A 144,179-nucleotide genomic window follows, 5' to 3' on the forward strand; every position below is an offset into this window, starting at 1 on the left:
AGCTGTAGTGTAGTATTAAAATTAATATTAGGTATATTGTACAAACTTCTTTGTAATGGTGGGTTTTTACGACGTTGAAGTCATTTGCAAACATTACTTCCATGGTAGTTTTCCACAGAGACAGCAGAGTACAGGGCACATTTGTCTGAGGATTGGAGTACTGAAGTAGTTTGGCGATGATTGTGAGGCATCACAGTGGGACACAGCAGGCAGAAATGCAGAATAATCATAGCACGTTTGAGTGTGACCATATTCCTGACAATTTAAAGTGTGCAATAATTGGTGTCTGCTTTTAATATTCTTCAACTTTGATGGATAGGAATATAAAAGATATTCCGTTGGTACATGATCAGTTCCATAAGACAAAATATTATGATTTCATCTTGTGAATGGTCTAACCTTACTTAACTTTCCGAAAATTTAAAAAATATTATTTTTTATTAACTATTGTCTATTATTAAGATATTACATAAAATAATAGATTCATCATTGTGTCGCAGCTGAAACAGAATACTAAATACGCATCTCCCCCCCTCCTCCTTCGTACAAATATTTTTTTTTTAACAGAAACAAATGTTTTATGGAAAAACCAAAATTAAATCATTAAATTTGCACGTTGGAATTATATATCTATTCAGATATCAGAATACTTAGGTATATGCATTATGTACAGCAACCAAGTGTTTATGTAATATACTAACATAAGACATAATAGTATTATGTTTTTTTTCTTACCGGCTAGTTGGAGGCTACCATAGGTAATGATTAAAATAATAATGTTTGTATGACGTTATTTATTAGGAATTCAATAAAAGCTGTATTATACCTAAAATGTAAAAGCATTCATTTACAAACACCTCAGTATTACATTACTATGCCATGTAATATTATATTTGATTTGGACGCATTAATTATTAGGTAGCATTCAAACAAAAACTGCCTAAACGATAATGATGTATTACCTAACAGTTGTATTTGTTACCTATCTATATTTCCTTGAAAACTACAATGAAATTTGAAAAATAACCTCTTCAAGCACAATTAGTTGTGTTTAATTTGAAAATCTAAAACGATGCCGCCTAAAACTTGCGCCTAGACATTTTTAATTTTTCCTCCAATTTTATTCTGTTATTAAATCTATACTGCCATATTATAATAGTAAAAAATGTTTAACTTAATGGATAAATATTTTATACCGAATTGCTAAACAGATCTATACTTACAATAATAATGTTATGATATAAACCAGTTGGTTTATCAAAGTTAAAACTTAAAAATGTTTCTTATGTCTACTACAGCAGTCTGCAATAATAAATTATCTATGTATAATGGTTAATGAACATAAAATGGAATGAGGAAATTGTCAACAGATAGTGATTATTCAATTATTGACGAGATTAAAAATATATAAGTATGCAATTTTTTCAATTCTAAATTATAGTATAGTATTACTAATAGATAAATATGTTGTTAGAGTTAGATAGATGCGTAAATATTATTAGTTGTTTTAACCATACAGTCGATATAGTGAACAGTCATTATTAAAAAGCTAGTAATATCACTAATATCTTTAAGCCAATTCGATGTATAGTTTTATATTTAGCTACACGATGAAGTCCCATATGAACCTTGTAAAAGTACATATGAGACACATAATTGAGAACAGAATAACATTAATACCGGTTTATACTGTTTATTATGGAACAATGGAAAATTTCACTAAGCAAAATCAAAATTTTCTAGGTTAATAAAATATAATTTAAACACTTTGACCAAATTTGATTAGAAGAATATTTTTGATACATCATACATGTCATACGAGTAAGATATAACAATATACGTAAAAGTCCCCGAGAATAATACTTATTGAATTACTACAAAATATCTAAATTCGTTAAACTTCGTTTAAATAACTTATTTTGTTAAAATGTCAACTTAAAAAGTTTATAAAGAAAATGTGCCTATGTATTTTTAATATTTTTAAACTAAAGGGTATAACTAACTTATCAGGAAACTTGTATTAAATTCTCAAGCTTTTTAGTCATCATTTACAATTATATTAAAACAAAAATGTTATCAGACATTAATCAAAAAACTTCGTAATTTTCAAATATCTCAAAAAAAAAAAATATGCAATATATTTTGAAAAATATTGCTATATTATGAATATCTGATAACAATTCAAGTCTATAGTTATTATTTTTTGAATTACAATAAAAAATACAAAACCGATTGTGTCAATAAGTGCAGCTTATGCGTAATAATTTCCATTTTTTTTCCGATTGTAAAATATTGGAAATTTTTCTACCCTGAAGGCTGAAGAACTAACAGAAGGTATTAATTTTTTTATGACTGTTTATATTGCTTAAAATTTAGAGCCTTAAAAATATATTCTATACTATTGTATTCTAATGAAATATAGAAATATAAATAAATTTCTTACAATATATTTTGAAAAACGAAATGTCATAATTATTTTAAAAGTACTAATAAACATGACAACTCTACATAAACTAACCTAACTAAAATAATAAGATAAAATATTTTTGAAAATTGATTTATCAGTAGAAAATCTTCTATTAGTTAGACATTGCCTATACAAACAAAATCAATTTAAATGTAAAATTTTAGTAACTCTTTTAGGGAATGCAATTGTACAACCTATAACAATATCGGCATGGGCATGATTAGAATCTTATTTCTCCATAAAAAAATTATTTAGGTGGAATAAATGTACAATAATATTTCAATTGTTTCTTCTTAAAATTAAAAAATTAAAAGTATTTAATATTCAATAAATAGTTAGTTGTTAGTTGGATTTAACGGTTTATATTCATTTAATTTCACAAGTGTATTTATGCTAATTAGTTCTTTATATACATTTATAATATAAAGGTATTATTATAATTTATAAAATGTATATAGACATATATCTAAACAATATACATACTAACCTTATATATTAAAATATTATCAATTACCTATTATCATATGACGATATGACATAAAAATACCGTTGATATGGTTTCATCAATTTCATTGCTTTATTTTAAATTTTTATTTTCGGAACACATCAATTAAATAGTCCCAACCGTCGTTTCAATAAATTAAACGTTTATTTTATTGTATACAATAGTTTTGATTTCTCTAACTAGAAGGTATGCAGATGTCAGACACTATACAGACCAATAAATATCCTGCGTATAGGCACTGCATTATCGATTGTTCATCGTGATTATTTGTGTACGAACTATTAAAAGTTGTATACTATTTTACCATGGCATGTGAAGCAATAGTCCACACCAATACCATTATAATACCACATTATATTTTATATTTGTCTACAGGTGCTTTTAAAAACATTTTTCTATTTTTTTTATTTTATTCAGTGCTTATCGAAAAATCGTACGTAAGCCTAACACACATTGGTTTACATTAAACACGACTACGTGTGAATAATAAGTAATAACCGATTCCAACAAACGAGTAAATACAGCATAAAGATAACAGTAATAAATTCTGGTTTTATTTTTGTCGGTGATAACACGCATGTATATTTGAGTTAAAACTGTTTGAAGCTATCACGTAGCACCTATTGGATACCTATTCATGCCATGATGCCATTCGATATTCTGTGAAAAGTGTATGAAAAGAAAATGGCACTTTTCATCAGTTTATCATTGACCAGCTCGATTATGTGGCTAGATTAAAACAAGATTTAAATCATAGGACTCGATTAAGATTTCTACAATTCTATTTATACTATTGAAAATTATCTACACAGTGCGCCGACTACACTTATTTCACCATAATGTTTTTTAGGTTTTTTTATTTTGCAACCTATATTCAAAATTTCATATTCCAAAAGTTTTGACACGTATACATATTGGATAAAATAATTTATGAGTATTTAAAGTTTGGTTAAGTGGGGTAATACCAGATCCTACAACATTCTACACGCTACTCATCTAAAATTTAAACTTAACCTTCCTTACAAAAATATTTAGTATCGTTTTTAGAAAACTATTAAGCTATAGAAAATAGTAAACAGTTTTTAAATATTAAAAAAAATTGTTATTATTTCACAGGTCATAAAATGACTAAAAAATCAAAATTCAATGTACTAAAACGTTTTGAGGTTTTATTCGACTAATGATAAAAATATCGTCATATAGTTTATGTATGCAGATCAGAATCGGCAGTAATTCGTTCTCCGTTCTTACAAAGTATTTAATATTTGTTACAATAGTTACATGTGAACGAACGCATGAATAAAAGGTGGAAATTTATAGGTATGCACATGCAAATAAAAAATATTATATACATGTATATAACTACATAATCAACGATACACGTTTTAATCATACAAACGCACAACTAAATTTATATCTAATTGATAGCGGGCTGCGGCCAAATACCTTCTTCTTACAATAATTTAATATTACCTATTTATATACAAATGTGAAAATAATAATCATCGATGCTGCAAAGGTGGTTACCTGGTTTGTCGGTGGTGATCATAGACCTATTTATAGAGAGTGAAGCCCTCAATATAGTTTTATTTAAGAATAAACGGGCATAAGCCGAGTATAAGTACCTATTTACAATAAAGAAATATAATTTACTATTTAGATTTACCTACAATTATATAATGTACACTATACAATCTTACTTAAAATCTATGGTATAGAAGAAACATGAAGGACAATACATTATTTAATGTCCAGTCTGGTCATAAAGATAAGCTGGGCCGGTCATGCTTGACGAGTAGTCTGTCAAATAATACGTTAGATCACAGTGTGAAACCCAGATAAAAAATAACAAAAGAAGGACTAAGACAACGGTGGATTGGGCGAGTCAGCGAAGAAACAAATCTCAAAGACCTCAGAAGTAAGAGATGGAGAACAACTTATACCACAGACATGATATCATTAAGAGGAGTATTTAAAGCGGAGATGGAAAAAATGAGGCCAAAAATAAATAAATAGATTACTAGGTGAGAAGAGAACAAAAATTATCAGTTAATACGAGAATTTTATCAGCCTAAATGTTAGTATCTACCGGTTTCGCCGACTTTTCCGCATAGAAAGCGGTGGCAACTTATTTGATGTCAACTTTGCAAACGCACTCACTGAAAGTGTCTGTTGGCAAAGTAAGCTCTGTACTTACGTTTAAAAAAAACTGTGTTTTGCAAATTAATGCATTGAATAGTTGAATGAACTTTAGTTATTATTATTTACCATTTGATACTGAAAAACTGGATGAACAATAATCGTCATTTATTGCAGTGACGTCCCTGTATGGAACTGCATTTTCTTAGATCCCATAAATTTTAAAGTATTAAAATATATGAATATATGATTAAATAATGATCTAGTATGTGAGTACCTATATATAGTCTAACTTAATATTTATATTACAACCCAAGGGCGGAATGGCCAGACTCGGGGTTGCGTTCACAGGAGCGCAAACAATATCAAGCATTGATAGTAATAATACTAATGTATAATAATCATTTGTGTTTTATACTCTCGTCAACGTTTTCAAGTGCAAATGTTTACGCCGGTAGCGAATAATTATGTTGGGGTGAGCGAACTATTTAGTATTTTAGAAGATACCACTTATACTCGCATTCTAATGTGCCTTCCTCCCCCCCCCCCCCCGGAAAAAAAGTCATCATGACTACACCAAAACTACCATAAACGCCACTGGTTCGCACAAAGTGGACAAATCGTCACACATCACATCCCCCCCAAAAAAATGATTTACAATACCTATTTTTAATAATTGTAGTATAGTAGGTATCAGTGCAGCTATTCTTCATATCATTATATAGTGTTTGGCGGGCAATTGTGATATTTTATGATCTCTCTCTCTCTCGCTCTCTCTCAAAATGCTTCTCGTGGGTTCGTTGCCCTCCGAGTGCTTGGTTTAGGCCAAAGGACCGGGTGTTTTCGACGTGTGTGCGTGTTCGTTTATACGTGTAAATGTTTAGCTTGCCACGTAGAAGAATTATATACATATACGAGTATATATTATATTATATGCTTGCCGCTTGTACACTATGATGCGCGGACGAGAGAGGGTCGTTAGCGGGTGGAAGAGTGGAGGCGGTGGCGGGCGTGTGGAGCATCGGGGATAAGGGTGGGCGGGTGTGTGTGTGTGTGTGTGAAAGAGACAGAGAGGCAGACAAGGAGAAAGAGAGAGCCACCTATAAAAACCGTGGCCGCCGCCGACCAGTACCAGCAATTATTTGTCGCTGGAAAAGTAAATAAAAATGTTTGTTTATAAAACAAATATTAAACAGAATGTAAACATAACAGGCAGGGCCGCGCCTACGTTCGGCTGATGGATGGGGCCATAGACCCTAAACAAACAAGAGCGAGTATTTCCAACACTCGTGCAGCGGCGGTGGCAGTGGCGGCAACGACGACGACGACGACCGCGACGTAGCCATGAGCGAGCCACTATATTATATGGCGAGCATGAAAAGTCCTCTTCTCGTGTGGATGGGGTATGGAGGGGGCACTCGACAAAAAGTGCCCGAAAACTTTATTGTTGTTGTTGTTGTTGTTGTTATTATTATTGTTATATAGTATTATTATTATCACCAGACAAAACCACCGTGCCCTATACTCTTCTTTATATTTACAATTTTTTCGACGCAGAAAATGTCATTTTTGTCGTTGACAAACGTTGACGGACGGGTCGCCCGTAAGCGCATAAGGGTGTGCTTTGAAAATCGTTTCAGATCAAATAATCTGCACTTATATATTATAATGAATCTCGTTCCTTACATTACCAATCGCCCATGTTCCATAAGACCATATTGAAGGTGGTAACTGATTCTCCGAATTCCGATTTGACGAGTCCCTCTAAAAGTTTATCAAACACAATAAGTCAGTATAGAGGTTTAAAATATGTTTATTAGAAATGAGAATATAACTATATTACCAATATATTATAATATTTAAGATATTCGTCAACACTAAAAAAAAAAAAAAATAAAGGTTTGTACATAAAGTACCTAAGTACATAAACTAACTACGTCTAAATATAAAAAACACATTTTCAATTGTAATAAAAATACAAATTAGAAGTAATATATCATTATTCATTATATATACAGCCATACAGGGTGATACTAAGCATGCTAACCCACATTTTTAATTTAATAGTAAATTTATTCCAATTATGATTTTTGAAATTTCTTTTATATACGTACCTACTTAAATTTGCTGTTATACAATCCTCAATATTTTTTTGTTTGACTCATAAAGTCATTAAGAGTGCCCTGTAGCGACACAAACTTCTATTTTTCAAATGAGAATGGTGGTTTTATACAGTAAATGATTTAGTTGATCATTTCTTATATTTTGATTTCACTAATTAAAAATTCAAACGAGTTATTTTTTATATAGCTATTCAAATGTTTATGCTAAGGATAATAGTCCTTAAAAATGTATTTACAGAAATATAATATGGCCTTAGTTTTTGCATCCAGATTTATTTAAGAAAAATTATGTGCAGTAGAAAAGGGAAGTTGTCATTTGAAAAACAGAAGTTTCTATCTTCACAGAACACTATTCTTAAGAACAAACAATCTCAAGAATTTCTAAGGTCTCTAAGTATAGGTGAACCTAGAGTATCAGCCTGTATACTATTGGTATTTTTTATAAATATGATATCGATGTTATCAATGAATGATATATTTCTTCTGATTTTAATGTAAAATAATGAGTAAAATATAGGTGTTCAAATTAATTATTTTACCAGTGACAACCGTAATAGTGTTGAGCCTACACTCAATGACGAGGTACATTCGAAACCTACCATACAGCATTTTGAGGTTTCTGCAGTTATTTTTAATAATAATTCTTACTTGCCTTAACCGTAATTTAGTTCAAAAGGTTACCTAATATAATATAAAATATCATCGTGTGATATAAAAGCTCAAGCGTTGTGCTTTTGAATAACTCGTGAACAAATAATTCAAATTCAAATACATACATACTAAACATGATATAGGTGAAATAAGTGTGTTCCGAGGGGAAGTGACCAGTCGGTGTAATTTATCGAATATAATAAACCTCAAGTTATGGAAAAATCACCTTTTTACATTTTTTTTAAACAAAACCAAATCTATCATATATTTTAATGTGCTACCAACCAACATAGATACAAGAAATGTACAAATTATTTGTATTAAATTCGAAAATGTCAAAATTAGCATTTTTGGTAATTGAAATTAATAAAAGAAAAAAAAGAATAAAAGAATAAAAGAGTTAGACTCCCCTTCTTCCTTAAAGAGTATTTTTTATAACTTAAGCATTTCCAAAACCATGGGTCGCGACTCGCGGTTATGATTACGGTTATTTTAGCCGTAAATTGATCCTTAATTTTTTTTTTAACCTTTAATTTAGTCCTATATAGCAATAATATATTAATGTAAATTAAAACTAGTATTGTAATTTGTTGAATGAATGACATCGATTTTACATTGAATATCAATATATTTTTAGTAATCTTTATATTATTTTATTACGATTATGGAATATTTGTTATCTTATCGGAGAGAATGATAAAATTGATTATAATAAAAATATTGTTTATTTATGGCATACTTGATTTTTTTTTTGTTTGTTAGCAAAAGGGTCGCGTACCCAAATAAAATTAAATTAGGGGTCGCCATTGCAAGAAGTTTGGGAAACACTGGGACGTACCGTTATCCAAACTATCATTTTTAAACTATAATATCTATTTATATTAAATACCTATTATACCTAAATATAAATTATTATGCTTGTGTTTACAGATTAAGAATAATTATAATAATAAAGGTAAGTGGCTTGGTGTGGCGCAGTGTCCGAGTGTAATTCCTCGCCGGTGTTGCTAGCTCTCGGATGGGTGACCATCCTGAATTTTTAACAGCAAATCCTTGCCACACGTACACAAGCACGTGTTCAACTAACCGTTCCCCTCCCCCTTAAAAACAGCTAATGGCCTAAGTTGCGGGGTTTAAGTTCAATAACAAAAATATAATAACAATAAAGGTACGCGTTCACATTTCAAAATACTAGGTATAGTAAATAATATATCCAAAATAAATCTTCGAAATTTAATTTGAAATTACCTTAGCGTACGCATACTCTAATACAATATTATACGTGCAAGCAAGTTAGAGTTATTTATTTACACCAGTGTGTGTATATTGGTACTTCGAATCGATTAAAATTTTATTAGATTTTTTTTATTTATTAAATCCATGCAGAAAATCTCTCGAATAATACAGTTTTTGCTTTCAATTTTACTTGCGTCGTAATGTACAATATGTACACGTATTAAATAATGAATTTTGTATTTGAGAAAGACATGTGAAATACATTTCGCATAATATGAACCTATTGTATCGCTAAAATGTAGGTATACAGAGAATTGGCTCTTTCAAAATTAAACAGTGTAAAAAAAAAATGTAATTTAAACTATTAAATCACGTATTCACATGCTTGGGTTACACTTGAATTATATCAACATAATAATTATTAATAATGTGAATATATTATTATAATATAATATTATCGTAATAATACATTTGATAAAAATAGTAAGCAGATTAATAGTTATTAATAATTTATTATATTTTTTTTTAATGTAGACAGCGTATTTGATTAACAAATCTGTTTTTTATATTTTATTTTAGATTCTGAGTAGTGGTGCGATGAATATTGTATTGATTTTACAATAATATAATTTAATGTGTTCTTTCTTCTATCTATATTAATTTATATTAATTGCCGTCACCATTTAGGGCAGTAAACATGCTTCGATTTAAAATTTTGATATTTCTGGCAGAAAATTGGATCAAATTAGTATTTTGTCATTTTGGTCAAAAATAACATTTTTAGTAATTTTCAAAATAAATGTGAATAATAAAAAAAGAAATGGAATTTTTACGGAAAACCAGTTTTTAACAAAATCGATTTGATTTTTTGGTTAGAAATATTTACCAAATATTGATGTTACAATTTTCTATACATGCATAATTTTTTTAATATTTTGATTTCCTTTTTGAGATATTTATAGATATTTGACATTTTTATCGTTTCTTCTATAAATATCGTTAAAAAGGTTTTGTTCAGCTGAAATGTTCGACAATGTAATACAAGGATCGAGGTACCTCATAGATTTTTATAGTAGCCATTAAAACATTTTAAATTTAAAAGATAAATGTATATATGCACGAGTATTTTTTTTATACGAATTTTAATTTAAAATTTTGACAAAATTTGTAAATTATTTTGTCTGTTAAAAATTTTGAAAAGTTATTTTAACAGTTTCGCAAATCTGATTCTTGAGGCTCAGAACACAATCAATTTATGAGGCCCTGAGCGGAAAGTCCTTAAGGCCCATAAAACGGATGTGCTTAATATTTTTTCATAGGCCCATAACTCATTAGTTATTCAACTAAACGGATAACCGTTTCATGAACCTTGATATTTTCAGATGCAATGTTTTCTTCAAAAATAAATTCAACCTACCATATATTATTATTAATTTTAAAATTAATTGCTATAATAGCAATACAAATATAATATCAATATCATAAAATATACTTGGTAATATAGGCTGACAGACCATCTCAGAAATGTTTTTCGTAGGCATAAACAATGATATAACATTGAATTCAAATTAAACGTATGCATTACAGTGACTCACTCCTCAATAAAAAAGTACACTCAAAATCTACTGATCAGAAGAGCGGTTACATGTCTTACCCCTTTTTCGAATTGTTATTAACATTCAGCCATTAGGTTACATGCTGACGTATGTAATAAAATATTGGTACCGTTCATATTTACTAGCTACAATAATGGTTATATTTTATTTAGGGACTACATTTTTTAATTTACATAGTTAATTTTGTACAAAAATGATTGCTAATGGCTTCGATACGATCAATCATTAGTGATTATTATTTTTACCATTTTTTTTTACCATTCACAGCATAAATTAATTCACAATAAAACAGTTTATAATATTTAAAACAAGAAAAAATTGTTGAACATTTTGTAAAAAGTACTATTTTGTTAAAGTTTTATTTAAGTATTACTTAGATATAGGTACCTATATAATTTTCAATAGAATAGCACATTAAAGTTTATTATAAAAATCATATTTTGAATTTGTTTAGTACGTAAAGTACACCTATAGAATATATTAGAACAAACTGCAAATAATAACAAATATATAATTTTCTTTACAACTAAAACTAAATTAATATTTCAGAAAGTAAAGTGGAGTTTAATCAATTTTTTCATATTATAATTTATTATAATTCCGTATTCACAAGTGTATATAAAATTCATTTTAATATTGAATTATTAGGTTAATATATACCTCTCTATAATGTATCTCTCTATAATAATTGCTTCCATTAAATTAAATTATAATATACCTATACTATAATAGTTTGCTTACATTTAGTTTTTAACTTATAATAAAGTACAAACAAACAATTAATAAAATACCAAAAATTACAACTTTAAATTAATTTTATCAAGTACGTGTCTTATATATACTTATTATCTTTATAACAGTTTATATGGGTTAAGGCTATACATGTTTAATCATTCGAATAATCATTAATGACATACCTACCCAAATAGTTTTAAAGTTTTTTTCCAAGCAGAATAATACCTATCGTATTAATACAAATTATAAATGTTATATGTATACCTTTTCATACATCAACATAATTATCTGCGTCGTATATAATTTTTCTTGTCCGTATAAGACTGCATTATGTAACATGTGCAAATAATAGGTGATCAAATAATATAATTTTAATTTTAATTACCTACCTACTTTTATACAACCATCACCTGCAGACTGCAGCTACATCAGAAATTAATAGTTAAATTAAAAATAAAAACTACAACCATCGAGCTGAAACAGATCGATATGATAAATTAATGTTACTTACTTACAATAAATATAATATTTAATATCTATACTAGACTCGATAATCGGGTTTTTGTTATTGTAGGTATGAACAAATTGAGAACTAAATTCCTTAAAAAATGTGTATTTTCGATAATAAAAACACGATCGAGGCATGCTTATTATCTACACTCTACAGTCTACACAATATATGATGTATAAATGTATAGGTGCGTAATAGCTCACAGCCTACGGGTACAAACATTTATTTAAAGAAAATATAATATAATTAATAGCGCATTATCATCTAATAATATTAAAAATGACAAAATATTTGTAAGTGTAACGTAACAAGAGAAAATACTGTTATTTTATACCTACCAGCTAGAAATACAATCAAAATCAACTTTTTAAATTGATTTTGATATATTATAATATGACATGTCAGCACTATGCATGAGTAGACTTACACTTGCCTATATATCAGTGTTCCTGTAGGTTTAATTGTAGTAAGTACGCACTTTTATAACTAACATCATTAGCCAAATACAGATAAAAGAAAACCATTTACAATATAAAAAATTTGATTTTTTGATTGTAAAAACATAAACTAAATCAAAAAATGGTTAATTTTATATTGTTTTTTTATGTATCAATTTTTTGTAGTAAGTCGTAAATTTAAAAAGCAGACTTTTTAATGACTTTTAAAATAAATATTTTTATTTTAACAATCACCTGTTTGAACATTTTAAAATTTCTCATAAAATAATTTTTTTAATGTTCATACTCTTTGAATTTGAAATGTTTTTTTTTAACGTCAGAATCAACTTTACTTAAGCAACAAAAATAGTGAAATTTCAAAAATAAACTACATGACTTAAATAAATGTTTTTACAATCAAAACTTTTCTAAAAACCAAATTTACAAATTGGCTTATTTCAAATTTTTCAAAAAAACTGTGTGAGTATCAGAATTAAAATTTTTAATTTCAAAATTAAAAAAATAATTATAAAAATATTACGATGTACGTGTAGCACGAGTGTCTGTAAATGATATAAAAAACAAATCAAAAATGTTGAATGGAACAAATGTATAATTTAAATTGTCAGGTCTTCCCGTTAGGTACACTCTGTAAAATAGTACCAATGTATAATGTAATATGGAGGTGAAACAAACTTTTTGAGCTTTTGCAAAATAGAGGTTGCAGGAAAACTCATAAAAAGTATGCTACCAATAATAAATACAGCTGAGTTAGGTATATTTATTTAATTGTTCTAACCGATCCATTATATTAATAAAAAAGCTATCAATAGTAACTGATAGGGTACATTATTAATAGTAGAACCAAATCAAACATTTTTCATTTTAGATATCTCATATTTACATAAATTAGCACGTAAATACGTAATGTGTATAAATACAATAGGTAGGCATACAATGATTGCAATATTTCATATTAACATAATATGTTGATATGTATAGTGTATACAGTAAAACATTAAACTATAATAAATAATAATAGACTATAATTTATATTATACATACAAGCGGATTCCTGTATAGCTTTAGTTTTTTGTATATACAAATACAATATAATATTTGGTTAAAAACAATAATTAAAAATGTAAAAACGGTTGATATTATAATTCTCCATATAACAAAAAAAAATATTTTTACAATTTATTATAATAATAATATTAAATCATTCACAAAAAATAACTAGGTAATTATTTTAAAATTATAAGTTTTTAAGTTATAATTTTTAAATCCATTAAAACTTATAAGTGGGTGTATAGGTAATAACAATACTTGATCTTCATAGTTCGTATAGCTATAACATATACTTATAACTTATGTCTAGATTGAAAACTCAATTGAACTCAGTACACTACTAAGAAATTAAAAAAAAAAATCTACTCACTACTAAACACGATCACTATACTATATTATAGTATACCCTATAATAATAGACCAAATATCAATTACCTGGCGAGTGTTTACCTAATGATATTTTGAGTTATTAATATTTATCTCTATGTAAACGGAAAAAAGTGTTTCTACTAAGTGGTCCTTGGTCTTGAGTTAGGATTTTTCTAACAGAAAATAATTTGCTAATTTTCGTGATTTTTACGAATTTTGTCAAAATTCTAAAATCAAATGCTCATAAAAATGTATTGTGGATTTATGATCAGCTTATTTTTTAATGACCAATTAAAGTAACACTAAAAACCATGGTGTTTTTCGAAAACTGGTTTTGAGTAAAAATTCTCGTTTTTCCTTGATGTTTTGTTTGTTTTTCCTGTCGATTTTGAAAACTAACAGGAATTTCAACTTCTCGAATGCACCAACTAGATTCACTTTCATACCAGGAAAGTTGCTGTTGTAGAAAATCGAAGCACTCTTACAGCCCAAACTGTGATGACAGACACAAAGAAAACAAAAATAAAAAAACACACATCATTGTAAAATCAATACATATTCATCTCTCCGCTCAGAATCTAAAAATACAAACTGTACACATTTACAATATAGCATCTTAAAATTGTATGTTCTAGATTTTTGGGTGGGCTACGGCTAAGTTTGGGTGGCTAAGCCCCCCCCCCCCCAAATTTGCGCCTATGCGGCGGTGACCCACCAAGAATGAAGAATTACATTAATATGTATAATATGTATGGTGGCTTTAATCTTATTTTTTAGTTATTGGACGAGAATAAAATAAATATAAAATACCTAGGTACCCATTATATATATATTATATAAGCATAAGTTTATGTTATACAGAGTGATAAATATTCAATAAACAGCCTCATCTTTTTTTTTATAAAAATCCATTTATTTAAATTAAGGTTTTTTGAATTTTTAAGTACACTTAGAAACTAGATTTTAAAATACTTAAAATTATTGTATGTCATTTAAGGAATATCCTGTGTGAGGCGGTACCAACATTCAAAATGAGAACCACTTTTCTTGGTTTTTTTTGTATATTGTAAATTGTATATTAAAGTATTAAACTCAATTTTTATATTGACTTTTTTGTAAGATGTTGATCTATAAAAATACAAATTAAATGCTGCTCGTTGGTAATCGCATCATTTTAGAACGGCTGGACCGATTCATATATTTTTTTTCAAATGTCCGTAACACTCCGAGTAAGGTTGTTGTAGAAATAAAAATTGGTAAACTTTGAGAAAAACTGAAAATTATGGAAATCGAAAATTTGTTTTTGTTTTCATTTGTTACTTGCATGAGATAAAAGCACGCACTACGTTTGTGGCCTCAGATAAATACAAATTTATCTTAAAACAAATATGAGAGTTTATTATGTGTTGTTGTACCTAGCTTACATACCTATTTAAAAACTGCTCGAATAATTTTGAAAAAATTTAAAATCATTATTAGAGATATCAGGAAAGTTTGGATAGTAGTTTGAACTACGTCGAATTCAAACCAAATACTATATAAAATCAGCCACAGATGAATTGTCTATCTTGGTAGAATTAGTTCACAAAACGAGGTACCCCAACCCCAATTGCCACTGAATTGAGCTTACCAATACCAAGATCCTCCTACATAATATAAGAAGCGCTAAATTTTATATTTTTTTTAGGGGGGAAGTCGGGTTATACAGCTAAAAATGAACTCAAAACAGGGCGGTTTTCTACAAAAGTTATACTTATAGATTCCTTGATACTTAGAAGGTGTTAATAGATTATTTTTTCAACCCTGCAAATAAAGGGTAGCTTATAGTTATAGCTGATATTATAGCTCATACATGATTTTTTTAATTCAGCTCACGACTCTTTTGTTTATTTAAATGGTTGCCATTGGTTACATATTTTATTACTATTATAATTACCTAGCAAAAATATTGGTATATACATAGTTTACAAAAATATTTATAATAAAACAAATCTTTGGCAAGGACAACGCCTATTTAGTGTAACTATAATACATTTTGAGCTAGATATAATAATTGAAATCTGAACTAGTAGTTTTTGAGTAAATTAACTTATATTTGAAACTTGGGAATTAGGATAATAAATACATTATGGCATAGACCCTGCTATAATAATCAATTAAAGTAATGATTAGAAATCTATCAACATTTCATAATTTGTAAAATTGTCTAAGTAAATAATAGATCCAATTTTAGTGATTTTAGGTAAATTTATTTTATAAAACTATTTTGAAGGTTCATTATTTATTATTTATTATCCTCAGTACAATATATATTCTAAAAACTTAGAATGACAGAAACTGCTCATTAGAATTATGACAATGTTTATTATAAATAAAACTATTAAATAATAATTCAAGGAAACAAGACTCTATATTGTGCTCTTGAACTTAATGAGTCCACGACTACAATTCAATTAGACACCCTCGACCATTTTGACCAGGATTTAGTAGGTACTTTAGTAGTTAGTAGTGTTAGTACATAGTAGGTATTACCATGTACCTAGAGTCTACACATAGATAAAATAAAATTGACTGACCATCATACCGTACAAGACACTACAAGTATATAGTATATACACACATACATATCATATATGATAATATATAAGCATATTGCACATACCCACCCACCTAGATAACGCTAGATGTAAAATGTTTTCTTTAATATTTTTTGTATGATTTTCATTATCAGGATACGTTTATAACTCATTATAATTAATAAGTAGACGTCTACCAAGGAAAAATATCAGTAAAAAATTGTTTTTTTTTGTATCGCTTATTTAACAGTGATTTGTATCAATATGTATATAGTTGTGAATAGGTAAATAATAAATTACAAAATCTAACACCATCTTAAACGAATTTTATAAATGATTATAAAATACTTGTATCTATCTATATTACCTGCGGTGTCTAGAGTACCTACACAAATATTACATAGTACGTACCATAACTCAAATATTCAAATATTTGATATACATTCGTAATCTTACGATTCACTTTTAAGTCTTACATAATAATATTTTGTTCATGTAGGTATATTATAATATAATATACACGAACGCTTCGTTTTTGTCACTTTTAAATTTTAATCAGCAAATAAGGTCAACGATGGAAACTAAACTATGTGATTTTTTTTTGTATTTAATTATCAATTGGACGTGCAAGGTTGTACAATATTTTACTTTTTAGTTTTCCGGTATTTTATCAGTCTCACGTTTTGTTTTTAATCCTAATAGTTTATGATACAATTGGATACTACAAACAACAACAAATAATTTAAAACAAAAATGTATACAAAATGTATTCATGGGAAAAAAACTATTTTCTTCGATTTAATATATTATAATTAGGGCAATCGAACAAGTTCATACATATACGATGAAGTTAGAGGGCACAACCACAGATATAAAAGATGTACTAGTACACTAGCAGTAGCTACCTCTGGCAAAGCATAAAATACAGAAAACTGTAGGGAGGCGAAAATCGGAGAACACACCCGTTTGCTCTCCATAAAAGGACACCTGTGGAGCAGTCTGACCCATTAACAACTATACTAGCTGTCTGTCGTTTGACCTATATACTAGCCACCAGGTAGATACCCAAAGAGTAAATATGAAATACACATATCATACATAAAAAACTATATGTACTTGGGTTTCTACTAAATATTATTTTTAATTATAAATTAAATTATTGCTGTTGATTTCCTGTCATATTATAAATATTTTACGAACATTTTAATGATTTTTTAAGGAAAATTACGTTTTTCTGAGCTTTTGCCATCATACAACTTTTAAGAAATTAGAAAAAATTACCTATTTAAAGTACATTTGAATTTACTTTGCAAAGTAATCTATAATATGAAACATTTGGAACACTAATAAAGCTTCAGTGTCTATGCGGAGAAGAACTCTTAAAACTCTTTTAGAATCTAGTAAAAAAAATCAATTAAATTAACAAATCACACATATGATCCCTTTCAACTATTAAACAAAATACTATGTATATTTATAAGTAAGTTGTCAATTTTGATAAAATAATATGAAGATTTAATTTTTTAAATTTTAAATATACCTACCTTATTTATCATAAAATAATGAACCATATATGAATCACAAGAGTATATTTTTTACTTCATGACTTCATTATAATTATACAATTTATTATTCCTTCGTGAGCTTGTGACTTTAATATGTCCAATATTTCATAGCGACATGATTTGCTTAATTTTTAAATTTCAAATGTTAACATACAAAATGAAAATTATAAGTATTCTTTCAAATATCTGGTTACACTTATTTTAATATGTTCACTAGCATAAATGCATAGTAAACACTAAAAACACAATAACAACTTGTTTGAAATAATAATTGTATTATTATTATTATTATTTTCGTATTTTTATAACATGTAAGTGCAAAGGCATAAATCGAAAATAATAATTAATATGAGTGTACCCATTTTATCATTATTTTGACACGGATATAAAATATTATGTCTCATGTTTATGCTGTTATTTAATTAAACATGGTTATTAATTATTAGCTATCAATATGTTATCAAATATAATAGGTGTTCTATATGTGTATATATATATATATAGATGCATTGTGTAATACAGACACAAACATATTATGGAATGTGCTATATTTTCCACATTTTTTTTCACAGTAGTTATAATTTTCTTATAATATAATAAAATAAAATGGTAACTAAAAAAAAACAAAAATAATAATAAAAGATAAAATTGTGTGTGATAAAAAAAAAATAAAATCTTTCTGATAATTTATTATTATACGGCACATAATAGGTAGGTATATCTTTGGGTTCGTGCCACACATAATATTATAATATAATTATATTATTATAATATAAAAAACTGCTACCTACAGTAATTAATTATTAATTATCAACTATTCTAAACTGAAAATCACAGTAAACTGACACCCTCTGTCTCATATATACAAGACCATAACTGGCAACTGCAGTATAGTCAATATTTACTACTAAAAATGTTCTACTTTTAAAAAAATTTTTGGAAAACCTACAGTTACTGTTTTGTATCTATGAATTTATTGATATTGGATTGTTTAAAAACAGTTCCATATGATTATACAACTTCAAAATATAATTAAATACAAAATAAATACACCAATCACCAACGCACAAAATGCAATAACTAGGCGTGGTTTTTTAGTTTTTTACAATCAACAGGTTTAGTACGTTTGTGTAAAAATCATCTTAAAAATAGCAAAAATAAAAAAAATATAATAAACGAAAGGTAGCGTAAAATCAGACACCACAGAAAGTTAACACGTAAAATCCGTTAACAATATTTATATAACTCGTGGTCTCATTACTATACGTCGTATACCATACCTACTTATGTATAATACGCTGCAGGCTTTTGAGTATAATAGAACATGTGCCGCCCACTCAGGAACGTTCAAAGACTAACTCGGTCCAAGAATATAAAAATTATATGTATATTATACGTACGTATAATAATAATGTGTAAAATAACAAACTGTTCTGGTCCTAAAAAAATATGTATATCCAATAATAAAAAACCACCAATGAACCAAATACACATATTAAGTTGAGGGTTATAGTTTATGTAACACAATAACATAAAATTGGTATTGCACGAGCGAGGAAGTTTAGGCCGACGGGTTTTTCTTCATGAGCGCCAAATCGGCTTCCATCATATCGTAGACCAGTTGCTGGAAAAATACAATCAATATTCGCATGACGCGAGTGTTACAATACATTATTATATCGTCATGTAAAAAATCGATTTACGAAGTGGAGTCGGCATTTACCTCGAAATTCACTTTGGGGACCCATCCGAGTACGGTTTTGGCTTTGGTGGCGTCACCCAACAGGAGTTCCTGAAACCGAATAAGTTTTTGATTTTTAAATAGTATATGCCAAAGGTTTTTTCAAAATCGATAATATAAATATAGTATTATATTATACGTTGTATAACGCGTGTGTTTGTATACGACGACGATTGCCTTTGTTATTTTATGCCCGGCGGATGTATTTTTTTTTTTTAATAATATATATCTACAATGACAAGCGGGACCCCACATTGCAGAAATTGTAAACAAAGCTAATGTTCTTTTATATTGCCGGGGAATAATAAACAAGTATACATTATATTCATTTGTTGTGCTGTTGAAAAACCGAACGATTATGTTATTTGAATAAACACATGCCAAACACAAACATTCTACACTACCTATATATACGCCAGACAGACAATGAACGAGATGAACACCTTTGCAAACAATGCATTTTTTCTTGTTCAATTATATAAATTGAAACATGTAATATAAAAAAATCTACTATACTGTAAAAAAAATAATACAGAATATAATCGTGGATAATAACAGTATAGTTTCGTGCAGTTTTATCCAATCCCTAACCCTTACCCTCCCCTGCAAAGGTCGCTACCCTCCATATAAAATGACATTAGTTATTCAAACACATATTCATTGATATAATATTATAATAATAAAATTGGTTAATATTAAAATTTTTAATTGAAATTTGAAACGTTAAAAATGTCAAATCAAAATTTGTGCGGCATTATATCTAGGTATTTTAAATTAATTAGGTACGTTATTTAATATACTTAAATACAGATCTAACAAGACGTAAAAGTGTCAAACCATTACAACTTACATATTATATAACAATTTTTTAACAAAGAAAAACAGACATACCACGCTGATTCGGGTGGGCTAAAACATGATTTCGGGTCTAACATTAATTCAACGTGACACATCAAACTCACTTTGTTATTTTTAAGTTGCAGCTTGTTTATATTTATACAGTTAAAAGTTTCCACATAATAACATTTAACATTTTTACAATGTTTTCCAAGTAATCAATAATATCATTAATTATAAGTACCTTCTAATATCGATTATTTATAATCAATAATATAATAAATAAAATATTCCCAATTAATTAAAAGTTATTGGAATGTTACAAATTATAACATATTATTACCTACCTACATAATATTACATGGGTTATACTTGATTTAAAATATTGAAATTAACTAAATTACACAGTATAAGTATTTTGTTATACATAATCTCTCAGCACAGATCTTATCTGGGGTATTCGATGACATAATGTTTACGACATTTTTGATATTGTCAAATAAAACTAAACTAAAAAAAAATCAAATTAATAATACAAAAACGTTATAAGCTATATTACACTAATTTATAAAAAATTTTATATCTATGCCCTATGTAATACAGTGGGTGATTTTTTTAACAGTGAACAAGGGGGGTGCGCACTTGCCGTCATTTACCAATTACCTACAATAAACTATATATTCTAATATTCCGGTAAAATGTACTGCCAACAATATATACGTAGCATAAAAAAATAAAACTATAAAAAACAATTGATTTGATTATATTCTGTTTTATTTTATCATTTATCATATGAAAGATTTACTGCATATACGAAATACGACTAATAATTAAATGTTGAAAAAATAATATATTTATTTAAGTTATGATACATTTTTTAAAAATAAATACATAAGTAATTAACCTGTAATAATCTAATGCTTTTATTTTATTGAATACTTATTTTGATGACATAAAAAAAATATATGGAGTGTGGAATGTGGACGTCACTCTACGTGATTTCTATTTTAATGTCATTAGATTTTTAATTTTAATAATTTAATAGCAAATCTTTTTGGAATCAAAATGAAAATGAAAATGTCGAGTTATAAATAATAAGGTTTAGATGAGCGGAGTTATTTCTCGCAAAACGTTTGACTATTACTGTCCAGTCTGCTCACATAAACTTTGAATACATAGAAATTATAACTACTCAACTATCTAATCGAAATTTGATTATTGACCATCAAAACTCTCAGAAAAATATAAAAATGTAAGAAGTATTGTTGCATAGCGACAAAATAATGTGAAAAATATTTTTTTCAGAAACTTTAATAGTTGTCAAGATATTAAGCGTTGTCTACTAAAATAAACACCCTGTATAAACTAGCAAACATAAATAATAGATAAGCTAGATAAGCTTTTAATAAATTATGTTTTAAATTTAAATTTTGAACATACTAACAAAAAAAAACATTAAATTTGATTCATGTTTAATGTTTATTATAAGATAGTATTTAATACTAAAACATTTTTATACTTGGTTTTTAATTCTGTGGTTAATATATTATCTCTATTTTCATTCTAAAATATTAATGTGTTAAAATTCTTCTAAAAATAATAACAAAAAAATATTTTAATTAATAAGAAATGGGTATTCTACTATATTTCACTCAGAGTTAAAAATGTAATAATTAATTACTAATCAATAATCAATATGAATAGTAAATAATAAAACATTAACATCAAACTTGTATCAAAGTATTAGTATTTAGTACGATATTCATAAATAATATTACTAAAAATACATATGAATACAATAAAATGAATGAAAATAATATTTGTTGTCCACTATAACTAAAACAACTGGACCGATTTATGCGAGGTTTTTTGCAAAATGGTCTTCGTTGTCCAGAGAAGGTTTAAAGTTCTTGAAATCTTCGATCTGACCAGTGAAAGTAAGTAGTTAACTTAACCAGTAGTTTTTAATAGATAAAAAATAAGATTTAAAGGTGTGAGTATATTTTTAATTGCCTGGCAAATTAATATAACATATCCTTTTTTCAATGTTTCGATGTTCTTCCGGAAAGCGATACACGTCCGTCAGTCATTCGTCAGGGTACTGTGACATGACACCGTGTAAGTTTTGTATAATCTTTATATATAAAGTTAAGTTGACTGACTAACTGATCTAACAACGCACAGGCCAAACCACTGGATGGATGGGGCTGACATTTGGCATACAGGTAGCTATTATGAAGTAGCCGTTCACTAAGAAAAGGTTTTTGGAAATTCAACCCCTAAATATGAAAATGATGGGTTGTAAGGATACAACAGCCATCTATCCAGTAAAAAAAAATAGTAAAATTTAGAATTGTAGTTCTGCTAATGCTCTAGATGTGCTTTGAAATTACTTATTTTAATTCCGTGACTCACACTTTATTTGGCACGCTGGAAAATCATTGAAACATTTGAATAAGTATACTCAACTCGATGACTTGATTCAATGATTATATTTATTGCTTGCATAATTTGTACTTATACTGCAGCTAATTATCGTGTCTGCAATTCACCACAGGTTGATTTACTACCTAGCTGATATACTGCTTACATAATTTCATTTGAGGTGAGACAACTAGCTGTCTTGTTAAGACACTCAAACCCGGTTATTGATTTTACACTTTTTACATACAAAAAAAGCACTGGAAATGTGACTCCACAAAACCCATTCAATCAGCAGTATAAATATTGAAAATACAATTTTTTTAAAAACAATCTTTTTCGGGCAACGCCGGAGGGGCAGCTAGTATATAATATACTCAAATTGTCCATCATGCCTCCCAAATGAAAAGCAATTGATTCATCTACACCTTAAGCACGAAAAAAAAAGGTATCAAAAGCTTCAAAAACAGACGATCGACGGGAAGCAAGACTGCAAACCACTTTTTGATATTATAGACGAACACTGAACGTATATTTAAATATTTATACATTCCAATTAAAATTACAGTCTTCATCCAATCATTTTTATTGGAAAAATGGATAAATTATGCAAGTACTCTCAAATTTAGAAAGAAACCCTTGGAATGTGTTACGCAGGCGGAAAAGTGAAATTTCTAGAAAAATTACATTCCCCGCCTGAACTATTATTAACGTTGGTAGCAGGATACTAGCCTATCGAATCATATGCAAGTACAATTCATGTTTAAAAATTACGCTGTTTCGATGCAACAAATATCGCGTTTGAGAATTATATGACAAACTATATCAATGTGCAACGGGAGAGGGGGATTAATTTCATTCGAAACACTGATGAACAGATTAATAAACGTGGTTAATTTAATACAGACATTAAACGAGAAATGGTAGCTGCATTCCAAATTTTATTTTTATTGTATCGACATAACAGATTAATTTGATGTTTACAACTGCCCTTGATCAAATGACAGCTGATGACCACAAAGTTGTAGTTAAGGCAGACAAACACGTGCCGGCCGACACGAAAAATAGTACATGCACCAACGCCACCAACCAGTTGATGAAAAGTCGATCGTTATAGTTTGTAAACTTATCAATCGGATATCGATATATATATATATATACGCATCGATATCAGATATATTGCAATATCCGATTTTATTTTGGCAAGGAGATGGATATTATTTCAACATCAAATTGAGAAATCATCAAATAGATGAAGACATGAATAAAAAATTCAGTGCATTATTCATATCGTTTAATGATAAGTGAGAACCTTCAAAATCGTATCTTGAAATACTGACAATTTTATGCACATACTCGTAATATATGCGAAAATCGAAACCAAACGACTCCTCTACATTCCATTAAATCAAACAAAGCATTCTGAAGAGTACATTAATTTAAGACTTAAGTGATACGTTAATTAATGATTGCAATATGAATCCCAATGAATTAGGGATAAATGGTCTTACTCTCGGCTACATATACATGTATATACTATATAATATATGGATAAGCACAAAATTCAAGATGCTATGATATTCGTTCACGCATAGACCCCCAGAGTTGTTTATTATATTCTAACACAATTCTGTGGGATGAAATTGAAAAACTTATTAGCTGGACATTATCATCGGATCGATCTGATATTACCACGGTAGTGTTCAGACAATTGAAACCTTTGATGAATTACATAGGCAAGCGTCATGTTTCTGGCGAAACACGATGTTTGATGAATAAGAAGTTGTAATGTATAATAAGCAATTGAAGGATATCACAATTTATATTCGATCGACAAGTTGGGCTGTCTGTACACTGCTCCCCCAAAACAATGTAGGATACTGTTAGTTGCAAATTGCGATTACTGTGGATCAACGTCCTTCCAAGAATAAAGAATAGTTAACGATCTAGTATGTAACACTTATCATTTATCTTGCTAAGATTATTAGAATAAAATTTTCATGAAAGAGATGCACATTGAGACATTGGCTTCATACAACGAATATTAATATTATTTTCGTTTGTTGTAGGAAATCCCGGATAACTCTCGAATCCATATCATTTAGGATTAGGACTGTGGAGTGAACGGATAAGCATTTGATTTGACATAGGTATACCAATCATCACGTTTGAAGTTATACCGATTCCACTTACCCCTAATGTAAATGGTTTATCCCTGTTTGATTATCATAAATAGACTGGAAAAAAGTTAGTCATATATTTTTTTAATGACAACAAATAACCATCACCACAGTTTATCTTGTAGTGTTCTCATACAAATCGATGAGTTACACCACTTTTTTTTACTCGGCGACTCAAGCAAGAAAAACGAGCGAAATGATATGACAAAACGATACAACGCATTGATACATATAAGAATTTTGCAAAACAATACAACTAGAATTTATTTTCACATTTAAGATAATATTTTAAGAATAATTTGAATGGACCCAGATTTTGATTATAGAAAAAAAATGCCAGATAAATCTTTATTGGGCTTTCACAGTGAGTAGGCATATAAAAGTGTCTTCATCCTTTCTAAAACACCCTGTAAAATATATTATAGTCCAGTAAATTCTCAATTGATGCAAGTAGTCCAGATAATACACAACAATCATTAGTAATTACTAGTAAAACTTCCATACCAATGATATAAAAAAATATAATATTTTAATTAATAGTTTAAGTATACTATTATATTTTAAAATAAAAGTTGACGATAAATTTAATCCCTACATAGTACATAATTTAACATACTTAATTCTTTTTTACCTAATATTACTAACTAATATCAATAAGCTATATAATTGTGAATACCGAAACAAATAATATATTCCTTAAGAATTAAACAACCTTCCATGCACATGCATAATATTGTTATCGCATATGCTATTAGCCCTATACTTCTAAACTAAATCTATTTAGAATTTGTCACTTTTTTCTTTTCAAAAAACAGACAAATATCAAAGTTATTTTAAAGAAAACTATTATTGACTTAAGTTTTTTGTTTGAATTACCAAACAATTAAATTGATTGATTTTAACTTTTAAAGAAAGTTTGTTTTAAATTTCTTATTTTGACACCACTAGAAGAAACTGATCCTTGTTTTGTAAATAAGATGAGCCAAATCATTTTTAAATGAGCATAATAAATATCTAGCATAAAAGTAGTACGAGGCATATGGCTACTCGTGTAGTATGCTACCTACCAAAATACTTTTAAGGGTGTTAACTGTATTTTACCTTCTCATTATTAATTAATAACAATTTATTAAACAACAATTTATTTAATGTACTGCTGAAGATCAAGTATTATAATACATTATAAATTGTCATTTTTTTTACGTCATCCCAGAAAACTTTGAATTAATTGTTGTGTTTTAATGGAACTCTACCATTCATATTTTAGTTGACAATCTAACAAATTTGTTGCTCAACACAGCAAGGTTGAAAGACACAACACAGACTAAAATAATATAATATCTAAAAGTGAGTCATTGTGATCAAGTAATCATGATGGCTATTTAGCGATTATATTATTGTATATCACCATTATAATATATTATTTAACTTAATAACTTGTCACAGCTGCTGTACATAGGTACTTTCCCGTAATAAAATAAAATAAAAATATAACATATATTACAAGAGTATGTACAGCAGGAGGGTATGTAATATATTATGGTAGGTAGCACGCTACATGCATACAGTTTTTTGGTAGGTAGCATAAAACAAATAAATAGGTAAGTATTTGTTACAGTAAAGTATGAGTTTGATACTGCATTACAATAAAACTATCAAACCCAAATTTTTTTATGAAAACCAAATATAATCAAAACATTATCGATCCATCACATAGTTGTCTTAAATTGATATAAGAATATCAGGTATGATGTACAAATATCTTATTAAAAATAATTACCTCTTATGATCAAAAGTATACATTTTTAAGTCAGCATCACTTTTATCAGTTATCTTAGGTAGTAAAAAATGTTTATGGAAATGTACTGGCCTCATATTTCTTTACTATAATTTTTATAACTTTTATTCATTTTAAATTTATTCAATAATTGAAAGTACCCAGAAAAAAAATTTAAAATGTAATAATAATAAATAAGAGATGAAGTGTCTACTGATTTAATTTGTACAGTAGGTTCCATGTTTGACTTCTATTGATTTATAAACTATAATGCAAGATTAATGGCAATTCCTGATAATACTAATTAATTTTCGACTTTTTTAATTCCTTAATTAAATTAAATATAATTTATGATCCATCATACTGAAAAATAAGATGAAAATATAAAAATAATCTACTTACAACTTCAGTCGGACGAAAATATTTAGCATTCACTTTGACACGTATGATATTAGTAGATTCTTCTTTTCCCACTTCATTCAACCCTGTTCCTTCCCAAATAATTGTTTTTCCAATGTGCTTGAATGATTTTTCTACAAATTCTCTAATACTATGCATTTCACCAGTAGCAATCACAAAATCTTGAGGTACATTCTGTTGTAACATTAACCACATGGCCTATAAATAAAAATTAATTTATCGAATATTAACTACTTATTTGAAGCTATAAAAATAAATAATCTATTCTTTAGAACATAATTAATACATGTATAACACATTTTGTAAATCTACACCTAGTGGCCGCTGCCCGCTCATAGCTCTATAGCCTATTCCAAATGAGTTGATACACTTTCGAGCAAGTATGCAGAACCGTTGAAAAAAATAAGGAAAAGTTGGACCCCTTTAGCGATGCCAGGTGCTCTATGATCAGCAAATTATGTTACTCCTTATTTTCAACGGCTGCCATCACGTGTATGAAAGAGACTGAGATTGACCCAACTGGTTTTAGTCAGTTGAGTGAGTCAGCTTACTTGGAATAGAGTATAGTTTCATTAAAAAAAGATAAAAATATTACTTCAACATAATCTTTGGCATGACCCCAGTCCCGTTTAGAGTCTAAGTTTCCTAGTTGTATACAATCCAATGAACCAATTGCTATTTTTGCTACTGATCTGGTAATTTTTCTAGTTACAAAGTTTTCTCCTCTCCTTGGACTCTCATGGTTGAACAGAATTCCATTGCAAGCATACATATTGTAGGCTTCACGATAGTTTGTCACAATCCAATAAGCATATAATTTGGCACATGCTAAACATTTTAAATACATTACACTATGGTTAATAACTAAGAATACATTTTTGCAGTAAATAAAGCCAAATATATTTTTAGCATAAACACATTGCCATTAATATAAAATAATACCATATGGAGATCTAGGGTAAAATGGAGTAGTTTCTTTTTGGGGTATTTCAACAACTTTTCCATACAATTCTGATGTAGAAGCTTGATAAAAACGTACACTTTTTTCTAGTTGACATGCTCTAATGGCATCTAGTAACCTAAGAGTTCCAACTCCATCTACTTCAGCTGTATATTCACTTAGTTCAAATGAAACCTAAAACAAAATTATTTTTGCAATGAAAAACGCAAAATAATTCATTGAACAGCCTACCTTAACATGACTTTGAGCTGCTAAATTATATACTTCAGTAGGTTTCACCATTCCTATAATTCTCACGAGACAACTACTGTCGGTCATGTCACCATAATGAAGTTTCATTTTACCTTCCATATGTGATTTAGGATCTAAGTAAAGATGTTCAATGCGACCAGTGTTGAATGTGCTCGAACGCCGAATAATACCGTGAACTTCATATCCTTTATCTAGCAACAACTCAGCTAGGTATGATCCATCCTACAATTGTATTTATAATATAATATTCACATTACATAAATGTTTAATTGATGTACCTGACCAGTGATTCCTGTGATTAGGGCTACTTTTCTACAACTATTTAAACCATTGTTACCGTTTTCCATGTCAATTAAATACTGTTAAGATTAAATTAAATATAAACACACTAATATACCAATTTCTTTAAACTACTAGAAAATAGGAAAATATCTTTTTTTAATGATTGAGAATCGAGGAACGTTTCAATTTGCCAAAATACCCATCACCATAAAATTTAAACTTTCAACTACAACTAATTTATAACCCAGACATCCTGCAATGGGTTAATTTAATGTGAGTCTGTGGCAATTAATATAATTTATGATTGGTACACGTTGTTTAAATTGTTTAGTTGACTAGTTAACATATAAGTGGCAGATAGCAAAATACAAACAATACATAATAATAGTTCATACAGAATTAAATCAAATACTATATACGTATACAGTATTAGATTAAATACAAATATTATAAATTATTATTATTAAAATATTAGATGATGTGATGATAATTTATATGGATACTATCATGACTCACGGCGAATACAGAGATAATCATGTAGTCATCATGAGGATACTGAATTTACAAAGGATACTGATAACGAAATATACATTATAAGCAATGAGAACCACTGTTCAGTTCGGTTCTGTTGTTTAACTACTCTAAAGTCCCGTGTTATTTTGATAAGCTTTTATATTGGAATAAATAATAATACATAATATTTCCTTTCTTCGAGTTTGGATTTTAATCCCAATATTTTTAAGTAATTGTAGTTATGTTGAAATAGTAGTCGAAATTTAGAATACTGTGAAACTCTTCAGTATCAAATTCAAGATTGGAGTGCTAAAGGAATCGGTACCAATATGTGGACAACAGCCAAATGTAATTATTAAACGCTATTGATTAATTGTTTACAAACAATAATAGGTCCATTTATCAAGTTGAACCTACTCTTTAAGTCGCGTCTTGTCCCTTGTTAGGTTGTTGGAGGCATGACTGATTTCCTGCTGGATTTTAGTATGGGATGGATTCGCCAACATCTGATGTGCTTTTACTCAGTGAAGACGACAGTGGTCTGTTGGTTAATGGTTCGTTTTCAAACAGTTCCGCCAGTAGCAGTTCTAACAAGCATTCACCACAATTCAAAGTAAGTTTTTATACGTCTATTTATAATATAATCATTAAGTAATGTTGTGTAGATATACACTTATTCATTGTATACAACTAATATTTTGTTTCATTCCTCGTAAACTAGTGTAAGTGAAAATTTTTTTTGTAAAATATCATCACCAAATTAAGTTTATTGTTTAATTTGTATGTACAATCAGTGAAAAACAAATTAAATTGTTACACTTATGATAATAATTAGTGCATTTTATGTTATGTTCAATATTGTCGTTAAAACTATTATTTACATTAACACAAAACGCTTAAAATTATTTTAAAACATATGATGATCATAATAATTACATAGAGTAATAGTATTAGTATTTTACTACAGTAGTTACTAGTCATATAATTAACTAAGTGATATACAAACAAAGATATTTATATATATATATATCCATCTTAGTAATAAAGCAACAGCTTACAAATAAATTATTAAAATATAAATAAACTGAAGTGATTTCTATAGAAATCTATTATTTTTGCATTAAAACTTTCAATTTATAAGTCTTAAAAAGAAATTAAATTTAAATGTTAATTAAAACTCACTTTATTTGCTAGATAATATTTATAAAAGTTAATATTTATTGTATTTTTTGCTTGCTTACCATATTTTGCATAATAATCTTATAAGTTATAATTCGAGTATGATATTTTCTCAACATCCCTTAATATATCAACATTTTCAAGACGAAAATTGTGATACATATCTACAAGAAATAATTAAGTACCGACTTGCATAAAAGTCTGACTCGATATTGGTTGGTACGTATCGTCGTATCGATCGCATAATGCACCTGTAACTTAATGAACGTTCAAAATTGACCTAATATGTATCGATACATTCCAATTTCTCCCTTGAAAATCTTGAATTTAAGTTAAGTAATGTCTTTTAAATATATACTATTTATAATTTCCAAAATTGATAATAGTTTATTTATTATTAGTTGTAATATCAAGCTCAATAATTAGTATTGTATAAAACTATCATAATACATTTAAATAAGCTGATAACGTACAAATATTATATAGGTTTATTGTAGGTAAATAATAGAAACTTTAATCTTTTGTTTATTATTACTTTATTAGCAATTACATTTTTAGTGACTCAAAAATATTGTGGTTGATAAAATATGTATATGTAATAATTTTGTGTTCAAATAATGGTAAGCATTATATTTTGAAAAGTTACAATTTTTAAGTTTGTCTATTATTTGCATTTTAAGGAGTTGTACATTATTCTAACTAAAGTATTATATACAATGAAATTATTAGTAAATCTTTTTGTAAATAATCAAAAGTAGAAAATAACTAAATGAATTTCAATACTTTTAAGTAGATGTGTACCTAATTGTAATAATAGGATTATAGTTTGTATTGTTTTTTAATTATTACTTATCCATTTATCAAAGTTACAAAACCGTAAAAATATGTAATACATAAAACTGTTTATATTTTTTTTTAATTACAAAGAGTATTTTGGTATTTTTAATGCTATTATCAAACATCTAAATATTTATGTTAAGAATATTATATTTAATAATTAATAATATTTTCAGAAACTCTATTTTGATTTGATTTTTTTTTTAATTTATAGTGTAAAGAATGTGATGATGAGTTGTCATTAAGTCAAGAAGATTCTTTAATTGATGATTCTGATACATCATACACACAACAGTTTAATACATTGAAAAAATGTCCCAGTGTTCAAAAATCGGAGAATCCAATTCAACCTCCTGTTGAGTTTCAAGACTCTCCGTGCAATTCTTTTAATGTTTACTCTCCTCCGTTTGAATTTAAAGACAATCAATTTAGACATGTTTGTTCTCCTGTCTACACTAATGAATGTATGATTCGTGTTGAACAATATGCAGATGGTTTTATAAAGTCGTTGATTAATGACTCGCTGAAACACTTAGATCCATTGCATGATACTAGGTAATTATAGAATATGTGTATTAATTGTAAATTACATGCATAATACATAACATTATTTTTGATAATAATTTCATTTTAATTGTGTTTTAGGCACTTTAAACAGCAAAAGCTGTATCATAATTTGGGCATTTATTGGAAGACTAATTACCGCTTACCAAATGGGTCAAACAATTCTTTATTATCAACTATTTCATCGTCTCATAACTCCTTGTTTAATGTAGTTTCTTCGGATGACTCTAATTTTATATCTTCTGCAGTTTCACATGATGCGCTTAATAGTGATACGTATACATTACCAATCGATAGTTCTCCATTTAATGTCGCTTTTCGACGACCATTGAGAAAAAAGAGAAAATTTCGCAATCAGTGCCATTCCGTACCACTTAGTAAAAAGTAAGCATTACAATGTTAAAATTTTAATACTGTTTAATTTTAATAATTATTTTCTAACTCAGATCAGGAGAAAAATGTATCAATGTTCAAGAGCCCATTCACATGACTGTAAAAGATGTACGAACCATTCTTCACAATATTTATAGCAATACAGGAGAGTGTAGCAAACCTGAAGTTGCAAATGTATCAAAATGCAATAATGTACAAAATGATCACAACAAAGAGAACTGTGTTAGCAAAATATCATCATCTAAATGCAAAATCAGAAAAAATTCATTTATGGTGAATATTAAACATAAGAAAGCTAAGGAGAATAGTACTTCAGAAGATATTGCTGGACATAGTTCTAGTCATTCAACGAGAAAAATCTTTTGTTCATCTCCATTTATTTCATCAACCAAGTCCAATTTTTCTTTTAGTTTAAAACAAACGTTTTGTAATATTTTCCGATCACGTAAAAGTACATCAACAGACTTGGATCCTGGATTGAACCCGACAGATACTGTTGTTCTTCTAGATGTAACTAAAGAGGCAACATTTGAAAAGCGGGCACTTCCACCAGTGCCTGATGATGGGCCCAGGGATACTTACGAACGCGAGACCAGTATGGATTTTGCCACTAGTATTGAAAAAGTGAAAGACGTAAGATTTTTTAAAATTATAACATAAATTATAAATCGTACTTTATGTATATTGAAATAATTTTAGTATGGATGGTATTGGGGTCCAACATCAGGAGAAGCTGCTGAAAAAATACTTTCAAATGAACCCGATGGATCATTTATTGTGCGTGACAGTAGTGATGATCATTATATATTTTCATTGACATTTAAGTTGAATGGTTTTGTTCGACATGTCAGAATCGAGCACGATCAAGGTAAAAATAGAAATAAAATTAATAAAATATAAACTATTTTCTCATTTAATATTTGTATTCAGGAAATTTTAGTTTTGGTAGCTGTACAAAATTTAAAAGTCACACGATTGTTGAATTTGTTGAAAATGCCGTAGAACATTCTCGCAGCGGGAGGTATTTGTTCTTTTTGCATAGACGTCCAATCCTCGGGCCAATGAGAGTACAGTTACTTCATCCTGTCTCTCGATTCAAACAAGTCCAAAGCTTACAACACATGGCTAGGTAAATTCTTAATAAATGTTATTTGAGCAATACACAAAAAAAAATTACGTTTGAATTGTTTAAAGAGTTAATAATGTTAAAAAAAATATTTTTATGTCATCAGGTTTGTCATTTTGAAGACAGTACGTCGAGATTTGATCCACAAATTGCCATTACCCAGACGACTGATTGATTATTTAAATACACCACATTATTATTGTGAACAACTGGGAAGCTCTGACAGTAGCCAATCAACAACTCCTACTCCAGCTGTACATCTAATATCATTTACAACACCTTAAATTTATTGATTCCTCATTAGAAATTTAAATTATTGGTAAAAAATACTTTACTAATACTTTGGTAAATTTACTTTTAGCAAGACATATTTAAAAATTAAACTATAAGAAACAGTCATAACCATAAGTATTCATATTATTTCATATACAGCAACAATTGCTAAGTAATTTGACAATTCAACTATTTAGAGATACAACTTATTAAATAATGTCATGAAACCGTATATAATATAAACTACAATTTTGTTATACAAATCAAATAACTATTAGTACATAATATCTAATAATGTGAAAGCATATAAAGAGCTTAAATTAATGTTCAACCGTGATTTATTTATTTTTTAATCTGGAATTCTTTATACCAGTTTGATCCTGTTAGAGAGACTTTTAGTTGAGTTTATAATGTACAATTATTTATTTTTATACTTAGGGCCATTAACATTGTATTGATTTTACAATAAGGTTCTGTACTTAATTTAGTATTAATTTGGTCATTTTCTTACTAGTTAATCAATTTAATTTCGAGATTAAACATTTAAATTGAATAATTACTATCTAAAATGATAAGAAAAAATTGTATATTGTTAAAAAATATAAAAAAGTGTATCAATTATTGTATTTACTCATACATCTAGCAATAAAAGTAGTTAAGTTGTTGGAAAATATAACATTTATATCATTCTTTAACTGTAGTTTTGTTGATAAATGTTTGAATACACATCAGAAACAATGATATATTTAGTGAAAATAAAAAATTTAACAGACATTTTAAAAACCAAAATGAGAATAAAAATAGTTCACAATTTATTACTTTACTAAAATTAAAATTCATACATAATATTTTAGTTTTTACAGAACATAAAAGTACTATGATACATGCATCACTTTAAGCTCTTCTTATAAAAACAACAGTCAAAGTTGATTTCAAATGCCCTAAGAATTATAACTATTCTTTCACGTATTAAATGATATTTTTAATATTTAGGAATAAATATAAATCAGAAAAACAATTAATATTATCATTTCTATTTATTATATAGTGTTGTATGTATATATTTTTTTTGTTACCTATTTTTAAGTAACTAATTGTGATTTTAGAGTTACTCTATTTTAATAATTTATATGTATAATTGTTTGACTATGTACATTTTTTTTAGCAGTATGCATTAAGCATTAGTCAAATACCCATTATGTGAAATACATGACTTGTAGATAATATATTATATAATATTTAATTTTGTTCGATGATTTTAATAAAATAAGAAAAATAAAAACTAAACATTTTTGGCTAGTTAATTTATTTTTTTCTGTACTAATAAAATGTTTTCTTATAGCAACTCTGTGATATGATAAGCTTAAGGATATAAGAGATCTAGAGGATTTGTAACAAATCAATAATCCATTTCATAAACTGCAAGTGATTTTATTTATTCCGTTGTCACTATACTTAAACATTCAAAGACTGAACCAAATTTAAAATAAAAATCCAGTATTGATTAACACATAAATATGTATAAAATATAAAATACATAACTTATATTTCAAAATTTAACTTAATAGTGTATATACATGTGGTTATTCAAATATCATTGCTCATTGCTAGCCAAAAGTTTCGATTAAATTATTTTACCTACCTGACCTTATTTACTTGTTGGAATCCCTAAAGTTTTCCTGACCAAAGTTTCAGCTACTTTATTAAATCCTTCGCGATCTTCGCGCCACATTTTAGCAGCATCAACATTTGCACCACTCTCGTCATTTGGCTCTGAACAATAAATATTAAAATAAATACTTAATGAAATAATAGTTTAAAACTAACAGTGTGTTTATAATTACCGGCAAGCATACTAATAACAGATAAAAGAATTTTTTCGACACTCTGTACAGGGCTCCATCTTTCATTACTGGATTCGTAACCCATAGGGTCATCCCCAGGTGCATGAAGAATTGAAATGCATACACGCCCATCAGAATAAACTGAAATTTAAAAATCTGAATTTTATTTTATTACAAAGTAATAAGTATAATTCTATTTGTATCTTCTATTAATAGATTACAATGTAAAGAGCTGACCTATCTGTATGCATCAATTCTTTTAAAAATACTAGTAAAATAATTTTTACATTCATTAATTGTTTATATATAGTTAATTGACCGGTGTTGTTTAATAACAAGTTGGGAGTTATATTTAAAATCCAACTAATGAAATTACAGCGTTAAAGAAAACAATAAAGAGTGCTTGAATAATATTGTCTACAATACAGAAAATAATTGAAATAAACTTCAATTATACCAGAATGGCAGTATTAATCTTTTCAACCTTACTACTTTACTCTAAAAAATCAAAATTATATCCTTCATTTGTCAAAAATATGAATATTTCATTAGGCAGTACCAAGCCATTGTAAAAAGTAGTAGAGTTAGTTGAATGACATGTATGATTATGTAACATGATTTAGTAAGCTGTATGTTGTGTAATAATAATAATTTAAATATCAGACATAATATGTATATTATAGACTACAACTACGTAGATAAGTAATTTCAATAACATATTACATAATAGTACTAGAATAAAAATTATATTTTTAAAAGATGAGTTAAGGTTGAAACAACAATATTTACATGAACTACCCATAAATTGTTTTTATTTCTTAACAAAATATTGTGAATAAGCAATAGATACTACATTTAAAAATGTCCACTGAAAATTTTTTTAAATGAATCACAATATTGGTATGGACAAATATTAACATACATCACAAATTGTACTCACTGTTTGGATGAAACATATCACAAGTAAAACTCATTTTTGGTGGACTCAATGGATAGTCAGATGGAAATATAAGTTTAGCTGGAAAAACACCACCTTCAAAACATGTCCCTTCTGGTCCTCTACTCATAACAAAATTTTTGTTTAGATATTGTGAGGGTACTGTTTAGTAAGCAGTGTTTACCAACACCATGGCATTATTATAACTTACGTTATTAAAGCTTCCCACTCAAAGTAATTTTCTTCAGTGGTTGGTCCGGCAATGATTCCTTCGGGAGGATTCAATGTCAGCTCTACAGAATAAATTACACAGAAATGTGAATAACAAAAATATAGACTACACTAATAAAGTATTTACATACGTTTATATTCAGCCATAAGTCGTCTTAGAGCAGATCCAGCCATCGCAAAACAATTGTATTAGCTGTAGTTGGATGTACAAAATAGACACGTCTCAAAAATCACAAAACAAAACTCAGAAGAATTGGCTATAGTAACGAAGCGAATAGGTAGAATGTAGAGTAATTATTTATTAATAATTACTAATAAATTATAGTTGCCACTTAGGCCAATTTTGATAACAGTAAAATTGATAGTAAGTATTGATGACGATGGTGAGACTTGTTATAGCTTGATGATATAACAGGTCATATTATAATCATAATGTTGTTTGTGATATCGACTTGTTCTTTGGAGGGTGTTTACGGGAGTTCAACTACTTTTACTTTACTCGTCGTGTCGTGTCCGTGTCGTTTCGTGTAAAATACTTTCTGATTGGCTTACCAAAATGCAATTGTTTACATCTAAAAACGCCTGACCAACACGAATACACGATACGCCGATACCATGACTACCCCGAAATATAACACAATATAGGCCGTGTGGTTACGTTCAGCCCGTTCAGGTTAAACTGAATGATATTATATTTATTTCATTGATTTTGAACCCTGCTATCATTCACCATGGGACAATATTAATATCATCACAGAACAATGCCGCTATAGACGTTTCGCTACCGTAATTATTGTTAAGTAAGGTTTATAATAAATAATTATAAATTGGGTAGACGTGTAAACCACAGAATAGGAGAAATTCACATATTCTGTGTGTAAACTATAACATAAAAAAAATTAGAAACATCTACCTATAAAGCACAGAAACAATTTCCCCTTTTTGGTGATAGTACTATCTGAAGTTGTATGGTCGCCACGGTTGTATTGATAAGAATAACACGTGACAATCGTCAATCAATATTTCAACTGAATCAACTCCCGAGTGTCCGAAATCCAAAATTCCAAAATATAATATTAATTTGCTGAAAGTTTATACCAAAGTCAGTTGAAGAAATTCTTGGAAATTTTAAGACGTGAAATGGCATCGTTTGAAGTCGAAAACAACGATAATAGTAAAAAGCGTAAAAACAAAAATGTTGAAAAGAGTAAAAAAAAAAAAAAACTTCCGGAAGTTGTCGAAATAAATGAAGGTTTAGAAACTGAAGATGCGGTAAAAATAAAAATTAAAGACCCGGAAAAAGTCAAGGTAATAATAGACAATAGTATTGATACTTCAAAAACCACTGAAATCAGTGACAAAGTTAAGTCATCAAAACCACGACAATTGCCTACTGTCTCCATAGCCGTGCCTGGATCCATTTTAGATAATGCGCAGTCTCCAGAATTCAGAACATATCTGGCCGGACAAATTGCAAGAGCAGCGTGCATTTACAAAATTGATGAGGTTTGTTTTTGAGCATTTTTATTAAGTTATCATTAAACATCTTCTTACTCATTTTTTTTTCTTATTAGATCGTAGTTTTTGATGATGTGGGTGAACAAACTAATGTAATGATATCCAACAAGAAAACCGAAGGTGGTTCAAAGACGTGTAAACAATTGGCCATAATCTTACAATACTTGGAATGCCCTCAATATTTGAGAAGAATATTATTTCCAATTCACAACTTTTTAAAATACACTGGAGTATTGAATCCACTAGATGCACCACATCATTTTAGACAAGAAGATAATGTCCCATTTAGGTATATTTTGTTTTTGGATAATAATTAAGTGCTCTATAAATAATATAAACCTATATAAACATTTCTTTTGGTAAATTAAAAAATTAAAACTCAAATTGTTAAAAAAAAACCAAATCCACCAATTTTTAGACTACATATACACAGTTATTATGCAAAACACTCCAAATCTATATAACTATCTGCCCACTTAGTTGACCATTCAACAATAATATGACAATTGCAATACCAATTGAATATTTGAATATTTAGATAAATAATAGTGCTAAAATGTAGCTAATAATCACAATAGCTAAAATACAATCATTATTAGTCATATAACTTAATAAATAGTTGATCTATGTTATTTTATAATAAGTGAATATGTTGATTTTTGTTAAAAAATTACTCATTCAATTTTATTTAATCAGAAATTTTTACTGGTAAACTTTTACTTCCAACATGTTTCTGTGAAAAATTGTTATATGTTCTAAAATAAATATTAAAAGTATTGTTATTTTAATTTACAGAGAAGGTGTAGTGTCGACACTTCCTCCAAAAAAAGGTAAAGGCTGTAATGTCGATGTTGGTCTTAGAAAACATGTACTTGTTGATAAATGTCTTCAGCCGTATGTACGAGTTACTGTTAAACTAATTCCAAATTCAGATGATTCTAAACGTCAAAAAGGTATTGTAGTAGCTCCGAGTACACCCAAAAATGAATCTGGTATTTACTGGGGTTACACTGTAAGGAATGCTGAATCAATAAATGAAGTATTTACCAAGTGCCCATATCCTGGTGGATATGATTTAAAAATTGGTACATCTGATAAAGGTGTTAATATCGATCAAACAGATCATACTCAACTCGGTAGCTTTAAGCATGCATTGATATGTTTTGGAGGAGTTCACGGACTTGAAGCTGCATTAGAAGCTGATCAAAGCATTGATGAAGAAAATCCATCTGCTTTATTCAACATTTATTTAAATACGTGTCCAAACCAAGGTTCTAGAACTATTAGAACTGAAGAAGCTGTTTTTATAACATTAGCAGAATTACGTTCCAAAATGAAACTCGAATAAATTATGTACCCAAATGTTTACTTTATTTGATTTTGTAAACCAATAATAAATGTATTTGTATGAATTTCTTTACATTCTTCAAAAATACTTTGAACTAAATGTAATGTTAAATATTATGGTGCTACAACACAGTAGCTGCTTTACACGAGAGGGGGGTTTGAGAATTTAAAAACATTTTGTATACATATACATATAATTTTTTATATAACACTGCTACGACATAACGGTAAAATGTCAGGATTAAAGGTTGCAAATTAGCTACTTCTTTCTCAAGAAGAAATGTCATAATTATCAACAACCAACAATTTTGCTTATCATATATTGTTGTAGCTAAGTATAGTATACGCATATGATGCAACTGTGTACTGCAATTACGTATTTAGAGGGTGACTTTAGAAGCAAGTACAATACTTTAAGGGGGTGTTAAAATCTTAAGATAATGTATGATACTATGGTATAGTAATTGTATACATTATTATCAGGGTATAATGATTTAGATACTTTTTTACACTTATATTATATAAGTTGTGATTTTGTTATAGTCCGGCACTTAGGTCACGGTATGCAGGCGTCACAATTTAAGACAGACTTAAATAGGGTAGAAATATAGTTTATCTTAAATTTTAACAGGACTCACTTATCCCATAGATAACTGACAATTAGTCACTTAATCCTACACTTCCGTTAACTTAGCCAAGAATGCTAGTCTTTCTTTTCGCTGTGTTCATCAAATCAGCCGAATTTTGGTGACAAACTGTGTGGGTCACTGAAGACCAATTCCTATCAGGTATTGAGTTGAAACCACGACTACAGATACTATCTATAATCTATAGCTGTGTTTTTACCATATTATACTAAACTGTGTAATAGGGGTTACATATGTTATTTTTGGTTTTTGAAATTAAATATAATAAATTATTTTATTTACTAATTGTTTTCCCAACTTGACAGAGTTAACATTTGACTTATAACTGTTGCCCTAAGTAGATATTGATAACTATAAGTATAATACATCAATTATATTATTATATTACATTTATTCTTACATTTATTCTTACATTTATTACAACGAATGAAGTATTATAATACACACGGTTAAAATCTAAAAGATTTTAATATTATATAAGTATTCTGTAATGATTGAAACAATTTATAAAAAATAAAAATAATTTATAAATTAAATGTAACAGCTAATATGAATCTTTAAAATCAAATATATATTTATTTAAATATGCACTATGTAGTAATTAGTATTTAGATAACTTAATGTTGTAAAAATGTTTTTTGAATATTAACAGAAGAGTTCATAATTATTTGAAAATTAAATATGCATTCATCATTTTACTTGTATTTTTATTTGGTTCTTATATAGTATATTAAGATTAGGGCAGGGATTTAGATGTACTGGGAGTTTTTTTTTACACATTTAAGGGTCTTTAGACCATTATATAGTACAATATTTTAAGTAGTGTTAACTAACCTTATTTCTAAAGTCATATGATTTTCTTAAATAATATAGTGATTTCTATATATTTTGTACTTCATAACCAAGTTTGGATAATTTTTTTCTCAAACTATCAGCCATTTTTTTTCGAGCTACCCTGCAGTCAAAACAATAATTACTCATACGGCCACGTTGTCCTAGACGTTTTTCAACATATCCCTGGCATGTGATAGATCTTACAGAAACATAAATATAGGTAAGCAACATTATTTAACAACTAATATTATTTTTTTTTCAAATAGAAATTAGAAAAACAACAATTACATCACATTTTATACCTGGTAATGATATTTTCTGATGTCATCATTCCTTTGCATTCTATTAAAGAATGAATATTTTTCAATAACTTATTTGTATCATTCATGCTCGATAAAACTGTATTAATAATGTTGTCAAATATAACTTCAACATCACTAAAAAAAATCTGTAAACATTTAATGATTATAAAATTAGAATAATATGAACTTAATATAAAATAAAATTATAGATTTTTGCATAAAAGTTATTTAATTTTTTCTTTTTACAAAACAATTGCTTACTTTTGCTATTAAGCTATTTGAAATTGTTATTTTTTTTGAAGATCCACAATTACATCTCACAAGCACTACTTCATCATCCTTTGATTTAAAAATCCATTTACTATCGGGTTTTTCTAGTTGGTTAAGGTTTTCTTTTAAATACTGAAAAGAAAATTCTTGGTAGATATTTTCAGGGCATCTCATTTCACCTGTATCTGAACGAGATTGACTTGGTTTAGATAACTTTTTATCGATACATAAAGACCTTTCTCGAGGAGGTTTTCTTATCTTGTTATGTTTTGTTAAATAAAATGGAAGATTAGGAAATATACACGGAACTGCTCCAGCTCTTAATATAGGTCTAATTCTTTTTAGTTTATTGACTGTTCCATCCCATAAAATAGTCTCATCATAAAATAGAACATCATTCTCTTCAAAATGCAATTCACAAACATAAGAGCTTTCTGTGAGAACTTTGTCTTTTCGGGGTATAGCTTTATTCCATTTTGCTAAAAGCTCCTTATTCTAAATATAATGTGTAACAAAAGTTTGAATAGGAAAATGTTTTTTCATAAATAACATTAAGATTTTGGTTTTCTTACTTTGGGTGGTTTAAATAAACTTTTATTTTTTAAGCCATTTGCTTTTTGTTGTCTGACGTATGAAGCGTTACCAGTAGTACACCCTGGTACATAACAGCACTTAACCATTTTTAAAATGTATTATGTGAAAAGCATCTCGTTCAAATAACTAGAAGTATAAAATATTACTCTCTTTCAATACTCAGCAAAATGATAAAAAAAACATTAAACACCAAGCATTAAAGATAAAAAATAAAATTTTCTATCTTAATGGTGGCCGATGGAAACCGGGAACCATGACTAAATAACAGGAATGATGTCACAGATAAACTTCTGAAAATGAATTGAACGTTAGAACTTGGTGAGACGTGAGTTAGTAGTTTAGTACTTAGAACTTTAGAAGTCCCAACTCCCAAGACGTGGTCAGCTCTCGCCTCTCAGCTGCACTCAGCACTCAGTAGTCAGCACGATTTAAGATGGTAACCACAGATTAAATAAAAATATTTTATATTATCTGTGGCATGATAGAAATAACTACATAGTATACATAGATAATATATAGAGGATAGGCTATTCCAATACCTACAACCCATGGGTTCGCGTGCCGGAAGAGCCCCAGACTAACATTGGTTATGGTAACCTAGTTATCAATGGTTACGTTATCCTGTTATCTTGTCAATGTATTTGAATTAGGAGTACGAAATGACGAAATTTGAATTATTAAACATTTTACTGAGTAGTGACTAGTGAGACAGTGAGTACACTATTAAATTTTATTAAATTTTGTGGCAGGAACAGTACAATTAATAATACTTGGTATGATCGCAAAAGGTATTGTCATTAAATTATTACTACTATATATAATACAGTATGTTACGACACGTACCGATCGTCAAAAAATTATGAACATACATTTTTGTTTAAATCATGGTAAGTAATGGGTACAATATTATGTATATAAAATGGTAAAAATCATAATTAAAATGTACATGCATATTTACATTATTATATTATTTATTATATTATTATGGTAACTATTACCTATAAAGTAGAGTCAAATATAAATTATATATTACTTTATATATTTATTATTACTCATTTGGATTTCATTCGTGCCTGAAATGTACTATTTTTTTCAACTTTTTCTTTATTGGAAGTTTGTCATTAATTTTCCTGGTTTCATGAAATAACCTTATTTGAATGTATTTCTGTATGATATTATCAATTAGTATAATATTATGTTGGCTTATTTGACTACAACTTAAACTTTGAAATAAATTATATTCAGTTAGAATGTGTTTGACTTGATTCATCATCAATTGAAATTTTTGTCTCGTTTTTAATATGCATGAAGTGTGATTTTGTCTGAATAAATCTTCTGTAACCTTACATATTGTGACTAAATCTATGTTTGGTTTTTTTAGATGGCCTCTATCTTTGATAATTGCTAAACTATTGCAATGGTAGTTGCTCTGTAACTCCATTATACAAGACTCACAATTCAATTTTTTTTGAAGACTTCGGAGCACAAACCCTGCAATGTATGAACTAACATCTTTAACATATAGAGTCATTGTATTTAAATTAGTTAACTTTGCATTATCTATGTTTGTAATGTTTTCATTTAATTGATTATCTTCATTTATGATTTCCACAGCTGAAGGGTTTTTCAAAGTATTGTCCAGAGCTTGACAATTACCGTACATGGAACTACGTATTTGGTTGTGAACTAATAGTCTTTTGTATGCTGTTTGGAACTGATGACAAGTTGGATTGTCACTATAACCACATCTGCCCCGAATGGCACTAAAAAAAGTTTCAAGGTGGTCTTGACTTAGCTTGTAAGTTAGTAAATAAGACATATCACCCTTTTCATTTAAAATTGTATAATAATCCAAAGCATTTTGTATGCCAAAAATCATTCCAATAAAACCTGTTTTGCGTTGAGAACAAATTACTTTTGTACCATCTTCAAAAGTAAGTGCTTGAACATACGTAGAAAAATTGTTCAAAAAGTCTTTATATTTTTGGTATGTGATTTGACATATGGAACTATTATACGGTTTATTTGATAAATATTTTCTTGAATTTAAAATGTCAAAAGCATTGTTAAAAATTTTACAAAACTCTGCAGTAGCTAAACATCGCATGATAGAAATAACTACATAGTATACATAGATAATATATATTATCTATGATAGTATATATAGTTATACGTACTATATAGTTATTTCTATCATGATATTATCTATGCACCTTCTGAATTTTGATAAGGATATTGTAGCACAGAATTGATTAAATATTTTCTGTGATCGTAGAACCTAGTAAAGAAAAACAATAATTTCAGTGTATTGTGTAAGGTACTTCGCTATATAACAAATACACCAACAATCAACTAAATTACTATACAAGTACAACGAACAATAATTTAACTTTTGATCTTAATCAAGAAAAGTCAAATATCAATCAACATGCTTAAAAATACTGTTCGTTTTTATAGATACCCCTTAATGGTTAGTATACTGATTTAATTGAAAATTCATATTTTATGAATACAAAAACATCAAACTAAATGTTTAGAATAAAAACTATCATTTGTTTTATATTTACAGGGAAATGCTTCTTTGATTGGTGTCAAAAACCTCAGTTATGCCCAAACTGGTGATTCTAAAATATTTGCAGACTCAGAACTAGATTTAATGAGGAGTCGTCTCATATATCAATCTAGAAAAAGGGGAATATTAGAAAATTGTATAATCTTTACATCATTTGCAGACAAATATTTAAAAACATTCAATTGTGAACAGTTGCAAAAGTATGATGCATTGATTAACAGTAAATTTGACGAATGGGACTTATATGCATGGTCAATTGGGTCTAAACCAGCACCAGAAGAATTTAATAATGACATATTGAAGCTTTTGAAAAATCATGTTCTAAAAAGAGAATAATGTAAAGTAGTATAAATATTATATATTATTACCTATTCATTTGATAGTATTTATAATTTGCTGCATAACAAACAAGTAAATTAGTTATGAATTTTGACTAATATCTGATACCCTGTTGTTAAATTAATTTATTGAAACCATTACCTACCAAATAAAGCATACCAAAAATATCATATAATGTAATATTGTAACATTGATTAAATATGCAATAAATATATTTAATCAATGATTGTAATAATGTTATTGTAATACGGTAGTGTAGATACCTAAATAGATTGTTTTGAGGTGGGTATAGGGCAACCGATTTAGTACAATAAACAATTTTGATTAATAATACTTATATAGTTAATCAAAAAAAAAAATGTTAACCAAAAAGTGTGGGTGAGTGATCGATCAACTGTTTGCCTCACGTCTGAAAATTGTTCAACATACTACTTATTATTTAATATTTTTATTTATTACTATTATTATTATTTTATTAATCACTTGTCTTGAAGCGTGCTGCTGTTAACAACAAAAATGTAAATTTTTTTATTATATAGATTATTCTTTACAATTTGTTATTATAATTAATTTTGTTACCTAAATAATTTTTTTTTTTTATTTATTTAAGCTTCGTCAACTGAGGGAGGCCATTAGCTGTAGGTTGTGGTACTGTAGGGTTTTTGGAACTGTAGGGTTATGGAACACGTGTGTGTTTGTTTGTCAGAATTTCTAGTGGGCACCCATAGGTTTCTGCCATGTCTGGTTGGGGGATGGCGGCCTCTCTCTGCGGACACCGTGACTGCCTGGAGAGAAGTGCCGCCCGTGACCAAGGTTAGAACTGGCGACGGTGCGCATTGCAACCGACGCTTTATCCACTCGGCCACTCCGTCCCCCTCCTAAATAATTGTTTCAGTACATTATGCTTAGATCTTAAATTCTTTTTACTAATTGTTTTTATATGTACACTATTTACCTGTGTACTGTACTGTATTATGCACTGTGAAATTAAAAATTTCTCAAATACCATTATGCTGCCTGACATCCATGCCTTAAAGGTTGCTTTAATTTAAATGACTTACTCCCATGCTAGTTCCAAAATGCAAAATTTAGATACATTTTCAGGTGAACATAAACAGATTTATGCAAGTAATATTGTGTATTTTATTCTGTTGCAATAAGTATAGTAAATTTAAAGTTGCCGGTTTATCATGGTTTCAATCCAATCAATATATTTTGGGTTTAGATAAAAAGGTAAAAAAGAGAATAGTAAGCTATCGCCCTGCTGTTGTACTCCTGTTAAGTTAGTAGGTGTTGAGTGTGCCTTTTCATTGAATAAGTCACTGTCATGTATGTGTTCAAAAATTCAATGACAAAGAATGGAGTCGAATACTAAGATATTTTTTAACTAATAATGAGATTAATAACATTTCATGAGATCTTCTTAGCAAAGGAACATTATAACATTGAAGTGTATTAAAAATACTAGTGAACATTTATTATTTTAAGTTCATTTTTAATATTAACTCAGATCATTTGAATTTAAACATGTACTTATTGGACAAGCTTGAGACTTGTTTATTAAATATGTTTCTCTATATGGTATATATATTTATGATTATAGTTATAATTGTAATCTAAATGTCTATTATGTGTTATTATAATTTATACATATTTATTATTTAATAGTTTTGGTTTTCCGCCATAACATTATCACTGTTTATCATTTTAACATTTTGTAAACATTCACCTCTCAGATAAGAAAATTTCAGACATTTATTTGTCGGCTTCATAATAACCTTAGATATATTATATTCCACCGTCATGAGTGTTCTATTTACAATGTTGGTCACAATGTTCTAAAGGTGATTGGATAAAAAAAAAGTTACTGATTAAAGAAAAGAATTAAATATTTTCATTTTTCACGAACATTGTTAATTTGTTATTCGCTTTTTATCTTTTAAATTTTAATTAGTTTCTATAAAAACTATTGATATTTTTTGGACGTTCAATTCGCATAATTAAAATGGCCCACGCGGCTCCTTATAAAACTATAACCGATCCCGAATTAATTCGGAAAAAAAATGAATTACGAAAAGCCGTCGCTCAAGAATATATCAAGCATACATCAAATCCCTACCGAAACATTAAAATGGAAGGTGGAACACTGGTATGCATTCATATAATATTTCTTAAAATGTTATTGATGTTGTATTTCTTTGTTTCTAGTTTGATGTCGGTATTCAAAGATATATGTCGCTGAAAGCAACACAACACGAATTTTTCAGGCCAACACCTAAGACTTCACTTTTAGGTGTACTAATGATTGTAATTCCGTATTTTAGTCTGACTTATTTCATAAAGAAAGAACGTGTATGTATTACTTAAGATATTTAACTATTATTAATTTCAATAAAAATATTTAAACATTTTTTTTCTATAAAAGGACCGTCGAGAAAATTTAATTCGTACTGGAGAAGTATCTTACAAGGATAGAGGATTCAAATTTGCCTAACAAGATTTACATTTATATGAACATGTTTAGTGTTATTTTGGTCACATTACCGTTGTTGTATAGATTTATTAAAATAGAAATGCCTGTAATAAATAATTAACATTAAAATTGGATTTCAACTTCTATTATATATATTTTTTGTTTAATGTCTGTAATGATATTAATGTTAGAAACAGTTCAATTTGAGTTAAATGAAATATATAGAAAAATAACTATAATAATAATTGTTTATTCATTTATTTACTAAATAGGTATGCATGAATTATGAATAAAATGAATTGATTCTCACTGAGGTTTTTTGTTTCACAAGTATGCAAGTAAATTATAAAAATGAAAGGAACTCCTGTCTACTGAAAAGTTCTTTTTGAGTATTCCTCGACGCTCCGGAAAGTGAATCTAGTTGGTGCATTCGGGAGGTTAAAATTTAAAATTTCCAATAGTTTTCAAAAGCAACAGGAAAAACAAATAAAAAATTAAGGGAAAACGGAAATTTTTATGCAAAACTATTTTTCGAAAAAATCGATTTTGGTTTTTAGTGTAACTCTAACAAAAATGACCGTAGATTCATGACATTTTCACTGAATATTTGTGTAAGCATTTTCTATAAACCAGCGGTTCTTAACATTTTGTAGAACACGGACCCCCGATGAAATATTTCTAGAAATCGCGGACCCCCCCTAGGTACTAATTTTTTTTCGAATACCTTTTTTTTACAAAACATATCAAGTTATCATAACCAAAATTAAAATAACTATTTTATATAACAATTTATAGAAGTAGACATAACAAAATACTTAAATACACACATTTATAATTATTTTGATTAAACTTAATTTTTCATTTTAAACTTTAACATCATTAAACACTTAAATTTAAAAAAAATTTTAATATAAATTATTTTATCACGGCCCGCTGCGACAGACAATAAAGATTATAATTATATATGAAACAAAAATAATAATCCAAAAATATTGTAATAATGCACTCATGTCACGTATTAACTTATGTTAGGTGGTAGGGCTGCCGCCGACCCCCGACATGTGTATTGCGGACCCCCAGGGGGCCGGGGATCACAGGTTAAGAACCACTGCTTTTAACCATAACATTTTCAAAATATTTTAATGAGTGTTGAACTATAATATATTATAGACAAATTAAATTTTCGTTTATTATTTGTTTTTTTTAAACCCTAGTCGATAACAACAATTTTTGCTCTGCCAAAAAACTTGAAAATGTAATACAAGGTTCCTCGTAAGCTGCTGTTAATGGAAATTTTAAAAAAAGTTGAGCATGAATCCATATTATTTTTTTATGAATGTGTAAACATAGAATTTTGACAAAATTCGTAAAAATCATGAAAATTAGCAAATTTTATTTAGTTAAAAATTCATAAAAGTTTTTCTTTTTATATCTAAGATTTAAAAATTGAATACAAGATTCCTTACAAGTTTGTCTACTTTTATCAAAAGAAAAATTTCTACCGGAAGGTCAAATTAAATTTTTATGAACGTTTAAAGTTGAAATTTTTACAACCTTGGATATTCACTCGATTTCTCTTGCAGTGATTTTCTTATTTTGTTGTAATTCAAAAACCAATTACCGTAGACATTTGAAATTTATACCAAACGTTTATTTCATCAATTCCATATACTTGATAAAATGTTCAAAGTATTTTGGCTCGTTTGAGACTGATGACGGGCATTTCCATTCTTCTTAATTTTTCATTTTATTCTTCTATAAATGTCAATACAATTTTAATGGTTGGGTCGAAAAGCATGAAAATTTAATTCAAATCTCTTAATAACTTGTTACAATAGCAGTTGAAAAATATTAAAAATACATTTTTTTTTATAAGCATTTAAAGTTCAAATTCTGACAATATTTATCAAGTTGAAAATTGAAAATGATTTTGTAGTTAAAATTCTATAAAATGTTAAATTTTTATAGGTAAGGATTGAAAATGTAAAACAAGTTTCCACTTAAGCAATTTTTTCCATAACTAAGAAATCTAAAAAATATATAAATACAGTTATTTTTTACAGACTAAGTTCAAATTTGGACAAAATTACATATTAACACAAAGAATAACGGTTATCATTTTGTGGTAATTTCGGTTCCAAAACAGACCAATTTTAAGTAGGTATATTTAATATTTTTCAAGCATCACTGATAATTTAAGAATAATATTAATTCAACTTCCGCCTACTATATTAATAATAAGTAATAAGTAACAATATAAAATATCCTAAGCTGACATACAGTCTCCGCTCAGAATCGTTTTTCATATACAATGAATCGATATCATTGAATTCAAATTGAATATAATCCATTACAGCGACCTCTTAGACATTTAATGTATAGCAGAGTAACATCCACTTGTCCGATTTTTTCTAAAATGGTTTCACAGAATTCTAACCATCTATCTTTATTGCCTTCCTCTAACTCTTGAACATTGTTTATTTTAAATGATTAGTATTTTTAGGTTTTCAATGTACGCCAAACACTGCTTGGTAGTATCTAATCTACCTGGAAGTTATCTTAAGTTAGACAACAAGAATTATTTAAAAATCAATAAACAGCTCAAAACAAGTCAAAATATACTTCATGACAAATTCAAACGTTTTCCGAAGGTATTCACTATTCAGATGTTTATCTGACGACTATGACACAGTAAAGTCTGTTGCTACTGGGAACAGTAAGTGTTGTCATTAGATAGGACTATTTTGAGAGAAAATACCAATTCCTTAATATAGAATCGAACCCCAACCCCGTTAAAAATTATATGGTAATGTATTACTAATTCAGATACCGGAAAACGGACCAATTTATGTGAACTACCAGAATTGCAGGTATGGATTTAGGAAAATGTTGAGTCAAAAACTTGTACGGATTTGAGTATACCTAGTCAGTTGTCACTCTTAAATGAATGGCATACACGATGCAGCTATCATAATATATTATTTAATCTCCTTAAACATCAAGTATGAAAATTAATTGTTCAAAACACATTATAAATAAACCTTTGGTTATATTTTATAAACTAAGTTTTTTTTACAATATTTTTACATTTAAAATAAATACAAAAATAAATTAATTTCAAATTTTACATATGATACAAAAAAAATTAAATAAATAAATAAATAAATCCAAAAATAAGGTACAAAAATTATTTTAGAATATTTTCTTCAAGCATTTTGTACTGTAAATTTAAATATGTTTGCCTAATATAATCTGATAATCATGCACTATTCATATTATTATTATACATAAAAGTAATGTATTTATGAATTGTGTGATTTAAAAAATAATCATTTCATTAAGAATTATATTCTATTGAATTATCTAAGATTAATTATTAATGTACATCAGTCAACTGATCAATATTGTTTAACAAATCATAACATAATTGTTGTCGTACATTTAAATAAATTGTATAAAATATCATGCGAGGAATGTATACAAATATTAGTAATCTACATGTATTCTTAATGAAAATATGACGCATTAAAAACGATTAGGAACAATTTGTACATATATTATATATATATATTGAAAACAGAAAAAAATAGTCATTTCTTATTGTCGTAATAATAAAAATTGTAAATTGTTGTTTTTGTTGATAGTATCATTATCTTATTTTTTAAAACAAAATAAATAATGCAATATTTTTATTAAGTTGACTAGAATTATTTAAATCTTAACAAAATACAATTTGAACCCAGTATCGTATTGCGATTACAATGTACTAGGGGGTACACAATTAAATCGGGTCAGTATTTTTTCTACGGTGTAGGGAGTGTGAATGATTTTTTTCATTCAATTAACTTAACAACTACACATTATTTAATAATAAAAATAATAATTAAACCATATAAAACAATTTTAGTTAAAAAAAAACATAAAAAGTTGAGTTATTCAACAATAAGTCTTAATTAAGACTAAACTCATTATTCATCAGTCTTTTAAGCTTACAAAGAGAGCTACCCAATCACATAACTAACTTTGGAAGTCAAATTATAATTGTCATTATAAAAATATCTAAAATATACAATGAATTGAGCGTTTTAACTAACAAAAATTATTAATCAATTTGTTAAAATTAAAATTAAAAACAATACAAATTGAACTATTATATCAGTACCTAGTATTATGATGGCGTTTATGCCTTTTTGGTTGACGATTGTTGTGATGATGTTTTGATGACGATTTATGCACACAAGGTTGTGCGGCTGCGCTCATCATATTACCGTCGAGCTCAAGTTCAAATTTGGCTGTTACTATGCACCTGGTTGGCGCAGAAGTCTGAGTCGATCCTGTAGGTACAGACTGAGTTCGTTGTGGTGCATCAATTTCGGATCCACTGTCTGAACTATAGTCTGACTGGCTTGATGGTGATGGTGATATTGATAATGACTGCTAAACAATAATATGAAATAAATATTATATTACTTCTCAATTTATATATTTTGATGATTTTATTGAGAAAATATGTCTTTATTTCCAAAAAATATGTTGTTAAGTTTAGATAGGTATGTACACAGAAAAATATTTTAGGACTTATAAATCATAACAAATTAAAAGTTGTGATACATGAGTGAAACATTGTTTTAACATTTCGAGGGGGAGATTGAAATAGAGTATAGATAGTAAATTAAACAATTTAATGCAATTCATATATTGTTTAGGAAATGACTTGAAACCGCATTTAATATTATAAACAAAGCCAAAATGATAGTTATCCCCGTAAATGTAAAATATTGTTTGCCAATAAATAATATCATGATGTACAATATTATAGATCATATGAGAATATTTTGATCATAAGAGAATATTTTTGTTATTGTATTATATCACTTATTTTTGAGGAACTTTAATTTTGTTTAGGAATTTTCAAATAATACAAGCCTCCAGCCTAAATTGAATAGTTCCAAAATTGAAGAATTTCAGACAGTGAAAAGGTACACCTAGCTTTCTTGAGTGCAATTATCAGGAAAGGAAGGTTACCATTTTTTGATACATAGGATTTTATATTTTAATACATTATTGATGTTGGGTTATTGAAAATCTACTGGACTTACTTGTGACTTGGTTGTTTCCACATGAGGTATAGATGCAGAATGATAGGAACCAGATTCTTCAGCAATGGTAGACAATGATCCATCTCTAGGCACATAGTGTAGCCCACCATGTGATCGAGACAAACCATTATTTCCCTGGTGTTGTTGGTGATGTCTGTGACGATTCTGCTGTTGATGATGATGAGTTCGATTGGATGGGGGTGGAGGTACCGATTGCCTAATGCTGGTATAACGGGCGCGCTTTTTAATTGGTTCTGGTGATGGAGTGCTTATACGGTCAGTATACTTCAACGGCTTTATCTATGTAAAATATTTAAATAATTAATAAATAATATTTATTGAAATGTCTTATTGTTATTTGTGTAAACAAACCTCTGGCGGTGGTCCATACATAGATAAGAATACTGGTAAACACACAAGGCCATTAAACAACCCAAATACGGTGTTAGAAATTAATATAAGAAAGTATGACCTGAAATTAAATATAAAATATAAAATATAATTTATTTGCAATAAAAATAATTTGCCATTTTACCTTGATACATAGTTATTTTGAAAAACAAGCATTATGACAGCGATAACTAATGTAACTCCTGATTGAAGGATTATTTTAGACATATGATCTACAGACAGATGTATTCGTCTATTTTTATCACCTATACTTGTGACAAAGCTCTGTTGGATAAAAAAAAAACATATGATTAATACCAAAACTTATTTTTACTAAATCTATTTTTTTAAAACTTACCAAGCAAAGGTGTGTAGTGAATGTTGCTCCAGTACCTACAGTACCAATTACTAACACAACAGGTATGGCGCTAAATTTGATGTAAGCGAAACCCATAAAACCCATAACTTGAATGACTTGTGATGCAGACATAAACAATGTTATAAGAGCAGCTTTGATATTGCATAGGAATAAACCGCAGATTAAAAACAAAAAAAAAAATGCAAATGACATGGCCACACATAAATACTGATTGAGTTCTTGATATTGTTCCCAGTAAACAAAAGGGATGCCTGATGGATAGTTGGGCAGTCCACGCTCATCAAAATTTTTGCATATGCCACGTACTGTAGATATGAATTTTGTTATTATAGATGTTTCATACAAATAACTAGCATAGAATGGCATTTGAGCATAAATTATTGGCGATGATTTTACGATCTGTAAATCGAAATCGTTGGCCACGTGTGTCCAACGGCGAGGTTCTGGTCGAATGTTGGCTTGAGACGCACCATATGCTAGTATATCATTTGATACCCATGCAGTCAATAGATTATAAAATGTTTCTTCATTAATGATACCATTCTCATTGACTAGTCTAGCATTCATTGCCAAAGATTTATCAATCGGATTATCACTGTTGCCAGTTTGCACAAGTAACTTATAACCGAGAATACCATTTTCAGATGCACATGTCTCCCATCCTTCTTGACCAATGCATTTCTTTGCCCAGTCTTTATCAAATGCTTTTTGTAATCCTATAGAATAAATATAGAATTAAGTACAAAATTCTTACTCTTTGAGATAAAATTACTAATAGTTTATATTACCTAACAGCCATTCTCTGAATAATGTAAGCCACATCTGAGGTAAACCACCATTATCATTTTTTAATATGTTAGGAACACGCATGAATGCATCGTGATATTCATACAATAACCTTTGATTAGTTGGATACTCAAAATCACCACGTGTCACTGCATGCATGTTATAAAATCCAAACATCTGACCATATGTTCCAAGAAACTTTTGCTCATTAGTACCATTGGGTACCATTTCAGGCAATGTCAGTCCGGCTTGAATTTTAGTAATTCCCCATACACTAATTCCCAACACCGCGATGAATAATAAGATGACACGAATACGACATGCCCCAGTTGTCAAATACTGAACATATTTTTGAGCAATGTCTTTAGGCTTCCAGTCACAAAAATGTGTTTTTTTTCTCATTGGGGTGTCTTCACAATCTGAATTTGGGTCTTTAAATTCTTTCTGATGTACAATAAAACAAAAAATCACGAAATAATAATTAATAAATATAATTAAATAGCTACTTTAGTAACTAACCAGTAATAAATTTGAAGATACTGGATTTGGTGATTCTGATTTTTCAGTAAATTGACGCATTTGTCCATCAATTGTGCTTGCTGTTCCAAAAGAATTATTATTGTTGTTAAAAAATGGCCATTGTAAGTCTTCAGATGGAAAACAACAAAATATATCAATTCTTGCACTTCTTCTTCTGCGCACATCGAAGCTTATAAGAGATGTAACACCAAAAAGTGTAGTAACCAAGACAAACATCGCCAATATAGCAACCTGCAAGCAAAATGCTCGCAATGCAGGAATTGGCACAATAGCAGCAGTAATAAAAATTGCTATGGTGATGAGTGATGTCATAAGTATATTTGTTCCGGTAGACTTCAGCACCATTCCTACTTGTTTTTTACCCAAATGACAACTGTATTTTTGAGTCTAAATTAAATATAAACATATTAGAACAATTTTTTTTATTTACTTAAAAATAAATAACTTACAGATTGATCAAATCCATGACTTGACACTCGCTTATAACTGAACATCAACAAAAACATATTGTTTACTCCCAATGCTGTTGCAATTGAAATAACAACCTACAAGTTGTAAGTTAATATATATTATGTATAATTCTATAAAATGTATATACTATACATAAATAATGCAAATAAAAAAAAAATCTTAGACTTACAGCTATAGTAGCAGAATGTATTTGAATTCCAATAAGACAACAAAAAGCAATACCCGATGCAATCGATAACAGTATTAACAGGAGACTAAACAAACCAATGATTGATTGAGATCTGACAGGGTCGAATAAATTTATTTGCATGAACGAAACATAAAACAACTAAAAAATATATAATTCATTAAAATTATTCTGATTTCTTTAAAAGTTATTAGAAAATTACCATTATTCCACATCCAATATAAATATATATAGGATTCAAAAAATTGAATTGGTTAAGTAAATCTTTTAGTAACATTGTTGAAAATGTATGAAAATCGTATGGAACCATTGCTGCGGTTTTCAGCACTCTTTTCACTTCCTGCAATCATAAAAAATATTTATAATCGGTTAAAAATGTAACTTAAATTACATAATATTAGTTAATAGTTATATATGCTAACCTCATTAAATTTCTTTTGCCAAGTTTTGAGCACCAGAGCAGCCTTCTCTTGGTCCCATGAAAAATGCAATACTTTGTAGCTTTGTAACCAAAATTCATACAACTCCTTTTCACCCATTAGTTGTAACACTGACTGCAATGCTTCAGCACTAAAATTTTTTATTAACATAAAAAAAACGTAAATATTGAAAACAATAAAATAAATATACTAAGCACAATGAAAATTACTTTTGGATGTATCCTGTTTTATTTTGAGTAATACCGCCCAATAGCAACTCTTTAGGCCAGTGCATATATTTACTAGCAAATCCATAACAACCATTGGCCAATTCTGCTCCAATATCAGGGATCTGTAGAAGTGTAAATTTGACATGTTAAAACTGTTTTTAAAATACAATCTATTAAATTAAAAATATAATTATAGCATCTTTTAATATTTTACCTCTACAATAATACAACACTGTTAAGGACTTTTGTCACCTACTTAGAGAAATAATATATTTATCATTTACAACAAGGATGTGGGTACAGGAAATGTGGGCGTTGATCTTGGCCCCTTTGGTAATACACACCTTGTTAGTATAAAAATGCTTTAATTATATTACACGTTTGATGAATATGAGAACCGATTAAATTTTTTTTTTTGAGATGCTGCCATGCTGGTATGTGTAGACTAAATAAATGCTCCCCAGTACACTTATCTAATGCAGCTGGATAATAAAAGTATCTCAGTGACACAGTATACCTAAGCTAAGTATAAAATATAATACACAGTATGACACCATGACGATGCACTTTGAAATGCGGAGAATATAGTTTGCATAAGATTAAAATTTAATTTTCATGATTATAATTAAAATTTTAGTTTTAAACTAATGTTGTAAAAAAAAACTAATACTCACTGCAAAAAGTTGTGTATCTACGTAATATTTGTTTTTCAATGAAAAATTGTTCTTTAAAATATAGATATAAGATCCAAAACCGTAGATCACAATACGATGGGAAACGATTATTATAATTTTTACTTTTTATAATAAATGTATACTTTAAGATTATATAGAGTCGAGTGAATCGTGAATGTAAAATTATTTACTGATAATTTTAAATAATAAAAGACATAACCGACCAAAACGCCAACAAAAAGATTATCGATATTTTTTCAAATAGCAACAATTGCAAAATGTCGCACATTATGGTTAACCGCGGTAGTATTTATAGTGATTGCAATATTTGAATGCGTGCATCCAACGATGTACTATTGTTGGAATTGGACATTGGCATGTAACTCAATCTTCTGACTTACAATGTGAAATATTGCTTTGTGATATTTTTCCATTCATATGATGTCTTATCCAAGAATATATGGTGTAATATATAGGCTCTCTAAGAATGTGACTTAAGCAGCAGGTGAACGCGAGGACGATTTTTGATTTTTTTTTTCTGAGCGCAATGATCAGGAGGGGGGCGAAGCCGTTAAATTATGATCAGGTAAAGTCATGTGCTAGTGTTACGGCTGGGGACCGGCATTCTAAGAACATATTATCAAAAAATATAAAGACGCAAGGATGAAGCTGTTCAGTGTTCGGGTTTCATGCACTAACACACACACACACTGAAAGAGATGGGGACCTCCCATGAAGTAAACCGGCGCTGAGTTGCCATTTACACAGCACACAAATGCCAAAAATAAAATACAAAATATTATTGAGATTTATTATTGCGATTCCGCGTGCAATGTGATTATATGAATGTGTGGAGAAAAAAATTGTGTTTTTAACAAATTAGCCCACCAACATTGAGACCACCTCAAACCTCGTATATATATACTAAATACGTCCAAAATCTATCCATAGAATACCACTTAGCACATTAAATAATTTACTTATCTACCAAATTACTAAGTTAATTTTCTATTCTTTTAGTCTTTAAAATTGACAAATATTTGAATGCAGTTAATATTGTAATCATTGTATGCTTGTATACATGTTCGTATATACGCCATTAAGTACTCTTTAATATTTACCTAATTTTTTTCTTCGATTTTAGCACAGAATATTTTAATTTATTATGTAGGTAAGGCATGTGGAAAGAATGCTGTAATAAAAATCAAAAGTAAGGTGATATTGGTGTTTTTCTTTTTTTTATGCGAAGGAATGCTTGGGTGCTGTGCAGTGTGCATTGTGTATAGCCCAAGGCCTATTACCTTAACCATAATGAAGGCATCACCGACCAAGAATGATAGCTCCAGAGTTGCGTGTGTGGTCCTCGAGTTCACTGGTATACCGACTTCAATTACCCCGAGCACCAATGAAAAAGAAAGTGGAGGGGAGAACGAGTGAGCGAGTGAGTCTGGTTATGTATGTGTTTGGCTATGACAAGACATGAATAGGCTCCGGCGAACACAATGCCTCCCAAGAGGTCTTTGTTATGCAAATAAGTTATATATATGCAGTTGTCTGGGGGGCCTAAATGTTACATATTGGCTGGATTCCCTACCTAATATATGACTAACGATCAACAAGAAGAAGGAAGACAAATAACACAGTTAACAAATCTACCGATGTGTCGAGCAAGTGAAGTTCACTAACTTTTCCTTTTAAAAATGCGTTTGACCTAGAAAATTACATCGGATAAGAAAAATTCCCGTTTATTTGTATATGATACATACATATACCTAAAAATGAGCAATGAACCTCTAACACTTTTTGTTATCAGTGCTTATTATAAGACGCTAATTTGCTATTTATGGTTATAACTATTTTGAGGCTATAATATAAATGCATTTATTTTTTAATTAATTAATTAAAAGATTTAACTAATCTTCCTTGCAAGTAAGTACAAGTATTTGTAAATAACACACAAAATACTTAAATGACAATTTTTAGTCGTTAATTTAAAATTAATTTCACTTGAAATATAATACAGATTACATGTCAATAATTAATATTATAGGTACAGGTACACCTGACACCTGTACCAGTCCAACAGGTTGAATTTAAGATACAATTATATATTAATAGTTACAAGGTTGGGTATCAAGGTAATTTTAAGCTTAACATTTTCCTACATTTATTTCGAAAGATATTTCATATTATGGTTGAAAAAACTCACTTTTTTTGATTTTTTGTTAGGGGCTGTTTCTGGACAGTCGGGATCTTCCGGATCTAAGCATAGTTTATCTTGGTAGCCCGAATTGATTCCTGCCTAAAGTTAAATTACTAACGTTAACATTCGTTACGCCATATATATTCTAATCTCTATTGATATTCCACTTTTACTTACTCGTTTCATGTAAGTTTCTAGCATATCAAATGGAAAATTGGTATCTCCCATGGCTTTAATGGATTTCATTAAGCTCTGAGGATTTAAATTAGTCCATTTAACACCACTTCCAACACCACTAATAAAAATGAAAACATAATTCAAGTACAATAATATATTTATTGTTAGAAGACTAATTCAAACTTGCTACTTACGGGACTGTTACAGGAATTTCTGGACCCAAAAGTTTGGAACCTTCCCAAAAACAATCTAAAGGAGTAATAATTTCGCAAGGCATCATATTTTCAAATATCTAGAAAAATTAAAAATTTGTTAATAAATTTATTTTTGAACAATGGAAAATTTGTTTACAGTATCTATATAGTGGACTTCAAAATCTGGTGGGCTTGGTGAGACGCAAATATCTTTGAGACTCCATGTCCTGTTTTATAAGAAAAAAGACAATTGTTAATTGTAAAAAAATCTATTTAAATAAGATCAGGTGACTTACACGTCAAAAAGGTTGACTGTGACATGAGAAGCGGCTTTAAGGAGCTGTAGGTGAGCAAGTAACGCTTTTCTATGAAGAAGCCGCTGTTGAGGCACTTCCGGAGATGAGGCCTCTTTGGCTGTTTGCGTGACCAACAAATGTACGACGCTTTCCGTTTCGCCCAGCGCCGATTCCGAGTAACGCAATTCCGTTTCCAGACGGCCTCCAGCTGTATAAATTCACAATTATTTTGAGTACACCTTACGTATTAATTATACTTGTATAATTTATTTATACAATTATAAATTACAACTATAATTATAAGTTACTAACAAATAACTAAAATAACTTACACTCAACCCATAGCTGATCAAATTGAGAGTTCTTATCGAAGGCTTTGAATCCAGCCAACAAAACTCCGAGGCCCAACAATAGTGGGAGAAAGAACACATGGGTTTTGCGATGGATTGCCCTACCCAATCGCTCCAGGGACTTTTGCACCCAAGCTCTAAACCGCACAGCGCACAAACGTCCAGAAGCTTTGCCCTGAAACCAAAAATCTAGTGTTATGTATATGTATATATTTACATGTTTAAAGTGTTTAAATTGCTGATTTTAAAATAGCTTTCAAAACTGTATTTGATATATCGTATATATTTAATCATTAACGCTCGCCAGGGGTAGCCGTATAAAATAAAACAAAAATTAAACAGGTATTAGGTTAAGCAATAACATACAATTTTCTAGTATAATATATAATATTAGCGTCTACGGTCTAAGTAAAATATCTGGTAAAATATGAGAACCACTGTTTCGAGATCAGTGGGAGCAATGTGCCAGCTGAATGTTACTTCCTCAACGCTCGTGTATGTGCGTACACACGCACACACACATGCACACGGAATATATCCATATACATAGGGACAACATTGTGTTGTGTGAAATCACGAGGACCACCCAGACACCTCAATCACAGGGAAAAGGAGACTGGTTGCAACATATAATCATTCCTGGTAGCAATAGGCCGCCCCAATACAGTGCACTGTGTGTAATAGAATGACTATTTAAAAACATATGCTGAACACTTAGGATTTGGGTCAAAAATAGTAACTACATGTAACTACAATAACCTTTCTGTTTTAAAGGATACTTAATTACTATACATTATTAAAACTATACTTATATCATTACAATTCGAGAGCATATAACTATATTTAAAGGCGGTTATTACGTTTATAGATACGTTTGTAAATTGTAATCCACATTTAATGGGTTATTAAAAAAATTTAAATAATACAATTTTGATTGTTAAGTATAATACATTTTGAAATATTATTAACATTAAATATCATCTGATTGTGGCAATTTATTTTTCAATATGATAATAATTAATTCTGTAACCCACATACCTAATAGTTTATTTGTTTAGTTTTACCAAGTTTACTTGTCGTACTGGTATTACCTATATCATAATTCATAATGTACTACTATAGTACATTATATGAATAAACGAGTTTCAAAGTACAATATGCCAATGTCCAATTATACTTTATAACATAAAAATTATATTCATACTATTACACTATTCACCTATAGTTAAAATATCATGGATTCGAATTGTTCAAATTTTGTGTGTATACTACCCTTTTCTCATCTGGTGAAACTTGAAACTTTAAGGCATTATTTTTTTTTCTAACTGACAATGAGTAGGTACCTACTATTTATACCATATACCAGAAAAATGACCAAAAAACGGAATCCATATGGAAAACGAACCCGACGGCAGATCATTTAGTTTCATTGCGCTGGAGGTGAAATGTTTTTCAATACATTAGGTACAATGTTTTGATAAACCGAAAGTGATTACTTAAGTATTTTATAGACATAATATTAGAATGTTACAGCTTCACCGCCCGCTTAGATAGTTGGATCCAATATCCTGATTTATTAAAAAAACTCGAATATATCAATCAGTCCTTAACATATATTTAACACTTTTATGCGGGGTTACATAAAAAGTTGATTAGTTTAATGCTGTACTCAAATGTAATGGACTAATCGCAAGTCACTAAATCATGTTTAAGGAACCATAAGCTCACTCTATTTATTCTTTAAATGTTTATTCGTGTTAAGTTATAGTTTTGTGCAACCCAATATCAATATGTAATAGTGTTATATCATCATCGTTTATCACCAAGTATATTAAACGTGTATAACTCAATATAAGTTGTATTGTGACATCATAGACCGTTCCAGACCTTCATGGCTGGAGAGGCGTAGTTCATTTTTAGCATAGATAATTTCTGGTATCTAGTCCACGAGAGTTATTAAAATATAACATACCACATGTCACAGATATTTCCAGGGATAAGGTTGCTTCTCACCCTACTTCCCACCTAGCCTATGTCATACATTGTACGTATAATGTAAAGACGTATAATATATTCGAGTATATATAATATAATATATTGTAGAATTTGCTTCTATAAAAAAAAATAATACCGGCAGACCTAACAGCCAACAGGTAAAGATATTCTAGCTATACCTAATTGCATTAATTATAAAAATGTCGTTGATTAATCGAAATCGTTATAAACATATTTGAAATTGATTTGTAGTGAAAATGTTTATTAGTTTTACAAAACACCAGTTTTTATATTAAAATTATATTTTGATTTTAATTTCTTTTAATTTATACATTTTTTTTATTCGTGACAAAACCTAAAATTACTCGTGTAACCTTTTCCTTTTGTATTTTTTTTTAAAAGACTTAGCATAATATTATTATATTAATATAACGATACCATGTTATTACGTAGGTACCTAACTATTATCCATTCACAACCCGATTCATAATATCTTTGAGATAATTCTAAGATTTTAAAACGTCCAATTAAGTTTTACCAGTAGTTATACTTAGAATAGTTTTTCAAATGTGATGACTGATGATGTAGCATTATTTCAAATTTATATCAGTATAATTGCAGTAGGTAAGACGACACTGACTTTGTCGTGGGTAAGCCAAACAAGAGGAAAAGAAATATGAAGCAGTTTAACAGTCTATGTGGATAATATTATATTTTTTTATAATTCCTCTTTCTACCGAGACGGTTTATTGTAGGTCTCTTGAATGGTTCAGTATACACGTATACCCAAGCCTGTGGTAAACATAATATATCGAAGTATTTGAACGTTTCAAAAGATAAATAGGTATAATATTGTATTAAATATGTTTAATGAACCGGCACATTTCCAACACAAAGGGATACAAATAGTCGACATAATAGATGGTTCCCGACAATTTTAAAATTGCAGTACGAAACCCGTTTTAAAAGATACGAAACCCCACACAAAACCAAGCAGAATTAGTAGTTAAATAATATAATTGTAGGTTTACTTGGGAGGTCTAACTCGTATATGTTGAACGTATGATAGGCGGTATTCATATGCATAGCCTTTAAAGTTTTAGAGCGAATTTTTACAGAGCATTAGATCGAGAGAATGCCTAGAAATCAAATTATGCGGAATTATTTCTGATTTTGTTTATTAATTATTATTAGTATTATTACTAATGGTTCACGTCATAGGTATATGCCCGCGTGTACGTACGTAACTCAAAGATCAAATTTAGACGTCTATGCGTTTTTTCATAATTATTATTTTTTTGCGTCTAAAATAACAGCGAATGACAAGGTAATGAAAATTACACTGACAACTGCAGCGTAATCATACGATGACGGAAATACTGCTTTGTTCACAAACGTTAGCCGTGGAAATTCGATACGGGTGACGATTTTAAGCAGACCTTATACTGAGTATAAGTTCTATATGATTTTCACATTTCACGAGCGTTTACCCAAGACATGAACGAACGGCGATTCCGTGGTAGGTACTGTCGAGAATATTATTGAAGTCAGAAAGTCGAGACTTGGAGATCATCGGCCCGGAACAAGGTCGATCGGATCGACCCCGTGGGTGAACTTAACGCTGATAATAATATTATTAAATACAGAATATTCAAAAATTATCGTCGTGCCGACATCAGAATTTGCTTAGTTGGGTAAATAATATAGTTCGTAACTCATAAGTGTGCCTACGACTATGAAAACCACGAAGATTCGAACATACCTTGTCGATTTGTCTACGTGCGACCTGTGCATCTTGAAACGTGGTCCTCACGTACAAGTCCACTGAAACTTTGTCGGACATATCTCCACTGCATCACTTTTAATCGAATGTATCCTCATTGGGAAATAATAACGATTCGAGTTTGTCCGTCATGAAAAACCGCTTCGGGACAAACGATTTTGAGGTCGGAGAGCTTAACTATACGTAGGTACCCAGATAGTTTTACCTACCTAGGTAACGTCGTCTATTGTGCGGTATGTACCTATATGTATTATATAGGTATATTATGTCGTATTACAGTTCAAACGATCGCGGTGTTTCATTTCACGCGAAAATAACACTACGCGATATAATACTCGATTTTAGAACACAATCCGATGTATCGAGTACAATCACAATTAAATTACGAAACAAACCGTCGCGGAACTCGATGCATATGTGATACTCACAAGTGCCTAAAACGTATATTATAAATTGTATTATGATTTTTAAGATTTACAACGATTTCGTTTTCGACGATATTACATTTTACGCGGACGAGCACCACGCACACGACGGGTATAACACACGCACACACACTACGGCGAGAGAACGGCGAACAGCGGCCGTAGGCGCGCGGCGGAATGCGGAGAGCTGCGTTCGGCGCGGCAGTCGGATCGGAATGGGAGAAGGTTTCCTGAGACCGTTTTCAACAGCGCCGCCGACGAGTGGGCCCGGCACGGTGGTCTCGGGTCTGCGGCGGCGGCGGCGGCGGCGGCGTGGTGGGCCGGCGGCAGATGGCCGAATTTCTCCCACTACCCGGCAATATTGTAGCCGTGGTTATAACTCACGGTCGGCGGCATCCAGTATACAATATTTTAACGTGCGTATGGAATAATACAGAATATTGTAGTCCGTAGTCGCAACTCGCAGAAGTGGTGGTCGGGGCCGTCGTTACAGTGCCGGCACGGGACGCGACGAACATTACCGTGCCGGTACGACGGCACAACGTCGCTGGCAGCTGCAGCAGGCTGCTGCATAACATTACTATAATAGCAAGCTGCTGCTGCACACACGGCGATAATGAATATGATCACAGGCGCGCGCCCTCGTTTTCCTCCGTGGACCGCCGCAATCTCATCTTCCCCCAAACGCAATTTTAGTCGCCTCCGACGCGACCGTATGATCGTTGCCGCCGTGAGTACGAAAACACGACTTCCGCGCGCGTGGCCGCCCGGATGATAAACGGCTCTCCGGTCGAGCGATGTTATAATATAATAATTAAATAATTATAATATAATACGAACTCACGCCTCGTGTACGGTGTTGTACAATAAATAAATAAGATTTTTTTTTTGTCCGAAATTATTGTACACCTATGAGAGTTATATTATAAAAGTAGCACTAGCTACCCATAACAGTCCTTAAAGCCAGGTTCATGCAGCTACGTCGTCTATCGAGTCGAGTGCCTTATATTTTAAATCGTTTTCCGATTAATTGTTGTAACCGTAGACCATGGTGTCATTCACTAACCATTAGTCTACTAGGAAATTTCCAGATTTGAGGACCAAACTTTGGGCAGTGCTCAACTTTTGGTTACGACACGACAGACGACATACTTACCTAGTTGTGAACCCGGATTTTTACCATAAAGTATAATACCATAGTATAAAGTTTATGCGCTACAGCTACCACAGTTGTATGGAAAAAAGTAGTATACGTAAATTCGTATTTATTTTTATCGAAACAGTGCCAAGAAATATATGTTGAGCGCACGTCATGATGACATGCACTCAAGTCGTCAAGTGTCTCTCCCACCCAACAATTATTGTTACAATAAACAACATTAAATGTACCTACTTATGTAATAGTATACTATATAGGTACTGTTAGAAAGCTAATTTTAATTTTATTTGCGTTGTTTGAAATTTTGAAATACAGAAATGGCCAATCTAACTGCACGACTTTCTTAAAAAAAGTTGGGAGGTCATCTGATTCAATTCATTTAAGGAAAAAGGTATAACCCCCGACTGACGAATTGCTATCATGGCTCCCGAAAACAGACTTCAATGAGTGTATATATTTTAATTTGCTTTTTAATTTAAAAATATAAGATGCTTAAAACCTATAAGGCTGAGCTACACCATAAGACCATATTAAAGTATTAGATTCTAAAATTAAAAACCATTTATTTGCAACTCTGTACTACAGATACATGAAAACCAAAAATATAAACAAATATAATATTTCCGTATATATAGTATAAATTATAAAATAAGAAGCAAGTATTTCTCTACCGATATGATTTGTGTCCATATTGTCACATGTCATATATATATTATACTGAAATATAATCATATTACTATAATACTGTGTCCATTAAATATTTAATACTCATATAGTCTATAGAAATATAATATTAAGCTGTAATTACCCTGAATAATGATTTTAAGAATTAAAAGGTATAGGTATATAATCTATACACTTTTAAGTTTTAGTAACCGAAACAACTATGCGATTATGCGAAGTGAAGATTTAAACTAAAAGAGTATAAGAAAAACAATTTACATCTTTATAAGTATAATATATAATATATACGGTGGTCGGTGAGTGTAATTGGTACCATGGTACGTGACACTAAAAATATATATCGTCAATTAAAATGTTAAGGTATCTGCCTTAGGGAGAACACGAACACCATATATAGGTACATACCATCTGAATGGCGCTTATTATTGCTTGATGAAACTGAAAACATACCATATACTCATACCGGACAAATTAAATTAAATGCAAACAGTTCGAGGTATCGGCTGTGGCATGTTGTTATTTTAAGCTGTCTAAAACACCATAGGTACTAGGTGTGTCTGTACTACGTTGACTGTTGTAGTGCAGTATGACAGTTTAATAATATATTTAAGTATTGTATATAAAGTATAAACATTATCAAAACGAGTTTTTGTATTCTAATTTCTTAATAATATCCATACACATTAGCACAAACAGCTATTATATAAAATTTCCAAGTAATACACTTTCAATATTTTGACAGTCCAGCTTCGAGTATAATCCTCTGAAACTTCCTCAGATGTATACTGAGCCATATTTATTGTATTGAAAAATATCTCTACATAATAAAGGTATTATAGGTATAATTTTATATCTATACTTAGAAATTAGTGTGTTTAATAGAACAACTCTATTTTCCCTAATGCTCACGTACACGGATATAGGTCTAAAGCTTATTTTCATAAATTACAAACACATGTTTTACACTTTTACTATCATTGGTGTAAAGTAATCGTGTAATGGTTTATATAATATATATAATATATATGTTAACTAGTTATACTCGCGTCTTGTATTTGCATAATACATATATATATTCAATAATCATATACATATTATTATATTAAAAACAGTCGAACTATCACTCCGGACTAGAGAAACTGAGTATTTTTCGATAAAATAATATACATCATGTCAAATAAATAAAGAAGACGATAAAAAGGAATAATATTTTACAGCACGTGATCGATACTCGATATTTCGAAAACTCCCCGCGGACGTTAATAAAATATTATTATATTATAATATGTTGTACTTTATCCAATATCCTCCGAGCATCGAGCAACGCGCGTGTAGGCTACGTCTGTGTGTGTGTGTGTGTGTGTGTGTGTGTGTGTGTGTGTGTGTGTGTGTGTGTGTGTGTGTGTGCAGTTGCCGCGGCCGCCTTGGTTGTACGTGTGCGAGGCCAACGGACCGTGTCAAATGTACCGCTTTTGACGTCGGACGCCGCCGCCGCCGATATAAATTCTTGAATTTTCCTTGCCCCAACCATCACACACATACACACAATCTCTCTCTCTTACACACACACATACACAAATACGGACAAATACATACGCATATAATATACAACACTATATACACGGTCGTGTCTTCGTCGCCGCCGTCATTCATTGTCAGCATATAAATACGGTGTGTGTATACATATATATATATATAGTATATTATATACGGTAATTTGTGATTGTCCGTTTCCAGTCATTAGGACCGGACGCACGGATGCTGCGGCGGCAGCGGTCTCCGCTATATATAGTAGGTACACACGAACAGACTTAACAGACTTATATTTTATAAAATATATTATATATTATACATTATATAGGTATACATATTATACTCCGTACCAATATATATGTAATTGTGTGTGTGTGTGTGTGTGTGTGAGAGAGAGAGAGAAAGAGACGCGATTGTATATTATATACTGTAGCGGTTGTCTTTGAGGGTTTGCCCGGTGGAGCGGGGGCGGGGATCATGTCGTCGTCGTCATCGAACTACCCGACCGGACCATATAATATTATCAACGTCGGTGACGCCGAATATAATATATAATAAACGCTACTTCACATCTGTCGTACACGCATATAATACACGCATAACTGCTGCTGTAGCGTCCGCTAGCTTGGTGGCCCACACCCTCAAATGTCGTTTAGAATTTATTGTTTATGCGGACGGCGAATGGGAACTATTATATGTACGACATACATAATACATAACATAATATACATATATATAGTAGGCATGTAATGGATTCTATGGAAATCTTTCAGTTTAATCCCTTGAACCCTTCTGCAGAAAACGTTCTAATAAATATACGCAGTCAAGCAGAGCTTCAAAAACGTATAACATACGTAAAACAGATGGATTTTATACAAATGTTTTATTTCTATGCCAGTGACCTGCACCACTCAAAGCAAACTTATGTATAACATTGTTTTTACTATACATGCCCCTTGGGCGAGACGCAGCCAACGTCAATGATAATAGGATATAACTTCAGCAGTCAATCATGACGATAAATTGATAACCCTTGGTTCCATAACGCCTTGTTACAAGTTTACTTTTATTATTACTTGAAATGATAATTGCTTCCAAGTTTCAAACGTCAGTAATTACTTTTATTATAAAATAGAGCTGCAACTAAGAGTATTCATTAAAAATAATAAAAACATAATATGTTAAGTGGACAATGAACATATTTCTACTTATAATTATTAACCAGCAATTATTGCTAATAAGTACCATCGATTATGTTTAAAATAATTGAACACAGTATAATATTATAATGAGTATAATAACGTCAAATTGTATTTGGGTATGCGCCCTATTTGATATATAATTCACAATATTATATTACATATAATACCTATAAACATTAAACAGTATACATAATATATGCTTACCAGTGACCTGAAAGTGGACACGTTTTTTACTGTAATAATGGAAAATAATATAGTATCTACCTACCTACGTATTTTTAAACGTGAGCAATGCATTCATGGCTATAATTGAAAGCCAAAGGTATATTTGGTAGTATTCATAGGTAGGGCAGATAGGTAAAAACTATGCAGTAGGAGTAAAAATAATGATATCGTATATTCTAATATTTATATGTATATTCTAACAGATTATATAGATACCTACAAATTGCCGTGGGTAAACACGGCGGCTGTATCTGAATAAATTACCGTTGACAGACCCCCTCAGCAGAAAACATGATTTCTTCAGGAAAAAATGAAACTATGAGTATTTCTTTTATTATTACTAGGTAGATTATTGATTCATGAGCTATTATCAGAATTAAAACAACGTATCATAATTATATAGGTAATTGGTTTAGTTTTTAATTTTGATCGAATAGTTTGTTAATATTTTTTATTTAATTTTAATACGAAATTCGTTTTCTAATGATGTATTTTAGTAGGTTGTAATTTTATATTACTACGAACTAATAAATCAATATTGAAATCGAATTGTTTTTAGATATCAAAACATATTGTACAATTAATTAATTAATAAACTTCTAAGTTTATAGTTTATACATAGGTTGTACTTTGTACATACGACATACCCACATCGAAGTCGTGTAGTCAGCCAAAATATGACTTATAATGCCAATAATGAAATTGTTTAATAATATTGTATGCATATACAGTTAACTACACTAGTACAAAACTACAAACTACAGTCAATAACTAATAACTAATTAAACGAATATGAAAATTAACATTATTTTATTATTTTTATTATTCTGTCTCGTTAATATTATTTAAATTTAAACTAAAAGTAAAGTATGTATAGAATATTAGAACATAAAAATAATTTTAGAATATTATTAACTAAGATGATGCTTGTTGAACATTTAAATGACAAAAACATGAGTTATTACTTATTAGATTAAAAGTCGGCAGACTAAAAAATCACAAACATTATTGTACCTATGAAATATATACCTTTTTTAAACTTGAAATTGAATATGCGAGATTAAAGAATAGAGATTAGGTTTATGGGTTTTCTCATATTTCTTAGATATTTCTTACTTCAGTGGTATGATTGTAATCAAATATAGATATAAGACATGTTTAGTTAATTTCTCACGCATCTGAATATACTCGCTTGTGATTCGTTAGTCACTCAGGTCTTGAAGGTTTGACGTTAGTGTTACATGATATAGTACAAAAAATTAGAAAAAATAACTTTATTGCGATCACCTGGACTGTATAACGAATCATTGAAATTGTATAGGTTTTTAAATTTTAGTTGCAGGTTATCTTCATATTTTAGCACAATTATGAGGTATTATAGGTATACCTAAGTAGAAAAAGCATATTTTATTGAAAGAATCTTCATACAGCCATACTGATTCGAGCTTAGGAAGTCAGACGTTTATGGCTCATAATTTTCGGATTTTATATGAATACTTCTTCGAAGCCTGGAGTTCCTAAAATATGTTTAATATACTATATGATAGCATAATAAGTCAATTTGTAGGATAAGAAAATTTCTTCAATACATATACCATATAAAACTATAATAATCTAATATATTTTATATGATTATTAATTAGCAATAATAAATTACAATTAATTTTTATTCGTTATAATACATAAAAAAATAATCATAGTTGCAAGTTGTTGACCTGCACATCATCCACTTAAACGAATATAAACTATTTAATAGATTAATAAATAATAATGGACAATAGTATCATATAAATTTGGTAGATATTTGTTAAATTACGGTCCAAATAGTGAATTTAAGTGTTATATACTTATACGTTTATAACTTAGGGATGCATTATAGATACAATACTATATTATATATTATATTATTAAAATAGTTACAAGTATTGCAACTACCTATATAGGTATGTATGTATGTATGTAATATAGGTACTAATATACTAGCTGAAAAACTAGAAATCGCTTACAAACCTTTTTTTAAAATAAATTTACTATAAATAAAATTGTGAGTTGCAAGTGTGGGTACCGCTTTACTGTACATTAGGTGTCGTGTGAATGTATAATGGATGTATCAAATTCGAATTCAATTATATATATAAAACCATTATTGTGTACGAAAAACGATTCTGAGCAAAGACGGTCGTAAGCCTATATTATTAAGTATATTTTATATTTGTATGATATTATCGCTATTAAAGTATAGTTAATTTTACTATAAGATATCAGTAATATAGTAGGCAGATTGGATATATTTTCACTGAAAAAATTGCAGTTGAAAATGTCAAAGTGTATACAAAAATAAAATATTACAATGATTTTATATAGTTTAAAAGTTTTAAGTATCCACACGAATAATATTTCTTAATTACAACAAAATAACTACAATCGTTATTCTTCGTTACAATGTATAATTCCTTCCAAATTTTGAATTAAAATGTCTATAAAGTACTGTGTTTACATATTTTTTTGTATATTTTGGTTACAGTATGAACAGTACTTATGAGAAACCTTCTTTTACATCTTCGATCTTAAGCTATAAAAATTGAACATTTTGTAAATGTTTAACTACAATAATACAATTTGTAATGTACATTCGCGCTTTTGATGAATTTTGTTGAAATTTAAACTTTAAATGCCTATAAAATAAACTCGTGCATACATATGTTGAATACTTTTGAACTGCAATAATGAAAACTCATGAACGAATTTTTTTGTCGATATTTATAGAAAAAAAGACAAAATATAAAATCGAAAATTTCTTATGCCTATAAATAGCTTAAAACAATAAAGCTATTTTGAAAATCATAAGGTTTATTGAACAAACAATGATAATTTAAGCACTTGGTATAATTTGTAAATATCTACGGTTGTTTGATTTTGAATTATAACAAAATAAGTAAATTTTTAGATGAGAAATCGTTAATTTACGGTTAGGTTAGAATATTCAATGTTGAAAAATCAAGAAATTATTTAAATGCCTCAAAGAAAAACTGGTACATTGAAATGTAATGTGCGACCTCTCCCCTTCCCTGCTCACCACTCCTGAGCCCTGACTAAAATTCAAAAAACATTGACTCTAAGGCATAAGGATGTTAAATAACGTATTCCAAACGAAAGTACTTTGTGAAAAATAATCGTGATATCATTCAAAAGTTTCATCGGAAAAGCGGAAAAACAATAAACAATAATAGATATTCATAAGCAATATCGGCATGTATTATACATATATACATAATATATATATTAATATAATATAATGATGATGAACTATTTGTATATTTTAATAGACTTTAATTCAATGGATTTAAATAGTATACATTATAATATTACATTACTGCATTATAATTTACCATTGATTAAATAAACACGGATAGCCCGCGGTATCAAATGATTGCTATAGCTTGATATTTGATTGATGCTTTCAGTGATTAGTGATTACCTACTACATATAATTTTTTTTTCATCATCGCTTAGGTACCTATGTTTATGGGTACGTATTAAGTACAGAGAAAATACGTTTTATTATATGGAATTATTTAAATACTATATTATTTCATACATTTGCTTCCAACGTATGCAGAGATCCAAAAATGCTGTATAGGCGCACGAATAACAATTAATAATATTATAATAAGATCCTATACATATAGGAATAGTCAGGATTTCTTAAATAATAGGTAGTCTATAGTATATAGTAGTTTGTTCAATTTAAGTCTATAATAAATTGACATTATTTAGGCTTCCTATTTATACATGCTACAGATCGCAGACATTAGTTCTATAAGAATAGGAACTGAAATGATATTATCTTTTCGGGTACCTACATATACAGATAATTTTGCGGAACGATCACACTATTATTCCTATTATTGAAAAATACTAAATGAAATATTTAGGTATAGGTACCTACAACATATTTTATATAAATGAATGCAGTAATAATGCAAGCGAAAGAAGATATTGCAAAGAGGCGTTGTGGGTCGCTATACAAGTGGCGGATGGGTGGTCAATAGAGATAGCTCCATACACGCATTATACATACATATATGTACATACCTAGTACATCATATATATATATGTATATATATATGTATATATATATATATAGGTATATATATATAACATAATGTAAACGAGGGTGTTCCACGTGTGTGGTCTCGGTCCGATAAACGAGCGCGTGTATATAGGTTTCTTCTGGTAGCTGCTGTTCTTATATCCTCAATATAATGCAGCTAGTGGCGCCGATGTTTATTTACATTTCCTCCCCTCTCTGCAAGAACGAGAGTCCCCGTCCACGCCCCTCTTCCTACCCGTGAACCACTCTAACTCGCGGCACAAACGACATATACACGAATTATAAATTATAATTATATTATAAAAAATTTTTCAATAACATACACAAAATATAATATCAGACGAGCATCATAATACTGCATATGTATTATGTAGATTTTCGATATAACGGAAAGACATAAAATGATATTATAAATTATAATTTATCGTATGTATATATATACAAGCGGACTGATAAAACGAAAACATAAACAATTCGTTTTTAATTAATAAAAAAACAGGACAACTTGCCAATAATATATTATATTTTTATACAGTATAAGTACAGTTGGTGACGACGGCGGTAATAACATCAATATAATATTATAATAATTCGTGTGTGGTATATTCATGGTACCGCGTATGCTGTATAGCATTAATAGTATTTTACACATTTATTATATAAAATATAATTTGTTGGGTTGTATTTTTACCACACGACGTTATATTAGTCGTAGTATACACACGATATTATACGTATAATATCATAGGTTTTCATCCGATATTTGTTTTACACAATAATTTATCTACACTGCGCACGGTAGCTCAATATATTTATATGTAAAACCCGTCTAAAGTGTATAATACTAATCAGCTGTACGCGGTAGCTATAGGTATATACCTGTTGGGCGTGGCGAAGCAAAACTCGCGTCCAATGAGTTTTTAATTTGTATATTTTGGACAAACATTATAAAATACCAACAAAAATATTCAATTTTCATGACTATTTTTAAAGAAATAAAAACGGCTTATTAGTATAATATAATATTTTTTTTTTTTAATAATACGGTAATTTAACTTGGATAAAAGAAAAATATTCTGAACCAAGTTCAGACATTTAAAATATTTCTAGTTATATAATATGATGATTTTCGTGCCTTATAAATTATTAAATCCTCGAAATAAAAACACATTATACAATGAAAAGCGCGCATTTTTCGATGAAATATGTTAAATTCCATTATAGTTAATATGTATTAGATTATTTAGTGATTTTAAATTTAATTAAAAATCAATGGTTGAACTAGCTACATATATAGGCTATAAGTTATAAAGACGAATTATTTATATAAGAACGGGCGAACTAACACAGGTACAAACTCAAGAATAAAATAGAAATCATAACAATTTTCAAAATTGTATAAAGGGCGCAAAATGATGAAAATATTCTCAAATTGTTATTATTTTCTATAAACTTATATCAATACCATGGTAATAATTTCAGTACAATATGTTTAAATTTTTAATAATTATATATTTATTGTTTTTTTTGCAATTTCTTTGAAAAATTTAGGGCAATTCTAAAAATACATACATAACCTATTATTAATGACAGTAACGTGACCTCCACAATGGTTACTTGAATTTGTTGAAAATTATTAACTGTTTATACTTTTATAATGCATATCGTTTTCGATTAGAAATATATACTATATATCGACCAAATAACATAACTATATTGTATATTTCTAACAATTTAACCGATATCAACCAATGGTTGTCTATATGAATATAAAATATCGACAAGTTCATCACTTAAGTCTTAGACTATAAACTTACAGGTACCAACCCAATAAAACCTTACAGTGAAATTATAATAATTTAAATTCATTACTTAATAACATTTACGTAAATAAAACCTTATAAAAAGAAAACGTATTGCTTAAACAATTAATGTTAATAAATGAATTAAATGCTATGTATACATTTATGTTGAATGATATGAAGTAAGTACATTACTTATTATAGTAATCAAATTATAGCTATAGATGCACGTTTAAAACAATTCAACCGGTTTTAAATTTAATTAAGAAGTAATGATAAAATAATTTAGAAAAATAATATTTTCCATTCTGCCTCAGATTAGTTGAAAGTCGACAGTCGAACTTGAATTTATAATGTTAATAATTCCGTATAAACATGACATACAAAGAATAATACTAACTATTATTTAATAATATATTACATTTAAATTAATGTTATATGAACTAACCTTCACGTTGGGTACACCCCGTTACGACGTTACAGTAGTCAGTATTATCATAGGTTTGAATATTATGCATTATCTTAATATAATATACTGTATTGTATTTGTATACATATATGTATAGTATTTATAGTCTGTAACAGCTATAGTTTAAACCCTATATAGATTAATACACGTTGGTTATATTATCTTATTTATATAGGTTCATTTATCTTACAGTTCAAAGATTTCCTTAAAACTATATCATATCGTATATTCCTATAGTTTATAATATATTTCTTATATTGGTCAGCTTTCCAAAACAAAATTATATATACCTACTGCACTGCTCAGTGCTCATGCACCTAAAAGATGACCTAAGGTTATTTAATATAAAAGTGATACATACAAAAACGAGTTTTGAACAAAAGTTCATTAACTCTCTGGGTCCTGTTCATTTTAACTCTATGCAAAATAAATGTGAAGAGAAACATTTTTATTGATAATATGTACTAAAATCAATAAATGTATAAATTATGTTTTATTTAGTGAAATAAGTCAGTGTTTATATTTATGATACTGTATTACAAAAACTAGTATAAGAAAAAATTATTTTTCTTATAATTTATTTAATTATGTAGCTTAATTTAATCATATTTGTATAATGTGACTCGGGACTCCCTAGACCACCACAAGCTTAGCTTAAAGGTGTAGGTAGTTTTTTTTATTTACTTTAATGCTAGGTATGTATCATTTTGTGTAAATCAAATAATACATTTTTTTTAAATACAAAATAAATACCCAAAATTCATAAATTTTTGAATATTAGCTATTTTTTTCACAAATTTTAGCTTGTTGTCTGTTGAGCATTATCTATGTTTTATGTATATAAATAGGTATGTCCTCGAGCAGTCGCGCGGCTGGTACAGCGCAAGAAAGTCGGGTAACGTTTACATATTATATCTATACCATATTAACTTTAAGCTCAAAAAATGTATGTAAGCCAATAAGACAAAATCGAGTTTTAAAATGCGTAAAAAATAAGAATGTATAGATAATGTATTAATGTATAATTTATATTATACAGTGTATTCACCAAACATTATCACTCTTTTTTCCTTCGATAATGCAGTTATTGAAAATCTAATTTTTGGAGTTTTAAATAAACTTAAAGAATATTTTAGTAATTAATATTACTCTTGACAACATTTATAATTTTTACAAATGGCCTGAGTGTAATAGAACAATAAAATAATAATGTTAATAACAACAAAATATTATATTAAATCCAATATTACGTAAATTTTATATTTTTTTAAAGCTATTTTTAAGGACTTTAATAGTATTATCCTTAGTATACACATTTTAATACCTGAGAAACTATACTCGTTCGAATTTCGAATAAGTAGGTGGGTAATAGGTATACATAAATATTTTCTAAAAAAAATTATCTACAAAATAATAAACTGTAAAAACAGGTACTCTCATTTGAAAAACAGAATTTGTATCGCTATACATAATATATTCCTCTAGTCGTATAACAAATCTGAAGAATTAAAAAATATATGTTGTCCTACCTATGTATTTCGAAAATCCAAAAATCAGAATTCGAATAAATGTCGAGGTAAAAATGGGGGACGATCATGCTTGGTGAATCGCCCTGCATATATTATGAGTATTGTAAAAGTACCTACCTGTTCTGTTTGGTGCTTCGGGCTTGTCGTCTGCAGTAGTTGCTTGTAATGTTCGGCGGGTAACATGTCTCCGGTAAGCGGTTATTACTACGACGGCACAGATGTACACACGTCACGTGGCGCATAGGTCGGACAGTCGTACGTTTGGCGCAAAATATGCTCCATGGCCAATTGTCACACTTGTACTGTACCGGCGCACCAGCGGTCGGCGGGCGGAAACGCGAGCCCGCGACGATGATGATACGTGTATACGCGCGCGCCGCGTTCACCGGCCGGTTGCGCGGGACTCGCAGCGCGCCAACCGGCTGCATCGGCCAACACACCCTATCGTCATATTTTAACCACTGAGGTAGATAATATAATATGTATTATGTAGTATATATTATCTATCACAGTGTCATTTACCAATCTATTACGGATAGTCTTTTAAATATAATACATATTTTATAGGTACACTAGATTGTAACTGTACAGGTTATATAATGTAGTTCGTATAATTATGAATTTATGATATATAACGAAGGTATACAACAACTAACACCAAAGGCTAGTATTATCTGGTTACTGGTTAGTACGTATATAAATATCGTTAAGTAGGTGTACCTATAAATAATATATTATATTATATTATATTATTTTATTCTTTATTATCCGTTTATACCTATGTACATGGGATTCAACAATCAACAGCGGTTGTTAATATGCCAATTCATGATTATAATATATAGATATATACTGCAAGTTATAGATGAAAAAAATTGAACTATTAAATTATTTACAATTTTTACTGTTAGTGTATGGCTGGGATAGTAAAGATATTTCTCCGTGCTTTGGTATATTTTAGGCATTATTATGGAAGGTTTTATACTTACAAAAACAATGTGTAGGTTCAACTAATGTCAACTAACTTATAAAGGTAACTGGTAAGTGGTAAGTCAGTACTGATGTACCATATAGAATAATGCAATGCAATGGTGTGATTATTTTCATGGTACAGGGCATAGCTTAAAATTAGTGAAAATATTTTGAAAAGAAATCAATAATAAAAGTTACGGTGAAAAGTTTCATGTAAGTAACTAATTATTGAGAAAAACTGCGGAAATGGGAACATATTTTATAATGTTCAATTTTTTCAAGATTGTATTGACTAAATATTCCAATTTTCCCACAGTTTTTCTCAATTACAATTATAAAGAAGTTGATTGATTTAAAGTTCCTATTTTGAACCTCTCAAAGTACTCAGGCATTATAATGTTGGAAATTGGACCAAATTATCTGCTCCTAAACGCGAAGAAAGACACAAAAACAAACACACATGTGAGAACACTTAAATACAAATATACAATAATACACATTACACATTATAAAACTATATATACCTATACACTCAGAATCTATAATATAATATAGCTGTTAGATTAAAAAAAATATCGAAAATATAGAAAATAAATATTAAATATCTTCTACAAATTTTACAGCTATTGGTTTCAAAATAACTTTAAAAAAAAAAACCAAATAGATTTTGCCAAAAACTAGTAGAGTAGTATAGTATAGTATAAATATTTCCGTTTTTCTGGAGTTTTTTCAATTATTATTTGATTCAGTGGTGGGTCCAGGGGTGGGGGGAAATAGGACATCCCCCCATCACCACTTAGTTGTCCTATGTCTTAGATTGTGTTTTTTTCACTGTAATGTGGTAGTGGATGTCGTAGATATTTATACTTCTAGAGTTACAGGATTCAATTTCTATACTGGTGTTTATTGAAAATTTCAATAAATTCTGAAAATGTATCACCTGCAGTCTAATAGTAAATTAGTTATTACTTATTACTTTTCATCATCATAGTTCTGGCGAATATTGAGGAATATTGGCATTGCAACGGTTCTGACTTTCAGTATAGATACGACTCCACCTAGGACAAATGACAATGTTTAGTATCTACGTCGGATGTCTTATACGTGTAATATGTTACTAGTTTATTACTATTATTGTACATTTTCGACAGTCGAGTTCGAAGTTTCGTGTGTGCTAAAAAAATTATTTTATAAAAACAATTATTCAGAATGGGTAAAAAATCAGTTTCTTTCAAAGAAAAATTAAACAAATTTATGTTAGCCAGCTTTGCCAATAAAAAACAGTGACGTTTAAAAATATAAGCATAGGATCCGCCGCTAAATTGATTAATTAAATGAATTATTACAAGGTACATTTCAGCGTCATTACCTAATACGTATTATATTATCATTATCTACTATTATACATATATAGTGCTATTTTCTAAATATTTAGACTAATGTTAACATTGAAACTATATTTATATCACGAACATACATATTCATGCAACTGCATTCTTCCTAGTATTCTATAGTTCTATGGTGCGCAAGTATTATAAAAATATGATGATATAATATATTATCATTTTTTATTAATTATTATTTATTACTTAAATTCAATGTTTTTGGCAAAAAAAGTTTAATTTAATGTACCTAATGTCTGTTCTACCATTCTATAAATTATGCTGTATGGTGACAATAAAATATTTGTTCTGTACTTGTTTTTGATATTTTTTTTACCCGATAGTTAATCAGTAATTTTTGGTAGGTGCTTAAGGTGCTGATTCAGTAAAGACCAACCGGTAGTCAACCAGCCGTTAAAAATATATAAAATTGTATCCAATACTTCATCATTAAACAAAATCGTATATTAGTATAATATTCTTTAGAAGTCGCTTTCCATTAGCAAAGTTACAACATAATTATGAATAATTTATTTAAATAAATAATTTTGGTTAAGGAATTATACTCATTTAACACAAGAAATATTTATACAGACAATATGGACAATTTTAAATTTGTTAAAAAAATAAACTAGCATGATTACACATAAATCATAAGGGATGATAATATTGGTTTGTTCAGTATAAATCACAATCACTAACTGCGTAAGATATACCAATTTATAGATAACATAATATGGCTTACGTTAAATGAATAATCATACATTCGTACACATTGCTACACATTTAATTATACAACAAGTTTGAGTTTTAAAAATAAATTAAAATTCTGCAATTCACCTGCACCCTCTTCTAAAGAAACGTGTATTATAATATATATCGTAGCTACCTATTTCAAAGGAGATTAATTATTTTGGGGATGCATATACACACAAAACAAAATATATGATTTATTTTAAATTTATAACAACTGTATTTGGGTTAAATTAATTTAAATAAAATGTTCTTATAATTTTTTTAATAATAGTTAGTTTTTTAGTATGTATGACATATTATATTGAAATAATATATAATAATTTATATAAAAATTATAACTTCAAAATTTTCTTTGAAATTGAAATCTGTAGATAGGGATATGCATGACTGTAAGTTATGAAGTTGTGATTTAAATATTTCAATTTATGGTAATTTCAGTGTTATATAGGTACGTATAACGCACAATATGTAGGTAGGTATCTACAATAAAGTTTATAGGTACTCATACATAAAAAAAAATTTAATCCATTATCCAATCATGGTTCAACCGCCATATATATCCTTACACTTAATATAAATGAATAATGAATATTAATTGTATTGAAACACGTGTTTATATTACTAAAAATATATAAGGAATACGATACTGCAATATAGACGGGGAATTCTAAACCGTCATAAATCCGTTTAACAATCTTTGCGATTAATGTCAAAAGATCCATTCAGATTTCTATCAACGGAATTCCTATAAAATGGCATTTACGATATAGCATAGGTATAAATGTCCAACTAAAACATGGTTTATTATTATATCGAATTTGTCGTCTTGGCAAAATGAAAAAACATGATTTGTTAAAATATAATATTGTTTGAAAACCTATAAAAGTTGTTCATCGTGGGCCAAGTGTTTAATATAGTTTGGTGTATAAGTTAAAAAATATGCAAAACACGTTAATATAGATTGTTAGATTGTATAAGTAATAAATGTAAAAATACAACCTATATATTAAAATTTCAATGCTTAAATTTAATTTTTCAACTTTTTCTTTAAGATCATACTATTTTTTTTAGCATTTTAGGTGTTTATAAAGTACTTACTAATAATCATTACACGGCATTGCTGAGTGAAATACACCAACAAAGGTATACAATCACCTGTAGGCAGGTGAATATCCAGAGATATAGAGAGAAAGAGGTATAATCATATCGCTCCTGTAATATAGAACACAACGAAAAACCAGTAGGTAATCACTGCAAAGTATACATTTCCCAAGTTGTTGGTACACAAAAATCTAAAATTGTTCAATGAATAGGCTGCTATCAAATCAACATATAGTTGTAAGCTAAGAAAAATATATAGACAATAGACCTATCTAAAATACTTTTTAAACTGCTATAAGACCAAAAAATTAACTTCATAAAAAAAATTAGACAAAATATATACCCTAATGTTTTAATACAATATATTTTATGAATGTATGCAAATAAAAATCATACATAAAACAAACTTCGTATTCTACACTTTTTCTATCAATACAATATTGAATATTTTAATTATTCACTGTAATTGTTTTTAAATAAGTAGCTTAATAAGTATAGTAAATTTAGTACACTATACTTCTAAATTGTAATATATATTTTATAATTAAGTACCAAAAAAAAACCTTAGATATGTCTGGGCAAAAGTGAAAAATACGAACTGCCCACGGTACTTGGCAAAACGTCATAATATGATTATATGAAATATTATTTCTACTTTTGCCCAGACAAACATAGTTGTAACAAATATCGTTTAGGCAAACCTGTAACGAGGAACGATAATGAAAATAGTAGAATTTTATTACTGTTATTAATCATTATTGACACCAAAAACCAGGAATTTTAATGCAAGGAAGTTGGAGCAATTAATTATTAGCAATAATGACCTACCTATAGGTTATAACAATGAAATACCGTTGAGAACATTGAGTACCAACTCGAAATTCTTTAAAAAAAATTTCTTGCAGTTCAAAATGTAATGTATCCAAATACCTAATATGAGTATAGAAATTATAAACCAACAAATAAATAAAATATCTATACATAAGATACAATAAATTACCTCAAAAACATATTTTTATTGTTAAATATGTGCCCACTGTTATGTACTAATTTATATCTAATAAGATGATTAATTTATTCAAAAATAATTAATTTGTGATTTGTCTTATGATTTTATTTTTAGTTGACACTATAATACTATATGTTACCATACCACCACTATATAATACAATAGCTTATGAACGTTTGGAAGTATAGCCATTAGGAGGTGAGAACAAATTTGACATCAAAATAAAAATCAATCAACCAATAATTATATATATTTGTGCAAAAAAAAAACATTTATTATAATAAATACGCCTAATTTATCAGTATTAAAATATTTAAAGAAAAATTTTAAAAAATGTTAAAAATCAATAATTTAATATTAATTGAAATGAAACGAAATATTTGGGTGATTCTACCTAAAAGTTATGTTTTAGTTTTGTTTTATAAATACATTTTAAAACCAATGGTAGGTAATGTTCATAATAGATAATTATAACGGTATTGTATTAGATTGTATCTTATAGTTTATAATTGAATATTACGTACTATCGAATTTTATCAATTTTACACGAAATCACCCAAAATATTTCACTTCATTAATATGCATTATAACATTTTCATTAAAATTATTATTGAATTGCATTAAAGTAAGTATAAATAATATGAATAACTGTTTCTGATATTGTATTTTAATTGTTGACTTATTATATTAAATAACTTTTTTTGAAATTTGATATTAACTTTTGATGAATAATCGGTTGATCACAACTATAGCATATATAGGTTAGCCCAAACAAAAGTCGAAATACGAAATTTTATAAAGTACCGTGGGCAGTTATTTTTTACCGTGCATTTCTGAGGTTTGAACAATTTTGACTTTAGCCCGTCACATAGACACTTGAAACGTATTTGGTCGATTGATCTTGTGCAAATGCATAATATAGAAAATTAGTCCCCGTTTTTATTGTCAACAATTAATTGTAATGACGGTTGCCGGAATGTCGAAAGGACCGCTGACACTTAATAAAACATTATTCACCGACGCGTATCATAGCATTTTAATACCTAGCAATATTGTTCTTTCGATATTACATCTGTTGAATAATGTATTGCTACTTGGGAGGTGCTTCATGTGTTGATGGAATATTTTAGGATTTAGATTGATACATAGATATAGCGTGGACCTTCATACGAAAACATTACAAATAAATATTACGCAGAAGAGTTTTCAATCTATATAGTATATAGGTACTATAAGTTTCGATTACTACAAAAAAAAGTCAGACAGTTTTATAATAATTATTTACATATTTTTTTGAAAGGATATTGGGTTTCATTGTACATATTATGTACACGGAATCATTGTAAAAATAATATGCATGATGTACAAAAATAGTACCTATATACACACATATAAACTCGAATTAAGCTTTCAGGTTGTGTACATTTTCTAGAAATCGCCGGCAAATACCGAGCATTTAATAGTAATATATTCTTTGACCGTTGGTATTCCCTCGTAAACGACGATCGAATGGCTTGCATAAATAAACATGTCAATTGTTTCGAGCCATCTGCATGGAAAACAGCATAATAAAGTTTGAGGACAAAACGATGGTATCAGTTATCACAATGGTATTTTATGTACAAATAGCCAGACAATTTTGACGTTCGATCCATGTTTATTTTCTTATTCTTCTTTTCCACCATTTTTTCTTTCAGTACCACATATCTTTATTTTCAACTTTAAATCGTTACCTATTAAAATACTTGGCGGTCGTTGTGTATATGTATACGCCCAACAACAATACCTACTTTTCGAAAACGGTATATATGGATCCGTTATACATTGGTGATTAATCAATTAAATAATAATAATAATAATAACAACAAACAGAAAGACGGGCCAAGATTCCTGTAAAGGTCACCCAGAGTATTGTTCCATATCGATGAAATAGCAATTTGTTTAAGTGTATGTACCATTGTTTGCTTAGTATACTCAATATGCGTAGGTATACTAATCGCACTATATTGTATCTCTATATTCTATATAATATTATAATATACAGATCAAAATATCTCTATTTAAAACTGTTGAATAATGTATTAGTAACTACAGGTGTTCCATGATATTAATATATACTTCGATTTATAGTAAAACGAATTTCAACCTGCAGGAATAATAAAATTATGATTTTAGATTGTTTGAATTTCAAAATTTGAAGTGTAGAGTTTAATCAATACGAAAATATAACAATTAATTATTATTGTTTGACAATATAGAATACTTTATATAATCCATATAATATTTTTTATTGTAGACAATCAGTAGAGCTAATAATTACACATCTACACCAATAAATGTATACACAAAAATGTTGTTATAGCTCATGAATCATGATAATATATTATTTGAATAACTGAGCAGAACTAACGGCTAATGCATTAATGCCCGAGTCTTGACATTCAAAAATCACTAATATTTTTCTTCGTGAATTACTACCAAAAATAAAATAATATCAACAGTAAAAAATTATTATTGCAATTTAAAAACAAGTTTTTTCTCCTGGTTCTGAAATTGTAAAATTGGTTTATTGTAGAATATAAAGTTGAATTTAGGTATATAATGTAAGTTTTAAGTACATGCTTTAATACTGTATAGTGTATAACATATATATTTTTAGTTGTATATCGTTTTAACAAATGTTATTTCGGTTTGAAAGTATATGACATAATAATTAATATTAATACAAGTCATGAAATAAGTTTGGTAATTAATAGTCATTTTATGCTATACATGTCATAAACTGTATATGCGTATAGTCATAACTATGTATGAAGCCATAAATAAATACTGCAGTATACAGTATAATAAACGTTAAAATCAACTCTATTATAGAACCCATTTATGTTTTTGAACGTTTTTTTTTTGTGCGGCATTAATGCTGAAATGAGACGGTTATAATATGTATTATAGTTTAGGTAGTTTAGTCAATTATAGAAGTCTTAAAATACATATATACCATATCTCTTACGATATGTTTAACATAATATGGAAAATATTATATACATAGATATAAGATACTATATATTACTAGGTATTAAGTATTAGACCGTTTTTAGTTTTTTTGAATTAGTTTTAAAACGTATTATATATAATATATATCTACCTAGTATTTTAACCATACATAAAATAACAAAAGCGCATTCATTTTTCGAAATACTTTTTTTACATAATTTAGAGTTATTATAATACGTACAACATATTTTTAAATAATATTTTTCTTCGTTATCATTTTCAAAGCATATTACTTTTTTAACTACAGCATACAATTTAATTTAGTTTACAAATGTTGAAAAGTTAATTAGTAATAAACTAATAAGTATTTATAATTGTGATGCTCCATGCGTGGATCTGGTAGCACAGAGCTACAAGAGTACGCCTCAAAATGATGGTTTACTCAGCTCACAAAAACTTTACATAGCACATTACACATTCACAGTGACGGTGTATAATATTCAGTATAATATATTATGCTTATGTATACGATATACCACCTAAAATAAAAATATAATGTACATACGCAAGTGGCTAAGTATGAACCATAGATAATTCTAAAAGCTATACAAATAATATGAAACTTCCTCAGATTGAAAATTACAAAATATATAGGTACCTAACGATAAATGTTTAAATCATTGAATCATTGTCACTGGTTAACTACAAAGAGAGAAATACAAATTTAGTGTATATTATAATACCACACTTACAAGTCTAAGGGTTCGTATAGTTCATGCAAATATATAGGTACAATATGTAAATACCCCACGGTCGTATATACGTATGTACTGATTTACCAATACCATATACACTGTACGAAGTACAAACTATACATATACGAATTCTTATACGCATCCATTAGAAAACCATGTTCTTGAGTGATGATAATATTATGCGCCACATGTATTTGTCGTATATTAATATAATTATATGGCATACGCTCATGTAAGTACTAAATGTAACAGAATCTGGGGATGTATAGTTGGACAATAGACGACATTGATGTCGACTGCTGACTATGGATTTCCACTGTACACACTAATTATTACGTAGTGAAAGACGGAGGAAGAGAGAGAGAGAGAGAGAGAGAGAGAAAGTATTCAACATATTTCACTTCCTTAATATGTCTCCTGAACCTTACTATGCGCATACACATTTGAACGTGGGTGGTCGATCATTTCACTTAAAGACGGCGTTAAGACTAGTTTCTTCTATCCGACCGAATCGTCGTAAATGAAACTGATTGTGAGTATACTCTTGTGTTATTATTATTTTTTTTTTCAATACCGAATAATGTCATGTGTCGAACGTATGGCCCGATCGCCACGGGGTATTAAAATATGTAATTTATGAAAACTATGATGAATTGATTTTAGAATGATGATGGATATTGTAGAATGTACTCTGGTGCTCTAATGGTTTATTATACCATATTAGTATAGTAAGACTTAAAGCAAAATGTCATTATCATTCTATATAAGATTATACAAAAATGATTGTACCTAATATACATATACATGAAACAGTATTGTTTTATTCAATTATTGTTAACTGAAGCCTGAGCCGTTCCAGTCATCTGTAAACTATCATTCTAATTAAAGCGACAAAAAAAGAAATTAAATTGATTAATAAGTAAATAACAAATTTACAACTTAAAAAAGTTAAACATATAATTCTACCTCCAATAGTCTATGGGTATCTAATATCTATATATACGTATTATAATAGCTAGTAAAACGTATAAACGAGTATAATAAAAAGTACCTATAAATGATAGGTATATGTGGTTGTGGTGTGCATTAGTTCAAAATCTTGCATACCTATACAAATTTAAAAACTTTAACACTGAAGCTTAATTATTTCCAGGATGTAATAAGTAGATACTTACCAATATGATATGGGTAATGGGGTTATCTTTGGAAAGCCGATTACGCTATTTAACAATACAGTTCGAGGCATTCAATTGTTAAATTACTTCTCGTGCGTTACAGAGTTATCATTCACACATTTTACGTAGAGGTATGCGTTTTTCATGGTCTGTACATAGATGAAAAATAAAATAATAGATATTATATATCAATACCATCTTGCTGAAGATTCCACCTGGAGACTGCATATTAATCAAAATACCTATTATGATGTATTTAGAAGTTATATCTCTATTTTATATGAAATGTATACGTATAAACATGATAGGTAGCTGAGAAAAAAATATAGGTAGGTATACGCCTTATTGCCTTAATGTCTTTTATAGTAAATGTAAATACTAATAATTAAAAGAAATTATATTGCATAGAAGAAATAACCTGTTTTTTCTCGACTATTCTCGAGTAATTAATTGTTTTTATGTTAAATTAGGATATTAAAATACTGGTTTGTTAGAAATGGCTTATGATGAATATTATATTCTGTTGAAAAATGATTCCGAAATTATGGTTTTTTAGTCGAATAGTTCTAAATATTTCAAGAATGTATACTAGATCAAAAATACTCATTGGGTTGGACTGATTTGTTAAATTATTACCGACTGTCGAGAGTCGACAAGAGAATAGCGCAGTATACCTATACTAAATTAAATTCTCATGAAATAACCGAACTCTATAGTATCGTACACTTCTTACTTCTCGGGCACACCAGTCATTTAAATTATTTTTACATTTTACATAGTACCTATACTATAATTTATATTCATACGTTAATTTTTGAAAAAAATACTTTTTGGATTAATTTTACGATTTGGCAGTCATAACTTGAAACTTTTAATTTAAGTACGTGATATAAATTTTACGATTTTCGAATAGTATTATTTTACGTATATATATGTATGGTATGTGTTTATCTTAGTTATTGGTATAGAAAAATATACAGTGATACAAATTTATATAATATAGAAATTAAATTTTAAAAAAACAATTTTTTATTTGGCTCACATATAGACGATAAATAGGACATATAGGTACTTTTGTTTTTCTAAGCTTGAACAAATATATGTAAACAGGTAAATCCTATATGGTCAAATTACTATTTACGATTTCTAAAAAAGTCATGGATGATGCATACGTCGCTTAGATTATTTTTCCAATCGACAATATACTGTGTTATGCCCGCTATTGAATATTCTATGTATACTGTATACGTCTCTGTTATATGAACAAATGAATCTGAAAGTATTGTTGATACAGTTTTCCTATTTTTTAGTCCAAAAATATATAGGTCTGATCCGACTGATTCGGCCATCTTGTTTGGTAACCTTCCGTCTTGTTGTGATGTTATTTATAATATTATACACTATAGTAACATCAAGAATAATATTTAGGTAACCAATATTTATGTACAGGAACATATAATTTAATAATTATAATATAATATATAGTATTTTAAGACCCTAAATAAGCTAGCTTCCCCGTTTAATTTTTGTTACCTATAACTTTTGTGTTTTGCATGTCTTTCCTAATTTTTTAAAAAAAATATTTAAAGCCGCCCGCATACCTCATGTCTAGTTGCATACCAAAATCATAATTACTGTGTTGTGTTATATTTTATACAAAATAATAGCATCAATTTAAATTATATAGGTAGGTACTAGGTACATGTACATTTAAGATAATATTATAGATAATACATATTATTATAATATGGCTGGATCCGAAAATAATTACAGTTCTAAATAATGTAAGAATTGGGTCGTCTGAGCGAATAAAATATTTTGTCCCAATTAGATCGGTGTACAATATTATTTATCTTATCCGTACTTTCCTGAATTTAGGATTAAGAAATGGTTATAATAAAAATGCAAAGTTTATAGCAGTATAATAGGTGATTACGTAAAATATTTTATTGAATATCCATTCCTACCACCAAACGAAGTTGAAAATTGTTTTACAAACGATTTTTAATGAGTATTCAACCATGAGATGTGAACTTTACGGATCATTTATTGAAAAATTATCTCTAAGTAAAATTCCCTCCAAAATTATGGTCTGAACTTAAATCTTCAACAATAATAACTATACAAACGTAAGTGAATCTTTTCGTTCACACTTCAAATTGTACAGACAGTCCTAAGTCTGTGGAAATTATGGGAAGGAAAATGTTTGTCTTCCGAGACCCAACTATATTATAACAGTTGTAGGTATGTTCGAAATACATGTACTATAAGAAATAAAATCCCGAAATCAAACGTGCATAATATAATACACTCGGCGGAAAGATCTGCACGAAAACGCAACAACGTCGATGTTTCTTAATAATTATACTCTTACGAAAAAGAAAATAATCAAAATATAATTAATAACATTTTATTCCACATGCGTTTATTACATATTATCATTATTATTTATCATTTTATTATGAATTGAGCTATGCGTATTGCATACGCAACCCGTCGCCGTGCAGACTGGACACACGCGGCAAAGCGACCCGCGCGACGGACACGTCTGTGTAAGCATAATATTATTATGTTGTGTGCGACTTCGATTTAAACACCCGCGAGGTCCGACCGCGTATAATGGGCCACTAATGACGCACCAAGCATACGCACACGCACACGTCGAATCGCACGCCATCGTTATTTACTGTATTCACGCTCACGGTTCTCGGTATACCTGTAGCCTGTAGATACGTAACTCGCGTAGCTCGGCGCCCGACGACGAGCGCGGGCACAGTCAAATTTTTATGACGGCTGTTCTCGCAGCCAACCACACATGATGTAAATAATTGTAATGTATAATAATATAATATCGTATACGACGGCGGCGGCGGACAGTTATTACACGACCGTCGTCGACGACGAGTCTTGTGCGTACGTTATAATATTATTATTACGTATATATTACGTGGAACGGAAAAAAAATTATAAAGTATTCTACGCGCATAACGAACAATTATATACATTCGAACATATAATAATAATAATAGACGATTAAGTTGGCGTCGTCGTCGTTTAGTCAAGTTGACACGGATATATTATACACACACATATACATTATTATTATACACCACGTACGTACGACTCGTACGAGCGTTATTATTATTATTATTATTATTATTATTATACAGATATACATGTACGATATCCTACAACAGTTGTCAGTTGTACGTGTGCGTGTGTGCGTACTATTCGTCAGCCGTTGGGATGGCGGCGGCGATGGGTTGGCTGTGCGGCGGACAGAAGAGAAGGGTACCGCCGCACACGCACGCGGGACTACGCGGCGTCGTTGGATAGCGAAGGCGCGCGCGCGCGCGACCAGCTCTCGCGCGCGCGTGTGTGGTCCTCGGTGTCGTCTACTTGTGTGGCACGGGGCCGGTGCCACCGTGGGTGGGCCCCGCCGCCGATCCTCCGGCCCGCACTCCGCGTCGTCGCAACTGCCGCCGCACGATAGGTACGCTATCCTCCTCGACAGCGACGCCGCCGCCACTGCCGCCACTGCAGCCGCCGCCGCCGGAACGCGGCACCACCAACGGACGCCGTCGAGCACCACTCTCCGTTTTTTAATTAATATATACGCATGGATGTATCATAATAGGTGTATGCGGCCGACAGGGGCACGCTCGCCCGATATTCCCGTCGGCTTGTACAAATGGTCGTTATTCCCGTCGTCTCGCAGTACACAATATGGGTCACATCGTGAAAATAGTCTGCGGTAATTTCGTTATTTGCGTTTCCGGAGAATTTTCACGCGACGGTGTATGCACTATGTGACTACTTTAACTATAGTTTCTGATTTTGTAGTTGTTTATGGTTATACATTTCAAAAAATACAATAACTTTTAGGCAATAGATACTACCTACTTATAGTGAGGGGAACACGCAAATCAATCAAATTAATATTCTGGATAATGTCGTTAAAATTTGACATTGACATGTGTGAGTCTGAGAAATTCAACGTTATTATCGCCCCCAGAAATCAGTAAATTTTTTTATTGCTTATATCCAACTCTCGTATCTTGCAAGATGTTTTTTTGACAAAAAATAAGTCTCTTAGTTGAGCGCCCGACGTCTTGCGTGAACGCAATCAACTGTACACTTAGGTTACATGAAATGCTGATGCACGACGTGTCTTGATGAGTTTTAAGATTATGATTATTTATATGTAAACGGAGTTTGGAGGTTGTGCTGTGGACTCCAACAATAAGTGCCGTGTATGACAGAATGGAATTTACGATGGCATTAAAAAATGCAAATGTGTAATTATATTTTAATGTCTGACTATTAATAATAATAAACCACATAAACAATCCTTCTTATTTAAATGAGTATAAACTATTAGATCTGTCGTACCATCTGACGTCCATTGACTTGCCCTCCCCTCGAGAGGACTAAATAAATAAACAGGTTCAAAAGTGAAAATTAATAGTACAGAGTAGTAGAGTACCCAATTAATAAGCCCTTGTAAGCTATATTATGTTTAACAATTATTATTATAAAAAAATCATCAATACCTTTTTGAAAATTAAATTCTGATCCACCAACATTCAATCTGCTATCTTCATATTATTTCTAATACGGTCAAGGGTCAATGCGTGTTTGCTATTTATTATCATTTATTAATTATCATCATAATTCATAATACTCATCAAAATTCAGAGAAAATAATAACAATAGTCATAATATGTTTATATGTGCATATATTGTACTTATATTGTATTGGTCATATTTTAAACGCCGTCAAGACGTCAATGTTGTAAAATATTGTATGAAATATACCTATATAATACTTACATAATAGAGCAGGTATATAAATCGAAAAATTTAAAACTATAGAGGTAAAATATAGAAATTAAAAATAAGACGACACATTTAAATATATAATTAATTGAGAAAATTGAGAAAATTGCAAAAATCACACGAATCGCAAAAAAACCACCACTCACTAATCTATAACTGCAGTGTAAGAATAATAATAATAATAAATTATGATAATTACATAGTTTGTGTAGTATAGATATCTACAACTACATTACCAACTACAATACAAGGATTATTTGAAAAATACACTTCATAGTAATTAGTATAATATACCAATATACGTATACTTTGGTACTTACCCGTTAGGCACATATAGTACAGTTATATATTATTATATACCTATGTATGTGATAAGTGGTGTCAAAAAGTATGTATAAATTATTCTAGTTAGTAATTACACATTTACACAGATAATTTTAATAGTAAAGAGAACAATGAATAACGATTAGGTAATGATTTAAAACGATGAGTAATAATAATATTAGTGATATAATGTTGTAATCTTATTATAATTACACATCATGCATTGCAAATTTCAAGTAACTATAGAATAATATATAAACAAAATTTATAGCAATGTAAATAATACTACCTATATCTTAAATGATAATCTTTTAAAAACTAAAATAAAAACAATTATGAGATTAAAATATGTAAAATATTATTATGTTATTAAATAAATGAATAACCATTGGTACATTATTTGTGTGTTACTGTGTCCATGGTATATAGATATCTATACGTGAAATCGTGTGAAATGTTTAAAGTGACAGTTTTGGTATTGAATTTCAGGGAAATGGGTACCTATATGCAATGGGAATATTCGGTAAAACTTGACTTAACGCTGCCTAAGTGAAATGAACGACCACCCACGTTTAAAATGCCCTCGTTAAAAAGACATTGTACATTTTACGAGTGTATGGAATTTTATTCGTGAGCCAACGGAAATTTAAATCGTATTATTTAATTTTTATTTGAATGCAGCAAGAATACCATAAAATAACGTATAGTCTGAAATGAGGATATATATATAGTAGGCATGTAATTAGTAAAAATGACTAAATTTTATTATAAATAAAATCGTATTTAATAATACTACAATAAATACCATTTCACTGAGGTATCTTTCTTTATTACATGTGTTGCAAGTAGTAGTTAGTAACTTGTATGTACATGATGTCATGATAATAATATAACTTAGATACTCCGTATTATTAAGTAGGTATATCGTACATGCGTCATGCGTGTATATAATAAATACAATAAAACACTATAATAATGAATTTTAAAGCAATCATAATTAACTATAAACTGAAAATTAAATAGGTGGATAACTATATTAAGTAATAACTATATATAATAATACAGTAATATATTAATATAAATAATATTTACAATCAATAGGTAGGTACATCGATACATGTAATACATTATGTATATTGTATTTGTATAGTACATTTTGACATGGATTATATTATGTATATAGCCGTATAGGTATATAATATGTATAATGTTCACTTTCCAAGTTATAGATATTTAAATAAATATAACAATTTTTACGATATTATTTAAATTATAATTTTAACAATATTTCTATGAACAAAATTAAATTACAATTATTATGACTAATTGATTCTATTTATTTTAAAATATTGATAGGTACGTACTACGTAGATATTTATGATATACCTACTTACATCGTAGGCTTAGCACCAAAAAAATAAAACTTAATTTTTTTAAACACATTTTTTCATACATGGTTTACCATTGTGTATAGTTATCAATCCTCTATAATCAATAAGTATAGTTCATGCTATAGTCGTTATAATAGTTCAAGCTCACAAACATTTATTTAGGTTCATCTTACATGGATTTATTTATTATTATTCATTTTTTTGTTTTGTCTAAATCAACACAATTTACAATTTTTTTATTTAATAGCGAATAATATGGTGATCTATTATGGAACCTTTCTGTAGCGTAAATTACAAGACTTAACTTAAAACAATTTTGTTGTTACTTTTTTCAAAATTTTACATTATTTAGTTAAAAATCATTTATTTCAATAGAAAATATTGTAACAGCTTGAAGCATAAAATTGCACTCCTGCAGCATAATTCGATATTTTGAAATAGATCTTTTTGGTTCTGAGCCCACTGGCCACTAAGGTAGTAAGGCGCTGTTATATTATTATATGGTCAAATGTTTAGTCTCCATAACTACATGATATATAATATGTGCATATTTGTATAGAAAACAATGTATAAAGGTACAATTAAATATGCCGTACCTAAGTGTTTAGATTTAAAATTGATAATTGAACAAGGTAAATTATTTGTGTAGAATACAGATCCACATCTTTGCACTCTTAAATTTCATAATTTTCCAACACTAATACGTAGTTTTTTCTTATACCGTTATGTAACTACTTTTATACGCTTAGCAAATTTCTTAGAAGTCGAAATATTATTTCGTATTATATATTTAGGTTATAGATACAGAATACAACTATATTGGTAATACAGTAGCCACTAATACTAGAAATATAGACTCGATTTATAATCGACAGTTTTAGGGTTAAATAGTAAATACTAATATTTTAGAGCTAGTAGCTAGTAGCTACTTATAGTTATATTAAAAACTTGTCATCATCAACAATTTTGATAACTAGGTAATGGTTATTACTTAGTTTTATTAAATTAGCTTATCCAAATGATTATGATGTCAAACTAGAGGTAAGTTAAATAACGTAGCAAAAAATATAATAGAATTAAGACAGTAAGACACATTACATGTAAAGCTGATTTCATAATATATAGATAATATAGTAGGTACTAATAATATGAATATATGATAATTTATAGTAATGCATTACAGTATAATATATACTTCAAATCAACTATCATATGATATACGAACTTTTTGTCAGGGAAAAATCGCATTCAAAAATAATTGGACAAAAACTGTGTACATTTAAATAAAATTAAATAATTTTTATAGTTCATAATCATTTATTATTATAAATCTAAAATTTAATTTTTAAGAAATATTATTATCACACCATTCAAATCATAAAAATTGTTTAAAAATAAATAAATATTACAAAATATGTCGGTTTCTTAGACAATAAATATGATTTATGAGTTGTGACTTTTAAAATGTATATTATTGTTTATTGTTAATTGGTTTTCATTAAATTTTACTTTTTAGAAACACAAATATTGTAACTTTTCGATATTTTTCAATCCGTGTTTCGGTTTTTTCCTAACTGTTTCTCTGATTTATTTTGATGGGTCTCGGATGGAAGTCCAGTCGGCACTCGGCATCATATGATAGTATAGGTATAGTAAGGTAACCTTTAAGGCTTAAGTCATGAAAAACAACTTCCTGAAGCTTAGGAGGGTCCAACAATTTTAGTATTTTACTATCTTATTATATATTATTACATTTATCATTTTATTAACTTTTTTATTGAATAAAAACAGTTTTAAATGTGTGATTTAACTATGTATGTTAACTGATAGAACACTAAAAAAATACGATAAAAAGTTGAACAATTTTAAAAATAAACGAGCAAATATGTTTGGTAGGTTCCGTTTTGTTTAAAAAAAAGGTTAAATTTCCCATAAATAAATAAATAAAAGAGTAGCAGGAGTTTATCCTTCTTCCCGCTAAGAGAGGTTTTTTTTCATTTCTCGAGTATACGACGCCGACCGGTCACTTATTTTCGGGATACACATTACACATTGTATCATTTCAACTAAATGCATTCACTAAATTGAATAATAATAAACTTCCATATATTATGATCAATTAAATGCCAAAATCAATTATTCCAAGTAGGAATTTCCAACTCTCGAAAATGTTATTGGTTCGATGTTTTGGTGTTATTATTGAACTTTCCAAATAATTTCGGTTGGTTATACATAAGCTTATTTAATTTTTATTTAAAATTCATTACTGTATAAGTATTATATAATATTACGTCAAATATTTAAATCACGTTTTATATGAGATATAGGTACACTTATTTACGCATATCCATTATCCATCGACGATCGTTAACAATTTTTTTCTATTTTTCATTGAAGTAATCTGAGATTGCTAATCTCCATTAGAACTAAGCTTTATGGATATAAACTAATACACGCACTATAGGTCACTAATGTCAATAACGTTTATCAAATGAAAATTGAAATCGATAATATTCATTATTGTTGATAAGATGCTGGGTACTTAATTATTATTAGTCACACTTCGAGCTTTGAAAAATAGTTGTTCAATGTTCATTATATTATATATACAATATACTAACCTACCTATTATCTACTCTGCTTGAGTATGAATGTAGTATTTCAAATACTTTTAAAGTACCTACTTCAATAAAGTATTTTAATTATTTTCTCGAAGTATCTGTATTTCAAATCAAACACTGATTTTCAAATAGGTACATGAATAATTCTTTTAAGCTTATACATTTTCTATTTTCTACGTAATTACGTGAAATAAAAATAAAAATTGAGGACATATATTTTTTTTAATATGAATTTTACTCAAGTGAAAATCAAATACTTTGGCAAAGAAAACAGGCGAGTATTCCGTCCAAGTTAACCAACAGTTCCGCCGTATTATAAATGATACTGTGTAAAATATATTATGTTGTATGTGATTACTTTTAGTGAGGCAGCGTCGTGGTAATCTTCACGGATAATTATTATTATTGATCAATAATAAAACTAAATTCGAATATCAACGAAAATAAAATTTTAAAAATGAATAATATCGTTACATGGAAAATACTCAAAACAACATATTATCATTGTTAAACTACTGCGCTAAATAATTTAAGTAAATCAACTCAATTGTATTAACAATCTTTTTCTTATATTATAAAATTAGCTATAATTAGGAAACATCGTTAGTAGTAAATGTTATCGTTACATTGAATTATTGGAAATTAATAATTTACTTGTGATGCTCACCTCTTTCCCCCTATTGCACTAATGATTAATCTTAATATTTCTATTTTTCTTAAAAAAATGAAGTTGGATCATTAATATGAATGACGCTCCTGCCCCTAGAACATATAACATACCTTATAGTACCGGAACAAAGATACACAAAAATACATAATAAATTATTTGAAGAATTTAAAATTTAGGTATACATTAAACAATTATCTCCTTGCCCATATAATAATATATTACATAAAATAGAATAAAATGATGAAAATATATTGGATACTGGGTATTATAATACGTGGACAAGTGGAGGATGTTCATGTTCAAAATATGAATTATATAGTTATATAGATAAAATGTAAGTGACCAAGACGTCAAGTAGGCACTTTTTATTAAAAACGTATGCCAATATTTTGGCACGGTGGCACCTATAATGATCTAAATAATGTTATGTGTTTTCCCGTGTCTTCTTGTGGTAGACAGCGTAGGTATATGCCTAAGATATATAATATTTTATATATTATGGTCATGCACGCGGTTTAAAATATACAAAAAAATTAAAAATACAACAGTCTACACGTTAAAATAATATAACACAATAATAAATAAATGTATCAAATAACACGTGTAAAATATCTAAAATGAGACTAAAAAATGTGACTAAATATAATTAAGAGTTTAAAGTGCAAGTTCCTAAAAAAAGAGGGGGTATTTAGAGGTAACACTGTAATAGTGAACCACACTGACATAAAATATAATATGAACCTAAAATCTACGTGTTATATATTTTTAATAAATAAATGTTTCAACGGCTTTTGAGTCGGTTATTAAAAATTGATGATAAATGTTATCATTTTTTCTTTTCAATAATTATATTGGAATACCCATACCATATTTTCCACGCAATTTTGAATAATAATAATGCACTGTACGCTATAATAATATTTTTTCTGGAAAATGTTTTATACTTTTGTGATTGATCAACGATTTTTTTTTCATTTTGTGTTCTACAAAATTGTTTGTCTATTGTAATAAAACTATACTTTTTCCATAATTTTCCTAAAATGAGATTCCTAAAAAAAAGTTTATAGGTTTAATAACAATATTTGAAATCAATTGCAGCTTGCAAGTTGCAAGTATAAAAATAAAACAGCCTCATTAAAAATTATTTATTACGAAAAATTAATATTATTTATAAAAAAGATATAAATAATTTCAAATTTAACTTGAATTTGGGACAAAAGTTATAAATCCAAGCATATAAATGTATTCTCTGTTATGTATTATATATAGATCACCAAATAATCAATAAATATAATTTCTACTAATCTAAAGCATAAAGCATAAAGCATAAAGCATATGTAAGCCTGTAAGCGTGCAACAAAACTTTTTTAATCATTTTTTTTATGCAAATATTTAGTATAAGATTAATACCGGCATAACATAAAAAAATATATACATCAAAATATGTAGAATTAGATTACTTACATAGCTGGTATTTTTATATATCAAAAAATCAAATATAAAACATATTATGTTTTTAAAATTATACCTAAGTTTTATCGTTTTCTCATTTACTTCATTCGAGAAATGTTTGTTTTTGTTAACATTTGTTGGAAATACAATTTCTTCTTTTTTCTCATGGTCGTTTTTATTTTTCCTCAAATCTAATATTTTACTATGAAATTGTACACTCTGCTTAAAAAACAATTTTATCCTTGATTTTAGTAAAAATATTTAAAATTTATTATTCTTTTTGAACATAATTTAGTTTATATACATAGTACTATGATATATACCAATTGCATTCATGTTTCATATGATTATTAATTATGTACCTTTGAAACCAAATAACTTTTGGATGGTATTTGTATTGATTTGCCTGTTATGTATTGCTTGTGGTCAGAATATTTTTTCCAAATCTGAAAATATTTCTTCAATATGTTCTTTCTATAGTAATTAACTGCCGTTCTTACTTTTCTATTAGTTTCCATAATGGTTTACTTTACAAAATACGTCTTCATAATCTTACCATTACCTCTTGGTTAATATAATTAATTTTTTTCCAATTGTTATTATAACTTTAGGTTTTTTTTTAAATCTAGTAAAAATGTATTTGTTGATTTTTGTCCTCAAATTTTATATGACGATTATATTACCAAGTAACGCTAATAACAAGAAAAAACAATGTTTCGAAATTATCAGTAAGGTGACCATAAATGTTTTAGAATCTGAATTTATACCAAAACGGTATAGAACTTAAAAATTATCTCGTAGACGGACAATATCGGATGTGTTGGAGCTAAAGGATGATGTCGCAGAATGATTATTTATATAATACAATAAATAATTATCATTTGGACTTCTGCTCCATTACTAATTTAAAACTTGTTATTATTCTCCCGCTGTCCGGAAAAATATTGATAATAATTCAACAATTAATACATTTAGCCACCAGAATATTAGCAGCGATAATAATAGCATGAGTTCCAATGATCAAGATTCAAATTTATTAAAACTATTAGATATTTTTAAAACCCTCAGTAATACTGCAGGTATGTCGGTGGCGTTTCCAAATTTGTAATTTGCTTACAAAGGTATTTACCCTTTACCTCCAACATCAACAAGTGCTGAAAGGTGTTATATAAAAATATAAATAAATATAATGTGTATTTGAATATTTAAAATTCATCAAACTTATAAATAAAAGCTTGCAATTATAATAAATATATGTATATTTTTTTTTAAAGTAATTAAAGCTTCAATATAAGTAAAAGAGTAGGTACATACTTTTTATTTTTATTTGATTCATTACTAAATACAATGTATGTATATATTTCATTATTTTATTAATAAGAAGATAAGTAAAAAAATTGTTACACAATCTTTGTGTACAGTTAATATTAAAAGTGTAAACAACTAAACTGAAGCATAGATTAAATATGTACCATACTAGTATATTTAATCTATGACTGAAGTTAGTAAATATAATTAGGTACCTATAAAAAACCTTAAAGTATATATATTTATTTGTTATTTAGGGGTGAAGGGATGTCTATATATTGTCTTGCACCACTAAGTACAATACGTTCAAACAATCAAACCACCTTTGCTTTTTACTATAAAATACTGTGACTGTGACTACATATGTTTTCGTATATTTTATGTATTTTATGAACAATTAAATAAAGTTAAAGAAGTAAAGTTTAATAAAAGCTTAGATTAAATACATTAAAAAAAATGTAATTTATTTTACTAATCGGTAATATTTCTATTTTTGTTAAGTATACCTAATGTTAGCTCTTATGACTCAGTTTACTTGTAACAAAGTTTTTCGAGGACTCAAGATATAAATCAACACTTGGCAAAACTTAACCGTCGAAGTTTTAATTTGAAAATATTAGCATTACATCAGATGATTGTCCTGCTCTGTAATGAACCATTAAATGTAACGAAATACGAATGTACCATTGTACATTTGACATTAGTACCTACGAATCTACATTTTTTAATAGGTATATTCATTTACATTTTTTACATTTTTTTTAGTGAATTTAATTAAGCTTTGTCATATTATTAGTGAATTAAATCCTATTTTTAGGGCATTTTTCTCGTTTTTTAAAGTATTTAAATCCGTTCCCTAGCTTTAGCAATATTACCATGGAATTTATTTCAAATTTAGGACGAAATTAAAGTGACAACTGAGCACCTAGATCGCGTTAGTGTATGGCAGCGCCTTGTTCTGTTCAATCATGTTCAATGATATTGTGAATTTGTGAATCGTACAACCGCCACATATCTATTTTTGATAACATAAATCATGACGTTACTTAAATAATAATAGATATTAGATGATAAGCATTAAACAATATTTGTGAGTTTCTGACTTTTCAAGTCTAATTGGTCTGTCTAGTCAACCTCAATCATCTATACTGTTTTTGTTCGCTACGGACCTACGGTGCAATTGTTCAATATTTTATTAATTTACTTATAATTTTTTTTTGTTCTAGTTTTAACTTTTTCTTCAAATAAAATAGAAAACTGATATTTTTCTTTTTTACTTAAAATTTATTAAAATTTCTACAAATGGATAGTAATGATGTTATTGAAGAAGATCAACTTGAACCTTCTCTACAAAACGTAATCAGTCAGAGTAGTTTAAAATGGATTTTTGTCGGTGGAAAAGGAGGTGTTGGTAAAACCACTTGCAGGTAAACATCGCATAGTACAGTGCATCGAAGCATAGCTCATTTTACTCATTGTAAAATGTATTAATGCTTTTACCAAAACTATCGATTAATTTATATATGATAATTTCAGTTGTAGTTTGGCTATTCAATTAGCTAAAGTTCGTGAATCAGTACTTTTATTATCAACTGATCCAGCACACAACATATCTGATGCTTTTGGACAACGATTCACCAAAGCACCTACTAAAGTTGACGGTTTCAATAATTTATTTGCTATGGTAAGCATTTTAGAATGTAAGATTCATACCCTAAAAAATATCTAACTGATATTAACTGAATAATTACTGAAAATGTATAGTGTAAATTTATTGCCTACTTAGGAAGTAGACCCTGATGTCCACAGCGAAAACGAAAATTTACTTGGAAGTGAAGATGAATCCGATACAATGCGATTAGGTAAAAGTATTATACAAGACATTATTGGAGCATTTCCAGGTATTGATGAGTCAATGAGTTATGCTCAAGTGATGAAGTTAGTGCATACAAATATTTAATATAATAATTATAAGTTTAAATATACCATTTTATCTTACTTTCAATAATTATGCTTGAGGTCTAAATGTTATTGCTATAATGTACCTAAATATTTCAACAGCACATTAAATAAAACACATTGGGGGCTATAAGCTTATCAAGCTTTATTGCTGATGACTGAATATCTACAGGAAACAGGAAATAATATTATAGCACAATTTTGTTATAATTGTGTGTTTTTTTGAATAATCAATTAATATAGCATTGGTTACACAAATGTTTTGATTAATTTAATGATGCATGGATAGACCATGCAATTTGTGTTCAATGTGATATGCACATTTATTCATCAGGCAAATAATCACAAAAAATTCTGAAATACCTATGCTAAATAAATTCATTAAAAATAAACTTAAAATATGAAAAAAAAAATATATATATGCACTCCCAAAATACATAATATATATTTATGAATTCAGTTATGATATAAATATATTTCCAAATGATTTATCTAAATATTTAAAATTGTGAGAATACTTACATAAAGTGTTGTTTTGAAACCATTATTGTATCTGTTCTGCGAGGTAATGGTTTAACAATTTAAATAAAACGAAAAAGTCACATAAACTAATCAATAACATAGAATATTAACTAAAAATATATTTTTTATCATAATTTTTCGAAATTACGAAATATGCCATAAAAAATAAACATTTTTGAAATGTGCAATATAAAAGTTTCATTATTTTCAATCACACCACTAACAAATTGTATGCTTACTTATCATTCGGTTAACATGAGCAAACATATAATTATATACAATTAATATATATATTCATTAACTATGGAGTTAGCAAAAACTTATCTAAACTACTTTTTATCCATTTTTTTTACAAAAATTGATTATGATCAGAATAGGTTTTTTGATTACTATATTTGTTACATGCAAATTAAAAATATCTTATTTTTTAATTGTATTGTATGTTTGTACATTATAGCGATGGTTTATTATCAAGACAACATTACCTATATATTTGTATAATTTTAGGTTGGTTAAGAGTATGAACTTTTCAGTTGTCGTATTTGACACAGCTCCTACTGGGCATACGTTGAGACTATTGACATTTCCTTTAATGATGGAAAAAGCAATAGGAAAAATATTGGAATTGAAAAATAGAATAGGTCCTTACCTAAATCAAATGAGTATGCTTTTTGGAGCTGGTATTAATGTAGATGATATTTCACAAAAACTTGAAGAAATGTTGGCAACCATTAAGACAGTTAATCAACAGTTCAAAAATCCTGTAAGTATTCACAAACTATTTTTAAAATAGTCAAAATGGATTTGAAACTATTTTGTTTCAGGATCAAACCACATTTGTTTGTGTATGCATTGCTGAATTTTTATCATTGTATGAAACGGAGAGACTTATTCAAGAATTAACCAAAAATGAAATCGACACCCATAATATTATTGTTAATCAATTGTACATTAACAATGGAGATTCCAATCCCAGTTGTAAAAAGTGTTCTTCCAGGCGGGCGTTACAGCGCATCTATCTAGAACAGGTTAGTTGATTATATAATAATTACAGTACGTTTATTAACTGTAATTTTACTATCTTCTGTTTTAGATAAATGATTTGTATCTTGATTTTCATGTTACTAAGCTTCCATTGTTAGAAAAGGAAGTACGTGGTGTTGCTGATATATCAGAGTTTTCCAAATATTTATTGGATCCAAATTATGCTTTTAACAAAAACAAATAAAAAACCGTGTTTATTTTTTTTTGTTTAGCTTAAACAACATTTGTTCTTAATTATAATATATACATCCAAAAACAGATGCTTTTATTTGTTAATATCGATATTGTAGTCTGAATGTTTTAACTTTATTTGAAGTTAACTTGTAATAAAAGATAATGAATGATTACAATTCATTATAATTAATTCAATTGATTATTAAACAATAAATAATAATACATTGTTAAATTTAAATTATTTGCAATAAAAGTACACTTATTATTATATTATATCTTATAATTTATATATTCCTACCCAATTATAATTATTTATTACCTTGCATTATATGAACCATTTTAATTAAAAATTCTTTAATAATGTGATACTTAAAATGTTATTTTAATTATAGTGACTTTAATCTTATTAAATTAAATGCATGTACATTACATTTTTTCTCGTAATGAATAATTTATTTATTGATATAATGAAAATGTTTAAAAATATTGTTGATTCACGGTATTAGAAGTTTATGCCTTATTATATTTTAAATACAATTATTTTTTTACGAACATTTAAAAAATGTCTAATTATGTTTAATCTTTAGTGAAACTAAATATATAATTAAGTACTTTGAACACAAATTTTAAAATGCATTATTTAGATATTAACTATATTTCTCATAAATAATAATGTAATTCAACACATATTTTATACAAATGAATACATCAATTGAAACTTATTCATTAACTTTAGCAAAGGGTAGTTTATCTTTAATTAATTAAACCTTTAATAGGAGTGACTAGTGAAAATGCTTATATTTTTTATTATGTTAGACTAAGTTAGTTATAAGCATTATTATTTAAGCTTAGATAGTTAATTTATGAGTTTTATCACACTTATAAATCATGTCATCTATTATCACTAAAATCGGCAAATATTACAGAGAAATAAATGCATCGTATTCATTACGTATTTTTGTCAAGTGAATAAATGGTTTATTATTATTGTTTTGAATTAAATCTGGTTCAATCTACACCACAAATTAAGATATATTTATGTATGCATATATCATATATGGATATATGCCTAGACATCTGATAACATATCGTAACTATCTTAATAGGATGCTACCGATGTAAATGTTGCCTCCGTCTTACACACTTAAGACAGAAATTTTTCGTTCACTAGTTTCAATAGCGTACTATTAGTTTTGATGTGGAAATTTTAAAGAAAAAAAATTCCAAATTATTTTCAGTATTTTCAATACTGGATGCCCTAATAGCTTGAAAATACTCATTTTACAAAGAAAAGATAGACCAAATTTTTGAAAGTCAATTTGGTCCTTTTTACCATAGCTCTAAAATCAAAATTGACTAAATGACGACGAGTTAGTTTCGATTTAAATTATTGAATTTTTCAACAATCATATACTAGAATTTTATGAATATTATAATTGATGCTAATTAATTTCTCAAAATTAAATTTAAATGATTTACCTAATAATGTCTGCAGGCCTACCCGTACAAAAAAAATACTTGAAATTTCATAATAACTCATACAATTCTAGTATGATTGTTGAAAAATTTAATAATTTTAATCGAAACTTTAACTCGTTGTCATTTAGTCAATTTTGAGTTTAGAGGTATGGTAAAAAGGACCAAATTGACTTAAAAAAATTCGGTCTATCTGAATTTGGTGTTCAAAACAACTGTTGCCGTTTTAAAAATGCAAGTTGTATTGCGCATGCACACACCGAAAGATCTAAAAATGTAAAAATCATCTAGAAATGTGTATTTATGTATTCTTTATCTCCTCCCGAAAACCGCTTATATCAATCTGATGTCACTGGACAGAATTATTTAGTGTGACCTTTAAAAAGAAACACACTGTATACTCATTGCTATTCTAGGTAATTACTAATTACCTATTCAGTGGCATATTAGTCGTCACCGTAGATAATATAAGAATTATATTATTGCTATGTACTGACGTCCCGCCATATACGCATATATTTTAAAGGCTTAAATAGCGAGGGGGACATATTGACATAATATGAGAATATTCACATTAGGAAGTTGTCGACCTCGGGGATTTAAGAACAACGACGCAATAAGAAATCGGGTGCGTAGTTCTGAGAATCCAACTACCGAAAGTGCGTTGCGAAAATATAAATGAAAAGAGTTAAAACGTGAAACATCTATAAAAATGTTAAAATATAATATTACAATACCTTTACTCTAATCTCTCGACCGACACGACCGGGCGACCGTTTCCTGGAAACCCACGACCACGCACACGTGCAATAGTAAACGGGGTTAGCGCTATCTCATCGCTAGGAGAAGAGTGGAGAGTAGGCCTATAAAACAGGGACCCATCCACCCGATATTCAGACGTGATTTACCAGAGCCAGTACGAGCACCTTCACGCCAGTCGACTCTCTGACAAATTTCAGTGTACCAAAAATATTCTATCAGTTTTACATGTTAAAATAAAGTCTATGTTCATAATATTCTACAATTGACTTAGAATTATTTACACCTCGTCATCTCTTGTCTTATACACCACGATCTGTGGGCTGGACCACTACATTATCTATGGTCGTCTCACTCGTCACTCGTTTGTCGTTGGACTAAATTTTAGGGATTGGACAAATTTCCAACCACGGAGGAGAGGGGGTGGCTTCGTTTTATACCTAATAATGCTTTTGAATATTATATAACTTCAAACTTGAATATATCAACTTACAAGATACCTAGACTGTCTATACTCTATCTGATCCAAATTTAGGTAGGTACATAAAATAATCTATTCGGTTAATTGAATATTACAATTTATATATTATGTTAAAGATCCCATAGCAAATTGTTGACTTTAATGGTTTATCATATTGTTAAAAATAATAGTAATACTAAATTAAACTTCTTTTTTTTATTTTTTTTATTAAAATAAAGTTTTACTGACATAATATGTCATCTTAACTTAATGTTGATTAGATACATTTTTTTTTTTAACATTTGGAAAAAAATATAACAATTAGTAATAATTGGAAAAATTATTAGTAAAAATAGAAACTATCTACTACGTTTTAAAGTATTTACAAATCGGAAGAAAAAAAAAATAATATAATAATAAATAATAGTTATAACAACAGGTCGTGTGGGCGTCCACGCTTGAGTCGGCGTACAGAAGGTGGATCACTTAGTTTATAAAATTTCGCACTGTGAGCAGAATTGATGTGATCGAAGAAGTTGATTGTTAATTTTTTTATGTACTCTGTTATTGTGGGTAGCTGAAAATCTTTGTGAAGTGCATCATTTCGTACAAATCCTGGAGCATTAGAAATGGTTCTCAGAACTTTTGATTGGAAAACTTGTATTTTGTGGATGTGGGTTTTTGCACAATTTCCCCACACAGGGACTGCGTATAGAAGTAATGGTCGTAGAATTTGTTTATATAATAAAAGAGAACATCTCCAGCTTAATGCAGTTTGTCGGTTGATCAATGGGTATAGTATTTTTAGCCTCTGGTATCCTTGTTGTAGTTTGAAGGTGATATGTGGATTCCAAGTTAATTTTCTGTCCAGAACTACACCTAGGTAGGTATTTTATATTAGGTGACCAAGAAATATTATTACCGTACAAATTCAAGTTACCAGGAATTTTCGGGCGTCGGTTGGAGAAGAGTACCGCAGTACTCTTATGAGGGTTTAATATAATTTTCCATTTATCTCCCCATTTTTGAATTTCATTCAGGTGGGCTTGAATATTTTGGGTTATTGTTTCGGTGTCTTTGGCGCTTGAGTATATAGCACTGTCATCAGCGTATAGTGCTACTTCAGTATTATTTGTTGTAGGGAAGTCCGAAACGTGTAAGTTAAAAAGTAAAGGTGAAATGTTTGAACCTTGTGGTACTCCTGCGTTAATTTGTTTTGTTACCGATGTGGTATCGTTGATTCGAACTTTAAAGCAGCGATCGGAGAGGTAGGATTTAATTAGATTATATATTGCAGTTGGAGTGTTTAATGTTTTTAATTTATATAAAAGTCTGTCGTGCCAGACCCGATCAAAGGCCTGGGCTATGTCTAAGAAGGCTGCCCCTGTATGTAGTTTTTTTTCAAATCCATCATTTATATGCTCCGTTAGTCGCAGAAGTTGTTGAGCAGTGGAGTGGTTTGATTTGAATCCAAATTGGAAATGAGGGATAGCATTTATTGCATTTAAGTAATTAGTAAGCCTTAAGTGAATAATTTTTTCAAATATTTTTGAAACTGAGGACAGTAGGCTTATAGGTCTGTAATTGCTGGGATTAGAATTATCTTTACCTGGTTTTTTTTAACAGTATTATTGTGGCCAATTTCCATTCTGTAGGAAGGTATCCAATTTTTATTAGGGAACCAATTGAATAAGATGGATAAATATGTTATCGCTTTTCTGGGAATATTTTTTAGGATAGTATTAGTGATTAAATCGTGTCCGGGTGATTTTCTTTTTGGTAATTTTTTGATTATATTTAAGATTTCGTTAGGGCTTGAGTATGGTAAAATATTTTGTGGTAGAATATCAGGCTCAATTAAACTTCTAATGATACCTAATTGGTGAATTTAATTTATTATACGAAAAAAATGTGTAGAAACGAGGGGCCCACTGACAAACATTGACGAGATCCTACACGGAAAATCCCATTTCTCTATAGGTGCATAGTGTCTATACCAGCGGTTCCCAAACTTTTACGACCACGGCACCCTTAAAAAATTGTTTGTGTTTCGCGGAACCCTAATGTCTAATCCAACCCAACCACAATTTTTGTAAATTAAAAAAGGAAAATCAATTCCTTAAACTCTCAAGTCCAAATAATATTTTAATGATACTGTTAATGACTTTTCATTATTAAACTTAGTTTAAAAAAAAATTTTCAATCAAACATTTTTTAAACAACAAACATTAAATAAACATAATTTTCTCAATAATCTCATACATCTAACGGAACCCTAAGGTTCCGCGGAACACACTTTGGGAAACGCTGGTCTTTACAACCCTGCCTGCCTACCTAACCTGAACAACTAATTTGTGATTTTAATATTTATTTAATTCATATCCCATTATATTAATGATTAATGAAGTCCAATGAACAAGTCAATAGTAAATAATGTCCAATGAACTTTTAAAGTTCGTGGTTACGATCTTACGACTTACAATTTACAAACCGATAACAATAAAATAATTATATTCTGTCCTTGCGGCTGATAATATTTAAAATATTTGGCGGGGTAGCATAATATTTTTTTATCTCTGTAGATAACGTATTGATAAATTAAGTGATAAGTTAATTTAAAGTTGTGCATTTCTTCATAGTTCATAGATTTTTTATATTGTAGTAGACTGTAGACTATAGGTAGTCCGTGGTAATGCTGAAATGGGTTATGGCGAAAATAAATTAGAAGAGCTAGATAGATAACTGTCAACTGATTTAGTCTCAATGAAAAATCTATTTTGAAAACTATGTCATAAATTACCCAAGTTCTTAAGAAATTTTGCATAACACTGACAACTTTCTTTAATTTCTGCTATTAAGTTTAAATCTTAAGAAATGTTTCATAAATTTCAATCCACTTCACTTTTGTTATTTGGATCGAATTTTAAAATGTTAAAATGTAATGCTTCGTCATTGGATGGTAAAATGATGAACAAAGTTATGGGTCTCAGTCAGAAAACCAAGTAAGTAGGATGGACGTCATCCAAATAATATCTTGAAAAAAGTATACAATATAAGTTTAATGACTGGTTTTAATATTATTATTCAGAAAGGTTTGGTACAAACCGAATGTTGGAGCAAATCCTACTTTTGAAGAACTTATGAAACAAACAACAAAAAACAATGCTGGACGACAGACAAGCAAGCGTTTAGTTGTTCTAAATAAGTTATTAATGAAGAATATAACTGATTTAATGGCAACAGGTGAAAACTCTGATAAACTCGTTGGATATGGTCTAGAAATTTCAAAGGTATAAATCATTATTTATTTTATTAACTTTTTATCATGCAAGGTAATTTATTTAGCGTGCTTTAATCAAGTCTCTGTTAATTTTTGTGTTTTTAAAAAACATGGTAAATTTTCGATGTTAAATTTCTATAAAAACAAATCTAATGTATTACTGTACAAAATCATATTGATTTTTTCAAATGTCAAACTGTGTTTTTAATTTCATATTCAGAAACACAATTGTTCTAATATTTATAAACAATATAAAAGAAAGTAAAGCGTAAGAAATAGTAATTAAATAGATTTGCTTGTAATAATTTACCAACATAAGTACTTAAGTCTACATTTTACATTTATGTATAAATATTTTTAAATTGTATTTCATTAATTGCCTGAGAAAATGAGGGTAGTTACTTCAGCCTAAAATGTTTTATGTTTTTACTGCAGGTTTGTATTGCAGGAGATTATAGATCTGTCAATGTATATTGGATGGCTGGAAAAGCTGAAGATGATTCCCTATTAGAAAAACTATTGCAGATGATAAGCGGTCCACTAAGACATGAATTATCTATATTAAGAATCATGGGTGAAATTCCAAAAATACAGTTTATTAAAGGTAAATGTGAACAATTAAATTATTACTAGTCTAGTATGCTACTTTATAAGCTTCATGCCTCATGGTGAACTAGTAATAGAAATTATTCTTAATATTAACTAACAATTTTTCTATTTAAGATAAGACTTATGCAAACATAGCAGCAGTTGATCGGTTATTAAGTAAAGCAGATTTTGGTGAAGATTTTGTTCCTACATGCAATGTTTTATTAAACAATCACCCTACAATCTATACCAGTATTGATCCAGAGATCAAAGTAATTAATTAATAAATATTTCTACTAATAATTACTAATAGTATTATAAATAATTGATGTTAATTAATTTCAGGAAAAAATTAAAGAATTAGAGGACAAAGAAAATCTAAAAGAAGAAAGTAACGATGAAATTATAATTCCAGAAATGAAGATGGATGTAATGGGTCTTGATCATAGTGCAATAATGGCCAGAGTAAGATATTTATTTTAACTTATTATGTAGGTTGATTAGAAAAATAATAGTGTGGCCAAGGTGATAAGGTGTTAGGGCTGGAACTCGATTGAGCATGTAATCAAACAATAGGAACCCAAAAAACAACTGAATTAATCACGGAAAAAGGTGCGAAATTGCCACTTTGAATCGTAGAGTATTATTATTAAAAAATAAAATATATTTGAACATTTGATAAATATTTATAAATAAAAATCCCAGTACTATTTTTTTCTCTACCCTATAACCTGTACTTGAAAGCTCCAACATTTGCCTCCCTCGGATAAAATAATTTGTATTTCGTTATATTCTATTATGAATATCGTGAAATTCGCAAAAAAATACACACAAGAACAAGACCACATAACAGGCTGACTGTGACCAAGTTAAAATTACAGCTTAGTTACATACAATAAGAGCTAACCACAATTTTGTGTAATCGTTGTAGATACAATTCCGGTTTCCTATCTATCTCAGTTATTTTCAACTTGTATGCGTACCCATAGATTAATACCAAAATCTTTTTCAACCAATATGACGTTAGTTACCTATTAGTAATCTACAAAACATATGTACTTGTGAAAATCTTACGTTGTGCACAATATTTATTTTCTTTATCTTGCTCAATCTGGTGGTCAATAATTGTTGGCTGATAACAACCGTGCTCAATCAGGTATCACTGGGTGTTAGGGTCTTTAAGTCATGCTACTGATTCAAACTCAGTACCAGTCGCTTTGTAGAACAAAAGGCATCTAGAAACCGCTCTATTTATTCACCTCTAAAGACACAACACTACAAGAGTTAATTTTTTAGACAAATAACTATCGTAAAATGAACCTAATGATTGAAAAAAGCTGATCAGAATTAAATATCTTGAAGGATTTTTTTCATGTTCTATATTTAAAAAAGATAATTATTTTTTGCTGATTTTATTACTTATTTTTTAGTTGAACGTGGCCATCCTTAAGTCAAAAGCTGCTCATCGTCAACCTTCTGCTGTACATAATGTTATGAAAAATACTGTAACAGAACACACAGAAGAAACTCAATATTTGTCATTTACTGATTTTGTAAAAAAAAGGAAAATTCAAGAAGCCAAATCTTTGGGTAGAAGGAGGAGTAGGTCGATTGAGAAAGAAATGTATGATAAAGATGTCTTGTCGAGTTATGAAGAAGAAGAAGAAGATGATAAAATTGACGAATATCCATTTAAAATTTAAATTAATATACCAATTTTGTTTTAGTATTTCTTGTATTTGGTCCAATGTATCAATCCCATTTTTATTTAGTTTCCTATAAATTATTTTATCTATACTTAAGGAATTGTTAAAATAACCAAAAATAATGTATATGTTTGAAGAATAAATCATAAAAGTAAAATATGATATAGATTATAGACAACTTATTATAACAAAATAATCAGTTTATTCATCCGACACAGTTTTAATTATGATAATAGTTAAGTTCAAATATAACACAAAGCTATACCTTGTGCCTATATTAAAAGTGTTGCTTTTGCAGAAATTAATTTTATTCTAAATACACAAATCTTTGGATTCCAAGACCAATGCACAAAACAATTTAAATATATTACGTGTATGGACATTTTATCACATAAATTTGTAGTATTCAAATTGTATGACACATGCAACATTTCACAGAGTAAAGTCAAAAGTAAAAAATATAAACACAATAAAATACATTATAATACAATTTATAATTTACAAAATATAACTTAAAAAAATATATATATCATATAATAAATAATACATTTTTATTTTTAGTCAATTATAAAAAAATAGGGGTTTGTATATAAAATGTTTGGATACTACTTGAGTTATCATTTTGTAAGTTAAGTTATAAATCACTATTCATAAGTACTTGATAATTATGACGTTGATGAACATTAGGCACAATGTCAACCAACCACTCTTTGTCAATTACAGTTATATATTTCATATATGGTTGACTAGTCTCTATGATTTCTGTATATAGCACACAATGAGGATATGAATGAAAAAGTGTTGAAGTTGGATGGATTTTGCACTCTTTCTTAGCATTAACTGTTACATACTTTTTTTCCTGATTGATATATGCTAGATTTTCAAAAAATCCCGTCAACAGACATTTTCTGATAGGGTCGAAATTGTCTCCACAAGATTGGCCAATAGGTAAATGTAAATACCTACAGATATCAAGCAACTGTTCTCGAGCACGATCAGCGTATTCTAAATTACGGACATTGAGAAAATTATCGTCACACCAACTGGACTTAGAATCTTTTCTTATTTTCCTATAAGCACGGAATGTTTTTAACAACATGATATGGTCACTGACAGATGACTTGAATTTTGTATGAGCATCCTCGGCTTGTTTCTTTTTTTTCTCCGAAAGACTAGACACAAAAATAGAATCAGTAGATAATATAGATACAATATTTACAATGTCTTCCATACAACCATAGTTCACTGATGTCAATATTATTTTTGAGTACCTTGGGTCTAGGGGAAATTTAGTCATTTTATGACCCAATTCAGTTAAAATACTGTTTTTTGTTGCACCTAAATTTCCTAACATTTTGTAAGCTTGGTCAATTGCCTCTGTCGATGGCTTATTAATGAAATCAAATTTATAAGGATCCATATTCATGGCCAATATTTGTAATACTACATTACCCAAATTACACCTCAAGATTTCTGGTACAGGGTCTTTGGTCATTTCATCATATTGCTTTTTAGAATATATCCTGTAACAATATCCATCAGATTCACGACCTGCACGACCTGCTCTTTGTTCAGCTTGAGCTTGAGAGATATTTTCTACTTTAAGAGCATCCATCGAAGTTTCTGGATGAAAACATCGAACTTTAACTTTGCCACAGTCAATCACATATTTAATACCAGTCAAAGTAACTGATGTTTCTGCAATATTTGTACTCAATATGATTTTTCGGGCAAACTCATTGGGTTCCAATGACATGAATACTTTGAGTTGCTCATTGGTAGGCAACGAAGCATATAATGTTCGTACTTTTATAACAGGATAATTTCTTAGAGAAGGATCTTGATTAATGTGCTCAATTGCAAGAGCCATATTTTCTATTTCTTCTTGACCAGTTAGAAAAACTAAAAAGTCATGGCGTTCGGGTGCTTCTTTATGTAATTGGAATATTGTAACAAAAGTATCATGGAAGTAATCTTCTACATTTTTCTTAGCATGGAATATTTTGATGTCATGAAGCCTACCTTGTAAATAGACAATCTGTGCATTGCCAAAATAATCTGCAAACAAATCAGCATTCATTGTTGCTGACATCACAATTACTTTAAGAGGATTAGAACTATGTTTACGACTGCGTTGGACTTTTTTTACAATTCCAAAAAGTAAATCTGTATTGACTGTACGTTCATGAGCTTCATCTAAAATTACGCATCCATATGCCGATAAGCTCTTTTCTAATATAGCAGTTCTTAATAGCATACCATCAGTCATAAACTTTATTTTAGTAAAGTGATTAGTTTTGTCAATAAACCTGACTCTGTATCCAACCAGGTCTCCAATTTCAGTGTTTACTTCATATGATACACGTTCAGCTAAAGATATGGCTGCTACACGTCTAGGCTGTGTAACAACTACATCTTCATCCGGGCGTAATATGTTTTCGTAAACAATTTGTGGAATTTGAGTTGTTTTGCCACTTCCAGTTTCTCCGATGATGATTAAGGTTTCATTTTTTTGAATTAAACTACAAAGTTTATCTTTTTGAAGAGTAACAGGCAGGGACTTTCTTTCATCGTCAAAATACTTGACTAAATCCATTTTACTTAAGTCATTCATTATTAATGTTCTGTGGCCTATAATTTAAATATTTTACATCATTAGTAGAGAATTCTAAACTATAATATATTACTTTAATAGCAGTGTTTGGAAAGAATCCATTCATTGGGTGAATTTCAAATAATTTTTAGTTTAAGAATGCAGTACAATACTCATATTTTATGAGATATTACAAACTATTTTCAAGCTATTCAAATTAATTTCATTTTTAGTATTTTTATGTAATGAATTGAACATAGAAATTAAAAATAGGTACTTCAAATATGAACTGAAAATGGACAAGTTCAATTTTTAAAGGTTTTTAAATTTAACATTTTTATGCTTCACTTCAATTAAGAATGTTTCAAAATCCGATTTCTTTTCGTAAAGTATTGAAACTAGACTGTGTAAAAGGTACATTTTGTCTCATGTCTGCAAATTCTGATTCATTTCTTTTAATGAACTTGAAAGTATTCATTTGGATAAACTATGAACATGGGAGACGAGTTCAGATTTTAAGTGAACTTTCTAAACACTGCTGTTATATTTGGCGAATTTTATTTAAAAAACAAAACATAGGTACCTACTTTAAATTACAGTTGAATTCTGAACTGAGAGCGTAAAAATCTCAAATAGATGTCAATACAGCATGCACATCATCGCACTTAGTGACTTGACACAAACCACTTTAAATTTTAAAATTTAAAACTTGAATGTTAAATCACAATATTTCAGTCTTAACGTTATATAAAATAGAGTACCTATAATATTATATATTATTAGGGACAGTTATAGCCATACACAAATAAAATTCACGTGTTTTTAATTATCAAAAGTGATATGATAACTGATAACATGTACAATCACAGATATTTATTTATGTTCGATGTTTATGTGATAATATAATTCACAATCAGGCATTCGTGAATCGTGTCCAAAAGTTAAATAAATAATTGACTTAAATAAATTATAATATTATTGTTACCAGTTAATAAAAATTAAAATTAAAAATATTCCAACACTAAATTCATAAGTTAACCATAGATAAAAGAACTTCATAGTATTACTACCACAAGTAAACTCTTTCCTGTTTAGTGTCAATGTTTTTTTTTATGTTGATATTTACGAATTCACGGTTTTGCTGTTAAATATTAACTACCTATCATTATTAAGACCAGTTCGCAGTTAAAATAAATGTACGTTGTATTTGCATGTATAATTATTTATTTTTAACTTTTTATTCAGTACTTTGTAATTAAATAAATGTTTAGGAAAATGAGTGCATCCAGATTAGAAATAGATATCAGAAGACTCTTGTCAGTTTGTGAAGAAATGGCTCAAAATAATTCATCTGATGATTGGCGGCTAAGCAAAGTAGACAAATTTATTTAGATAACAATATTATTAGGTTTTAAATTGCTTAGTATATTAGATGAATGCAATTGGGTCTAATGAATGTTATTAGTTAACTATTACCATTTTAATAAATGTAACAAGATCTGTAGTTACCGCTTGTCTAAAAATGATTTGTATATTTTCATTATTATTAATAACTTTGTGTTTTAGTTTATAGAAGCTGTCAGTGAAATGATTGCAGAATTAATTAAAAAAAGGTAAACAAAATCTGAATTAGAAATTTAATCAAATAGCTTATAATTTGATAAATAGAGTAAAATGAAGACCTGACAAATGAAATAACTTTAGTTCTAATCAATATTTTCAAATTTTTAATTTTATATAATATTTTAACTTTGAGTTACACATATTATATTGCATTTTTTATTTTGATTGTAAAATCATTTATTTCAGTCATAGTTTATTTTTTACAACTTTTGAAATCTCATTGTTTTTGGTAAGTAATGTTATCCGGTCATACAAAACATTTCAAGTAAAAAAATTACAAACTTTTTAAAAATATTTTAAGAGAATTTTGAATAAGCACTTTATAAAATAAATTTTTTTTTTAAAGTTATTTCTTTTCAAATAAATGAGTCTTTTAAAAAAAATTTGGACATTTTAAAAAATCAAAAAAAAAAATAAACAACTAGACTTCAATAAATGTTTTTACAATCAAAATTCATCAAAAAATCAGATTTACAAATTGGCTAATTTAAATTTTTCAAAAAAATGTTTAACTATATTTAAAACTTTTTATTTTCAGTATATACATTATACATATTAAAAAAAAAAAATGTATTTTATGTATGTACCTAATGCAGGGGTCAATAAATTATGTGTAAAAAAAAAAAATTAAAAACTATTGATTAAAACAAAAGTTATTACATTTGTTAGGTCTTCCTGTTACACCTTCTTTATTTATACGTTTACAATTTTTAAATTATTTTATTTATTTATTTTTGTTATGTATAGTGATCCAGACAAAGATACAATTAACCAGTACACAAAACGAATGGAATTCCTTAAAGGATTTCTGAATACCAAAGAAATTGTAATATATCGTTCTAAATTTTTAATTATATTCAAGAATATAAAATAAATAGTTTATGGTTGTATATAATTAAATTATAGGAAAATCCAGAAAAGAAATTAGTTGCCTTGGAAATGTTAGAACCTGTACAGGTGACTGAAAGCCGTTCAAAAGATATTAAGCAAAAGTATAAAGTTACATATATAAAGCAACTAAGAGATGAACTACTTGGAAGTAAATGCTTTTATTTTTTATGTAAATAATAAGATATGTAGGAAACAGTATGAAATTTAATTGTGTTTAGATGACACAAATGAATTCAGATCATCTAGGCAACCAGACGTAGAGAGTAGTGATAATTTGGATGAATTATTGAGACATCATCAAAATAAACAGGAATCTATTGCTGAAGAACTTATGGCGATTACTCGAGGTTTAAGAGAACATTCCGAACTTGCTGGAAAAATAATTAAAAAAGATATTGAAGTAATATACAATTTATGACAAAATGTTTGGATTGAGTTTAACTTCTTACTGTTTTGTATTAGATTTTAGAAAAATCATCAAAAGGTATGGATACTAATTTTGAAAATTTAAAAAGAGAAGAACAAAGATTAACAGAGTTTGTAAGAAAAAGCACTTGGAGGTGTTGGATATGGGTTTTAGCTGTTGCTATGGTTGCAATTTTCATAAGTATATACTTTATTATATTAAATAATAAGTAATAACTAAGTAAATTAATTGTTATTAAAATTTTGTTTTCAGAAATGATTTTATTCATCAAAGTGACAAAGAAAAGTTAATGAATTTGAATTTACTTTGCATCTTTAAATTATGTAATTTACATTATGTTTTTATTGGGTGTATTCCCACGTTATTTATTGTTAAAAAGAAATTCTTATTGATATAATATTGTGATATCACTGTTAATAAATGTATTGTTTCTATTGAATGGCTACTTATTAATTGGTCATCCTGAACTCCCAAGCAAATAAGGATTCAAACATGTACAATGTAGTTATCGTGCTTTCTAAGTAATCGACCTTTATAGTGATGATTGAACGTTTTTTTTAATGATCTTATGTTAGTTGTTTATGAGTTATAGATCATAACGGTGTTGATAGTAATGAATTTAAAAACATTTAATATGAATTCTCTGTGTGTGATTTTTTAATTGTTGTAAGTTTAATTAAAGAACAAAGTTTATCATACATAAACTAAAAAATGTCAAACATGGGCCAAGATATTTTTTAAATTATATCTTTGTTTGAAGAAAAATTACAGTAATTTATAAGTTAAATAAAATTTACCAAATTGATCTTATTGAAAGAAGAATTATTTAGCTGATTTTGTTTGGTGGAGGGGGGAGGGGTTTCCCGATTTTTTAAAAATGTACTGGACATTTTTTACTCCAAAAGTTTTAAGGCAATAAAGCAGCCAATGCGCTACCAGAAAAAAGCCCTCAAAGTTGAAAAATGAAGCATTTTTATTATTTCAAAAAGCGGATGATATGACAGCCGGGACAGGTTTATAAAAACATACTATTGTAAAAGTATATTGAAATTTCTCAGAAGCTATGAAGGTATATGGATAAATGAAGAAGTTTTAAAATAAAGTAATCAACCTAAGCATATGGTGGTTGTAGGTATCAAATATTAATGATTCATAAATGTATAAATATAAACGAGTATAATATACATACTAATTACTATTGCTACAATTTTGAATATAAATATAAACCATTTTATGCACTTAAAGAAAATGAAGGAAAGCCACAATGATATAAAACTATTGCAAATTGTTTTAGCCTCATCATTTAAAAGGGTATTTACCAACATTTTAGTTTATAGTTGTTACCTACATGTATCAATTGTGCCCCTTATATTTTATGATCAGTATTTTTTATACTCAATACACCAATTGTACTTGAATTCAAATTCTTTAACCTTCAGGACTCAGGTATAAAAATATCATTCTTCTTCTTCAATACTTCAATCTAATTCTAGCAACCCTTATATCTAAGTATTAAATCATAACTTTGATTGTAAATAATGTATGAACAAAAAGTAGGTAAGTATTTATTAAATATGAAAAATAAAACTATTTACATAATTTGAATATAAATTCTATAACCTGCCAATTTCCATTTGGATTTTACAACATCAAAACATATTTTTATAAAAAAAATATACTAAAATACATAGGTACCTAATAGAATAGGCGTGCGCACGGGTGTGATTTATAGGACTATATAGGCTATATAGCTACACCCGAGGCAGAGTATTTTTTTAGGTGGGTACAGGTACTTGGGTAAAAGCATAAACCTTATACTACTGTCTACTAGACAACTAGACAAGCAACGAATGCATGGAAAGCGTAACGACATAGATGTCGTTTTTTGTTTTCTCGATTACTCGTACTCATTGTAGTGAGAGGTAATATATAGTAGGGTAAGATATACGAAAGCCGGAATACAAATCCCTGGGGAAAAAAATTTTCCCTGTGAAAGTTCCGAAAAAAATTCCTCAGACTACAATGTAACTCACATGCAAGTTATTGAACTTTGTGTCAGGTTGATGAGTGGCAAAATAAATATGACAAATTATTTGGATTCGGTAAGCCGCAATTTTAGGACAATCTAATGATTAACATTTAACAGCGAGTTAACTATTGTTTGATAATTATTTTATTATTATTATTAGAATTTTTTTCTACTTTGAGTACCTTCATTAACTATTGTTTGATAATTATTTTTATTTTTATTTTATAATATTTTAAATATTTCATCTATATAAAGTAAAACTTGTAAAAACGCTTCCTAATAATATTTTATTTACATTATAGTCAAAATATTATAAGAAACGTGCCGGGCTGAATGAGACAAATTTGACATCGTCATATCAAACATTTTATTTTTATACTATATATTTCAGTATTTGGATGTTTATTGGATTGACATCGGGTATCCACGCGAGCGCGGCCGCATTCCCTGACAAGTCTATTCTAAGATGCGTTCTTAATCCTTCAGTCCATATAAACTTAAATAATAAAATAATATGGTACCTATTGAATCTCCACAGTCTAAATTCTAGGATCTGCCACCCTGCAATCTCGTACTCTACCCTCCCCATTTCTATATGTCCGACGTGCAACACCCACCTGCCAGACTACCCGATCAGACATAATTTAGGTATCGGATCCTGTATCTAATAGCAGATAATTCACTTGAGTCACTTGCAGATATTTGGTAGCCTGTGGTTGACTACCTACTTGACTTACATTGTTCCACGAATAATTTTATCCTGTTTTGTTTGGTGATAAGGATTTACTCCACAATTTGATTAAAATATGACTTGCTTGATTCAGTGCTCGTGAGGCGTGAGTGACTCATTGGTAAAATTCCTGGGAACCGGAAGGAGGGTGATCGGGAAGGTCACAAGGGAAAAGTATAAAATCTCCGATATCACGAGGCCAATGAGGTTTCCGCAGCCATAAGCTGTCCAATAAATCTTGATATGCGGCCCAGTTATTGTACAGTTGTGAAGAGGATGTGATCTGCTGTGTCCGCATGGGTCCTGGCGTCCAGCAGTATTGAAACCACGTACAGGGAATCCGTCCTATATGTAACTTTATAGTATCTACTAATTCTACTACCTATACCAATAATAGTTAGGCATACCGTATACGTAGTGTATCTATACCTGAATAGGCTGAATAACATCCATTAGCCATAGTTGCATGCCTGCATGGTAAGTGACCGAGTCTTGTGAAAAGATATATAGGTCACGTCTACTGCTGATTTTTCCAACTACATTTCTTCAGGTCAACCTGTAAATATAGAGCAACCTAAGGAGTCGTCTAGCCTATTGGGACGTACTCATGCGTAAAAACCGATTCAGAAAACACTGGAAAACAGCAGAATTTATAAAGTTCAATTTTTTTAATAAAACTGTGTTTTTACAATATTTATTACGTGCGTCCAAATTACGCGATACTGCGTTTATAGTAAGTATATAGGTATTAGATAGACTCAACGATAAATATCCAGGGCCTAACTATTATACTACATTACTACCTAGTACAGTAGTACCTACCGGCTACCTGTATATAAGTGTACCCCTGTATAATGTCAACTGGGAAGAGTTATTTTGGTCCAAATATATTCGAAAATAGGTACATACCTATTACCTCTAATGTGAATAATATTATTTCTAATTTTCAATATAGGTAGGTAAAGTACGTTGTACGTGTGGCTACGTTGGGATATTCAATTAATCCTATTGATTATATCGGAGAATGCGCTTAAGCTAGCTTATAATTATAACCATGAAATTATTATCCTATAGGTATATGGCCATTATTTATATCACAATAACACAATATTATTTTATAGCCTATAGTTACCTACCTACTATATCGCTACGAATGGACTATCCGTAGACACTCATAACTCATAAGTACCTATACCTACTCACAACTCACAAGTCACAACCAAAATATATATAATTATTTATGATTCATGATCCACATGACCATATGATAGTGATTTTAAAGCTTATAACATTATATGTAGGTAGATACTACCATTGATTATTAATTTATAAATATTATTATAACTTTTGCATTATACATTTACCTATATTATTTATCAATGGTATCAATGGTATTAATGGTGCAGTGGTATAGTCGTATAGTGGTATCCAGATCCATGCCTAGGGGGTGGCAAACGTTCTAACATTTTAAATGGCCCCTGGAGCGCCAATGAATGTTAGCACAGCACTGTTGGTATACCAATATTACAGGACTATACTCTGAAGCAGATATTTAGGGCATTTTATTGCTTTAACTAGTTGTTATTGTGACTTTATGAGTATTCCACTAATAGTAGGATCTGTGTATATTAATACATTAATATTATTGTATATGGAAAACGATTCGATTCGAAGACGGTCTATCAGCCATATTATTAAGTATATATTTTATGATATTGATGCTATTAAAGTGATTTATTTTACTATTAGTAACTATTTGTACACTCATTCAGTAGGTTGAATTAATTTTTGCCGAAAACATTGCATTTTATAATGTCATTGTGTGTACTTTTAAAATATAATAATATATACCTATTGCAAAAGTTTCAAGTGACAACTGACAAGAACTAGTGCCTATCCACAAATTGTGGTTTTAAATTAAGATAATATAACTAAAATCGTTATTCTTCGTGTAAATACCTAATTTGGTCTACAATTTAAATACAAATGTCTATACAAAATAACTGTGTTTATAATATATTTTTTTAAATATTTTTGGTTACAGTATGAAATACTTATGAGAAACCTTGTTTGAAATTTTCAATTCTTAAAAAATACAAAAATTAAACTAAAAATTATAATAATATAATATAATATAATATTATTATATGATTATTTTTTCAAATGCTGAAGATTTTGTTGAAATTTGTACTTCAATTGCTTATGTATATTTAATATTTTTGAACTGTTATTTTAACAACTTGTGTTTGATGGGGAAATTATCAATACATTTTCGAGCTTTTTGGCCCAGCGAATATTGTTTTATCGATATTAAATAGAAGAACATATTATGAAATCGAAAACTTTGAAAATGTCTATAAGTAGCTCAAAAAGAGTCAAAATCAAAATATATTTAAAATGTTATCATGTATAGTAGAGAATTATAAAATTCTTACCAAATGTTTGGCGAGAATGTCAAGTATCTACTGTTATATTATAATAAAATTTACTGGTAAATATCCAATTAGGTATGTCACATAATTTTATAAAATAACATTGTAATATAGTTAATGAGACTATAAATGTATAATTGTATAAAAAATAAAGTACATTGGAGTTAGTGTGAATATTATATTATACAAATGAATAAAGTATATTGAAATGGTGTACTAAATGTAAGGGCGCGCTACCTATTATTATAATTTATATATACAAACTTAAAACATTAAATTAAATGATATGGTTCCGCAGTATTATTATTGCAAGTGGTTTTTGAGGCACAATGGATTGAAAATTTCTATCCAAGTTTATTGCAAACTCAACAAACACAATTTCTGTTTTTTTTTTAAATACATAACATTCCCTTCAATATAGTGGCCTTTGCTACTCTGTTAATATAAACTATAACAATTATAGGTACTTAAGTTTATTACATCGAAATTCTAGGAAAAATATTTTGCTTACTGCTTAAGTGTTTACTGTTAAAATGTCCAGTAAAATTGCTGTAGGAGGGTATTATAAGTTATAACAAACCATTTCTTTTTAGGGCAAGCTTTGCTTTTAAAGAGATTACAAATGTTTAATTTATTTTATCTTATTAAAATAATACTATATTTGTATTATCTTTATTCTATATATAATATATTAGTAATTTGATGTCAAATAAATAGTATTATTATAGTAGGAGGTACATGTACATTGTAAGTATTTATGCATAGTAAATTATGCAATGTAGGATGATAATGTTATGTAAGTTTTCTCTCCACCTTCGCTTGTTAAACGACTTTATAATATTACATCGTAGACATTTGGTAGTACTTACATGCGTTTTTTTTTAATGTGGAGTCCCCAGTTGGCCTAATCCACATCGTAAAAGAAATCACGCGAACGCCGGTCGACTATATATAATGTAATAAATAATAATACATAATTTACAAAAATTGGTAAGTACAGCGAAAACCTCACTTGTTGCGTTAATATATGTTTTATACATCAATATAATATACTTTCCGAATTATACATTTAAGAGGTTTTAATTGGTTTTAAATTTAAATTTATAATTGTTAATTTGCCGCAGCACGGCATTCGTCCATTTCCAGCTTACTATAAAGTGTTGAATTTTAGTGTGTTTCATCCTACTTCTGAGAGATTTGTATTTGTCTCATATTATAAGGCCAAGGAGTTAAAATTGGTAAACATATTTCGGGTTCAAATTACCAAGTACCGATTTTTACCCGGTATCAGAAACCGTGTAAAAATATTGTGGATTTCGAGTTTTGTATTAGAAATCGGATAAAAAATGTTGCGAGTTTCGGGTTTCCGTTTTCAAATAAACCGCGGTCACCACTGTCTTCATACTACGTGTCTACGTATAACTATATCTATATTATATTATTATTATTATATTTAGCGGTGATCAAGGGGTAAGAGGGGAGATAGATCCCCTAGTGACCTTTTTTTGAATTTTCAATAACCATAAATTATATTTTTAATAATCGGAATGTATTTTAAAAAATCAGCCAAAACAAAATCATTTGACCCCCACTGATTATATTAATTATCATATTATTATTTATTAGTTTATATTATATTGGTTTTATTACCTTCCATTTAGTTATCAGTTAAAGTCCTATTTCTAAATCCTCAACTTCTCACTCGAAATGGACCTCACCATACAATTCAACCTATCTAAAATTTCTCAAAACTCCTTCATGAACATTTTTTACTGTTCTGGAACGACATTGGTGTGTGTGTGTGTAGACTTGTTTGTGATGCCAGCCGGCGATAGCGGTTGATGTGTTGGACATGGAGATGAAATCTTTATGTATAAGGGGACGATCATATTAAATAAAATAGTAATTATATACGCGATACGAATGTATGAGGACGACTTGCCACGAATAATTTGCAAATTGCATTCCCATCATCTAAATTGACGAAATCCTTTATAGACACTGAATATTATTACCTGAAACTATCAGAGGTGCTCCCCTAAGCGTTAGCCTATCAAATAAGTTTTAAGTTTTAGTAGGTACTTTTATAATATATGAATATTATACACTACTAACTACCTACTACAATAAATACTTAATAAGTATATACTTATAGATAATACCTAATAAGTCTAAATAAATATATTTACAAAATGCATACAATTATCTTACTTGGTTTAGGCATCTAGTTTAAGACTTAAATACAATTAATTCCTTACTTTCATTTACACTCAAAAATTTTTCTATAAATCCAGTGATGAAATATTGAGGCACATACAACTATTTTAGATTTGTGTTCTGAGAAATAGATTCCTCTGTTAATGATTGTATTCATTTTTGATGTGTGCGTCTATAAATCTAAATCGGTGTAATGATTTTGTATTAAAAATAAGTAACATATTATTAACGAATAAAAAGAAACTAAGAAAAGTTAAGAAGAATAATTTTGGAAACTATTAGAAATTACAAATTAGAATACAGTAATCGGAAAAATATAAATAATATTATTCATAAAAGCTGAAACTGATGCATGCATATTATAATTTAAATGTATTTTGTACAAAATTACAAAATATTAAAACATTAATAACATTAAAAAGAAAGTAGAAACAAATAGTTATAATAATATAAATAAAGTTGATTCCTTGTAGGTATTGAAAGAAAATTAATAACAAACAAATTATTCAGCGAGCATATTATTATTATTTATTAAAATATTAAATATGAATAACTTGTTTGATGTTTGTATACGTTTTGCATTATGTTTGTGGGCAACACACGGTAATAAAAATTAATACTAGGTACACTATAATAGGTATAGCTGGCGCCATTTATTATAGGACTGTCCTTAGAGAAGCATGGCAAATACTATAGTTAGCGGGCCTAAAACTGTAGACTAATTTAGTTTGGGCGTCAATATTGTAATCGTTATTTCATAATTAAAATACGTACAAGATGGGAAATATAAAATATTATCATATTCAAATATTTCACTTTTTTTTTATAAAAGGTACTGATTTTTAATTATTTAAATCTTAAATGTATATTATATTGATAGGAAATTAAAAACACATATAAGACATAAGTACATGCCGACTTTTCAGCGTCGACCGATGATTTTAATCACGATCTTAGAAGATCTTCTTTAAGCCTTAAGGAGTAGTCTGTAGATAAACAAACTTCTGTTTTTCAAATGATAACTCCCTTTTCCGCTGCAAATAATTAATTGGATAATTTAGTATACAATTTAGGGATCAACGTCAAAATTCGAACGAGTAGTTTTGACGTTTTGAGGTTTTTAAAAATATTATATAAATTATTATTATATTATAACGAAAAATATTTTTAAATTATATCAACTAAAATCGGTACCCTTATTGTTTAAATATTTAATTTCTTCCTGATTTGAACTCAATATATCTATTATAAAAACCGTGTTGATACTTTTTTAAAATTATTTGGTTACAAGAATACCTAAAAGTTATGAGAAACCTTGTTTTAAATTTTATAATTTTTCAAAAACAAAATAATTTGCAAATGTTAGTGATTTTAATGAATTTTGTTAAAATTTGAACTTAAAATGGTTTTAAAAAAAAAATTAGTGCTCTTATGTATCTTTAACATTTATAGAATGTTATCAAAGCAATTTATGAGGAACCTTGTATAGTTATATTATATTTTCAAACTTTTTAACCTAGTAAAAAATTTTTTATAGATAATTCTGAAAAAAATTCAAATTGTATATGTCTATAAATTGCTCAAAATTCAAAATATTTTGGAAATTTTTTATTGTGTATAAAATGCTATTAAAATTTGGTGTAAATGTTAAATATCTATGGTTATTCGTCTGTAAAAGTAATGTTCCATATAAACTAATTGAACCTCGATAAATCACTTTCCTGTATAATTTTTATGACAATAAATGGATAGATATTATTGATTATGAACTTAAATTTTATAATAAAACAAAAGGTAACCATTTAACTGATATTTTATTTAATAATTATTATTTATTGTTAATTATTACCCTTAAAAACTATTTTCTGTAATATTTAGTTACTAAATGCCTATATATTTTTACTATAATTTTAAATTGTGTAGTTTCCGGATTAAAATAATAAATTATTTTTTTGACACACACATAAATTGTATGATCACGATAGTGGATAAAATCATAATAATTTCTAAAATTAGAGTGAACTTACCTGTATAAAATTTAAAGGTAAGATTATTATCTAGGGAATCTCATATAGGCTTTTATTTTATTTTTATTTTAAAGCGAGTTATAAGTACTTTAAGATGTACAATTTTTCAATTTTAAAATACTCATAACTCGATTTGAAATTAAAACATAATAAAAAGCCTAAGAAATGCACTAGCTAATCTTACCTTTACATTCTATAAGAGGTCATTTCACTCTAATTATAAAAATTCTAATTACTATAATCATTATTGTGATCATAAAATTTACGCGTGGGTCAAAAAAATTATTTATTATCTTAATTCGGAAACTAAACAATTTAAAATTATAGGTAAAATTATATAGGCATTTAGTAACTAAATATTATGAAAAATAGATTTTGAGGACAATAATTAGCAACAATTAATAATGTATTAAATGAAATATCAGTTAAATGGTTAGGTTAGGTTAGGTTAGGTTAGGGTTAGGCTAGGGTTACCTTTTGTTTTATTATAAAATTTGAATTCATAATCAATAATATTTATCCTCCTCTTAACGATGAGTGTGTTACTGCATAGGTATGGGTGACTGCAGCTAGTGGCGCAACTACCGGGAGAGCTAGGAGTGTCGATCACTGTGGCCCACAATCTTAACAATATACTTAGGGTTAGGTTATACCTGGCAAATAGCTTGTTTTCATATTATATTAAAATTAAAAATTAAAAATTGTACAGTAAATAATATCAAAATCATAATATTTAAATCTATTAAAAAAATTTCGTGAAAGATGGTCCAATACATCAATAATAATAAAATACAATTCAAGGGCGCAATATAGAAATTATTATAGTTTAAAAATCCGAGTATATATATTGTACAATACCTAGGGTAGTAGGATCGGCATAAATGTGTTATCGAACTATTCACTTTTATAATTCTCTAAATAATATGCATTCAGTGATGTGTTGCTAAAAAAGATTTGACTGAATATGTATTATATATTTTAAAAACTAGTGTAATACACTACTACCTATAGTACCTACATCACTACTACTTTATCACATAATAAGCAGGTGACAATTATGGTAAAAACCTTATTATAAAGTCACAAAAAATATTGTCGCTTCTCTCTTAGGTATATATTTATTATTTGATAAATCCTCATAATATGATTGATACTTAACTGTTATTGATACTTCAATTTTAAATATTTTTTAAAAGTTAAGTACAAGTATAGTTTGTACATTACGGAGGTCGTTTTGGATATTTTTTATGAAGTACTTTCCCTGAAAAAAATCATGAAAATTGTAGGTTTGATGGGCATAAATTTAGTACTTATTAGAAAAATCTGAAAAATCTGAATTAACTGATACTTAAAGATGTACTTTAAGATGCTATTCATTATCAATTATTAGATAATAATCGTATTATGATAGATTTTTTGGACAAACTTAAATTGCGTCCAACGAAGGGAAAAAATTGTAAATAGCGCCTGGTGTTTTTCAGGTGTAAATTAATATGTAGTAAATTGCGTCTAATAGAATTTTTTTTATAATATGTAGTAATTTAACATAACCCAGTGGACACCACGATTAAGGGACTATCACTATCCTCCGAAAATGATTTTTTGGTTAACTTGAGATAAAAAAATAAATAAATATGAAAAAATAAATTTTTTTTAAATCAGCATAATAATGAGATCATCTTCACATATTCAGTTTTCGACGTTTTCATTGTTTTGTGATAGTTGTGATTTATCTTGTTACATAATTTTTTCCATTATTTTTATGTGATGTTTTGAAATGCATAAGGTTCATTTATACTATTAATTTTTGTGTAAATTGCAGATTGGAACTCTAATATTTTATATATACAACTACGCGACTTAACGATTCATAAACGATCTATAAACGTTCGACTTATCCACCAATAAATGACCAACAGTATTTAAAATATTATATACAATGAATATATATTAATTCAAGGTCACTAATGTACTACGGGCTTAATTTACTATACCCATTTAAGAAACCGAAAAATCCCGGGCGCAATTTACTATAATATTATTTTTAGTACCTTCTCAACGTGGGTGAAATTTACAGACAAGGCCTATTTTTTAAATGTGTAAAAAATAATAATTAGTAACTATCGAACTTGTGGATTTAAAAATATAAATATAAAAAAGAAATTATTTGTTGGTAAAGTTCCTGATACTTGGAAATACCATTGGTCAATCATACGTTATGCTCTTGGTGCTTAAATATACCATTGAGCATTTAACTCATTACTTTTTTCATATGAAATACTAATACAAATTGACAAATTCTTTCAATGAAAAAATCTTCAAATTCAAATAATATGTAATAGGTACTAATTAATAGTAGTTTATAAAACGTGTAGGTATATTAGGTAATAATTTTCTTTTTGTCTAAATAGTTTAGGTTAGGTTAGTATATGTGATATATTATAGTATAATAAAGTATTAACTAATAAACATTGAAACTAAATATAAAATATATTTTTTTATACAGAAAAAAGGGAAATTCATTAATACCTATCATAAAATATGTTAGCATCCTATTTTCAAACACTTATCCATCCCAAATTTTCTTTACAAATACGTAAAAAACTAAAAACAGTTGAATTAGAGCACCTTCGTTAAAAGTGACATTGGGTCCCCCCCAGTTTACCAAGTTGAGCCACTGAACTACGGCTGAGTATAAATACAAGATGCACGAAATGTGCTCTTTAAATAATTAAAATTATGTTGAAAATTATAAACTAAAATAACGAAAACTATTTGTTTCAGCCATGATTCCGTGTCAACTCGTTATCATGTGAGGAAATGTTTTTATCGTATGGTTACGAATATAATCAGTTTATTAAACATTGTACACACATATAGCGTCGGAGGGCTGACTGAAGGGAATGGCCGCTAGTGATTCGGTTTCAGTTGCCGGAAGCATCCCCAAGTGGTCGGTTTAGATTGTCTGGCTTTGTACTTCGTTCTCGTTCTCGTTCTGTTGTAAACGGACCGCAAATAATACGATCACACATTTTTAAACCATGATTTATTTAAAACCTATTATTATGCGGTACCTACATGTTTGGTGGATATAAAAATAATTTTTCATCTCAAATTGAATAAATAATTTGTCTAGTTACTGTGAAAAATAAATCGGATTCGGATATGTGGCTCACTTTAAGACAGATCATTATGATTGTTGTTCTCTTCAACGTGTCAAGAGCAAATTGGTGGTATGTTTATTTTTAATACGTTTTTTTTTAAGTCTATATTAAACACATAGTAATTATAAAATATTATACATTAAGTATTTAGGTAGATGTATGTATTTTTTGTTTTTAAAGACAAACGTTTTAAATTGTATATTTATTTAATTTAAATGTGAAATCAATTAAATTAAATGCCTTATAACACATTTGATGCATGAAAAAAAATATGTTATAAGTGAGTAAAATAAATTCAGAAAATTAAAAATATATAAAAAAGATTTTACAGTTGAGTAATAATTAGAAGAAAAATACGTAAACTTTATTTTATACAAATATTTCAACTTTGATTTGTATAGAGAAAAAAAGAATATTTTTTGTTATAATTTTAATTATTACCTAGATACATATAAAAAGTGGGATAAACTGAGAAGATATGAATACAAATTAATTTTAGTAGGAAAAATACAAATATATTAAATAGTTTATCTATTTAGTTTAAGTTTATTTATTTTACTAACAAAAAAATTCCTAACAAAGTTTAATTTTTGTGCTTTTATGCATAAGACATTATTACACCTTACAATAAATTAAAAATGTATATTTATGAAATTTTGTTAGTAATGATGAAAAAGAAAATTAATGATTAATAAATGCTATGAATTATTTGATTAAATAAATTACGCTAGCACAGCTAGTCTAAATTACGCCTATATTTTGTCTTCCCATGGTGCTAAAAAAATTTAAGCAATAAAAAAAAATTGATATTGTTTTTTTAATACATATTTTGTTATAGTGATTCTTCAAAATTATTCATATTTTAATAAACTAGACCACTAACATAACTCATGACACTATTTAATGTATAATTAATTTGACTAGTGCATAAGTAAAATTGGCTTATTTTCATAGAAGGAATCAAATTTTAAAGAATTGTATTAAATTCAAATCTAGTTGGGTTAATTTCATTAATTATATATTCCACTAAAATGTACATTGTATAACACCAACCTTTTTTTGTTTTAAATAAGTTTCATTTTATCCGGCCAGAAATATAAGATTACTTAGTAAAGCATTTATTTATGAGAGTTTATAATTACACTAAATAGCGTCTAAACCAAAGGTCTTACAAACATTTTATTCTGTTCATTCGCTTTAATTGAAAGTTAAGTGGTTATGCGCATTATATTTTACTACTTTTATTTTGTCGGATGTAAACTAAAAAACATTTTTGTAAAAATAATAAAAATCCTAAAAAATGAACACTATATTTAAGACGCGTTAAATAAAACCAGTCTAATATTCAAAACCAGTAAACATTCTGTGGACATCTCCGAGCCATATGGTTTAGTACGGTTCATAAAATATACCAATGAATACATTTTTAATTTTCTGGATGAATAACCAAGCCGATACACAAAAAGCTAGGTGATGCGTTTTATCCTCCATTGGCCATTACGGGAAATGACCTTCTTTAATCCCTTTTATAAAAAATAAAAATAAATAAGCCGTGGTGGTTATGTTTTTTGTAAGTACCTATTATTTTTACTTTGTATAAGATAAGACTATAAGAGTGTTAAAATCATCTATGCATCCAGTTATATTTTATACGCACACATGATATTTGTTGTCTAGTTTATTTATACTTTAGAGTTTAGTTGTAACACCAACCCAGAACCCTATCCCATATACGTAGACAAAATAATCAATGCACTTGTAAAAATCATTTTCATAAAATAAATAAATCGATAAAAATATTTTGTTAAAAATATTAAAATTAAAATTATTACTAATTACTAATTATATAATAATATTCGATAATAATTATTACATAATTATATAATATATATAGGTCCAATAATAGTTTGAAATTTAAAATATATTCGTATTTACTCGGTGCATTTAAAGTGTCTATTATAAGATATGCTCAATTTGTCACAATTTCTATGCTCAAACTTTACATAAAAAATGTATACCTAGAAACATATCAACTATAGGGTATAGATACCTATATTTACTATATTACTTGGGGAACTATAGCATATTCAATAATCAATATTGCATTTAAAAGTCTAATTTCTTAAAATTTCAATGTTTCATTACGCAGAGTCTCTTAATAATTAATATTATTTTTCCTTTAAATTAATTAAAATATGTGATTATGAGAAAATGTCGTATAGTTCCCGTTTGTTAAAATTAAATATTATATTGGTATTAGGATTCGGTGAAAATTGAAATATGTTTCAAGGTTTTTATTTTTAATAATTTAATAATTTGAAAAAAAAACTTAATTATTAACGATAAATTAAGTATGGTAGATTGTAATATGTGGGGAGAACCTTACATTATTATAAAGACGAAATTATAGTAATAAACTCATCAAAAATAAGTACCTTCCTAATAACTAATAATTATGATTTGACACTTTTGAAACTGCGTATCAATAATTATCTTGCGGATTGGATATAGAGAAACTGGATTTGATTCCATTTTGTAATTATTCAAGTATTTAGTTTATAATATGGAAGTGTGATCATACCAAAAGATAGTTAACATGTTATTTAAATTTAATTATTATGATCATAAGTTTGGAACATTATTCGTAGTAATGTTGTGTTAATCATATGAATAATATTATATTGTGTTCTATATACCTGATAAATCACAACGTTTTGTAACTGTACATATAAATTACTTATTGATTTAATATATTTAAAAAAAAAAAAGTTTTTAAATTATGAAATCACTCGTCGTTGTCGAAACACGACAACTCACATTTATGACAAGTGGCTTACGTTTGATGAAGACAAACCACGATTGAAGCTAGATATCAGCGTAGGCATACCATGCATATACATACAATATATGCGATATTTATCTATTGTTTGCGAGGAGAGACGTGCAGCCTCGCGCGAGTTACCGCCGCCGTCGCCGCCGGACGTCACGCGGGGTTTTTACGGATTTGCCGTTTATAAACGAAAGTTTCGGCCCGCGCGCGTGTTTCGGGATAAAGAGGGGAGGCCAGTGGTAATAAAGTCGTTTTTATGTGTCGATCATAAAGTACAAAAGCCGTTTACGAGTGAGAGGGACGCATTTTTCTGGGGGTGCCGTTTTCTGTTTTCAATAAAGATACGAACGGCCGGGGTGGCGGTGTGGGGAGGGGGTCTCGTGGCAGTGTACGGACGCGCATAATATGCAGCTGCACGGTCTTGTATTCGTTTTTTTTTCGCGTTCCGGGGTTCGATGTCGGCGGCGTTGGAGGCGGTGGTGGGTGTCGGCAGGGGGGGATATAAAATTTATAGGTTGCGAAAACTATAAAATGAGACGATTTCCAGAGTTTTGCCGGTGAAATTAAGTTTCCCCGTCGTCCCCTTTTTTTGTGTGCCGCCTCTCGCCGCCACTGCCGTTTAAATTTTATATCATCCACGTGCTATATATGTATATATATACGCAAATGATAATAAAATAATAATAATAATAGTCATTATCGCACTAGCTGCCTCCGTCCACCGGGCGCATTCAAACAGCACACTCGCTTAATAATAATAATAATATATATAATATTTAATATACGCGGGGATCATATCTATTGCACAAGCACAATATAATGTTTACGATGCGAACGTGTTACAAGCAGAAACCAATAAATTTGAAAATAAATCCTGTTGAGGAGTGAGGACTAATACTTTTGGGAAAATAGGAACTCGCAAAACCATTAATAGATCTGCGCAAATTTTGGAAGTATAATATTATATATATATGTTTTTGATTTTTAAGTAGAACGTGTACAGTGTACACTGTACTCAATAAAAAATTAATGTTTTCCTCTTATCACAATCGTACAAACGCACTTATTTGTATTAGCTATTTAAAAGTTAAAAAGATGAATAATTGTTAAACTGCACGAATTGTTGAATATAGATAGGTAGATAGGTAGATACCTCCTTTTAAATTATGTCGAATCCATTTATAGGCATATCTACTATAAACTTTATTACTATAACGTTTAAAACGCCAAGATCTAAACACAAAGAAAAATTACTATTTACTTAAAGTCGATAAATATTTGATGAAACTTTAAATCAACGTTACTAAGTTGCCTCTCCTTTGTTCAGTACCTTTTAATGAAGGTTGTAGAAAGTCGTTCCATTATAAACCTTTTATATAGACTTAAAAATAGGTAGGTACATCTTTGTCGAGTTAATCCAGAATACTATATTACAAACTCTATAGATACTGAGTATTTAATGTGGTCTTGGCGTTTACTTAGGACGACTTTCTGGTTGTATAAATACTGAATTAACTACAAAGTACATCACGGACATTTTTACAGAAAAATTAATAAATAATAGTTGATACTAAGTGCTAAATCAGGCGTACATCCTACAGGCTAAAGGGCCGTATAGCCCTCCTCCTTCGAACGCGTTGTATATCATTATGTATTTATTTATATAATAAATATATGACATATATTAATTGTATGTACTTAAGTCAGGACTCCTGACTAATAAAAAGAAAAAACCAAGAAGACTTAGAAAATGTAATTCCCAATTATTACGAATTATGAATAAATGTATAATGGCAGAAACGTTGCTAAAAATATTTTTTGTGTCATCCTCAGGGCACATAGAAATACAAGACAAAACATCACAAGAACATTTATTTTGATATTATGATACATTACACGATTCCTTTTGTCTAGTACCTTCAATATAGGTATAAGTCCTATACCACTAGTATAGTTATAATTTATAAATGTAGCTCATCATAAAACCATTTCAAATTAGTAATTACTATTTTTAGAGACATTAGATTTGTTACTTCTTTCTATATCATACAGCATCTTAAAGAAACGAAAATACAGAAGAAAATATATTTATTAAATATTTTTATTAATTTTTATAAATCTGTATGAATATTAAAATAAAGACAAACAAAACTATAGCATAAGACCACGGACTTATTTCAATATCTCATTTATACCTCCAATATACTCGTACATATTGCTTTAAAACTATTGAATTGGCTAAAAATATCAGCCCCAATCTCCAGATGAAAAAAAGCAAATTGTGTAATACGAATAGGTATACGATAAAAACAAAATTTAGATATTTTGAACCAATAATACTCCTAACCTAACTGATATATTATAAAAGTTTTAAACTAAATTTGAAGTATAAGTACGAGCACCTAATAAACCTTTGAACAATTAAAAGTTTTAATTTGTACTACTTGCTAAACTCATTTCAGAAATTCATTAATTCGAGGCAAAATCTAGAAAAGAAACTTTGAAACTTTCTGGAGTTGTATTGTTGTGCTCTAATACGTTTTAATGGAAAGATCAGAGTCATACATTGTTATATTATAATATATAGTCAGGTTAATTTATTCATGATTAATAAAGTCAAGAGTAGTAGACAATGGATATGTAAAAATGTTGCACTTGGTTATTATTTGTTATCCTTTAATGCTTATAACTTATATAAGTTTTAAGCTGTAGTCTACACAAAAATCACGGGATATATCTATAGAATTAAAACTTACATCGATATATCATATTAAGATACTGGTTAGGTATAAAAGTTACACGGCTACAATGTTACACGATATACTATGGTAAGATAGAAAATAAATAGTATTCTCTGCTCCATATAGCCCGTGTTTGGTAAAAAATTTAATTCAACTTTAAAATGTATCACATGATAAGTATCAAACGTTTTATATTAATCAAGGAATCGTAAAAAAAAAACATTTCCGGTTTTCATATTTACTTATACATATACTATAAGTTTTGTATGGTTTTTATATTATTGACTTCTGTTTAATGTGTGTATATGTTCTTTTACGATCACAAATACCGCCACATGTTTATGATATAGAATCCGAGTAAACAGTAAATTCTTCTTCGTTCTTCAATATTTATTTTGTGTACAACTGATTTAGATCTTTACTGGTAAAATTAACAAATCCTGTACGGTTCTAAACTGTTTAAAAATGGCTTAATTAAATAAGTTGTATATTGTGATTATAATTACTTCAATTTACAAGTAAAATATTCTTTGATCATAATTTAAAATCGCCTCAATATGGTTTTATAAATATTATATTTATATTTTATAATATTATTAATTTGTTAAATAATTAGTAGGTATATGATTTATATGGTCCTATTGAAAACAGGAAAAAAAACTCAACGATCTAGAATTCTGTATACAAGTAAATACAAAATATGTATTTAATACATGCTTATCTTATATTTATCATGCGTTATAACACATATTATACTAATGTCGAATAAAAAATGTGTACACAATTATATTGTTATTTTTCCAAATATGTAATGGGTATAAAATATAATATATGAGTGTAGACAAGTAATAGGTAATTTTAATGTAATTTACTTAGATTATAACGTAGTATAGCCGTATAGGACACATGCATTTAACTAATCGATGTGTATAGTACCGAGGGCTTCGTATAATTGTACTTAATATTTTATTAATATTACTGTCAAATATAATTTTTGAGAACACAATAGTCTAGTTAAAATTAAAAACTATTTGAGCTCCATATTGTGTTGCTGAAATCAGTTATTATACCTATGATCTATTTATTAGGTAATTAACAACCTTGTTTTTAAAATATTTATTTTATGAATTACCATATAAATGGCTTTGCTGCTTAGTTTATTGAAAACCATTAGGATACTTTTAGAAAATTATATGCAAATTAATTGAATAATTAAAAAATTTAAATTCTTTCACGTTACAATCTGTCTAAAGCAATTCATATAAATTTTTTTTAGTAACTTTATATAATTATGCATTAATGCTTGAATATATATATTATACATAATATTTAATGTATTTTGAGCTATTAATTATTATACTATTCATATGATTTATTTGCAGCGAACATACATTTTAGGATAAATAGTTCAGTATGTTTAAAAACTGTTTTTTTTTTTTTTAATACTGTATTTTATATTTGTATAATATTAATAAATATTAGATAACACTTTTATCCTATATCTTTGCATTTATTTTTAAACATTATTCATCTAAATATTCCGCACAAAAATGTTTGCCAATAAATTGTTAATTATAAGGGTATCTTCTAATCCTGATATAAGTAGATATTAGTGTATTACTATATGTGTGTGTTCAAATAAATTGGTAAAATAATAATGGTACCTAGTACCTACTAATCTTAAAAAATACAAGTTGCTCAGATATCCGGTTAATTGTCTGCACTATAATATGTAGGTATATAATATGCAATGTACACCAATGTTATTTGGGTGAAGTTAGGTGGAAGAAACTACAAAACCCATGTACCGCGAGCCTTAAATAGGTTTCAAAAACTCTCAAGTTACCTTCCAGCTGTCATGTCATATTACCGTCATGATATATTTTTTTTATGAGTATGTTGATGGAAATGAGAGCATTATGGATGAATTATGATTTGACCGTAAGAATTTAGACGAGTACAATGGCATAAAATAATACAAAAATACAAAATATTTTTTTATTCTTTTGTAATGTTTTATGTATACACTACGGCTACGCAATATTACTACTTACACATTATTATTTGAACTAAATACGAACAACTACAAAAAAACATTATTAATTATAAATAGGTATCTACTTCTATAAGTTCCTATAATAAGATAGAACTAGGTAATTTAATTAATGAACACGTTGATTCTTGGTTGTAATAATATTTATATCATCATTCAATAATTTAAAATAAAGTCAACATATAATTATTTTACTAATAACAGTTTTTTTTAATTTAAGATAAAATAACACTAATTTAAAGTCAGTTTCCAATCATTTCTGCGCAGAATAGTGTTGTGTTGTGAATTAGTGTTATTCAATTTGTATAAAATTAATTTCATCCAAATGTTTTGAAAATTTCTTATAGTTTTCGTTTCGTTTAAAAATTACTGTTCGCCAAAAATGATTTCCATTTTTCCAGCGTAATGAAAATCTTTTAGATTTTGAGTGGAGTGAGAAAGTATTTTAACATTTCTTTTATAGAAACAAATGTTTATGCACAGTAAAAAAAACAATAGCAAAAATCATAACGGTATAAAACGTAGCTAATCATCGCTTACTCGGTTCAAAATATATTTTGTAGCCTTCATTTATAAAAAAAAATAAGGAAATTGCATTTTTTTATAATTATTAGGTAGGTACATAATGGCTGATAGTTTGTGTAATATATTCGGATTATTATCACATCTATACTTGATTTATTACTCTGGACTGATGTCCGTATTACATACATTAAATATCAGTTATAAATTATACTTACTTTGTAAAGGTGAGGTGAAATTCACAGATTTTGGATTTTATTTCTCAGTTGAATGTCATCGGGGGGCCAAAATGGCCGGTGATTGACAGATAAAGGAAACCAAAAAGGCGGAGCCTTGTCTTCTGAATTCAAGGGGTTACTAGGCAACCATAACACAACAATATGTGCCTGTTCTAGAATAACAATATGCAGGTCTAATAAGGACGTACATACGAATAATAACCCTTGTTGAAAGAACGCTACTAGAGGTACTTGGAAATCTAGCGTAGGGGTGATTTCACTGATTTTAGGGCACTAATTAGTATAAGGTTTATTAGACGGCTTATGTCATTCAAACTTGAGTTTTTACAAGTGGCAAATTAATATGTTTATCCCTTTTTTAAATATATTCAACGCAATAAAAAGAACTACCTGCAGGGTACCTACATTATGCGTATGTGAGAACGCAAAAAGTGCATGTTTTCAACCTAAACATCATTATTTTTAAATAAACATTAAATATTAATATACAAATAGATACATAATACATACTTTTTCAAACAACCAGTCTACAGTACGTTCAGAACCTATAATATATATACCTAATATACAATATAATATTATTTTTTATTTATATATTAATGTATAGGTACAAAACGAATAATTAACAAAATTATTTGTTTATGATTTCCTTATGAAATAACCATCGAATCGCTGACATAAGAATTTTTATTTTTAGACTAAAACTAAATTTTTAAGTTTTTATTCTTAAAATTCATATATATGTGTAGGTATAATATAATTTATATAATTATTGTATAATACATACTTAGTTGTTATATATGAGATACTAATTTACTATAATATATAAGTTATAATTTCAGTATATAATATATATACATTATACATCATATTATTCCTAATTTATAAATTGTTAGTAAATTATATATTGTATAGTGTCGTTTTTAATTAATGTAGAATACATATCATATAAAATATAACTAATATACGTCATAAAAAATACTAAATACTGTAGATGTAGTAAATAGTATACCTATATTATAATAGATCATCTTATTAGTTGCCTTGGGCGTAAAAAAAAATTTCAATAGAAAAGTTGTCAGTTTTGTTTTATACACACTTTGTGATTTTTTGCCGCCAGTTCAGTGGCCTGTTTCGGCTTAATAATTACTAGGTTACTTTAATAATTTGACGCAGGTAGATCACGCCCCCTGCGTTTAGGTTTTTTTTGTTTTGAAGTATTAAATTAAATAGCGGCGGCTAAATAAAAGTATTTGTTGTCAGTAATTATAACACCCATAAGTTATTTCGAATGTTATTCGATAGAATTGGAAGGAAAAAAATACCATTTAGTTATGATCATTTTTTTTATGTTTAAATATTCAAGGAAAAATATGATAGAATGGAATAATATTAAAGATTAAGTTGTAGCCGTTTCTATATAGGTTCACAAGTTGTTTTACTCAACATCCTTTGATTGTAATTTGTAGTCTAAACCTGATTTATTCTGAACGTGTGATACATAATATACGGTCTACAAATTTATATATATGTAGCCATGTAGGTATGTAAATTTGTAAAATGTGTTTAGACAAATTAAAATTACATTTTGAATCTTAGCAGAAAGAAGAATTTATTGACTTTTGTAAGGGTTTTTTAAAAAATATTCCTTCCGTTCATGAGTAGTTTATTTAGTAGTAATCAATTAATAGTATCTAAACGAACAGTATACTTTTTTTTACTTCAGTTTATTTCTATAGTACATTTAGGCATACAATAAATCATAACAATTACTTTGAAAACATAGCTTTACAAAAAAATAATAAACTCGTGTATAAAATATTATGTATTGTCACAGATAATTTATATTTTTCAATACAATTCTTATAGGTATTTGGGACTGCAAAATTACCCACCAAGAGAGTTTAATCCATTGCTTAGTCATAAAGAAAATTGTTACCGATATCCATTTTTGAGAAGTAGACAACAACAACTGTGTGACCTAGGAGAAAAAATTATGAGTGTAAGTAAGTGTTCTACACAAAAAAAAGAATTTGAAAAATAGTTATTTTATATTGCATTTTGCACATAGGTTGTGAGCAGTGGAACAAAAATGGCAATTGAGGAATGCCAACATCAGTTTAGCACTCAGAGGTGGAATTGTACCACATATTCAAATAACACATCCGTGTTTGGAAACGTATTATCATATAGTAAGTTAAACTGAATCCATAATGTACCTATATTTAAACTTTAAATACAATTATTTGGATATACACATTTTTAGCATACAATGCTAATGTTTAACATAATATCCATTTAGAAAGTAGAGAAAAAGCATACGTGAATGCTATTACATCGGCTGGAGTAGCATATGCGATCACAAAAGCATGCTCGAGAGGTGAACTGAACGAATGTAGTTGTGACAATAAAATTCAAAGAAAACAAGCTAAAAAGAATTGGCAATGGGGAGGATGTTCAGAGGTTAGTACTCTCTTTACAATTTTTATCTTTAACAATACATCAATTAAAAACTAAACTTTTATAATATCATTTTTTATAGGATATACGTTTCGGTGAAAAGTTTAGTCGGGATTTTGTCGACTCCATAGAAGATGTCGATAGTGTTCAAGGGCTAATGAACGTACACAATAACGAAGCTGGTCGAAGGGTATGAAACTATGACATTTTTTACTATATAATTTTATGTTTTAAAAATAGGTTGTACATGTTTTTTACAGGATTTAAATTAGTTTTCAATTTTTATAGTAAAGTTTATACACTTAACACTTATGTTATTGTGTTTTATAAAATATATATTTCAACGTAATAGTATATTATAGTAGATATACATATAAGTTTTTTTTTTTTTTTAGAACTTTTAGCAATAACAGTTCAACAATTAATTAATAATATAGGATGCAAAGGTTACAATTTAAGATAACATGATACATGATACATGATAACAAAAGGCAATTAAATTAAAATATTAGATAGTGAATTAAATATGAAATGGTGAGACATTTATATAAGAATATATTATTACAAAACGAAAATAGATCGATAGCTGCTTAGTAGTTACCTGCGTTAAATCATATATATGTAACATAAATACGGAGTTATGTTGATTTGGCAAGGAAAGAATTATACATATAAGTTATAACACATAAATATCTAATATAAATATACAGGCATCTAGCCATATAAGTACCTGGTAATATTATAATTAGCAATATAGTTAACTAGTTTATTTAACATAATATAATTTTACGTACTTATGAGAATAATAGGTAAGTACCAGAATGTTTTTCTCAAGTTCCAGAATGGTGCTGCACTGTTGCGTGTAGCTTCTCATTACCATTAACGAGAGTATATCTAAGTACATGTTATTTTTTAGCAATTTAGTATATACCATCACACTTACTGATTGTACAAATGTATTAGATTGTAAAAGAGAATAATCAACCTTATTTCTAGAAAAAAAATAACATCAACTACATGTCAAAATATTATTAAATAATTATTTTAAAAAACTAATTTTACTCTATAAAGATGATAGATTATATTATGAAAAACTTTAAATGAAAGATGTTTGTGTGCTAAATTATTTATTGTTATAAATTCATAACTAAATTATAAATTGATCCATATTTTTTTCATTTAAATTCTATTAATATTTTGTTTTATTAAAATTTAAAATATCGTGTTCAACATAAAGCTCTATTCACTTATGTTCAACTTAATAATGAAGACAACATTACCAGCTGTTGTTATTATTTTTATAAGCATTTATTGCACGTATGTGTTACTTATGTCACATTCAAATAGGTACTCAATGATATGTTTTTAGTCTCAAATTTCAAAATTATATTAAGCACCAAACAAAATATTAATTTTTTATAAATATTTAAATTATGGGTTTGTTTTTTTTTTAAAGTTTAAGAGTAGGTACCTAATTAGTTTTACGTTTGATGTCATAAACTCTGACATATACAAATGAAACTGCATTGTTATTATTTTATCAAAATATAGTTTAAAAATTATATTGCCTTCCAATGTTTGTATATTATAATATTTAATTATTAAGACTACATTTAATTTTCTAGATTATTCGCTCTAGTATGCAAAAAGTATGCAAATGTCATGGTATGTCAGGTTCATGTAGCGTACGCATTTGTTGGATGAAACTTTCATCATTTCGGGATATTGGAGATTCGTTGATGGTTAGATATGAAGGCGCTTCACATGTACGACTTGGTGAAAAGAAGAGAAAGAAAATTAAAAAACTTCGGCCAATCAGAATGGACAGAAAAACACCCAATAAAACGGAACTCGTGTACTTAGATACATCCCCGGACTATTGTGAACGTAATGAATCGTGAGTAGTTTTTATTTTAAATGTATATCTACAGCAGTATACGATACAAGCATATTAATTAAATATTTTTTTTTTAATACAGATTGAGCATAATGGGCACTTATGATCGTGTATGTCAAGGATTAGATGGCTGCAGACATCTATGTTGTCACAGAGGATTTCAAATTAGATTAAGGGACGTAGAGGAGAAGTGTAAATGTAAATTCATTTGGTGTTGTAATGTTGCTTGCGAAATTTGTAGGTATAAAAAGGAAGAGTATATTTGCAATTAATCACATTTTGTATAATGATATTGAGAGTTCACGAATAACTCTAAAAACTATGATATTTATTACTTTGTTTGTCCATATAAAATATACAATTTAAACGAATAACGTATTCTAGTATTCTCATCACAAATTACTTTGTATAATTTTCTTTAATATGCATTGAACTTAGGATTTACTTGTTTTGAGTTTGAAAAGTAAAAATAAAAAATGTCACTACCGACTTCTTTGAGTCCCGGGATAATATAAAACTTTCATTAATGTTTTCTTAAAATACAATTACTATTATATTATAAGTATAGTCAGTAGAAATTAGGTTTAATAGTTACCTACCTATTAAGAAAATGACTGATATGTATGATAGTGATGAGAATTCTAGGACTCATCGTTTGACGATTATAGATGACTTGATAAAGTTTCAAAATGTGACATTTATTTGCCAAATAATTTAAACTTTCTTAAATACATTCACTGTTCATATATATGATGGCACAAATATGGCATTGAGATATTTTGTATTATGATAAGAATATTTATTTTAATAATTTATAATATAATATTGAGTGCGCACGTTTACTTCCCACTTCTGTCCTATAGTTTTCTGTTATAATTTATTCAATATTGTATTTAGTCATTTTATTTATTAATACCTCACAAGTGTATTTATTAGTTGTTTTCTAGAGTTTAATTTTTTTTTTTTATCATAGTATATCAGTTAAGTTTTTTTTTATATAAGAAAAATAAATTATTTATTTTATTATTTCATAATTTTTAAATTAATATAATATTAATATTTTTGTCATAATTTAAAAATCTGAAAAGTACATTTTATTCATGAGTTAATTGTAATATAGAACTTTAATTTTCAATGATGACATGACGTAAATGTAAGACGTGTAGTAATAAATTAGTTTGAGATATTCGTGTTGTTTTGATTTTTTATAAATATTCTCCTGAATATCGAGCCGTATTATTATTAATATTATTATTAATAACGACATATAGAATATATGTAACTTTGTGATGGAATGACATACAAATATAGGTATAACTATTAAAGTAATATACATGATTGAAAGTAAATCATTAATAATTGAAAGAGAAGTTGAACGTTTCGAATTATTCACATTTGAAGTTCATTTCGCAACTATTGATAAAATATAGTGAGTAAGTATACAAAAATGATGTAAGTTAAATGTTAATGAGTAACATCGATGGAAATATTTAAAAAAAAATAGAGTACAAATGTAATAGATAGTTTAAGTGTACACTGTACATATTAATACATATTGTAAACTGCTAACTAGTTAAAAAATGTTTTGTTTCTAACACCCATTTAAC

The 144,179-nt window shown here is 28.4% G+C and overlaps 13 protein-coding genes and 1 long non-coding RNA gene across 19 annotated transcripts; 9 read left to right on the forward strand and 5 right to left on the reverse strand.

Moving 5' to 3' along the window:
- Positions 1-19,007: 19,007 nt before the first annotated feature.
- LOC111031787 (GDP-mannose 4,6 dehydratase) lies at positions 19,008-29,900 on the reverse strand. 2 transcript variants are annotated; one of them, XM_022311877.1, is made up of 7 exons: positions 29,803-29,900; positions 28,570-28,812; positions 28,320-28,512; positions 27,973-28,205; positions 27,360-27,575; positions 19,725-19,793; positions 19,008-19,625 (listed from the first exon to the last, which is right to left on the reverse strand). In XM_022311877.1, the coding sequence occupies exons 2-7, from the start codon at positions 28,687-28,689 to the stop codon at positions 19,563-19,565; spliced, it is 894 nt and encodes a 297-aa protein (XP_022167569.1). In that variant the 5' UTR covers positions 28,690-28,812; positions 29,803-29,900; the 3' UTR covers positions 19,008-19,562. The 2 variants fall into 2 exon arrangements, with proteins under 2 accessions (XP_022167569.1, XP_022167568.1); XM_022311876.1 differs by lacking the exon at positions 29,803-29,900 and adding an exon at positions 28,869-29,298.
- On the forward strand, positions 29,439-34,254 carry LOC111031786. Its single transcript, XM_022311875.1, has 8 exons — positions 29,439-29,733; positions 29,832-29,998; positions 31,616-31,956; positions 32,047-32,349; positions 32,412-32,991; positions 33,058-33,226; positions 33,289-33,487; positions 33,591-34,254. Exons 2-8 carry the CDS (start codon positions 29,876-29,878, stop codon positions 33,766-33,768), a joined length of 1,893 nt encoding a protein of 630 aa, XP_022167567.1. The 5' UTR covers positions 29,439-29,733; positions 29,832-29,875; the 3' UTR covers positions 33,769-34,254.
- A 913-nt stretch (positions 34,255-35,167) lies between these two features.
- LOC111031805 (ubiquitin-conjugating enzyme E2 G2) lies at positions 35,168-37,097 on the reverse strand. Its single transcript, XM_022311906.1, has 5 exons — positions 36,901-37,097; positions 36,750-36,831; positions 36,542-36,660; positions 35,602-35,742; positions 35,168-35,530 (listed from the first exon to the last, which is right to left on the reverse strand). Exons 1-5 carry the CDS (start codon positions 36,941-36,943, stop codon positions 35,406-35,408), a joined length of 510 nt encoding a protein of 169 aa, XP_022167598.1. The 5' UTR covers positions 36,944-37,097; the 3' UTR covers positions 35,168-35,405.
- A 126-nt stretch (positions 37,098-37,223) lies between these two features.
- Positions 37,224-39,699, forward strand: LOC111031804 (putative methyltransferase C9orf114 homolog). The gene is made up of 3 exons (XM_022311905.1): positions 37,224-38,275; positions 38,344-38,576; positions 39,083-39,699. The coding sequence occupies exons 1-3, from the start codon at positions 37,910-37,912 to the stop codon at positions 39,633-39,635; spliced, it is 1,152 nt and encodes a 383-aa protein (XP_022167597.1). The 5' UTR covers positions 37,224-37,909; the 3' UTR covers positions 39,636-39,699.
- A 1,347-nt stretch (positions 39,700-41,046) lies between these two features.
- LOC111031816 lies at positions 41,047-42,796 on the reverse strand. Of its 2 annotated transcripts, none has more exons than XM_022311921.1 (5): positions 42,627-42,796; positions 42,260-42,407; positions 41,679-42,182; positions 41,418-41,563; positions 41,047-41,314 (listed from the first exon to the last, which is right to left on the reverse strand). In XM_022311921.1, exons 2-5 carry the CDS (start codon positions 42,365-42,367, stop codon positions 41,161-41,163), a joined length of 912 nt encoding a protein of 303 aa, XP_022167613.1. In that variant the 5' UTR covers positions 42,368-42,407; positions 42,627-42,796; the 3' UTR covers positions 41,047-41,160. The 2 variants fall into 2 exon arrangements, with proteins under 2 accessions (XP_022167613.1, XP_022167612.1); XM_022311920.1 differs by having other exon boundaries at positions 42,260-42,571; positions 42,627-42,795.
- Positions 42,797-42,908: 112 nt separating this feature from the next.
- LOC111031817 lies at positions 42,909-44,375 on the forward strand. The gene is made up of 3 exons (XR_002604242.1): positions 42,909-43,168; positions 43,663-43,779; positions 43,896-44,375. It is a non-coding gene; the product is annotated as an uncharacterized LOC111031817 (long non-coding RNA).
- A 123-nt stretch (positions 44,376-44,498) lies between these two features.
- On the forward strand, positions 44,499-45,745 carry LOC111031827 (succinate dehydrogenase assembly factor 2-B, mitochondrial-like). Its single transcript, XM_022311932.1, has 2 exons — positions 44,499-44,751; positions 44,851-45,745. The coding sequence occupies exons 1-2, from the start codon at positions 44,710-44,712 to the stop codon at positions 45,187-45,189; spliced, it is 381 nt and encodes a 126-aa protein (XP_022167624.1). The 5' UTR covers positions 44,499-44,709; the 3' UTR covers positions 45,190-45,745.
- A 1,321-nt stretch (positions 45,746-47,066) lies between these two features.
- On the forward strand, positions 47,067-47,816 carry LOC111031831 (NADH dehydrogenase [ubiquinone] 1 beta subcomplex subunit 4). The gene is made up of 3 exons (XM_022311937.1): positions 47,067-47,341; positions 47,401-47,544; positions 47,618-47,816. Exons 1-3 carry the CDS (start codon positions 47,198-47,200, stop codon positions 47,684-47,686), a joined length of 357 nt encoding a protein of 118 aa, XP_022167629.1. The 5' UTR covers positions 47,067-47,197; the 3' UTR covers positions 47,687-47,816.
- Positions 47,817-51,301: 3,485 nt separating this feature from the next.
- Positions 51,302-77,292, reverse strand: LOC111031788 (protein patched). Of its 3 annotated transcripts, none has more exons than XM_022311880.1 (19): positions 77,098-77,292; positions 60,043-60,235; positions 59,711-59,918; positions 59,572-59,641; positions 59,415-59,512; positions 59,221-59,338; positions 59,050-59,142; positions 56,167-56,288; positions 55,940-56,087; positions 55,720-55,857; positions 55,500-55,658; positions 55,309-55,404; positions 54,839-55,246; positions 54,322-54,763; positions 53,513-54,249; positions 53,300-53,439; positions 53,137-53,236; positions 52,765-53,064; positions 51,302-52,102 (listed from the first exon to the last, which is right to left on the reverse strand). In XM_022311880.1, the coding sequence occupies exons 1-19, from the start codon at positions 77,161-77,163 to the stop codon at positions 51,821-51,823; spliced, it is 3,918 nt and encodes a 1,305-aa protein (XP_022167572.1). In that variant the 5' UTR covers positions 77,164-77,292; the 3' UTR covers positions 51,302-51,820. The 3 variants fall into 3 exon arrangements, with proteins under 3 accessions (XP_022167572.1, XP_022167571.1, XP_022167570.1); XM_022311879.1 differs by lacking the exon at positions 77,098-77,292 and adding an exon at positions 63,818-64,500 and having other exon boundaries at positions 51,302-52,099; XM_022311878.1 differs by lacking the exon at positions 77,098-77,292 and adding an exon at positions 63,818-63,898.
- A 23,499-nt stretch (positions 77,293-100,791) lies between these two features.
- On the forward strand, positions 100,792-103,502 carry LOC111031818 (ATPase ASNA1 homolog). The gene is made up of 6 exons (XM_022311922.1): positions 100,792-101,156; positions 101,266-101,413; positions 101,516-101,667; positions 102,718-102,973; positions 103,035-103,238; positions 103,304-103,502. The coding sequence occupies exons 1-6, from the start codon at positions 101,032-101,034 to the stop codon at positions 103,436-103,438; spliced, it is 1,020 nt and encodes a 339-aa protein (XP_022167614.1). The 5' UTR covers positions 100,792-101,031; the 3' UTR covers positions 103,439-103,502.
- A 5,495-nt stretch (positions 103,503-108,997) lies between these two features.
- LOC111031802 (putative ribosome-binding factor A, mitochondrial) lies at positions 108,998-111,750 on the forward strand. Its single transcript, XM_022311902.1, has 6 exons — positions 108,998-109,125; positions 109,212-109,413; positions 109,839-110,007; positions 110,127-110,263; positions 110,337-110,456; positions 111,422-111,750. The coding sequence occupies exons 1-6, from the start codon at positions 108,998-109,000 to the stop codon at positions 111,692-111,694; spliced, it is 1,029 nt and encodes a 342-aa protein (XP_022167594.1). The 3' UTR covers positions 111,695-111,750.
- Positions 111,751-111,876: 126 nt separating this feature from the next.
- Positions 111,877-115,107, reverse strand: LOC111031801 (putative ATP-dependent RNA helicase DHX33). 2 transcript variants are annotated; one of them, XM_022311900.1, is made up of 2 exons: positions 114,878-115,107; positions 111,877-114,328 (listed from the first exon to the last, which is right to left on the reverse strand). In XM_022311900.1, exon 2 carries the CDS (start codon positions 114,309-114,311, stop codon positions 112,332-112,334), a length of 1,980 nt encoding a protein of 659 aa, XP_022167592.1. In that variant the 5' UTR covers positions 114,312-114,328; positions 114,878-115,107; the 3' UTR covers positions 111,877-112,331. The 2 variants fall into 2 exon arrangements, with proteins under 2 accessions (XP_022167592.1, XP_022167593.1); XM_022311901.1 differs by having other exon boundaries at positions 114,874-115,107.
- An 82-nt stretch (positions 115,108-115,189) lies between these two features.
- On the forward strand, positions 115,190-117,610 carry LOC111031800 (vesicle transport protein USE1). Its single transcript, XM_022311899.1, has 8 exons — positions 115,190-115,486; positions 115,562-115,664; positions 115,857-115,903; positions 116,661-116,739; positions 116,820-116,952; positions 117,023-117,204; positions 117,267-117,411; positions 117,484-117,610. Coding segments are annotated over exons 1-8 (729 nt in total). The 5' UTR covers positions 115,190-115,484; the 3' UTR covers positions 117,522-117,610.
- Positions 117,611-129,572: 11,962 nt separating this feature from the next.
- Positions 129,573-143,523, forward strand: LOC111031814 (protein Wnt-1-like). Its single transcript, XM_022311918.1, has 7 exons — positions 129,573-129,899; positions 140,085-140,217; positions 140,287-140,407; positions 140,518-140,678; positions 140,758-140,865; positions 142,301-142,572; positions 142,655-143,523. The coding sequence occupies exons 1-7, from the start codon at positions 129,832-129,834 to the stop codon at positions 142,842-142,844; spliced, it is 1,053 nt and encodes a 350-aa protein (XP_022167610.1). The 5' UTR covers positions 129,573-129,831; the 3' UTR covers positions 142,845-143,523.
- The last annotated feature ends 656 nt before the right edge of the window (positions 143,524-144,179 follow it).

This window comes from Myzus persicae, unplaced genomic scaffold (genome assembly GCF_001856785.1).
Source record: "Myzus persicae strain clone G006 unplaced genomic scaffold, MPER_G0061.0, whole genome shotgun sequence".
NCBI lineage: Eukaryota > Metazoa > Arthropoda > Insecta > Hemiptera > Aphididae > Myzus > Myzus persicae.

Excerpts from the sequence above, each read along its gene's own strand:
- LOC111031787 (XM_022311876.1), bottom strand. The coding sequence starts at position 28,937 with ATGGAAAACGGTAACAATGGTTTAAATAGTTGTAGAAAAGTAGCCCTA. Across the intron at positions 28,513-28,569 it reads CAGCTCAAAGTCATGTTAAG|GTTTCATTTGAACTAAGTGA; the intron begins GTAGGCTGTTCA and ends ATTTTGTTTTAG. Across the intron at positions 27,576-27,972 it reads ATGCCAAAGATTATGTTGAA|GCCATGTGGTTAATGTTACA; the intron begins GTAATATTTTTA and ends TTTTATTTATAG.
- LOC111031786 (XM_022311875.1), top strand. The coding sequence starts at position 29,876 with ATGGATTCGCCAACATCTGATGTGCTTTTACTCAGTGAAGACGACAGT. Across the intron at positions 29,999-31,615 it reads AGCATTCACCACAATTCAAA|TGTAAAGAATGTGATGATGA; the intron begins GTAAGTTTTTAT and ends TTTAATTTATAG. Across the intron at positions 32,992-33,057 it reads GTATTGAAAAAGTGAAAGAC|TATGGATGGTATTGGGGTCC; the intron begins GTAAGATTTTTT and ends AAATAATTTTAG.
- LOC111031805 (XM_022311906.1), bottom strand. The coding sequence starts at position 36,943 with ATGGCTGGATCTGCTCTAAGACGACTTATGGCTGAATATAAAC. Across the intron at positions 35,743-36,541 it reads TGATATGTTTCATCCAAACA|TTTATTCTGATGGGCGTGTA; the intron begins GTGAGTACAATT and ends TTTAAATTTCAG. Across the intron at positions 35,531-35,601 it reads TGTTATTAGTATGCTTGCCG|AGCCAAATGACGAGAGTGGT; the intron begins GTAATTATAAAC and ends TTTATTGTTCAG.
- LOC111031804 (XM_022311905.1), top strand. The coding sequence starts at position 37,910 with ATGGCATCGTTTGAAGTCGAAAACAACGATAATAGTAAAAAGCGTAAA. Across the intron at positions 38,276-38,343 it reads GCATTTACAAAATTGATGAG|ATCGTAGTTTTTGATGATGT; the intron begins GTTTGTTTTTGA and ends TTTTCTTATTAG. Across the intron at positions 38,577-39,082 it reads GAAGATAATGTCCCATTTAG|AGAAGGTGTAGTGTCGACAC; the intron begins GTATATTTTGTT and ends TTTAATTTACAG.
- LOC111031816 (XM_022311921.1), bottom strand. The coding sequence starts at position 42,367 with ATGGTTAAGTGCTGTTATGTACCAGGGTGTACTACTGGTAACGCTTCA. Across the intron at positions 42,183-42,259 it reads GTTTATTTAAACCACCCAAA|AATAAGGAGCTTTTAGCAAA; the intron begins GTAAGAAAACCA and ends CATTATATTTAG. Across the intron at positions 41,564-41,678 it reads CAAATAGCTTAATAGCAAAA|ATTTTTTTTAGTGATGTTGA; the intron begins GTAAGCAATTGT and ends AAATGTTTACAG.
- LOC111031827 (XM_022311932.1), top strand. The coding sequence starts at position 44,710 with ATGCTTAAAAATACTGTTCGTTTTTATAGATACCCCTTAATG. Across the intron at positions 44,752-44,850 it reads TTTATAGATACCCCTTAATG|GGAAATGCTTCTTTGATTGG; the intron begins GTTAGTATACTG and ends TTATATTTACAG.
- LOC111031831 (XM_022311937.1), top strand. The coding sequence starts at position 47,198 with ATGGCCCACGCGGCTCCTTATAAAACTATAACCGATCCCGAATTAATT. Across the intron at positions 47,342-47,400 it reads AAATGGAAGGTGGAACACTG|TTTGATGTCGGTATTCAAAG; the intron begins GTATGCATTCAT and ends CTTTGTTTCTAG. Across the intron at positions 47,545-47,617 it reads ATTTCATAAAGAAAGAACGT|GACCGTCGAGAAAATTTAAT; the intron begins GTATGTATTACT and ends TTTCTATAAAAG.
- LOC111031788 (XM_022311878.1), bottom strand. The coding sequence starts at position 63,898 with ATGTCCGACAAAGTTTCAGTGGACTTGTACGTGAGGACCACGTTTCAA. Across the intron at positions 59,642-59,710 it reads ACAGTCAACCTTTTTGACGT|GACATGGAGTCTCAAAGATA; the intron begins GTAAGTCACCTG and ends CTTATAAAACAG. Across the intron at positions 54,250-54,321 it reads ATTCAGAGAATGGCTGTTAG|GATTACAAAAAGCATTTGAT; the intron begins GTAATATAAACT and ends TTTATTCTATAG.
- LOC111031818 (XM_022311922.1), top strand. The coding sequence starts at position 101,032 with ATGGATAGTAATGATGTTATTGAAGAAGATCAACTTGAACCTTCTCTA. Across the intron at positions 101,157-101,265 it reads GTTGGTAAAACCACTTGCAG|TTGTAGTTTGGCTATTCAAT; the intron begins GTAAACATCGCA and ends TGATAATTTCAG. Across the intron at positions 101,414-101,515 it reads TCAATAATTTATTTGCTATG|GAAGTAGACCCTGATGTCCA; the intron begins GTAAGCATTTTA and ends TTGCCTACTTAG.
- LOC111031802 (XM_022311902.1), top strand. The coding sequence starts at position 108,998 with ATGTTTCATAAATTTCAATCCACTTCACTTTTGTTATTTGGATCGAAT. Across the intron at positions 110,008-110,126 it reads AAAAATACAGTTTATTAAAG|ATAAGACTTATGCAAACATA; the intron begins GTAAATGTGAAC and ends TTTCTATTTAAG. Across the intron at positions 110,264-110,336 it reads GTATTGATCCAGAGATCAAA|GAAAAAATTAAAGAATTAGA; the intron begins GTAATTAATTAA and ends AATTAATTTCAG.
- LOC111031801 (XM_022311900.1), bottom strand. The coding sequence starts at position 114,311 with ATGAATGACTTAAGTAAAATGGATTTAGTCAAGTATTTTGACGATGAA.
- LOC111031800 (XM_022311899.1), top strand. Across the intron at positions 115,904-116,660 it reads GCAGAATTAATTAAAAAAAG|TGATCCAGACAAAGATACAA; the intron begins GTAAACAAAATC and ends TGTTATGTATAG. Across the intron at positions 116,740-116,819 it reads TTCTGAATACCAAAGAAATT|GAAAATCCAGAAAAGAAATT; the intron begins GTAATATATCGT and ends ATTAAATTATAG.
- LOC111031814 (XM_022311918.1), top strand. The coding sequence starts at position 129,832 with ATGTGGCTCACTTTAAGACAGATCATTATGATTGTTGTTCTCTTCAAC. Across the intron at positions 140,408-140,517 it reads TGGAAACGTATTATCATATA|AAAGTAGAGAAAAAGCATAC; the intron begins GTAAGTTAAACT and ends ATATCCATTTAG. Across the intron at positions 140,679-140,757 it reads AATGGGGAGGATGTTCAGAG|GATATACGTTTCGGTGAAAA; the intron begins GTTAGTACTCTC and ends CATTTTTTATAG.